We start from the raw sequence: 136583 nt of genomic DNA, 5'->3' as shown, positions 1-136583 counted from the left end.
AATAGAAGTGAAAACACAAGCTCCAGTTCAGGCCAGGAAAACGCACAGTCTGTGATTTATTTCGGATTTCTATTATAGCTACTCCAAGTTGGGGCTCAGCTTCGGCCTAATGTCGGCCCAGAGTCGGCCTGTTGATGAGAGATAACGGGTCAGAGCGTCTTCCTGTCCTGTGACAGAACAGATGTTCTTTGTTCTTGTCCGGTTCATTCATCAGCAGCAGCAGCTCAGCGTTTGTATCTAAACATTTGCTCACATCTGTTGAGCTCTGCACATGATGACTCCTCTTCTCTTCTACACAGAGATGTCACCTGATGTCTCTGAGGAATAGTGATTCAGGAAGGTTTGAGCAGAGTCTGGTGAAGATCTCTCACTAGAGCAGGTCCAAGACGAACAGAAAAACCAGAAACTCTCTGTGACATTTTCAGATTCTTCACTCTCACACTTTTTTTTTTTTTTCCTGGACGTGAACACAGTCGCCTGTTAAGTGATTGTCTGTGACACACATTAGTAAGTGTGTGTGTGTGTGTGTGTGTGTGTGTGTGTGTGTGTGTGTGTGTGAGAGAGAGAGAGAGAGTCATACAGGTTTCTGGAGCCAAACATCTGGTGGTAATTAGCAGAGCTGGCAGCAGAAGATGCAGCTCCTTCAGTTTCTGTGTTTTCTGCTCCAGAACCTGAGAAACGTCTCAGTCTGAGAACCAGAAGAACAACAACGACGACGTCACTGGAGGTTCTAGCCTACGTTCTGCAAAAACCAAAACATTAAAGATCCCGTTCCCCACTTTGATCCTTAAAGGGATCGCCAACATTTTTTTTTTTACGTGTCTTGCCTCACTCCCGAGTCCATGACCAGCAGATAGACACCATCCTTTCGACTGTGCGTTCAGTAACAAGGGAGATAGAGCCGTATCGCCAGTAATTAGCTTAGCTCAAACACTGGAAGTGTATGGGTAGTGTTAGCCTGCCTCCTACCTAAAGTCGCTAATTAGCTTAGCTCAAACGCTGGAAGTATAGGTAGTGTTAGCCTGCCTCCACCTAAAGTCATCAGAGAAACTCTTCAGCAACTCTAAACGGAAACCGGTGGGCCGATCTTCGTCTCAGAGCTGACAAAACTCTCCGGTAAGGCATCTTGAGCGGTCAAATGCCGCTAACGGGACGAGATCGGTCAAAACGGAGGGTTCAAGCAAAGACGGTTTATTTTGGTTCAAGCTAGCTACATCGAGGGTAGGTTAGCTTCCTATTTCAAAGTAAAAGCACAGATTCTATCGTCATAGTTTTCTGTATGTAAAGGGCAATGGGTGTTTTATTTTGTGAAAGTAACCGGAAGTGCGTTGGTCACAACGGCTAGCTTGAGTAGCGCCGAATTTGTCCGAACAAAATTGTAAACAGCTGGTATTTAGACAAATTAACGACACACTACTGATCTAAACGGCTACTTTATCCACATTTCAAACATGTTTAGGTGAGAAAGTGATATATTTACAGAGTTTAGAGCTAAAATGAAATCAGCTTCTGACTGCTGATTTCGGCTCGGGTAGGAGTCAGGCTAACACTACCCATACACTTCCAGTGTTTGAGCTAAGCTAATTAGCGACTTTAGGTAGAAGGCAGGCTAACACTACCTATACACTTCCAGCCTTTGAGCTAAGCTAATTAGCGACTTTAGGTAGAAGGCAGGCTAACACTACCTACACTTCCAGTGTTTGAGCTAAGCTAATTAGCGACTTTAGGTAGGAGGCAGGCTAACACTACCTATACACTTCCAGCCTTTGAGCTAAGCTAATTACGGGCGATACGATCTCCCTTGTTGCTGCACGCACAGTCGAAAGGATGGTGTCTATCTGCTGGTCATGGACTCGGGAGTGAGGCAAGACACGTAAAAAAAAAAAAGTTGGCGTATCCCTTTAAGAACCAGAGGCCTGAGAACATCAGGAGGAGGTTCTTTGTTCTTCTACATGATGTAACTGTATCAGCTGTTTGTGGGCGGAATAAATAAATTAATAAAAAGGCATTCTGGGAAATGTAGGAAACCGCTGTCGTTGTGTTGTTGTGTTGTTGTTGCTGTGACTCTGCTGTGTTCAGGTTCTCCGTGCGCCGGTTCCCACGCTGTCGTCCGTCATGTGATTCCCGACGGTGGGAACGGCGGCAAACAGAGAGAGGGCTTGTTGTGTCAGTGGCCGCGGTGCATTCTGGGAAGGATACGCATCATCACCAGAGAGGACAGACGGTCGATTCTCCACTTTTATTAAGTTAACATTTTTACCCACCACAGGAAGGTGTGTGTGTGTTTATTTGTGTGTGTGTATGTGTGTGTGTGTGTGTGTGTGTGTGTGTGTGTGTGTGTGTGTGTGCTTGTGTGTGTGAAGCTCAAAGACAGTTTTAGTTCTGATTCAGGAAAAAAGAGAAACAGCAGCTGACTGTGAATCTCTCTCTCTCTCTCTGGTGTGAAACTAAACCTGAACCGTCGATGGATCTTCTCCAACTTCTCCACAGTGTCACGGAGAACACACACACACACGCACACATTATCATTATGAGTTATTCAGATACATTTGTTCTGACTGAATCTTTTAACATGCGGGAAACTGTCGAGAAATAAACTCCATTAACACATAAACACTAATTTTATACATTAGCCTACATCTTCTTCATCTTGGGGTTTTTAAGGGGTTAAAAAAGATGGAAAGAGGGTCGCAGCTGAAAACTCCTACATTTCAGAGTGGGCTGTGAACGTGACGTCACAGTGACAGCGGTGAATCATGTGAGAGCTGCTGCTGTTTGCAGAAGCTGCTTCATTTCACAAAGCAAAGAGCAGCTTCATCAAACAAACAAACCACCGGACAGTGAGGCATCTGTCAGTCAACACAGGGGGGAGGAGGGGGAGGGGGTGGGGCATCTGAGGCTGTCACCTGACGCCAGGAGTCGAGCCACGATCATGTCGGCTTCAGACTGCGATTGGGCTGTGATCGGACCGCGATTGGGCTGCAATTGGGTTGTGATTGGGCTGCGATTGGGCCACGATTGGGCTACGATTGGGCCGCAATTGGGCCACGATTGGGCTGCGATTGGGCCACAATTGGGCTGTGATTGGGCCACGATTGGGCTACGATTGGGCCGCAATTGGGCCACGATTGGGCTGCGCTTGGGCCACAATTGGGCTGTGATTGGGCCACGATTGGGCTACGATTGGGCTGCGATTGGGTTGTGATTGGGCTGTGATTGGGCCACGATTGGGCTACGATTGGGCCGCAATTGGGCCACGATTGGGCTGCGATTGGGCCACAATTGGGCTGTGATTGGGCCACGATTGGGCTACGATTGGGCTGCGATTGGGCCACGATTGGGCTACGATTGGGCTGCGATTGGGCCACGATTGGGCTGCGATTGGGCCGCGATTGGGCTACGATTGGGCTACGATTGGTTGTGATCGGGGCGTAACTGGGCCCGTGATTGGGCGATCAGGCTGGAATCGAACAGACGAAGTGTCTGATGAACAGAGTCACGTTCAGTTTTTCTTCAGAGTTCGTACACAGGCGGCCATCTTGGATTGTGAGCTCATGGCTACTGTCGTTTCTCCACGTCGACAAGAGAACATATAACATCTATCACCTGGAGTGATGTTGCCATGGAGATTTATAATGATCACAGATATAAACATAAGTTTATAACATACAGTGGATAAAATACTGAGAAAATGCAGATATAAGATGAGAGGTCAAGTGGTCGATCGTCTCTGATGATGATGATGATGATGATGAACTCGTCAGGTGGGAACGTTCCCGTGTGAACGAGTCTGTGATTCACATCTGAACATTTTGGGCGTGTGTGTCTGTGTGTGTGTGTTCACATGGAGTCATTAGAGCTGAATGGTATGAGGGATGTGAGCTGAGTAACCAAGAGGAGGAAGTGGGAGAGTCTGCGAGTTATTACAGGAAGATCCACCTTAAAACAAAACTCCACCTTAATTAGTCAACTTTTTAAATCCTCCTTTTTTTTATTTCTGATTTTTTACTTCTTTTTTTAAAACTTTTTTTTGTTTTAAATCATCATTTCAAGTCTACGGTGGCTCTGAGGGGACAAATCACTGCAATTTAAGACTGGTCCCTCACTTTATTGTGTCCTGGTTCCCTCTGGTAGTCAGACGAGGCTCTGCTAGTCCATGGGCCAGACCAGATTTTGGTACCACCCAAGGTGGCAAAATCTATTAACATCTTTTGAAAAGGCAGCTAAATGTCCATACATATAGAAAACTTAAAAACTCTTTGAGAAATACAGAGGAATTAGCAGTTGACAATTCTCGCCTGGGCCCATGTTCCACTTTAAGACCCATAATCATCCCTCATAGTAGGAAATTATGGGAAGATTATACATTTCCTGAATTGTTACAGTCCTGTGAGTATTTCAGTTTTTGTTTTTTGTCAGTGCTGTTCCTACATTTCACAGTGCTATAAAAAAGACTACAGTTTAGGCGTAAATAGTAGAACAATAGTTGTTGAGACAGATTGACCTTTGACCATGTGACCTTTATATATTTTTTTAGATAGGCCCAAGACCAGGGTCTAAATGAAAGCTAGGATTATACACTTTAAAATGCGACCAAACAAACATATGAGTAAAGGTCTGAAAATGAGCACAAAACAAGATATGCCCCCTGTGTTTAGAGGCCTATTTATTGCAGGGGGTTGATAACTTTATGTGCTGATAACTGTCATAAAGCTACCACTTTAGATGGGTTATCATACCAAAATATCATATGGACATTGATTGATTGATTTGATTTATTCGTCCATTCCACAAAACATAAACATATACACAAAAAAGTCAAAATATCATGATCAATATGGGCGAAAGGGCGAAGGCAGAAGCAAAGCTTATTAATGCCTACCCTATTTACAGGAAGAAAAATTACAATAACAAAACAAAACAAAATTTGTAGGAAGATTACACTCAAAGAGTAGAGTAAGTAAAGTGAATAGTATCAAAACAAAACAAGCAGAACCATCATTTAGTAATAATAATTAACTTACTTTATCCTAGTGTTAAAGGGACAACGAGGAGTTTCTATTTGGTTATTAAAAAGTCTCACGTTAATGTGGATGAATCTACATTACCACTTGTTAATGGGCCCATTTTCGATAAATATATCGTTTTGTCTCTATCGTTATTTTGTTATTATTATTTCCAAAACTCCTCATTGTCCCTTTAAGACCCATAATCATCTCTCATAGTAGGAAATTATGGGAAGATTTTACATTTCCTGAATTGTTACAGTCCTGTGAGTATTTCAGTTTTCGTTATTTGTGTCAGTGCTGTTCACAGTGCTATAAAAAGCTAGGATTGTAAAATGCTACCAAACAAACATATGAGTAAAGGTCTGAAAATGAGCACAAAACAAGATATGCCCCCTGTGATTAGAGGCCTATTTATTGCCGGGGGTTGATAACTTTATGTGCTGATAACTGTCATAAAGCTACCACTTAGGATGGGTTATTATACCAAAATATCATCTATGGACATTTTACATTGTACCTTTTCAAAAAATGTACCTTGAGTGGAACCAAAAAGTCAAATTTTGGCCTTTGGCCCATGGACGATGAGGACCTGAGACCAGTTCAACATTAATGTTTCTATATTTCTGCCTCTTGATGATTCAAACAGTGGAAACCGACTCAGTGAGTTAGTGAGATGTGATTTTTTTTAAAACCTGGTCCAGGAGCTGAGAGGAGGAGGGAGGTGCCAGGTGGGGGAGGGGTGGAGGTTGGATGTTGGTGAGGTGAAGGGAGGCGGAGGGAGGCGGGGCGGTGTTTTGTCTCTCTGTCCAATAATCTATTCATGGGCTCCTCCAGGGAAAAGAGCCCAGCTGCTCTAATGTGAGAATAAAGAGGAGGAACCTTTGTTCTGTCGCTCAGGCTCCATTTCATGAGGGAACATCCTCCTCCTCCTCCTCCCTCCATCACCTCCTTTCATTCCTCCACTCCCCTGTTTCACATTCTTCCCTCCAGATTTACATAATCCTCCTCAGTCTCTATAACGTTTCTAACGTCTTTAAAATAAAATATGAGGAGAACGTTCGACCCGTCACGTGTTGTTGTCATTTCATCCTCTCGCTTTGTTCCATGAATAGAATCCGTAAAAATGAATGAAATATATAAGTAAAATATATAAAATCATAAATATTCTGTCTGTGTATCTAGTATGGAAACTATATAAGGTTAAAATGTTGGAATCCATATGTTAAAAGTGATGATGATGATGATGATGAAGGTGGGGATGTATCATCATTTTGACAGCTGGTGCAGGAACACTTGTTGCACTGCCAGAGGGCTTTTATTTTGAAACTTGTGGAGCAGCGTCCACAAACATAAAATAAAGATTAGTAAGTTACACAACGCGGAAAATAAACTAAACAGACAAATAAAAAAATAAAAAACCCAGCAAACTAATGATATAACAACATTTATTCTTTGGTACTTATGAGAGATATTCACAAACTCTTGAAAACAGGATCAATAATTATGTAGCCTATACTGTACATCTTGTTTTATATAATATAAGTTTGTGAACCTTCACAAATAGTACTACAAAACCAAATGTAACAAAAAAAGTGTCTTTATTTCTGTGCTTTTATTTTGAATTTATTCCAAACACAATTAGATTTTTGTGAGAGATTTGCAAAAAGCTTAAAAACCAACTCACACAAAAAACACAAAAAACAAAACAAAACAAAAAACAATAACTTGAATTTGAATTTCAAAACAAAGTAGGCTATATCATTTTATTGACTGTTTTGGTTCATTAAATGTTTGAAATAAAGTTTGCAAATCCCTGACAAATGTAACTGAAGAAACATATCTGTGTATGTGAGTGAGTGTTTTTGTTTTTTAAAGACATTTTATATTACCGTATATATTATATATGAGTTTGTAAAAGTAAAATGAATATAAAAAAAAAAAAAAAAAAAAAAATGTAAATCATTAACTGTGTGGTGTTTTGTCCTCTGGAGCCACCGTACAGCAGCACAAACAGACTTCTGTCAGAGCCAGTCTATTGACAATATTAGAAGTTCTCTGCTTCTGTGTTGATTTTAGGAGTTTTTTCCTTCTTTTTCTTCTGATTGTATAATTATCATGGGGGTGTTAATCCCCCCCCTGCCCCCCCCTCCTGTTAGCCTCCATGTGTGAAGGCACTTCTCCACCTCCATGTGAACTGACTCCAAAAAAAAAACTGTAAACAAACCGCTGCTCATTAATATTCAACAGGGGGCGTGGCCTGAGGCTCCTGAAGCCACGCCCCCTCCCAGTGGGTGCATATTACCCAGCAGCCTCCCCCGGTCCGAGCTCCAGCTGCAGACAGACGGCCACAGGAGAGACAGAGACCAGCAGCGGGACAATAAACCCAATAGACCCGGACCTCAGACAGGACAGAAGGTTCCGGTACCGGACTTGGACTCTGTGGTGGAGCTTTATTTTGTTTTTGTTTAGTTTTTGTTTTGGGGAGAGAGCAGTCAGCAGCTCGTGCATGTCCCAGCCGGAGGAGGAGGAGGAGGAGCGGGACTGAAACCCACCCGGACTAGTATCTAGTATCACCGACCGGACTAGTATCACCGACACCGACCAGAGGCACCGACAGACAGACAGACAGACCGACAGACGGCCACCGGCGGCATGAGCCTCACGCGCAGCCCGGTCCTCAGCCTGCAGCTGCTGCTCGTGCTGCTCTGCGCGCGCCTCCAGGTAACTGCACTGCACTGCACGGTCCATAGTCAGTCCGGGTTGGTCCGGGTCTAAAACCCCTGGAGGTGACATGATCAGAGGTCAGAGGTCAGAGGTCAGCTGTGGGTCTCTCTCTTTCTCCATAAAGTTGTAGTGTCATGTGACGTCATCAAACTGTAAAGGTTCACGCTCAGATTCAAAGAGATGAAACAATAACAGAAGAGAACAAACTTTTTCTGCTTATCTATCTATCTATCTATCTATCTATCTATCTATCTATCTATCTATCTATCTATCTATCTATCTATCTATCTATCTATCTATCTATCTGCGAGAGGTAAATAACAACCATTGCCCTAAATATTGATGGAATTTGGGGGGATAATTGAACATCTGCTTGTTGTTCCTGTGAAATAAACAGAACAGGAGGGTTAAAAGAGACAAATAGAATGAATAAATACTTCAATTATTTTAAATATTCCTGATTAATTAAACTAAAATGATGATTATTTGCTTCAGGAAGTTGTAAAATGATGAGAGGTGCTCAGAGGTCAGAGGTCAGGTGTGGGTTGTGTCACATGAAGTCATCAAGCTGTAAAGGTTCACGCTCAGATTCAAAGAGATGAAACAATAACAGAAGAGAGAGAAAACAGAAAGAAACTGTACAAAATACTAAACCGCTCTGAGATGTTGTGGCTCAAACTAACACATTTTAAAGTTTAAGAATCTATCTATCTATCTATCTATCTATCTATCTATCTATCTATCTATCTATCTATCTATCTATCTATCTATCTATCTATCTATCTATCTATCTATCTGCGAGAGGTAAATAACAACCATTGCACTAAATATTGATGGAATTGTTAGTAATGACATCATTTTTGGGGGAATAATTAAACATCTGCTTGTTGTTCCTGTGAAATAAACAGAACAGGATGAATAAATACTTCAATTATTTTAATATTCCTGATTAATTAAACTAAAAACGTAAAAGAAAATGACGATTTTTGCTTCAGGAAGTTGTGATAAAAGACAAACATCTGTGTGTGTGTGAGCCAGATGTTGCTGAGACCTTTGGTTTACATTTAGAGCTCGGTGTGTAAACAGGTCTTTCTCTCTGATGATCTCTGGTTCTTCATGTTCTGCTCCAGATGTTCTGGTCCAGATGTTCTGCTCCAGATGTTCTGCTGCTGCTGCTGCTGTTGAAACTCACCTGTTATTGATCTTATCTGATGTTCCGGTGTCTGATCTGAAGTCAGTCGTGTTCAGACTTCAGCTCCGACCTGTGTGGTCTCCTCCTGTAGAGGAGCGGGATGTTGGTGTTGTGTTCACGGTCCACACAACACTGTAGGAAAACACAGCGCAGACGATTATTCATCTGTTTCTACTGATTCATGAGTTTAGTTCAGTTACGTAAACAGGAAAATGTTGAGTTTCCATATTTGTCCTAAGTGAGGATCACGCTTTCATTCTTTAATCTCCAATATTGATATCAGCCCCAAAAACGTGTTGCAAATAATAACCAATAAGTCGATCAACAGGATATTTTATAATCAATCTTTGTTTTTATTGACCATGATGAGAACCAGAGAATCTCTGGGTTTGCAACTCTTCTAGGAGTAAAACAGCCTTCGTCAAAGTTTTCTTTAAACTTCCTGTCAGTCGACTGATTGATTGATTGATTGATTGATTGATTGATTGATTGATTGATTGATTGATTGATTGATTGATCGATCAGCTGATAGTTTCAGCTTCCTGCTCAGACTTTATTCAGACCTGAGGATCCAGTGGAAGTTTCCAGATGTTGACTGACAGAGTGGAAACATCACAGACGTGTGACTGAGCTGTGAATCGTCTCTGAGGAGCTTTGATAGACGTCTAAGACGACGTTCTTCAGGAGGTTTTGGACTCTGAGACGGAGAGTCGGGGTCTCTGGTCTCTGCAGGTTCCTGTGGTTCGTGGGTTTCAGACCTGAGACCTGCAGCTAAAGGCCGGACTCGACCCGAGGCCGACCACTCTGAACATTCATTGATGATCATTGACGACCTCTATGGTCCTGAACCTCTGACCTGTTTCTCCACCTGCTACTTTACGTCCCTCAGGTTTATCTCAAAGATTTTCAAATAGAATAACTTGTTTTGTATTTTAAAGCCATAAATTGATGGATCCATGTGTCTTTGGATTATAAAACACACAAAATGTGTTTGTTAGTGGGTTGCTAAGGAGTAGATGACAACTAGCCATTGACCAGAATCACTTTTCCATTGAATTGAATTAATTGAACAATGAAATTGCAATTAACCAATTTTTTTGGGTTAATACAGTAATATTCCTGAATACTTTAACCAAAAAAATACAAAAATCTGAAAAAATATATCAATTATTTATGAAATAGTAATATTTTATCATGTTCAACCCCGTAACAACATAACAATTCCCCCTGTTTTAATAATAATGGTTCAGTCCAACATCCTCAGCATTGAGGAAGTGACATCACCAAGTCTTTAGAAGAACAAACTGTAAAGAGAAGAAAGTGTTCAACATCTTTTCTTACATATATTTTATAGTTTTTATAGTGAGATCGTCACATCGTCAAGCTCAACCTCTCAACTGCTTTATACTAGAAATAAATAATAGTTCACAACTGTTTAGGAAAAAAATAATATAATTTCATGATTTCCTGAAGCTCAGTGATGAGTTGAAGACATGTAGTTCTTTGTTGAGTTTTAAGAAAGCCTTGAAATGTAAAATAATGAAAAATTATAAAATACAGTAATGATTACTTTCATCTTATTATATTGGACTGCTGACATTCTAGGTAATTTAATTTCATAGAGTGTAAAGGACGGGCAAATATAAGCCTTGGGCTTCAGCCTATTCCCTTTTTGGTCACTGTATGATCTTTTCTTTTTTGTGTGTGTGTGTGTGTGTGTATGGTTGCAATTGTGTATAATATGTGTTGGCTAAATTGTTCACACAGAATGGTTGATTTTGATGTTGGTGTTGTATGACCGAAATAAACAAATTCAATTCAATTCAAATTCAATTCAATGCTACATATCTTGGATAAGGATTTTTGGCTTTTTTTTTTAGCCAAAATCTTCAACCTTGAAACAAAGAGTCGTTGTTCCAGGGTTGAAAGTTTTGTTCAGAAACCAGAATGACTCACCTGTCCTCCGTCCTCCTCCGTCTGCAGGTGTCCTCGGCTTCAGGACACTTCGAGCTTCAGATCCTGTCGATGCAGAACGTTAACGGGCGGCTGCAGAGCGGCGCCTGCTGCGACGGACCGCGCCACCACCACGCCGCGGATCAGCGCTGCGCGGCGGCTGTGGACGACGGCGACGAGTGCGACACCTACTTCCGGGTGTGTCTGAAGGAATACCAGCTGAAGGTGTCGTCGGCCGGGCCCTGCAGCTTCGGCTCCGCCTCCACGCCGGTGCTCGGCGGGAACACCTTCGCTCTACGCAGCAGCGCCACGGGCGACAAGGCCAAGATGGTTCTGCCCTTCAGCTTCGCCTGGCCGGTGAGTTAGAGTTCAGTCGTATCTGGAACCAGATGTTTGTGAAGATGCTGAGAGAAGAAGCTCTGTTTGTTGTGAGGAGGTGACGACTGTTTGAAACCACAACGTCTTAAAGGGATAGTTCAACATTTTGTCAACTTGTCCCATTGCCATAATCCCTATAGTCATAGCAGTAGGTTCGTTACCTTTAATTGTCGGTGCAAGCTATTTTTAGAACGGTGGAGCAGAGCCGTGAGCTGCTCAGAGCTACGCTACGGAGGCTCATTATGGGATTTCTTGGTTTCCCTCATCAAACTCATCAAATACACAATCCAAAAACTCCACAACGCTCTGGTGGACAAGTTGTGACCTGCACATTCACCACGCTATGAGATAATAACACAACGTTACCAGACAGAGTTGTTTTAGAGGGAAATTCATGCAAAACCACTGATGCGCGTTGCCTTCAGGGACAGTTTTTCAGCAAGCAGTCTCTGTATTTCCCTCTAAAACAACTCTGTGTGGTAACGTTGTGTTATTATCTCATAGCGTGGTGAATGTGCAGGTCACAACTTGTCCACCAGAGCGTTGTGGAGTTGTTGGATTGTGTATTTGATGAGTTTGATGAGGGAAACCAAGAAATCCCATGAGCCTCCGTAGCGTAGCTCTGAGCAGCTCACGACTCTGCTCCGCCGTTCTAAAAACAGCTTGCACCGACAATTAAAGGTAACGAACCTACTGCTATGACTATAGGGATTATGGCAATGAATGGGCTGATTTGACAAAATGTTGAACTATCCCTTTAAACTTGACTTTGATCGGTGATGGTCAGATGATCAGCGGGAGTTTCCTCCTCCTCCTCCTCCTCCTCCTCCTCTTTCTGTTTTCCAGTTGTTTTATCTCATGACTCATGTTCTCCTCTTTCTCTCTTCTGCTGTTTTACATTTTTTCTCTTTTTGTTTATTTGGATGCTTCTGTTTTTTTAATCACTTTTTCTTTCTTTTTTCCTTCACTGGTGTTTTTCTACTGAAAAGTCACAGCTGCAGCAGGCGATTATGGGAGTAGCAGTTTGTTTTCATCAGATATCTCAGCCAGAGTTTAATGTTGTTGGTATTAAACCAGTCAGCCAATCAGAAGAGAGGAAGAGGCTCTGAGGCTTCTGATTGGCTGACTGTTTTCTAAAGTGATCCAATATAAAAACAGCAGATTTCAGAATAAAACACTCAGAGAAACCAAATCCTACAAGTTGTTGGATGGATGGTGGGTCCAGGTGGTGAGGGGCCAGGGCTTAGTTGTGACATCACAAAGTGACAGGAAGTCCTGACGGCTGGTTTTAAGGCTCAGTTTCTGAATACAGGCTGTGTGCATTTCTCTGTGAACTGAGGCTTTGATACTTTCACAGTATTAATATAGAACCTAGAGCTGCTTTATAATCACACTACACATGGACATCTACCTTTATACTGTATGGAGCTTTAATACAAACATCTACCTTTATACTGTATGGAGCTTTAACACAAACATCTACCTTTATACTGTATGGAGCTTTAACACAAACATCTACCTTTATACTGTATGGAGCTTTAATACAAACATCTACCTTTATACTGAAGGAGCTTTAACATAAACATCTACCTTTATACTGTATGGAGCTTTAATACAAACATCTACCTTTATACTGTATGGAGCTTTAATACAAACATCTACCTTTATACTGTATGGGGCTTTAATACAAACATCTACCTTTATACTGTATGGAGCTTTAATACAAACATCTACCTTTATACTGTATGGAGCTTTAACACAAACATCTACCTTTATACTGTATGGAGCTTTAACACAAACATCTACCTTTATACTGTATGGAGCTTTAATACAAACATCTACCTTTATTTTGAAGGAGCTCTAATATGAAGCCTCTGTGACTGAGGTCAAACTAATTTGAGGCTCTGACGGATCATTAGGAAAATAAAGCTCATGAGAACCGTTGTTGGAAATGAGGAGAGAGAGAGGCATGATGGGAAAATGACTAATATACAGAGCGAGTGGATGATTTTGATGATTTTGGACTGTGGTCGTCAGAAACATCCATGTTTTGGTCGGTGAGCGGAGCTTCGTCTGGGCTCCGAGTCTGGTACCGAGGAGAAACAACAACAACAACATCCCAGCAGCCTCCCCCAACCCCCATCCCACAATGCACTGGGGCAGTTTTTCCCTTCCTTCAGTGTGTTTTCCTTTGTATCTCAAATGTTTACAAGGCCGAATTCAATCTTTATTTTAACAACCAATCACAACAAAAATTTGGACTTTCCATAATGTTAACAACATGATTCTCGTTGTGTCTGAAATCCCCTGTACTTGCCGTGTTGTAGTGGTGTCCGAATGTTTAGTGATTATTAATGTTCACTATAGTGCACTGAATCTATCCCACAATTCACTGCAAAATGTAGTGAACATCCAATGGTCACTAACCGGAGCAAGATATCCCATCATGCATTGCGGTCACGGGTCGACGCCGTTACCACACCGGCCCAGAGCGACCGGTGTAGCTACCAAATAAATGCAAGTAGTGCAGCAGCCTCTCAATAAACGTGTCCGGGCTGCCAGAGTATAGGCTAATTTCTGTTAGCCCGTCTATGAGGTTTTACATTATACGTTAGCATTAAGCTAGCATACTTTATGCTTAGTTGTGACACTGGCTGTGTGTGTTTTGAACTTTGTTTCAAACTATGTGGGTTTGATTGAACATCTTTGATGCTTAAAGGAGCATTATCACAAATCCAAATTCTTAATTCGGCCACTAGATGGAGCCAGGCGGATCTTATCAGATATAAACAAGTGGGCAGCTGTCAGAGAGAGAGAGCAGCCTCGTTACGATCGCGGTCGAACGTTTTAATTATGCGGCGTAATACGTCATTAACTGTGCGGCGGAGTAGTGTCTGAAAGTATTTTTTTATTTGACCAGTGAGTCACTATATTGAATTCACGGTAACACTTTACTTGAATAGGTATTCATAAGATTGACATAACACTGTCATAACCATGACATAACAGCTGTCATAATAAACATCAATGAATACTTATGACAGCTGTCGTTAAGTGTCATTCGGTAAGTTATGTCACTTTTAATGCAAAGTTGACATTGTTTGAGATGTTTTTGTTCTGACAACTTGACATAAAGACAATTTAAACTGTCATAGCAGACCTAATTGCCAAACTTTTAAAAAATGATGTCAAGTTCTCATAACAAGGACATCTCAAACAATGTCAACTTTGCATCAAAAGTGACATAACTTCCCGAATGACACTTAACGACAGCTGTCATAAGTATTCAATGATGTTTATGACAGCTTACATGTTATGAATACCTATTCAAGTAAAGTGTTACCGAATTCACTATAGTGAGTAGGGAGGAGGGGATGAGGGAGGGGTTTTGGACACATGATCCCGTCTCAGTTCATGTTTTAACAGCTGATGATGAGTTGTTTTCCTGGATTTTGCTCCGGGTCCAGAACCGATCTGGGTCTGATGTCCAGTCCAGTGGTTTTAACCCTCGCACGGCTCAGTCCAGACCCCCATGCAGGATCTGGTATCAGTCCGATTGTGAACCCGGTCTGGTCTTTCAAAAACCAGTGATTAAACCCCCCCCCCCAACCCTGGTTCTTCTTCTGCCGGTTCTCCTCGGCGTGTCGTGTCTGCAGTGTTCCACGGCGCTGTTTACCCCAACGCCACATAACTGCCACCAAAGCAGAACCGAGCTGGAACCGTCGGAGCTGCTCTTGCAACATCGTTTGCGTCACCACTCTTCGTTCTCTTTCTGGCTGAAACCGGACCCAGCAGGGAAAACAAACATGTTTAGGGTTTCCGTAAAGTATAAATGTTGAAAATTAAAATTTTAGGCCTTGAAAAGTCTTAAAGGGATAGTTCAACATTTTGGCAAACTGGCTCATTGCCATAATCCCTATAGTCATAGCAGTAGGTTCATTACCTTTAATTGTCGGTGCAAGCTATTTTTTAGAACGGCGGAGCAGAGCCGTGAGCTGCTCAGAGCTACACTACGGAGGCTCATAATGGGATTTCTTGGTTTCTCTCATCATCAAACTCATCAAATACACAATCCAACAACTCCACAACGCTGTGGTGGACAAGTTGTGACCTGCACATTCACCACACTATGAGATAATAACACAACGTTACCACACAGAGTTGTTTTAGAGGGAAATTCAGACACTGTTGATGAAAAACTGTCCCTGAAGGCAACGCGCATAACACAATAATTTTAGACAGCTGCTCAATAAAATGCTCTTCATTGTGCTTTATTGTATATACAACTACAAACGAGCCCAACACGCAACTTACTGTAGCCTATATGTTACAGCCAATTTAATTGCAGGAAGTAATTTTGTGACTCTGCATTTCTTTTGTACGTTTTTGTTTGTCGTGATATAGGTCTTAAATTCATAATGGTCTTAAAAAGGTCTAAAAAAAGTCTTCAATTTGAGTTGGTTAAAACTGCAAAAACCCTGATGTTGCAATAAAAAACTGTGTATCAATCCAAAATCAGGCAATAATCATTAGCACGGTCAAAAACTAGTGTGCTCTCCTCGCCTCCATAATCATAACTGAACCAAATTACGCACATATCACATACGCACGTCTCAGCCAATAAGAAGAGAGCAGTTGTTACTAACTAATAGGCACTCTTATACCTCAAATACTGTATATAAAGGATAAATCCAACAAATTTAAATGTAATTTACAAAATGGCTCTAACATTGCCCACCAAACAAACACCGGGTGGTTTTTTCCCATCAACTCCCTGATCCTCCTCTGATTGTTTGATGGAGCTGCTTTAACTGGCTGCAACGTTCCTCACTGTGGGAAAATAAAAGTCTGAGAACAGAGAGAGTCAGGAGGCATGTGGAGGCAGGTTCAGGCTGAGGAGGGAGGGAAGGGGGGAGAGAGAGAGAGAGAGAGAGGGAGAGAAACTTCCTGTGTTGACGTCGTGTTTGTCGGTGTGTGAGACGCCGGCCGAGGAGAAAGATGGAGGTCGAGGTTCACTGGTTCTGAAAGAGTCGGGAACGTTCAGGAGATCAACAAGACAACAACAACACGCATGTATGTTGTTGATGATGTCAAAGCTCCTTCAGAATAAAGGTAGATGTTTGTATTAAAGCTCCTTCAAAATAAAGGTAGATGTTTGTATTAAAGCTCCATACAGTATAAAGGTAGATGTTTGTGTTAAAGCTCCACACAGTATAAAGGTAGATGTTTGTTTTAAAGCTCCACACAGTATAAAGGTAGATGTTTGTTTTAAAGCTCCACACAGTATAAAGGTAGATGTTTGTTTTAAAGCTCCACACAGTATAAAGGTAGATGTTTGTGTTAAAGCTCCATACAGTATAAAGGTAGATGTTTCTATTAAAGCTCCATACAGTATAAAGGTAGATGTCCATGTGTAGTGTGATTATAAAGCAGCTCTAGGTTCTATATTAATACTGTGAAAGTATCAAAGCCTCAGTCCACAGAGAAATGCACACAGCCTGTATTCAGAAACTGAGCCTTAAAACCAGCCGTCTGGACTTCCTGTCACTTTGTGATGTCACAACTAAGCCCCGCCCCCTCACCACCTGGACCCACCATCCATCCAACAACTTTGCAGGATTTTTAAGTTTCTCTGAGTGTTTTATTCTGAAATCTGCTCTAGTTTTATATTGGTTCACTTTAGAAAACAGTCAGCCAATCAGAGGAGAGCCTCCTCCTCTCCTCTGATTGGCTGATTGACACCGAGCTGTTGTTACGTATGTGTACGGGAGCTGAGCAGGTCCAAACCTCCTCGTCTTGTTGTTGTTGTGCAGCTGTGACTCTGTGGTTTGGTTTGGAACAGCGTATCATTCCCATCACGCCCAATAATCCTGTCAGCGGCTCCGGGCGCTCGAACGCCCGACATCACAGCCGACCGCCGAACCGCCGCTCTGTGGGTTTTCCTGCTGCTGTGACGGATGAGACCACCTACAGTACAGAACGCTGCCGTTGAGCCGCACTCGGGCCGGCGTTTTGAATAAAGATGCTGCTGTCTGCCAGTCTGCAGGTGACATTGATCATTTTGAAGATCAATCAGCCAATCAGGAGAGAGTGTCAGAGCCCCACTCTCTTCTGATTGGCCGACACCGACCTGTTGAAAGTCACAGCACGATGGTACAGTGGTTACCACACACAAATTTATGGATTATTCATAATCCGATCCGATTGAACTGATTGCAGGTGCAGATGATTGGTTTTCTATTAAAAAAAAAAATTTAAACAATTAATCGATTAGTTGTTTCGTCAATGAAATGTTAAATAAATGTTATGAAAAACATCAATCAGTGTTTCTCAAACCACCAGACAACGCCCTCAAATGTCTTGTTTTGTCCACAAACCAAAGAGAGACTCAGTTTATTGTCATAAAGGAACAAAGAAACCAGAAATATTCACATTTAAGGAAAGGAATTTTGACCTTTTTCTTTAAAAACTACTGAAACTGATTATTAGATTATCAGAATAGTTGATGATTAATTTAATAATCTAAATGTGATTAATCGATTAATTGTTGCAGCTCTAATTTCATTGGTTGTAATAAGTTCCGTTTATTGAAATGAATCTTCACATTTAAGATTTTTATCAAATTTAATTGATGAAGAAAATGTTTGTTAATTAGAGATTGATTGATTGATTGATTGATTGATTGATTGATTGATTGATTGATTGATTGATTGATTGATTGATTGATTGATTCTCTCTCTCTCTCTGTGTGCAGAGGTCGTACACGTTGATCGTGGAGGCTTTAGACTTCAACAACGACTCGTCCTCCAGCAGTGAGTATCTTCATCCTTCTGTCTCTCTGCTGTTTGGTTTCCTACCGACGCCAACTTGACCTTTGACCCCCGAGCTCCGAGCTGACAGAGTCGTGAGGTTTTTAACAGGTTCACTTCAGAAAGCCACTTTATTTATTCATTCATTCATTCACGATTTTCTTACTTTACTGACAGAACATAAAATATAAGAATGAATTAAAGAGATTTTATATGACAGAAAACGAATAAAATAGAAAATAAATCAATTATTTCAATAAAAAAGAAGAATTTAATTCATTATGTTTCTATATATAATTTCAATGGTTCAACATAATATTTGTATTTAAACAAACAAATGAAGCCAATCTGAAACGGTTCAGTGGATTATTTCTGTATCGCCCTGACCACATATTGTAGAATTTATGTGAATTACGTTAATTTCTGTTTGTTTGTTTGTTAGAAACCTGAGACATGAAAGAACCTTTTGTGAAGTTTTTAGCTCTCTCTCCACTTCCTGTTTTACTGTAGCGATGAAATAATTCCCCCACGTTCGGCTGCTCAGGGAGGGGGGAGGGGGGCCCATTCAGAAAACTGGTTGTAAATAGTGTATATATATGTGTGTGTGTGTGTGTGTTGGCTCAGTGCTGTATTTGGCGTCTCATAGGGAACCATTATAGACTGGGTGTGAAGTCTGCTGACCCCGCCCCCCCGCCCCTTCAGCCCAGAGCAGCGTGGGGGTGAGGGGGGGTGGGGGGGTGAGGGGGTGAAGCTGCTGTGAGAGATCTGGAGGTTCGTTCAGAAACCGAGCGTTGGACAAACAAACTGACAAAGTGCTGATGAGCCAAACGAGGACAGAGTAAACACTGACCCCCCCCCCCCCCCCCCCGACCAAACCCACCACCCCCTTTTGCAGCGACCTGCTAAGTGACGTGGCACGTTGCCGTGACGACAGCCCGGCACCGGGTCAGTCTCGGACCCGAACACGGTGCCGGTGCTGTCGTCGGTTCAGCCCAGGTGAAGAGAAGTGGGTCAGATGGGGGAAGAGGAGCAGCACTTCCAGTACACTGAGCTTCGTTAGCTCGTTAGGAAACTCATCAACTTTTTATCATTGTTATTATTACAAGCTTCTTTCTTTCTTTCTTTCTTTCTTTCTTTCTTTCTTTCTTTCTTTCTTTCTTTCTTTCTGTCTTTCTTTCTTTCTTTTATTATTTCCTTCTATCTTTTTTCTCTCTCTATCTTTGTCTTTCTTTCTTTCTTTTTTCTGTTTTTCTTTCTTTCTTTTTTCTCTGTCTCTTGTTTCCAGTTCAGATTTCTGACTTTCTTTCTTTTATTATTTCCTTCTTTCTTTTTTCTGTCTTTCTTTCTTTCTTTTTTTCTCTCTTTTTTTCTCTCTTTCTTTCTTTCTTTCTTTCTTTCTTTCTTTCTTTCTTTCTTTCTTTCTTTCTTTCTTTCTTTTTTCTGTCTTTCTTTCTGACTTTCTTTCATTATTTCATTTTTTCTTTTTCTCCCTATCTATCTTTCTTTCTCTTTCTTTTATTATTTCTTTCTTTCTTTTTTCTCTCTCTTTCTTGTTTACTGATCAGATTTCTGACTTTCTTTCTTTTATTTTTTCCTTCTTTCTTTTTTCTGTCTCACTTTTTTTCTTTTTTTCTTTCTATCTTTCTGCCTTTCTGTCTTTCTTTCTTTTTTCTTTCTTTCTGACTTTCTTTCTTTCTTTCTTTCTTTCTTTCTTTCTTTCTTTCTTTCTTTCTTTCTTTCTTTCTTTCTTTCTTTCTTTCTTTCTTTCTTTCTTTCTTTCTTTTTTTCTCTATCTTTCTTTCTTGTTTTCTTTCTATATTCTGATACGTTCACATGTCTATGATAAAGTCTGTATATTCCAGCTTCAAGTCAGACTCCAGGGCCCAGTTGTTCAAAAAGGAATCTGTTCGTATTCTGGATCATGGATTGGATAAAATCTTTTTTCAAAACTAAAAACTGATTCTGAGCTCAGATTAGATCACTTAATCCAGTCTTGGTGCCCAGTAACTAACTAGATATTTAAAAGAAATTTGAAGTTTGAATTTAAAACACATGGAAAAATATTCACAATGTATTTGATTAATGAACCGGTTTTTTAAATTATTATTATTTAAACAGCCAGGATTTGGTAATCTTGAAAGGTTTGTATCTAATTTGGCTTTGAACAACTGGGATAAAAGTAAAGATGGATTACATGATCCTGGATTACATTGGATACTTTGAACAACTGGGCCCTGATGTTGTGACGCTCCGATCCAGATGTTTTCTTCACAGCTGTGTTACTTTCTTTTTGAAGATTTGCTCAAATATCCAGGATACATTTTATGTTTATTTTATTTTAAGGGGGCATGGCCTATCATTTTTCTGGGCTGTTGCCTTGGTGCCATTTTCCTCGTCTTTTTTTTCTTCCTGGCCATGATGTGAAGAGTCACAGTTTGCTCTCAACACCTGCTCCCGCACCGAGCTCCAGTGTTTTTTTTTTTCCAGCTCTTTCAGTTCGGTTCATCGAGACGTCGTCACCTCGGCCCGACCACACTTTCCCCCCCGCCGGTGAAATACCACAGAGCGGCTCAGCATTTTCAGCTGAAACGTCCCACCGCTCACGAACACAGCAGCAGCGTCTGTTCTCCTCCACGGCCTTCAGTATCAGTTTATTAGCCTATAAACCACCTGTGATTAGGGATGTCACGATTACTTGTTTTCACAATTAATCGCGGTATTAAACGCCACAATTAATTGATCGTAAAGATTCCTAAATACCGTCACTTTCCAAAAAAAGATTATGTTGGAACCTTATCTGCAGATGTGCACCAAGGTAAAGGTAAACGCACAGATATTGGTCCATTTATCTAAATTAACACTGAATTGGTTCTATGTTAGCGTTTCATTTGTATTGTAAAAATAAATGATTCAAAAAAACTTTAACATTTGGTATAGATGACAATTAATGACTTAAATGTTTCAAACACCTAACTGGTCCTATATTAAGAGATTAGTAATGCAATTATATTTTGACTATATTTGATTTTACACATTCATAGTGTTGTGAAATTTATTGATGCATAATAATCGTGATACCGTGATTATTTCTCTGACAATAATCGTACTAAGAAAATCTATAATCTTGACATCCCTACCTGTGATGCTAAAAACAAAAAAAGAAGACAAAGAGTCACTGTTTTTTTCAAAATAAAAGCCCCCCAGTGAGCCGAATTGCTTCAGTACTTTTAGTTAGTTAGTTAGTTTCATTTATTGTCTACGATGTGGAAATTTGTTTTTGGTCTCATAAAAGGCAGGACAACAACAACACTTACACACAGACATCTTCAAGGCAAAAAGCAGGACAGCAGTGGCAGTTACATTACAACTCATCACCTATGATTTTTGAGGCAAGGTTTACTATTCTCTGCAGCTTGCTTCTTCCTTTAATGTTTAGATTACCGTACCACATTGCCATGTTGAAAGTTAGAATGCCCTCTATCAGGTTCTTATAAACTGTTTCCATAATGTGCTTACTCACTCTGAAGGAGTTGAGCTTGCGCAGTAGATGGAGACGTTGGTTACAGGTTTTAAAAATATAGTCTGTGTTTTCACTGAAATTTAGGTTACAATCAATATATGTACCTAGATATTTGAACTTGTCTACTTGGTCGCTTCCTGATTGTGGATAAAAGAGTTCTTCTAATCTGGGCCGTGTTGCGTTCACAGGCGCCAGCGGGGCTCTGATCGAGAAGGCGGTCCACTCGGGGATGATCAACCCGGGCCGCCAGTGGCAGAGCCTGAAGCACAACGGCCCCGTGGCCCAGTTCCACTTCCAGGTGCGGCTCGGCTGCGACGAGCACTACTACGGCTTCGGCTGCAACAAGTTCTGCCGGCCGCGCGACGACTTCTTCGGCCACTACGAGTGCGACCACAACGGGAACAAGACGTGTGTGGACGGCTGGTCCGGCCCGGACTGCAACACCGGTGAGTTCTGGGTTTCATTCTTTCTTTCTTTCTTTCTTTCTTTCTTTCTTTCTTTCTTTCTTTCTTTCTTTCTTTCTTCTTTGTTTGTTTGTTTGTTTCATTCTTCTTTCTTTCTTTCTTTTTTTCTTTCTTTCTTTCTTTCTTTCTTTCTTTCTTTCTTTCTTTCTTTCTTTCTTTCTTTCTTTCTTTCTTTCTTTCTTTCTTTCTTTCTTTTGTCTTTGTCTTACTGTTTGTGGACCATGATGAGACTGCAGATGGAAATTAGCTCCAGAGTCCCATTACAAATAAATGAATAAATGAAACTAGAAAAAGAACGCATTTCCTGCAGGAAATGCGTGTGAATGCTGAAAGCAGCTGAACGCCATTGCTGAAGCAATGCTGAATGAGCTGAAGAAATTGTTGAAACAATGCTGAGTTAGCTAGAGAGAGGAGTAGAAAGAAAGAAAGAAAGAAAGAAAGAAAGAAAGAAAGAAAGAAAGAAAGAAAGAAAGAAGAATGAATGAATGAATGAATGAATGAATGAATGAATGAATGAATGAATGAATGAATGAATGAATGAATGAATGAATGAATGAATGAAAGAAAGAAAGAAAGAAAGAAAGAAAGAAAGAAGAATGAATGAAAGAAAGAAAGAAGAATGAAAGAAAGAAAGAAAGAAAGAAAGAAGAAAGAAAGAATGAATGAAAGAATCTTCTTTCTTTCTTTCTTTCTTTCTTTCTTTCTTTCTTTCTTTCTTTCTTTCTTTCTTTCTTTCTACTACTCCTCTCTCTAGCTAACTCAGCATCGATTCAACAATTTCTTCAGCTCGTTCAGCATTGCTTCAGCAATGGCGTTCAGCTGCTTTCAGCATTCACACGCATTTCCTGCAGGAAATGTGTTCTTTTTCTAGTTTCATTTATTCTTTTATTTGTAATGGGACTCAAGAGCTAATTTCCATCTACAGTCCCATTATGGTCCACAAATAAAATTACAGTAAGACAAAGACAAAACAAATGATAAGCATAGTACAAATACATCACACAATGGTTGCATCAGTTGGAAGGAACAAAAGTTGTTATCCGACAGTGAATGTCATTATCAGGCCGTATCTGTCATAAAGTGCCATTTTTAAAGTGCCTATTATTGTAAATAAAAAAAAATGAATATGTGTTATATTATTATGTTCACAGAGCTGTTTTTTACTGAACCATGTTTTTAGCTGTTCATATGATTCTCCTTTATCCTGACTGTCCTTGAACCCTCCACATATGTGTCACAGACATATTATTATTATAATAATTACATTATCGATGCAATAACAAAAAGGAAAATTATTTATTAAAACAGTCATGATCAAAGATTTCTGCTCCCAGTTGTTTATCAGTGTTGTTTATGTGTTGTGTTGTGTGTTGTGTGTTGTGTGTTGTGTTGTCAGCGATGTGCAGACAGGGCTGCAGCACAGAACATGGATCCTGTAAAGTTCCCGGAGAATGCAAGTGAGAACCAACATCTGTCTGTTTCTAGTTTTCTAGACGTATTTTTGTTGCAGTTGATCGGAAAAAACCCGGAGGCTCGGCAGAGAAACGTACGAGAGCCGAACCAGATATTGATTCTGTGATCGTCAGTGTTTACTTTAAAAATAATTAAATTAAATTATGTTTTTTAAATGTGTCTGTTTTACTTCAGCTCAGACACGAAGGTTCAAGTTGGGGACAGAAATATGTAGAGATAGAGAAAAGGGTTTGTTGGTTTGTATCAGCGGCACTAAGTGTGTGTGTGTGTGTGTGTGTGTGTGTGTCAGGTGTCTGTACGGCTGGCAGGGCGAGTACTGTGATCAGTGTATCCCTCACCCTGGATGTGTTCACGGCAGCTGTGTGGAGCCCTGGCAGTGTCTCTGTGACACCAACTATGGAGGACAGCTGTGTGACAAAGGTACACACACACACACACACACACACACACACACACACACACACTGAACAAACTGACCTGAAAACTGTGTGAGAACAAAACAGTTTCTTCTAAATGTTAGAATGTAGAAGCTTTTATTTTGGTAGGATGAGCTGTTTTGGTTCCCGGCGACAGCCAGGTGATTGGTGCAGAAACATTTCACAAGTTGGAGTTGTTGTTGATTACAGGTTATAAACGATTCAGAAAAAACAAAAATCTTCGCACATCTATTTCTTAGGCAGGTGCGTCGGAGGGTGACAATTAACTCCAAATTAGAAAAAGAAGAGTTCCCGCACACATGGCCAACTTGCAGAATTTATTGCATTGCAACGTTTCGGTGGTTTAGCGGGAACTCTTCTTTTTCTAGGTTATAAACGATTAAAATAATTATTTTAACAACAACAATAACTGTAAGTGCCTGTGTTTGTCTTCCAGACCTGAACACCTGTGGGACGCGGCAGCCATGTTTGAACGGAGGAACCTGCAGCAACACGGGACCAGACAAGTACCACTGCTCCTGCCCCGAAGGCTTCTCCGGGGTCGACTGTCAGAGAGGTGAGGGGGAAACATCAAACTCAGACCAGGATGTTTGATCTGTGATTAGGCAAGGCAAGGCAATTTAGCCCGTTTTTACAGACAGTTTGTCTCAAAGGGCTTTAAAGGGATAGTTCACCCAAAATTGAAATTGCACTCATTATCTACCCTCATGTGGACTAAGGGCTGGGAGAAGTTTCAGAGTCCTCCGTGGCTTCTCTGAGTTACAGGGGGTCTCGGCGTAGCAGTGCATGTCCATATAACGGTTGCAAATGGATACCAACTGTCTTCGTAACAAGAAGACACACCAAAAAACATCCAAATACCTCCATGCTGCTCGTATGTAATGTCCGTCTTGTATTGAAGCCCTGAAATGCGAAATTGTCCCGAAAAAAATTAAATAAGTCTATATTTTAAGCTTGTTTGTAGCGGAAGCTTCTCGAAGCTCCTCTTCTCGAAGTTCGTCAAATTTGGACGAACCAGGAAGAGGAGCTTCGAGAAGCTTCCGCTACAAAACAAGCTTTTGTGAAAGTCAGAGTCTGTAACAACTTTTAGGAACCAGATGGTTCAGGCTTTTGTCTTGAGGTTCAGATGATTATTAATTCAGTGTTGCAGGATTTTTTCTGACCGTTGACCTCTTGACCCCTCCTCAGCGGACCACGCCTGCCTGTCCAACCCCTGTCTGAACGCAGGCAGCTGCGTGGAGACCAGTCAGGGCTTTGAGTGCCGCTGTGGCCCCGGCTGGACCGGACCCTCCTGCTCCATCAGTGAGACCTGCTCCGCTTCTTCTGCTTCTGCTGGATTTCTGTTTTTCCTGTTAAACTTTCCTCAACTTCTGGACCTTTTCTGTTTTGTCTTGTCCGTGTGTCTCAGATGTGGACGAGTGTCTGGTGAACCCCTGCAGTCACGGAGGAACCTGCCAGGACCTGGTGAACGGCTTCAGGTGCACCTGTCCGCCCCAGTGGACCGGGAAGACCTGCCTCATCGGTCAGTGTCAAACTCAATCATACAAGGGGCCAAAGTTTAAAACAATAAGCATGTTGCGGCGGGACAAACTGTATTGACATTCATTGAGCAGAACTAAAACTGACATTGTTTTAATCAGAAACCTGAATTTTAACATCCAGCATACTGTCAATTCAATTCAATTCAATTCAATTCAATTCAATTCAATTCAATTCAATTCAATTCAAAACCTTTATTTATAACTCGGTCAAGCAAGAACAAGTTATTTCACACTGTTGGGCAACAAGGTAGTTCTGTTTAGGTGTTTTAGGTGGAAAAGCCAACTTCAAAGTGTTTTGCAATGTGTTCCAAGAATGACCTCAATGGAAAGAATATAATGAATTGGTGCCTTCACACAAAATGAGAATATATCAAATTATGATGAAATAACAGAAGAAAACACATATATTTAGCCGTGTTTTCTCTCCAGTGCCATTGTGTCCAGGCCAGGTACTTGGCATCTTTTCTTGGATGCAAGTTCATTCATGTTTTTGGGTTTTGAACCGAGCTGAGTGGAGGTTTTGCATCAGATTTGCCGATTTGTTTTCAACAGAAGAACAGATAGGAGCTTGGCGCCATATGGTAGCTGTTTTATGGGACTTTGAAGTGTGAGTAGTGCGAGTGCTATACTGGTAGGCCATTAATAATATGAAACTGTATTGCGGGCCTTGAGTTTTACATGTGTGACGTAGACGGTTTCAGGGGTTGATTGAGGTTTTGATCCGTCTCGTTGCTCCCGGGACGTTGGCAATCAGTTTCCGTCCTCCCAGAGGGTTTTTGTCCCTAATCTCCAGGATGATCTCTGGGGGAGCGGTTGTGGTTCGGAGGTCCCAGAGTCTGAGATGGGCCCACCACAGCGCTAATCCACCGCCGCCCACCAAACTAGCAACCACATGATGCTCCTCAACCTTTAACTGTGTCTGGTGAGCTCGGTCTGCCAGCCCTCGTCGTGTGGAGCCTGTTTTCCACTGCTGGATGATTTTGGACACATCCCGTGCTTTTTTCGCTGCTCTTGATCCCTGAATGAAAACCAGACTCGGCAGCGACCGAGGACTCCAAACTAACCCATTAACACTGTTTACATTTCACTGTCCCAGAGACGCTGGAACGATATTTGTTCCATCTGTCGTCAGCGCGCTGTGACCTCCGACCTCTGACATCTGTGTCCCTGGTTGTTCATTGACTTTGGTTAAATGGGTAAAACCAATGAAGCGTCATTTAAAGCAGTAATATATATATATATATGTAAGTGGGAAAGGAGCACACCATGGACACGAAGCATCTGCAGCGTGATGCTACATGCTAAAATGTAGTGGAACAGATTTATAAAGTCAACAAACTGAGTATCTGTCTGAAGTTAGCTAACGAGGCGATTGAGGCTCACGCAACAAAATCCATCTGTACCACAGAGGTTAAAGTTGTTTGTTTGAGTCAAGAGTGCAGCTATGTAGCATGAAATAAATGCCAACGTCAACATTGCTAAATGCTAACAATGACCAGATTTAGATGGCGTATTTGCATGCATGACTAATGGTCATTGCATCTTTGTTTAGCATGAGTGCTAAACTAAACTAAGATGGTAAACATGGCTAATATTCTCTATAGCCTATTTGCTTGTACCTTGTCATTGCCAGCATCATGGCCACATGTTAACTTTATAAATCAGTAGGTGTTAACTTGCTAAACTAAGATGGTAAACATAGATAATAAGGGTTCCCACGTGTCCTGGAAAACCTGGAAAATGGTTGAGCAACTTTTCCAGTCATGGAAAAAAAATGGAAAAAGTCAAATGTCCTGGAAAAGCTTTGAGTTGTTCTCGGAAGTTATTTATCACGTTGTGACATCAGCTACCAGAGCTCTGTTTTGATTTTTTCAGACCCCAAAAAGTATTTCTTTTCCAAAGTTACAAGTGTTTTTTAATACTGGACTGTGAGCATGAGGGATTTCTCTCCCACATTGTGGTTTAAAAACAAAAACAACATGTTTCTATGATAAATTTAAATAAGCATGAGCCATATAGACTGCACATGTTTAAATCAGACTTCTATGGGTGAGAGAGGAATAAACATAGAAAAAAATCATGTCCAAAATAAGGTACGATGGTGGAAAAAAACACGTCTCCACAGCACGATGTAGCTGAAAATATCCTGGAAAATGATTTAAAGAAAAGAGTGGAATATTGTACCTGCTAAATCTTGTCATTGTTAGTCTTTATTTAGCTATATACTAGATTTAAGATGGTGAACATGGTTAATATTGAGTTGCTAAACCTTGTCATTGCTAAGACTGGCCATACCATTAGCATGCTAACAGTTGATGTGCAGCTCCATACATTAACAACAACCAGCGCCGTTGTATAGGGGAGAAAGGTGATGATAATTCTAGGGGCCCAGCGCCCAGTGGGGCCCACAAAAAACCCCAGTAGTCTAATCTTTGTATGACTGAATTATTCTGCATAAGACCCTGACTAATACTCATAGTACACTGTAAAAACTCAACATCTTTCCAAGAATATTTGTCTTATTTCTTGTCCAAATGTCTCATTTCCAGTCAATGCTAATCTATTTCCACTTGAAATAAGACTCATAACCTAAAAATTAACTTGTTTTTACACCATTTTCACTTGTTTCAAACAAATTTTCACTTGAAATAAGTAGAAAAATCTGCCAGTGAAAGTTTTTTGTGCTTGTAATAAGGAAGAAAAACTTGTTCCACTATCAGATTTTTTCTACTTATTCCAAGTGAAAATCTGCTTGAAAGGAGTAAAACGTGTCTAAAAACAAGCTACTTTTAATATGATGTGTCTTATTTTAAGTATAATGAGATTTGTTTTGACTAGAAATGACATTTTGACTAGAAATAAGACAAATATTCTTGGTAAGATACTTGAGTTTTTGCAGTGTAATGCTGCACTAGCATCAAAACAAAGAAGGCTAAATAAAAAAGGATAATACATACGTAGAAAAAAAACTGGAAAAGTTAGGGGGAGGGGCCCACTTTAGTATTCTTTAAGGGGGCCCAGAATTCCTAGCAACGGCCCTGACAACAACAGCATCTTCCTAACAGAGCCGTACGTGCTAACAGCTGCCGGCGAGTCGTAGCGGTGTAGCTAGCTACCATGTGTTTCCCTCACATCCCCTGGTGTTATTGTTATGGTTGTTGTTATTGTTATTGTACCCAGCAGCTTGATCTTCTGGTTCTGCTGGTTTGAAGCCGTGAGTCATCCTCCTCCTTTAATCAACCGTCAGCGTGGAGGAGGCCTCGCTCGCTCCGTCTCCGTCCCGCTGTCTGCAGATGCCGCCGCCGCCGCTCCCACGTTGATGTGTTTACTGTTGTGTTTCAGATGCCAACGAGTGTGACGGCAACCCCTGTGTCAACGCCAACTCCTGCCGAAACCTGATTGGAGGATACTTCTGCGAGTGCCTCCCCGGCTGGACGGGTCAGAACTGTGACACCAGTGAGTAGTAGGCTACGACGCCGAGCGGGGAGCGGGGAAGCCTGCAGCGACAACCATCATCTTTATTTGTATATGAAACGTTAACAGAAACCTTTTGTTTTAAACTCAGTTCTGAGAGTTTCTGTTCCAAAACAAGACAAAACAAAAGAATTCAGTGGAAAGTTTTTAAATCTGTTTGTGAGGAAGAGTCTGGAGGAGGATGACGATGATGATCCAAGGTTCCTTTACTTAAATTCAACACAACCTCCAGTTTACTTATTTCTTTTCTGATTATACGTAGTTAAATAATGTCACTGGTCACAGGTTAAAGCTGAGTCACACCTGTCTGGAAACTCCTATCATCGATATTTAAAGCTCCATGTTTCCTCTTCCTCTGTGTTTTCTTTTGAAGGGCTGATCCATTAGATTAGAAGATCTAAAAACCATCTCAGTGTAGGTTTCCTTCTCCTCTCTCAGCTTTTCTCTTTAGGTCTAGTAGTAACAACAGCTCGGTATCAGCCAATCAGGGGAGAGGAGGAGGCTTCCTTCCGATTGGCTGACTGTTTTCTAAAGTGAGCCAATATAAAAACAGAGCAGATTTCAGAATAAAACACTCAGAGAAACCAAATCCTGCAAAGTTGTTGGATGGATGGTGGGTCCAGGTGGTGAGGGGGCGGGGCTTAGTTGTGACATCACAAAGTGACAGGAAGTCCTGACGGCTGGTTTTAAGGCTCAGTTTCTGAATACAGGCTGTGTGCATTTCTCTGTGGACTGAGGCTTTGATACTTTCACAGTATTAATATAGAACCTAGAGCTGCTTTATAATCACACTACACATGGACATCTACCTTTATACTGTATGGAGATTTAACACAAACATCTACCTTTATACTGTATGGAGCTTTAACACAAACATCTACCTTTATACTGTATGGAGCTTTAACACAAACATCTACCTTTATACTGTATGGAGCTTTAACACAAACAGCTACCTTTATACTGTATGGAGCTTTAACACAAACATCTACCTTTATACTGGATGGAGCTTTAACACAAACATCTACCTTTATACTGTATGGAGCTTTAACACAAACATCTACCTTTATACTGTATGGAGCTTTAACACAAACATCTACCTTTATACTGTATGGAGCTTTAACACAAACATCTACCTTTATACTGTATGGAGCTTTAACACAAACATCTACCTTTATACTGTACGGAGCTTTAACACAAATGTCTACTTTATTTAGGCTATTCTAAAGGAGTTTTAAGTGTTTAACATGAAACTTGTTCTGAATTGTTTCTGCAGATATCAACGACTGCCGTGATCAGTGTCAGAACGGAGCAACATGCAAGGTGAGGAGTCTATTGTTTTCTCTCCCCAACACAAACCCTTATACTGAGCCATGTAGAACAGAGGCATAACTCTGTGTGTGTGTGTGTGTGTGTGTGTGTGTGTGTGTGTGTGTGTGTGTGTGTGTGTGTGTGGCCTCCATGACAACACCAGATCAGATTTCTCTAAACTTTCTCGTTTCCCAGCAGAAGATAAACAGTCTGCCCTCGTTCTTTTCAAGTGCAGATTATTTTTCTCAGCCATTCTTCTTCTCACAATAGTTCCTTGTTTCTGTGTTTACTGATCGCAGCCGGGTCACGTTACATCAGCAGCAGCTTCACTGAACATGCACAGTGTGATTTATGGGTCAGTGTCATCACGTTCAAACCACAGTAACTGTGCCTATAAATAAAAGTGAAAACCTTTTTTCAAACGATTAAAACGATCCATGTTTCGAATGCTGCTTTCAAGACCGCGGTGAACTCTTTGAAACTTTTATTTTGAAACATCTGAGTTAACAACATGGACGTGTTATTCCAGCCGCTCGTTGTGGGTTGAGCAGGATGGAAAATCTCTGACACACGTCTTTTTATGGTCCTGTTCCTTTACCGTGATATTCATAATGTAAATATATATCGCATACAACAGTAAATTGTCGTAGGAAAATCACTGTGACAATGGAGGACGCCATATGATATCGGCCAGAGTCTGAACTTGTAATTTCCAACTTCTTGACGTGTCTTGAACACAGCATCAGAGTTATTGTTTCATGCTGCTTCTAAATTACTGTAAAACTAAACTTTATTTTGATCTTCAACATATTTCCATATCAGATATTAACCCCAACACTGTTAGCATAGGTGCTATAACTCAAGCTAGCAGCTAGCTCAACTACTTAACTCAGGCTTGATTTCGCTAATTAGCTTAGTGCTAACAATAGTTCCTAATGTTGTGCTGATATGTTGACGCCTTTGTCTTTATTAATCACAGAGTTCACAGTGTGGCAAGAAGACTGATTCGTTTACTGTGATTAGGAGATTGCAGTGTTGCACATTTAGCCTATTAGCTACATTAGCGCTAACGGATATTTTCTAGCCTCGTTAGTTCAGATTCAAGTTTTGTTCGTTTCGTTATGAAAATTAACACTAAGACGTGTCACCGTTACATTAACTCCATTCACTTCCTGTCTTCAGGACCTGGTCAACGGTTACAGGTGCGTCTGTGCTCCGGGTTTCGGCGGCGAACGCTGTGAGAAGGACGTGGACGAGTGCGCCAGTGGCCCGTGCCTACATGGCGGCCGTTGCCATGACGAGGTGAACGGTTTCCACTGCCTGTGTCCACCTGGTTTCTCCGGAAGTCGCTGTCAGGTGAGCCAGCTAGCGCTAATTAGCCACGCCCACTCTCCTAACCACGGAAATACCACCTGTTTGAACTGTTTGAACGATGAGTGTTTACGTACTAAAATCTAGTGACTGACGAGCCGAGCTGTTTTCCCTCTGGCCCACAGCTGGACATCGATTACTGCCTGCACCGTCCTTGTCAAAATGGCGGCCAGTGTTTCAACCTGGCGTCCGACTACGTCTGCAAATGTCCCGAGGACTACGACGGCAGGAACTGCTCCCGGCTGAAGGACCACTGTCGCACCACGCCCTGCAAAGGTTCACACACTCCCCCCACGCTTCATACAAACTAAATTTAAAGGGATAGTTCAACATTTTGTCAAATTTGCCCATTGCCGTAATCCCTATAGTCATAGCAGTAGGTTCATTACCTTTAATTGTCGGTGCAAGCTGTTTTTATAATAAATACAGAGTCTGCTTGATGAAAAACTGTCCCTGAAGGCAACGTGCATCAGTGGTTTTGCATGAATTTCCCTCTAAAACAACTCTGTCTGGTAACGTTGTGTTATTATCTCATAGCGTGGTGAATGTGCAGGTCACAACTTGTCCACCAGAGCGTTGTGGAGTTGTTGGATTGTGTATTTGATGAGTCTGATGAGGGAAACCAAGAAATCCCATTAGCCTCCGTAGCGTAGCTCTGAGCAGCTCGCCACTCTGCTCCGCTGTTCTAAAAATAGCTTGCACTGACAATTAAAGGTAACGAACCTACTGCTATGACTATAGGGATTATTATGGCAATGGGCCAATTTGCCAAAAATGTTGAACTATCCCTTTAAAGGAAACTAGAGAAAAGAAAAAATAGAGATGAATGAACGTTTCAGGTCGATGAAAACCTTGTAACATCTCCGCCTCCTCTTCACCTCTCCAGTGATCGACAGCTGTACGGTGGCGGTGGCGTCCAACAGCACACCTGGCGGGGTGCGTTTGATTTCCTCCAACGTGTGCGGCCCCCATGGGCGGTGTCGGAGCCACGCCGGCGGGCAGTTCAGCTGCGAGTGCGAGGAGGGGTTCACCGGGACGTACTGCCACGAGAGTGAGTGCATAAAGGTTTTTTTTAAGCTCCACAGGATCGTTACATATATGTATAATTATGTTTTTATTCTAACGTTGTGTTTCTTTCTCCTGTCTCCCAGACATTAACGACTGTGAGAGTGCCCCCTGTCTGAACGGAGCCACCTGCATCGATAAAGTCACCGAGTATCAGTGTATCTGTGCCGACGGCTGGGACGGCCCCGCCTGCCACAACAGTGAGTCTTCTTCCTCTTCCTCTTTATTTACTGTAAATTCAAACAGTATATTGAATTACAGCAACAATAAAGTTAAAAACTAGTGGTGGGACTCGATTAACCCTCAGATGACCCTTCAGCCTTTTTCAATTTTTACCCCTGGACAAAAATTTCAACTTATAGTAAGAGAGATACATATGAGGCTGGATCATGACCTATCATAAAAATCACTTTTGACATGGGTTACAAAATTTTTTAACCCCTTCCTGGCCAATTGTTGTTGCAGCAACAACACATCAGTTCTCTATTTTCATTGATTTACATTTTTTTTTTTTATTCTTTATTCCAGTCTGTATTATATTCTGAAGGTTTATTTTCTGAATGGATTGTTGATATATCATTCATACAACATTTTATTCATACGCATATAGCGAAATATGATTTTTTTTTACGGTATTGACAGTATTTTCTCATTTACAGAGTGATAAAAAGAGATATCCAAAATTCCCTCAGTGAAAACTTTAGACACAAATATGTCAACAAAATAAAAAAAAGAATTTTGAAAATACGTAGCTTTACCCATTTCAGTTCTGGAAATGTAAATGTAAATGTAAACAAATCAGTGCATATTTCATTAGATATTGCCTCATTTACATATTTAAACATAAAATTTCAGAAAACTTGTAATACAAAATTTTTTTGTCTAAATGTGAGTAATACAATTGGAATGTTACATGGTGATACCTGTTAGTTAAATTTTTTTTTCAAAAATACATTAAAAATCCCATAGGCGGAGGTGGACATTTCCGTCCGACGAAGGATCCTTAACGTGTTTATTTTTCATTACGAGCCCAAAAACTGGACTATCATTCTGAAATTCGGGACATCCAGAGTTGACCCAAAAATACACCTCCTTGCCAAAAATCAGCCCCCTGTGACCTTTCCTTTGACTGTGGGGGGGTATAGTAGGAAAGAGTGCCAGGTGGACAAAAATGTCCAGGGGTCACCTGAGGGTTAAAAAAAAAAAAAATCGAATTAATTAGAGCCTTTGTAATTAATTAATCTTGATTAATCGCATATCAGTATTTGACACGAGAAGCAACATTTTTCAATTTAAATGGATTTTGGTTTATGACTGAATAGACACATAAATGAGCTCAAACAACAAAATCTAGTTTATTTTCATCACTGAGTGTTAACATAAAGTGCAATATGAATATAGAACATTATGATTGCATTGTTCACAAGGCACAAACTTAAATTAAAGTTAGCTATATTCAAGCTTTTTCAGGACTTTTTGTACTTTGTTTGTAACCCTTTGCTTTGTCTGTAAATATTTTTACCTTTATTGTTGCTGTGATTCAATATACTACAAACAACTAAGGAGACAAAAAAAAAGAAAAATAGAAAATAATATCATAGAAAAATAAGTCCATAAACACATAGGTCAATAGTACAAAAGAAGAAAAACAAAAAACGTATGACTATTTTTCAAATGAAGACATTAAACATAGTGCAGATGTTGGATGTGTTGTTGATATTGTGTTTGTGTCGTGGTGTTGTGGTGCAGACATCGACGACTGCAGCTCGGCTCCCTGTCAGAACCGCGGCGTCTGTCGAGACCTGGTCGCTGATTTCTACTGTGAATGTAACGACGACTGGAAGGGAAAAACCTGCCACTCCAGTGAGTCTGTGTGTGTGCGTGTGTGTGTGTGTCTTCCTACCCCATATACGAACCAAATTTAGACGTGTTTAAATTAATGTGTGTGTTTTTCTTATTCAGTGCCATAACGTTACTTCTTATATTTTATATTTCTTATATGACCGCAGTCAGTGCACATGCTATTTATATTGTTATTTATACTGATGCGTGTTCATGCCACTATATGTTTCTGTGTTTTATGTTTTATGCTCATAGGATCTTTATGTGATCCTATGAGCTGCAACACAAATTGCCCCTTGGGACATGAAATAAACTGAACCTGAACCTGAATTTGATAAATTTGACTTTTATCAAAACCTTACAATCAAAAAATAGTTAATTGTTGTTAATGTCATTACAGTTGATATCAGGCTGAGTTTTTTTCGGCTATAATACAAACTGTTAATAGTGTTGATATTAAACTATTAAGATGAGATATAAAAGAAATTATACTTTTAAAAAAGCAGCTTTCTGCAGTAAGATGAGTAAACGTCGCAATAAAAGCAAAACTGAAAAACGGTTCATTTTAAAAGAACTGAGATTAATGCAGTTTTTTCTGTAAACATGCTAAGTGTTGGAGGTATTTACCGTGCATGTTCTGTTAATTGAGCTTATATTCAAATGAAAACCACAGTTTCTTATTCTGTATCAGACGTTTAGTTGTTACACAGTGTTTTTCACCTTAAACTCTCCTGTGAGTTGGACCTGGTTGATTTTATTTTCTCCTGACGTTCCCTCCAGGAGAGAGTCAGTGTGACGAGGCCACCTGCAACAACGGAGGAACCTGCTACGACCAAGGAGACGTCTTCAAGTGTGTGTGCGCCGCCGGCTGGGAGGGCGCCACCTGCAGCATCGGTCAGTCTTAGGACAACAACAGAGTGTGTGTGTCTGTGTGTTTGTGTGTGTGTTTCCCCCACGTCAGTTGTTGTGTGTCTGACAGTCGTGTTTGTCTCTCCAGCGAAGAACAGCAGCTGTTTGCCGAGTCCCTGTGAGAACGGAGGAACGTGTGTGGTGGACGGAGACTCGTTCAGCTGCGTCTGTAAGGACGGCTGGGAGGGCGCCACCTGCAGCCACAGTGAGTCACTGCACCGCACTGCGCCGCACCGCACCGCACCCCACCGCACTGCCCCCACAGGTCGAGTCCAAGAGATTAGATTAGATCCATGAACTGATGAAGAGTTGATCGACACACATGATTGATTTTAATGGCTTTTAACACCTTGCCAGGAGGACTACAGTCGGAAACTAGCCGTTGGCTAACACTGGCACTTTTACATTTTATTATGTCCATTAATGTGCATTGTCCTCCTTAAATAAAAATAAAATAAAATAAATAAAATGATAATACATTTTCTAAAACACATTTTAAGCTTCAGATTTCCTTCGTCTTCGGTGACAGTGAACGTTACGTCTTTGGTTGATGATAATCAGGCAAATCGACAAATGACTCATAAATCACGTTAATCACAAAAAAAGTTATTAGCTGTAGCATTACCTCATGATCTGCTGCTGTACCTCATCATTTAATGTTAAACTTGGTTTTTGCAACAGTTTTTACGGTTGACTTTAGCATGCTACGCTAAACTAAACAGTTTTTTACTGGTGGAATTCCACTTTTAGCATGCTAACATTTAGGAGGTTGCAAGCACTTCTTTTCTGCTTAAATTATGCTTTTCACACCTAGCATTTAGCATGCTAACACCTCCAAGAGTTAGCATGTCCAAATTTACACTATGTCACTGTAATAAACTAACTTTAGCTCATGTTTAGCATGTCAGAATGCTTACTATTTGTCAACATGCTAATAGTCACGACTGTCCTGCTTGTGTTTTCTCAGTGTTTTAGAAAATGCTAATATATGACATAGGCTAGGCCACTGTTTAGTATTTAGCGTTTAGCATTAGCATTTCATGAATTTGCAGAAGCTTTGACAACGCTCAGGCTTCAGTACAGTCAGAGACCTACGATCTGTTCAATCTGTGCACATAACACCACGTAGCACAGGAGGCTAACAGCAGCACAACATGCTAAATGTGCTAATATTGGCATCGGTTTCTCAGGTTCTTCCTTGTTTTCAAATATCAGAGCCTTTGAAACTGTGACTTCAGTGAAGCAGTTGTTGAAGCCGTTGCAACGCTCAGACAGTTTGACTTCGGAGACGCGTTGAACGCAGCCTAACACAAGGTTTCCTTTGTTTTCCAGATGCTAACGACTGCAGCCCTCATCCCTGGTGAGTTTAAATAAATTAGACATCTGTGATTTGGATGTGTAGACGACGACGCACACTGTCCAGTCTCCTGTTAGCTCGGCTCCACAGTTTCTAACATCACAACATTTGGCTTTGAACGTTTAATTAGACGCTGGAGGTGTCAGAAATCCCCTCAGCGGCACGTCGGCCGTCACTTCAGGTCAAAACATGACGTAGAAACATCTGGAGTAGCGATTATTCTCAGTGATAAACCTTCACATGTCACATTAAAGTCTCTTTTTTTTTTTTTGGCTCCTCCTCCTTTTTCACCGGATCAAATCTGGAAGCAAACAGGAACAAAACAACAAAGTCTGAGCCAGTTTCACTTTTATCTGCTCAGCTCCCGCGGCTCCGTCCAAGCCGCACTCACAGACTGCTCATATCTTTGAAAAACACCGATCAGGACAAACTCAAATGTTTTTCCGTCTATAATTAAGACCGGGGTCAGAGCGAGGACTCGGGCTCTGTCGGTTCAGACTCTTGATTTATAGCTACGGTGGCAAATTTTTCCTCCTGTGGAGAAAACTCAGTAGTTTTGTGTGTTTTTTTTTTCAGTTTCCAGTTGTTAAAGTTGATGCTCAGAGTTCAGACTGAACCCCTCTCTCTCCTCTCTCCTCTGACCTCTGACCTCTGACCTCTGTCCTGCAGTTACAACAGTGGGACCTGTGTGGATGGAGACAACTGGTACCGGTGTGAATGCGCTCCGGGTTTTGCCGGCCCAGACTGCAGGATCAGTAAGTGTTGACCTCTGACCTCTCCACGTGTGTCAGTTAAACAGTTGTTTAAAGGGATAGTTCACCCAAAATTCAAATTTCACTCATTATCTCCTCCCCCTCATGTGGACTAAGGGCTGGGAGAAGTTTCAGAGTCCTCCGTGGCTTCTCTGAGTTACAGGGGGTCTCGGCGTAGCAGTGCATGTCCATATAATGGTTGCAAATGGATACCAACTGTCTTCGTAACAAAAAGACACACCAAAAAACATCCAAATACCTCCATGCTGCTCGTATGTAATGTCCGTCTTGTATTGAAGCTCCTCTTCCTGGTCCGTCCAAATCACGCAAGATTTGAAATATAGACTATAGACTATAGCTTGAAATATAGACTTATTACATTTTTTTTGGAACAATTTCTCATGTTGGGGCTTCAATACAAGAGGGACATTACATACGAGCAGCATGGAGAAATTTGGATGTTTTTTGGTGTGTCTTTTTGTTACGTAGACAGTTGGTATCCATTTGCAACCGTTATATGGACATGCACTGCTACGCCGAGACCCCCTGTAACTCAGAGAAGTCGATATGGGGGTGAGTAGATAATGAGGGCAATTTTAATTTTGGGTGAACTATCCCTTTAACTGGATCTATAATTAATGAGCAACACTCGTTTACAGAGTCTTTCTCTCTTTCTCTCTCTCAGACGTTAACGAGTGCCAGTCGTCTCCCTGCTCCGTCGGCTCCACCTGCCTCGACCAGATCAACGGATATCGCTGCGTCTGTCCTCCAGGAAGAACCGGCCCCCGCTGCCAAGAAGGTCAGAGACCACAACCCTCCAAAATAAAAGTTTTTCAGAATAAGACTCCTTAAAATCTTCTCAAGTTCTCAAGTAAGTAAGTGTCAGTGTGCTTATGGTTCTGGTTGTGGTTGTGTGCTGCAGTGTCGGGGCGGCCCTGCGTGGTGGGGGGGCTGGTGGCTCTGGACGGCAGCAGGTGGGACGACGACTGCAACCGCTGCAGCTGTGACAACGGGAGGGTCAGCTGCACCAAGGTGAGACAAGAGGCCTGCTGCTGCACATGCTCCACATATGTTCTACATATTCCACACATGTTCTACAATATTACACATTAGTGACCTGATCTGTCAAAATGAGTCAGAGTGACCCAAATGTCAAAGTTGAGATTTTGGTATCAATGGAAAGATTAGAAAATAAGCTTTAAAATGATACCCTAGTCAAAGTCATACATTTGATGGTTTTCGAGATGTGGCCATTTGAATTACGATCTCCTACTCTCTTATTCTGTTCTAAAACCCTGAGAAATTGCATTTAAAGTTTTGCCAGTGACTCTGGCGTCTGTTCCTGTACCACATGATTACACGCACCCTATACGGTCCCTTGTTGTCATAGAGGCAGCATTCAATGACCCTCGGAAAGCAGAGAATCTCACAATTCAGATGCTTTTTACAGCTTGTCTCTATCATAAATGGTTCAGAAGTTGTCATGTTTTGTTGATGTTTTGTAAAACATGTGCAAGCGTTGTGTCGATGCTACGTTCGGTTTAGCATTCATGCTATGTTCGGTTTAGCATCGTTGCTACGTTCGGTTTAGCATCGTTGCTACGTTCGGTTTAGCATCTGTTTCTGTATCCGTCCCTTCTTGTCATAGAGGCACCATTCAATGACCGTTGGAAAGCGGAGAATCCCGCGATTCAGATGCAGTTTACAGCTCGTCTCTATCATGAACGGTTCAGGAGATATTTCATGTTTTGCACCGAAGCAACACTCATTTTCAGAGGGTTTAAGTTGCAAGTCAACTTTAATCATCATTTACGTGCCTTTTCTCAATTATCTGGACTGTGAAACTTTTGGAGATGGTTTTTGAATGTCATTACTTTGAAATTAGGGTAAACATTTTTTTTTGATTTTCTATGGGTTTTCCACGTTATCAGCTGATTATCTAAAAATAGAACGTTGCGACATCCGATTCATTTTGATAAAACGAGTCACATATTCCACACATATATGTTCCACATATACTCCACATGTTCCAGATGTTCAGATTCAACAGGTTCCACAGTGTTGTGTTGTTGTTGTGTGTTGGTAAGAAACAAAAGTAAAAGCAGGTTTAGAAAAAGAATGAGCATGACAAGTAAAGATGGACGCCACATTCAACATGACCTCTGGTGACCTTGCAGCTCTGGTGTGGGCCTAAACCCTGCCGTCTCCATGGCAACGCTAACGAGTGTCCGGCCGGTCAGACCTGCGTGGCCGTCCAGGACCGGCGCTGCTTCGTGAAGCCGTGTCGCGGTCAGGGCGAGTGTTGGAGCCCCGCCCACCGAGCCCCGCCCACGCCGAGGTGTCGCCCCGAGAGCGGCTGCGCCAACGTCACCTTCACCTTCAACAAGGACGTCATGTCCAAGGTCAGTGTGTTTCCCGCCTCTGGCCCCGCCCCCTGACTTCCTGCCTCTGGCCCCGCCCCATGACTTCCTGCCGTAGCCCCTGCCACTACCCGATTTGCATCCCTACCCGATTTGTGACAGCTACGTACGGCAACACCACTTGGACAAACTTAGTTGAATTGACTTATATTAGGATCACTGCCCTATGTGCGTCGCCAGAGACGGTTTATCTTTTTATTTAAAAAAAAGAAAAAACTTAATTAGTAATGTAAATTGAGGGTTGGTTGTGGTGGTATGGATCTTGATGCTCAGAAAACAGGAACAGAGGCGACTTTTAGTGTTTACTCTCGTCTTTTCTCGCCGGCCTCATCACCATGACAACCACAAACAATCACAACTACCACAACACGGCTGTCTTGTGACGGACGTCCGCGGTAGGCTACAACATGTCAGTTAAACAGACTGTCACTTAAAAAAAAAAAAAATCATTTTCACAGTACAGTATTTTAAATTTACAGAACTTTGAGCAGACTTCCGCTTGTACGCAAATCGGGCAGTGCCCTAATGAATTTTGTCCAAGTGGAGTTGCCGTAGACAGCGGTCAAAGGCCCACAAATCGGGTAGTGACACCCCTGACTTCCTGCCTCTGGCCCCGCCCCCTGACTTCCCGCCGTAGCTGAGGTGTTTTCTGTTTCCCGTGTGTTTCAGGGCGTCACCGTGGACCAGGTGTGTCGGGAGCTCCGCAGCCTCCACGTCGTCTCCAACCTGTCGTCTCACTCCTCCGTCTCTCTCACCTGTGAGCCGTCGCTCAGCACCGCCAACGAGATCCACGTCGCCATCGTAAGTCCTGCCTCCAAAAAAAAAACTGTAAGTGCGACGTTACTTACCGCCGTCCGATCCGACCCATAATGCCGTTCTCCTGCTGAACGTTTCAGGTGCTGGACGAGCAGAGGGGCGGAGCCACGTTCGTCAAGGAGGTGACGGACAGGATCACGGACCTGGTCGGGAGGCGGAGCTTCAACAGCTCCATCATCGCCGCAATCGCCGAGGTTCGAATCCAGAGACGTCAGAGCCACAGCGCTAATGGTGAGCCGCCGCCGCCGCTAACGGCAACGCTACACAACCATGAGCACGAAAAGTTCATCCTGCAAATATTAAAGTAAAGATAAATAAGAATAACAAGTATTGCACTAACACACAAATTCCTAAAATACAAAAAAATCTTTCTCCACTAATTCCACAATGACTATTTTTCGAATTTCAAACACACATCATATTCTATGCAATTTTCTATTGTGTATCAAATGCAAACCTTAATTTCTGAAAAAAGGGACATTTTTGTCCCCTTCTAAAACGACCTAAAAATGTCATATATTCATATTTTTTTCCACTTTTTTTTCATAAATATTTTCTTCCACTTCAGTTCTGATCATAACTACCACGTTTTCAATTATTTAAAAACATTTAACCCTTTACTGTAGATGCCAATTTGAACCTTTTGAGTGCAAATTTTGACACTTTAGGTGCCAGTATTTTCAATATGTGGAATGCAAAGTGGAATTGTTGAGCTGGGATAATTATGGTCTGGGATATGTCAATGATAACCAACAACATAGATTTTTGGGGATTTTCTTTTTTTTTTTTTGCTATGTCTGACTTTAAAAAAAAACTAGCATATGACAAAAATGTCATATATTAATATTTTTTCCACTTTTTTTTTTCATAAATCTATTTTTCCACTTCAGTTATGATCATAACAACAATGTTTTCAATTAAAATTTAACCCTTTAGATGCCAACCTGAATTTTTGAAAATAATTGAAAACTTGGTATTTATGATCAGAACTGAAGTGGAAAAAGAATTATGGAAAAAAAAAAAGGGGGAAAAAATATTAATATATGACATTTTTAGGTCGTTTAAAAGGGGGCAAAAATGCCCCTTTTCAGAAATTAAGGTATGTTTTTATATCAGGTATGAGGGTTAAAAATTTAAAACAATTGTTAATCCATTTTCTGTTGATCAAATAAAAATCTCGACGAAGAGTTTTAAGAATATTTTCCAACGATCTTGGACAAAACCCCACTTGTACTGGCTTTTCAAAATAAGAGCGTGCATGCATTGTAGTGCACTTTTAGCTTGTTTTAGTCTGTTTTAGCCCTGGAATGGATGTGGCACCACAAATTTCGTTGCACTTGTCTGTTGCAATGACAATAAAGGCTATTTGATTTGATTTGATTTGACTTGTGTGATGCGTTCACTGACCTCCGCTCTTTCTTCTCTCCGCCCGCCAGACCACCTGGTGCCCCTGCTGGTTTCCGTGGTGATCGTGGTGTGGGCGATGGCGGTGGCCTCGATGCTGCTGCTGTGGTGCGTGCGGAGGCGGAGGAAGTCGAGCGCCCACGCGGGGGTCAGCAGCAGCGCCCGCCACCACCAAGCCCCGCCGCCTTCTTCTGTGGTGCTGGCGCCGCCGGCGGCCGAGGACAACAACGCGCTCCACAACAGCGTCGCCGCCGCCGCCCGCGAGCAGCTCAACCACATCAAGAACCCCATCGAGAAGAACACGGCGGCCAAAACCCCCCAGCACCACCACCTCCTCCTGCACCACCACCACCTGTACGAGGACAAGAACGCCGTCCACGCCAAGATCCAGAGGAAGTCTACGGACGGCGGTGGGAGCCAATCGGACGAGGACGAGGTGGACAAGCGGCTGCAAAAGGCGCGGCGGTTCCCCCGGGCGCCGCCACCCGCCTACTCGCTGGTGGACTGGGAGGAACGCCGCTGGACTAACAACAAGCAGGACAACCGGCTGCAGCCGCACGCCGTCAACAGGATGGAGTACGTCGTGTAGCCACCGGCGCGCCGCGTTTTTTTTTTTTTTTTTTGGGACAGTTTTGCTGTTTAATTTATGTTTGACTGACACTGGACGCTGGACGCTGCGCCGTGATTGGCTGGATCTCCGGGATTGCACTGCAAAAACTCAAAATCTTTCCAAGAATATTTGTCTTATTTCTTGTCAAAATGTCCGAATTTAGTCAAAACTAATCTCTTTCCACTTAAAATAAGACTCATTACCTAAAAATTAACTTGTTTTTAGACAGTTTTCACTTGTTTAAAACTAATTTTCAATTGAAATACCGGTAAGTAGAAAAATCTGCCAGTGAGAGCAAGTTTTTTATGCTTGTAATAAGAAAGAAAAACTTGCTCCACTGTCAGATTTTTCTACTTATTTCAAGTGGAAAATTTGCTTGAAAAAAGTAAAAAGTGTATAAAAACAAGCTACTTTTTAATGTGATGAGTCTTATTTTAAGTATAATTAGATTTATTTTGACTAGAAATGACATTTTGACTAGAAATAAGACAAATATTCTTGGTAGGATTTTGAATTTTTGCAGTGTGTGGACACAGTAGAACTCAAACGTACGATGGCGCCCCTGAACGCCTCACGCACGGTTTCAGTTTCATGAAATCAGCTTCAATCAGAAACGAGTTGTGTTTCTGGAAATATTTATTTTGTTTTTTGTTTTTTTGTTTTTTGTTGCCATTATGAAGAATCGTCCATTTCGAATGTTTCTGTACAGACGTGTAAATAATTTTTAATTAATCATCGTGTATATTTGATTTATTAACTTAATCGTCCAGAGCCTTAAGATATTGTTGCGTTTTTTTTATTTTTTATTTATGAGTTTGGAGTCTGGAGTTCGTCGACGGCGTCCGACCTGGTGATGGAAACTAACGTGTTTCTGAAACAACAGTTTATTTTTAGCCGTTTGGATTTGGGCATTTTTGTGCCTCAGTTAATGAAATACTTTATATGTTGTCTGTTGTGTTGGTGTGTTTGTCAGGGCTGGACTGTTCACATGGAAACGGAAACGGGGAGGGGAGGGGTGGTTGCTTAGAGACGGATGTTGCTGCTGCAGGGCTTTTTTTTTATACGAACCAACATGGTGGCAGACGCGTCGCTTTTGCTACTGAAGGTAAAATAATTAGTGTGATATTAGTTATTTTTTTGTACAGTGTGAGGACGAACATGTTTCCATGTGTTTGGATGTTCAGCCGCCATGTGACACGTTGGCTGTTGCTGATTGGACGATGAGATGAGGCTGTGAAACTGTGTTTGATTTAGTTTATTGACGGAAGAATTAAGTAAAAAACATGTTTTTCTCGTACGTTTCACTTTAGTGCTTTTTGGACCTTGAGAAATAAAAGTATTTGTGTTTGTTACCAGCAGCTGTTGTTGATTGATTGATTTATTTGATGTTGCAACAATAATGAACATCATGTATGAAGTGGCATCATCAGATCCAGACTGTGAGATCAGTTCCCCCCCTTGGCCCTAACCCTTCGTTTTGCGCGTTCACGTGAAGTGGTGGTGTCCCAATTCTTGTTCAGACGAGGGTTAGGGGGAAGTGGTAGGGCTATCTGGCCCTTCAAACAGAGATTTTTCAGGGGCACACTTCAAACCGAGGGGTATGACAAGTTTCCCAGAATGTATCTCGCGGTAACCGGCAGCTGTTTTATTTCTCACTGTAGCGCTGTTATTACATCATTTTGTTAAGTTTTAATATTTTTTCATGCGATAAAGTAGCTGTTTAGATCCCCAATGTGCGGTCGGTTTATCCAAATGACGGCTGTTTAGACGTTTACTCCGATGTTTTTCTCCCCGTCCAGAGAGCTCGACAGCCGGCCAACCTCCGTCGTCATCCCGGGAGAAAAGACGATCGCTAATTAACTTACCCGCAGGTTTTTAAAGGTTTACCGCCGGGTAGTTACATTCTTTTTAGGAGATAAATGCTGGTCTCATTGATGAAATGTAACAATTGTGGCAGTCGCATTAGTTTGTGTGGATTAAAAGTGAAGCTTCATGTGTGTATTGGACACAGGAGCAGCGCTGCCTGGGGGCTCTGTAGCCTATACGTACATAAAACACCACATTTACATCAATAAATAAATGTTTTACAATGAACTGATCAGTCTTCATTAAATTTTATTTTATTTAATTTTATTAAGTTAACATGGTTTTGAATACAGGATTTGTGGCAAAAGCTTGTTACGTCTGCTATGTGAAAGCCACCAGAGACGACTGATGACTTATGTGATTGTTGAAGGGGTGTCCAAATTCGTCCGTTTCAAGGGTCAAGGGTTAAGGGCTAGGGGTAGGGGTAGGGATGAAAAATAGAATTGGAATTGGGCACTGCTCTCATGGAAAATTATTAATCGGTGAGTTTGCCAAGTCGTCTTGGTTCCGTTTTCCCACGTCCAATAAAAAGTAGTTCACAGCTGCTTCTCCCCCGACTCTGCAACAGGAAACATCTGGAAGACGAACAGCTGTCATCAAAAAAATAAAAAAAATAAAATCATCATCCAGCAAATATCACCAGTGACGAGTGTGATTCAGACAAACACAAACACTTGTGTTGATGAAGACGTTTGGGTTTTTGTCTGTTTGCAGATGTTTTTCTGTGGGTTGATGATCTCTCAGGGCCACCGTAGTTTCCTGTTGGAGCTGCAGCTAAAAAATCACAAAGGTCTCAGGAGAAGAAAGAAAATGGACTTAAAGGGATAGTTCAACATTTTGGCAAATTAGCCCATTGCCGTAATCCCTATAGTCATAGCAGTAGGTTCGTTACCTTTAATTGTCGGTGCAAGCTATTTTTAGAACGGCGGAGCAGAGCCGTGAGCTGCTCAGAGCTATGCTACGGAGACTCATTATGGGATTTCTTGCTTTCCCTCATCAAACTCATCTAATACACAATCCAACAACTCCAAAACGCTCTGGTGGACAAGTTGTGACCTGCACATTCACCACGCTATGAGATAATAACACAACGTTTTAGAGGTTAATACAGCGTGCATCAGCGGTTTTGCATGAATTTCCCTCTAAAACAACTCTGTGTGGTAACGTTCTGTTATTATCTCATAGCGTGGTGAATGTGCAGGTCACAACTTGTCCACCAGAGCGTTGTGGAGTTGTTGGATTGTGTATTTGATGAGTTTGATGAGGGAAACCAAGAAATCCCATGAGCCTCCGTAGCGTAGCTCTGAGCAGCTCACGGCTCTGCTCCACTGTTCTAAAAATAGCTTGCACCGACAATTAAAGGTAACAAACCTATACTGCTATGACTATAGGGCCAATTTGCCAAAATGTTGAACTATCCCTTTAAATATATTTGATCTGGTTTAAAGTGAGTCTTTATCCAGTGATGTGCCTCCACACTCTGAGACTGTGACGGAGGCTCCAGTTTGTAGCTTCTCTACGTCTGGTTTAAAACACACGACTTTGTTTCCTTCCTGCAAAAACGTCACAAAAACAACACGGGACACTTTGAAGAAACAGCAGCGGTCGGGGGATTTTCAGCCGTGAGGCCGAGGAGAGTCCGGATCAGGGACGATGAGCCGTGGGATCAGCTGAATCTGAGTTTTACTGGGTGATGCCAATCCCCCCCCCCCTCTCCATGAGAAACCCCCTCATCCTCTTCCTTTCTGCCATTATGGTCTCGTCTTGGTCCAGGCCACAACTTCCCCTCTCAGACGCCGACTGTCTCCATCTCTCTGACTAAACAACATGTTCAACATTCACCAGAAAATACTTTGGTGACACATTTTTCAACGTCTCAATATTCTGTATTCTTTTGCATGTTTCAGCCAAACGACACTCGCTCCACATTAGCATCCCGCCACAGCTCTGAGATGCCCATGGGTTTTTTTTATTTTTCTTCCATCAAAGCAGCTGCTGGTTCCTCTGGATAATTCAAAACATGTTTCAGACGGATCATCGGTCACAGTGAACAAACAGTCGCATCAGCACAGTGATAATGTGTTTTTAACAAAAACAAGGCCCAGTCAGATCTTGTGTTGGCCGCTGCGCGCAGCTGGAGCTCCGTCATGTTTCATTAAAAGTGAAGAAATCCAACATTAGCTCACTGTGTTTCCTGACAGTGACACCATATTCACCACAAACTGCAATTAACAGGAAGTCACAGCAGTCTTGCTGTTGTTGCAAAGCTAAGTTAGCACCGACAGCTATTTATTTACAAAGTCATAATTATGTTGTTCTGTGACCTGCCCTGAGTGGATTTCAATCCCGGGTCTCCCGCACCGCGGGTGACGATGGTAACTGCTTCGCTAAGAGGTCAATGACCACTTGGCAACTGGATTAGCATGTCTTTTATGGGTGAGTGAGTTTAACTTTAGTACCGCTAACCACCACACGCTGTCACTTCTGGTACCTCGTGACTGTGGCTATGGACCTCCGTTACATAATGATATAGTAGCCTATAGTATGAGATGCTGAAATATAGAGCTAACTATGAGATACTTGTAACTTTAGCTATTACGTAACTAGTGTTAGCATCAACATTTGCAAAGTTATAAAGTTATAGTTATAGTACAGAGATAAATACTGAAATATAACAATGCGCTACTTGATGTTTGTAAGTTTTGCTGTTGCTATAGAGCTAACATTAGTTTAACATTATTTAATTTACAAACTTATTATAAGCTGCATAGTCATACCGTAGTATATTATAGCATAGTAGCCTAGTTATACTTAACTATAGAGCTAACTATTAGCTACTTTGAAAAAGATGTTTGTAAATAGCCTACCAGTCGATGCTAACGTTAGCTATTTAATAGCTAAACAAGTTTTTAGGTATTTACAAAGTTATAACATAGCTTCACAGTTTTTTAATATATTATAGTAGCCTAGCCGATAGACATTTAAAACTGCAGTTTTTATATTCAGCGCATGACATTTCTCTTTGTTCTGGCCCTCAATGATATTCTTCCCCAGCAGTAGTTTTTGATGGTTGGAAAGCAACCAAACAAACATGTTTCCGAACTGGCGCAATGAAACACATTTACATCAGAAATCGGAACCGACCCAATCCTTTCCAAGTGCAGAGCACAATCGAATGCAGCACCGAAACAGTGAGCGGAGACACGTTAACCTTTAACCTTTAGCTCAACACAGATTAGATCTATGTGTCTGAATCACTGTAACAGCTACAGCTCAGTGACTTCTGGCTGTTGTACTGACTTCAGATGTTTTTCTCTGTGGTTTTTACTTTAAGATTGTTTGTTATTTTATGGTCGGCGTCGGTTGATTATTAGCGCCATAATTTATGTTTTCGTCTTTATTTTAATGGATGAATCAACTGAACCTATTGAACCGAACCTCGTTCATTACACCGCAAATTACAGATGTGTTTGACAGACAGACAACACAAGCTTGGTTTCACTGGTGGATCAGCGTCTCCTGGTTCCTGGTTCTGGTCCAGATGTGACGTCTGGACCGACCGACTACTGGTGGTGGGAATAAACAGACCAGCTTCCTCTGCAAGTGGATTTTTAACTGTGGACTTCAGAGAGAGCAGGAAGAACTTAAGACTTAATAAAATCATCAATAATGTAAAATACATGTGATTTGTGGTTAATGAGCTGAAACGTTCAACAACACTGATGGTCTAGTGTTCGCTTCTGGCAGAAAAACGCCGGCAACCACGTAGCTTCTGGTGGTCAGAGTGTGTGTTCGTGTGTGTGTGTGTGTGTGTGTGTGTCACAGCCTGTGTCGCTTGTTGTGTTTTATTCTTTGTGTTTTTAATGGTTCCAGTCTTGAAATCTGAACCTTTGAGCTTCTCACTGCTTCAAAGCCACCGGCTGAGCAGAGCTGACACCACAACGCATCACCGATCCATCTAGGAAACCTGAGTCCAGGTCCAGTCAGGTCTAGGCCTTGGTTCAGCTAAGACAATCTGTTTCCTTCCTCCATCCTTCCTTCTTTCCTTCTTTTCTCCCTTCCTTCTTTACACAATCCTTATTCCCTTCCGTCTTTCCTTCCTTCCCTTCGTCCTTACTTCTTCTTCCTCTTTTGATCCAATTGACCTGATCTGTTCCCTATATACCTCCTTCTTTCTTTCCTTCCCTTTTCCCAATTCCTTTACCTCCTTTCTTCCTTCTGTTGCCTCCCTCCAACTTTCTTTACTTCCCTTTTCCTTTCCTTCTTTCCACAATCCTTTTTCCCTCCCTTCCTTCCTTCCTTCCTTCCTTCCTTCCTTCCTTCCTTCCTTCCTTCCTTCCTTCCTTCCTTCCTTCCTTCCTTTCCTTCGTCCTTATTGCTTCCTTCCTTTTTGACTCAATTGACCCAATCTGTTCCCTCCCTCCTTCTATCTTTCCTTCCTTTTTCCCTTCATTCTTTCCTCCCATCTTTCCCTTTGTCCTTCTTTCTTTCCTTCCTCCCTTCTTTCTTTCCCTTCGTCCTTCCTTCCTTCCTTCCTTCCTTCCTTCCTTCCTTCCTTCCTTCCTTCCTTCCTTCCTTTCTTCCTTGCATAGCTGGATTAAACTGTGCATGTAAACGTAGTGACTGTCAGGGTGGGTGTGTGGGTGGGTGGGGGGGTTGGAGGTTCGACGCCGGCTGTGACCAACGCTATACGGCACTAATAACGTGAACAGATGTGGAGCGGCGCGGCCCAGGTTCGATCCCCGAGAGAATGGATTCAGAGTTGAGCTCCAGTCTGGTTGTTATGGGCCAATGTAACTCAAGAACTCAGTGTTTGCACAAACTGCTCTGAGAGGGGTGTGGTTGGTGTGTGTGTGTGTGTGTGTGTGTATGTGTGTGTGTGAGTGTGTGTGTGTGTGTGTGTGTGTGTGTGTGTGTGTGTGAGTCAGCGGTGGGAACGGCAGCAGAGAAGCAGCCTGAGCTGACGTCAGCTCCCTGAGGCCGAGCTCACAGACCAGTCAATGAAACATCAGTGTTTCTCCAACGTCTCCACATCTTGACTCAATTTCTCACAATCAAAAAAAAAAAAAAAAGACTCCAAAAAGAGAAAGAGAAGAAAGAAAAGACTCAACCTTCCACAGACGTGACATCACTTCCTGCGTTTGTGTCGTTACCATGACATGTTGTCAATAAAGTTGTAGTTCAGCTTTTAATTCAATGGAGAGAAGTTAAAAACTCATCATGAGACCATGAAGGCACCAAACTCGAATTGGGGGCGAGTTGATGATGTTGGCGTCCACCGTGGCTCCTGATTGGCTCATCAGTGGTGATGTAATCAGAGTGTCTTTGCTGCAGCAGAAAAAAAACGTTTATCTGTCTGTCAACTGTAAATGACAAAAATAGAAACAACACCAACATAAAAACTATAGAGATGGCCGACACAGAGCGCGACTCCTCCACCATCTTGACGGCTCCTGACTCCGCCCACTAACTCCCAGCTAATCCAGAAATGAGCAAAGGTACGGAGGCCCAGAGAGGTCACTGCCTGCTAACCTGAATACTTTATACCAGTGTATACCTCAATTCCCCGATATCTTATTTTATCTTAGTGACACTGTACTAATGGTCTTTTTACACCAGGTCCGTTTTTCTTGTATGCTTTTTTAAAAAAATCCATCATCCGACAAAAATTGTTTCGCACAGATGCCTTAAAGACTGAGTCTGATGCGTTTTCATTACTATACGTTTTTATTTTCTGTTCCAAAATCTGCAAAAGGAGACAAAAGTTGTCACGCAGTGTCTCACTTATTGAAAACAAAGAGAGAATGAAAACAATGTGTCCATCTAATCCTGAGAGGAAGCCAAGAGAAAGAGGAGTTTGACCTGCTTGTTAATGAGCATGTGATTGGTCAGAAAGGCTTTTAATAGATGCGTAAAACACAGGTAATCGAACCTGTTCCGAAAACTTTAATAATGGACGAACGTTTTGGAGTCAGTGTAAAAACATGATCGACACAACATGAGGTTGAATTTATTTTTAAAGGGACAATGAGGAGTTTGTTTTTGGTTCTAACAGAGTCTCATATTAATGTGGATGAATCTACGTTACCACTTGTTAACGGGTCCATTTAGATAAATATTAGATAATATATTATCTAATAATATTTAGATAATAATCGTTTTGTCTTTATAGTTATTTTGTTATTATTATTTAGTGGTCAATTCGCCCAGTATTTCCTAGTTTCAGTTTCCCGGACGCTGCCCGGCGGGTCATGGGAATAACGCCGCCGGATCGCTAGTTGGCATTGTTTATGGTCGGAACTACGACGGTATCTGATCGTCTTCCAACCTCCGACTTTCATTCTTGATGAATGAAAACATTCACAACACACAAGAATTTTCAAGAATTTGCGGAAGCTCATGGGAAATGTGGTGTGAAAACACTTTGCTTTCCTCATAGTCTCTTTATGCCGCAATTTTAGACGGAAAAAAAGGGACTTGGTGTTCAAAGGCCTTTAGATGTGATGAGACCGTTCATCATCTTCTTCCTGATGGTTGTCATCCTGGTCGACCTGAGTTCACATCAACAGTTCTCTGACTGTCTCTAGGTTCCACAAACATTCAGACATTTCCTGGTTCAGGTGTTTTTCCAGACTCGTTAAGAGTTAAAGGGACAACGAGGAGTTTTGGAAAAGCGAAGTGTTTTCACACTACATTTATGAGCCTCCGCGCACCGTGAAATTCTTTGACCGGCGCAAGACAGACTCATGTTTTCATTCATCAAGAATTAAAGTCAGAGGTTGGAAGACGATCACATACCATCGTAGTTCCGACCATAAACGGCGATTCGGCGGCGTTATTCTCATGACTCGCCACAAAACTGGTCGGCTCGCCCAGCATTTCCACCACCACTAATAATAACAAAATAACGATAGAGACAGAACGATATATTTATCGAAAATGGAGCCATTAACAAGTGGTAACGTAGATTCATCCACATTAACGTGAGACTTTTTAATAACCAAATAGAAACTCCTCGTTGTCCCTTTAAATAGTGAAAGAGTCAAAGTGACACAGCAGCTTGTTTCACTCCTGAAGCCACATCGTCCCAACACTGAGCCCAGAGCGGAGACCGTCATCACACATACCAGGGATTCTCTTCCCAGCACGTGTGTGTCTGTGTGCGTGTGTGTGTTGTGACAGTGTAATGACTACCACATGCTGCTGTGTTGTGTGTTTGTGTTGCAGTTTGTCTCCACCAGTCTGACTCAGGAGCGACACAATCCGACCTTCAGCGGCTGAAGCGCCTCTTTGTTCGGTGGCAGCGTCGATCCGAGCGGTCGCTGCTTCCGATCCGGTCCAGTCTGATCCGGTCCGGTCTGGGTGGTCTGTTGGTGTTTTGGGAGGGGACGATGCAGCACTGACAGGAACAGTTCTGCTGGGCTCTGGTTTTGGGGTAAACATCTGTGGCCTCGAGGCTCCTGCAGCTGGAGCGCGGCCACGCTGGTGAGGCCACCGCCGGGCCGCCAAGCCACGGTCGCTACGCTGCGCTACGCACAGAGCGCCAGCAGCATCGTCCGGGCTGGAACGTAAGTGGGTTTGACACCGACTGCGTTAGCTGCGTTTTGGCGGAACCAACCAGGGTTTAGTGAATTAGTTGTGGCTGAATGAAGGGAAGAGGGAGAGAGAGTCGGGATCAAAGTCAGACCGTGGGAGTTATAGCATCAAGCTAAACAGGCGGTCGCCACCACGGCAGCAGGGTGGTCCCACACCAGAGGGGTCAGCAGGTCAGAGCCAACCATCATCATCACAGCAGTGGTGAGGCGTTTCACACAACCTCTGAAAAGGTCTTGTGTACGGTGGCCCAGAGGACTCAGGTCCAACTGGATCGATGCTTTGGTTCTTCCAGGAACTCGTTGAGCTGCTTCAGTCAAAAAATGGACAAAGATACGGAGGCCCAGAGAGGTCAAATGGGGTCATTCCTATGTTCCCACAGCCCTATGTTCCCACAGCCCTATGTTCCCACAGCCCTATGTTCCCACATTTCTAACTTTTGTTGTCACTGAAAATTAGGCCCTATGTTCCCACAGCCCTTTGGTCCCACCATTGGTTGGGTTTAGGCAATGAAGAAAAGAGTTGGTTAAGTTTAGTAAAAAGACCCGGTAGAGGCTAGACAGGCCAGATAGATAGAGTCCAGATAGGTAGAGAGAGTCCAGTGGGAACATAGGGCCTAATTTTGAGGAAAACCTTAGAACTGTGGGAACATAGGGCCGTGGGAACATAGGGCTGTGGGAACATAGGGCTGTGGGAACATAGGCACGCTCCCGGTCAAATCATCACAAACTTATAGGAAACAGAGGCTTGCAGTGTTGGGAAAGTTCACTTTCTACATGAACTAGTTCAAAGTTAAAGGGATAGTTAAACATTTTGGCAAATTGGCCCATTGCCATAGTCCCTATAGTCATAGCAGTAGGTTTGTTACCTTTAATTGTCGGTGCAAGCTATTTTTAGAACGGCGGAGCAGAGCCGTGAGCTGCTCAGAGCTACGCTACGGAGGCTCATGGGATTTCTTGGTTTCCCTCATCAAATTCATCAAATACACAATCCAACAACTCCACAACGCTCTGGTGGACAAGTTGTGACCTGCACATTCACCACACTATGAGATAATAACACAACGTTACCAGACAGAGTTGTTTTAGAGGGAAATTCATGCAAAACCACTGATGCACGTTGCAGCAGTCTCTGCATTTACCTCTAAAACAACCGACAATGAAAGGTAACGAACCTACTGCTAAGACTATAGGGATTATGGCAATGGGCCAATTTGACAAAATGTTGAACTATCCCTTTAACCATCAACTTAACCTTTCACTTCGTGAGACTTTGTGTTCCAGCTCCGTTTACCAACATGTCGTCTTTCTATCTAGAAGGTAACAAACCCCTCGGTGTCTGTTTGAAGACATCTGACGTTGTCTGGTTTATGGGATGTAAACAGCCTAAACATTCTACGTTGCCGTGGCGATGCAGGGACAGGCAGAACTGCTGCAGGAGACAGTAAAAAGAAAATCTACACATTCATTCTGTTAGAGCTGAAATATTAGAAACTAGAGCTCCAGGTTGGATTTGACTGGAATCGTCCTTTAAGGCAAAAAGTTAAGCCTTTCAGACTCTCAGCGTTGCCATAGAGACTCAACCGCTCCAAAGTTCAATTATCAAGAAAATGGGAAACATAAATCACACACATTAGCGTTAGCAGTAGTTAGCCTCCGTCTGCAGCTCAGACGATCAATAACTCTGATCGTGTGAGATGAGAAAAAACTAATTGAATTCTGATTCAGCAAATAAACATGGAGATGACTATTGATTATTGAAGCTCGTTAACTCGTTGATTTTAGACACAGAACTGTTTTAACGACTCAGCAGTTTGAGCTTAGGGAGCAGAAGCAGCTGCTGTGAAATATAAACTTTATTTAACCAGGAAGTGACAGAGATCAGGAGAAACTTCAGAATAATGAAAAATGTTGAAAAACTAATAAGTGAAACAAACATTTCGGTAACCCTTTAATATACAGGTCATTAATTACATGATGTCAAGAAACAGCCTAGAAATAACGGTCAATTTCATAATAATGTCATGTTTTTCATAAGACAAAAGATTACAGATGCTTTTCATGCTTTGATTTTTTGGGAAAAACCATAATTTTTCTCCACCAAGTCGCTGCAATTGACTGTATTTCTGTGTAATTTCTACGCAGTCAATCGTTATTTCTTTGCCATATTTCTTGACATTACTATGAAATTGACCGTTATTTCTAATCTAGGCTATTTCTAGACATTATGATGACGCAGTTAATTGTTATTTCTTGGCATTATCATGTAATCAATGGCCTGTAAATTAAAGAGTTACCAATATTTCAGTGATTTAAACCTTCAAAGTTTCTTTTCACAGACACACGAAACAGATTCAATAAAGTAAATTCAGCCAGGTCTGTGAGCTTCACGTCCGACCAGAGCGACGCTGTGACGTCCCACGGTCTTTGAATGGATCTTTATCATCATGGTTGATGCTGTGAAAACCAAACAGGCTCCGCCATGGATATATATAAGAAGACAAGATGACTCACCCGCCGCTGCTGCCCAATGACACAGCGGCCGTCTTGGGACGGGCAACTCTCTCCCTCAGAGCACTAAGCCTATGCTGCATGTTCTGCTATAATAACCATAACTTGCTCAGTTTTTATCCGATTTCAAAACGGTTTGATTTTTTATGAACGTTTATGCAGTTATGATGCAGCATACTTAAAATCACGAATAATTTTAATCATGTACTTTTGTTTATAAAAGTAACATTATAGTGACATTATGCAGATAGTTAAAGTAATAGCTACATACTGATGTATTTTTCAGAGTTATGAATCGTTTTTTTAGTGCAGAGGACAGGACCACCCACCTGAACTAATGCAAGTGTCTGTGCGAATTGCCCGTTCCAATATGGCCGACTGTGAGCTTCGCCTGTGTGTAGTCCGATCCACCCCCTTGGGCTCCGCCCCCTGGTTCAGGTCAGCGGCCACTTTAACGAGCTGCCTGTGAACGCACCGTCTGTTTGAGGTGCGTTCAGGTGCACAGAACACCTTAAAGTTAAAGGGATAGTTCAACATTTTGGCAAATTGGCCCATTGCCATAATCCCTATAGTCATAGCAGCAGTAGGTTCGTTACCTTTATTTGTCGGTGTAAGCTATTTTTAGAACGGAGGAGCGGAGCGGCAGGCTGTTCAGAGCTACACTATGGAGGCTAATGGAATTACCACGAAAACGCTTTCGTGGACAAGTTGTGAGCTGCACATTCACCACGCTATGAGATAATAACGGAACGTTACGAGACAGAGTTGTTTTAGAGGTAAATTCATGCAAAACCGCTGATGCGCGTTGCGTTCAGGGACAGTTTTTCAGCAAGCAGACTCTGTATTTACCTCGAAAACGGCTCCGTTTCGTAACGTTCCATTATTATCTCATAGCGTGGTGATTGTGCAGGTCACAACTTGTCCACGAAAGCGTTTTGGAGTTTTGGGATTTTGTATTTGATGAGTTTGATGAGGGAAACCAAGAAATTCCATTAGCCTCCATAGTGTAGCTCTGAACAGCCTGCCGCTCCGCTCCTCCGTTCTAAAAATAGCTTACACCGACAAATAAAGGTAACGAACCTACTGCTGCTATGACTATAGCGATTATGGCAATGGGCCAATTTGCCAAAATGTTGAACTATCCCTTTAAGAGGTTTAAACTGTTACAGCAAACAGCCTTACATTTCCTCCTCCATGTTCCTTAATCAACTGATACTATTGATTGTTTGATTGGTTTATTGATCGATATATTTACTGTAAATCACAAGTGAGTCATGAATCAAACAACAAACGACTCTGTCCCTGCAGCGGTGAATAATTTAACATTGTCCATGTGAAGACACGAGGACCGGGGTCTGGGTAAGAGTCTGTGGTCCCGGTCCAGGTCTTAGTCCGGTCCTCGGTCCTGGTCTCTGTGGCGCAGCGCGGCCTCGGAGCGGACGGCGCTCTTCATGGTGGTCTGCAGCAGCCAGGTCAACAGGTGGATGGACACGAAGGCTCCGCCCCCGACCCACAGCCAGTTCCTCCGCAGCCACGACTGAGGCTTCATGACCCGGTCTGAGGGACAGGAAGTACAAACTCAACTTTATTCACAGCTCCACGGTTCACACCGACACCGGCTCAGAGATGCATTAATGCTACATTTATAAAATATAGCGGCTTGAAATGTTAGTATTTCCTTAAAATAATTGGTAATTTAGTCAATTTTCTTCTTTCTTTCTTTCTTTCTTTCTTTCTTTCTTTCTTTCTTTCTTTCTTTCTGTCTGTCTGTCTGTCTGTCTGTCTGTCTGTCTGTCTGTCTGTCTGTCTGTCTGTCTATCTATCTATCTATCTGATCCAGTAGAGCTTATATCTTGTCCTACAGCGACACCTTGTGGTCGTTACGGTAACTGCAGCTCTGACTCTGTGCTGTGTTGGCTGTTGTGGACCAGGGGTTGGAGGAGTCTTAGAGCAACACACTCAAACTTAAGAATAAAAGCTCTTTATCAACTTCCTCCCCCAGATGTTTCAGAGACTCCAGATGTGTCCTAGGTGTTAGGGTTTGACAGTAGGGGACGGCACTGAGGCGAGAGAGACGTGTGCAAAACTGTTAAGAGCAGAAGGACGTTCAACGTGGTTTTGTTTGATGATCTAATGATATTCATGTGAACAGAGCAGGACATGGAGCTGAGTTAAGGTGGAAATCACCAATTGGAAAGATTAGGAATTCAGACCCAATGCATATATTTTGTATTATTATATAGACTATTGTCAAAATATGGTTGAATATACACTCCCATCGACACTTTAACTCTTCATAGACACATTTCTAGGATATTTCTATGAGGATTCCTCTTCAGTGATTGGTAATTTTAATAAATTTGGAAGTGACGTCATCTAAAATTCAGTTTAGGGCTCAGAGTCCTGTTGTAACTCAGCTCTGAGACCGACACTTCAGATTCAGTCCTACACTTTGCTAAAAGTCTGAGTCAGACGCCTGATAACTAAGGCTGTCTTTACACTGCAGGCCTTGATGCCCAATTCCGATTTGTTGCCTATATCCGATTTTTTTGACTGTCTATTTAAACATGTTCTCTATCTGATAATCTGCATTTACACCTGCTGTGCTTGCATGAAACAACTCGCTGGAAATAAACTTGTGATTTTTTTTTTTTTAAGACGGGAGATTGTCACGTTATGATTCCATAATATTTTTAAACGAAGGTGAGTCTGGTGCTCAGAGTTTATATCCAACACGTCACTTACAAAGTGAACGTCTGTCCTTACAAAATAACGTTAGTGAAGTGGCTGTACACTACAAAAACTAAACACTGTAACTCCTGTGACAGTGACCACAGCTGGCCACAGTAGCCCAGGTCAGCCCCACGTGTCAATCACAGGCTACAGAGGTTCAGCGAGACACGCGAGCACGTGAATTAATATTATCATTGAAGACGTATGACACGCATTGCCAGGAGAGATCCGATCTGTCTGTTTAGACTGCAGACGTATTGGCAGAGATCCGATTTGTATCTGATTTATTTCCACATACAACGGGGGCCTGAATCTGATCTGATAATATCCGATTCAATGCGCATTTGTCCCGTTTACACATTCATGTTACAGATCCGATCTGAGCCACTTGAGAGGAAAAAATCGGAATTGGGCCACTTGAACCGTGCAGTGTAAAGACAGCCTAATAAACTTGATAAATTCGTACCTGGTTCTGGTTCTGGTTCTGGTTCACTTGGTCTTGGCTCCAGCAGCAGCAGCAGGAGCAGGAGGAGCAGCAGGAGGAGGAGGAGGAGCAGAGTCAGTCTTGGAGTTCAACACGTAGGTGACGATGCCGGGCTCGGGGATGAAGTCCTGTCTGGGCGGATGCAGCACGGGGCTCGACTTCAGGTTGTACCAGCCCCAGTGGATCAGACCCAGACTGGGAACCATCACAATCAGGACTTTGTAGTTCTGCCAGAACTGACGCACGCCCATGTCGGACCGAGCTGCTCCGAGCTGACACACACACACACACACACACACACACACACACACACACACACACACACACACACACACACACACACACACACACACACACACACACACACACACACACACACACACACAGACCAGTTTAGGTTTCAGTCCTTCGGTTATTTTTTGGTTTAACTTGTTTACCAGATTGTTTGGTTTGGTAAACTTTATTATCATCATGTCTTTGTTGTTATTCATTATTTATCATTGTACCTGTTATATTTTAGACTTAGAAACACTTTATTCATCCCAAAGGAAATTCAAGTATCCTGTAGCATATAGTATATAGTATATGGGCATAGTAGAGTAGAATAAAACAGAGATAAGAAAAGTAAGAAAAAAAAAACTACACAATATAAAGCCATATAAATTTCTGTACATCAATATGTTATGAGATAAAATACTAGACATAGAATAAATAGGAAAAAAAAACTGTACCAAAGTAAAGTTCCGGCTAATTCTGGCATGTTCACATTTGTTTAAATGTTTTTATTAATGTGCAATGTTCCCGATCCTTAAACCTTTAAATAAATAAAATAAATAGCCTATGCAAAATGTAGAAACTGTACAAATGGGTTATTTTCCTCTCTACTTGTAGTGTTTTGTTTTGTTTATCTTCCCACTTCCTGTTGTTCCATCTGATGTCTATGGTTTTTATTCTAGACCTATTACTGATTATTGTTATTACAGCCTAATGTTTATATTTATTACTGATTATTGTTATTATAGCCTAATATTTTTATTTATTACCTATTATTGTTATTATATCTAATGTTTTTATTTCTTTCATGGTCACTACTACTACTACTGTTCTGTGTCGATTTGGACGTTTTGTGAACTTTTTATTCTGTTGAAAGTCAAAAAAGAGTCTTATTGAGTCTTATTATGATTATTGTGTGTGTAACAGCTATCGATTATTTTCATCATCGATTGACAGTTATTTATATGTTAAATAATCTGATCGATCAGCTGTTAAACAACCGCAGCAGACTGTTTTATAACCTGCTACCTGGTGGTTCAGCTCTGACCTGCGACCAGTCTGTTTTATCTCTTCTGTCTCTCTGGTTCACGGAGCTCCAGCGGCTCAGACTTCTCCTTCACCTTCACCCGGGTTAAAACACATTATTAAACAAACCGGGTTAGAGTTAAAGTGACCCGTGCTAATAGAAGAGGACCGCTCACCTTCAGACTCCGGTACTACCGACCATGATACGAGACTGTCCTGGTCCTGACCCGGGATGAATAACAGCCTGACCCGGTTCTTCTACTAGCCTACTTCCCGTTTCATGGAGCATTACCGCCGCCTACTGAGCTGGAGTTTATTTTGCAGCCCGGACCCATTGTATTCCTAGGATTTCTTCTTTCTTCTTATAAGCGTTTAAAAAAATTCCTACCAAACCAACGTTAGATGCTACAGTTTTGAAACTTCACCACAATGTAGCCCCAATACTGCTGAAACTTTTGTTGATTTAGACTCAATACAAATTATGAAGTCCATCACTCTTTATCTTTCAATAACTGTAAAACTTTTAAAATGAATCTCCTCCCACAATTTATATAGTATTTTTAATTTCTTAAAATATACTAAATAAACATCATTTAAATACTTTTCATTTGTTTTCTTTTTGTTTTTGGGGTTTGTAGCCTGTAGGCAACATTGTAGGCCTACCATAGTGAAAAAGACGTTTTTTTTTTTTTTTTTTTAATCATAATTCATTTCATAAACATCTATGTAAAATATGAAATAGCTTGAACTCGTTATAATTCATGCAGTTTGTAATTTAAAAGATGTTCTGTAATTTTCTCTAGGCTAATGCGGCACGGTGGCACAGTGGTTAGCACTGTTGCCTCACAGCAAGAAGGTCCTGGGTTCGAATCCCGGGCCGCCCAGGGCCTTTCTGTGTGGAGTTTGCATGTTCTCCCCGCATGTTCTGCATGTTCTCCCCGTGTCTGCGTGGGTTTCCTCCGGGTACTAAAAACATATCGCTAGGTAAATCCTCCAGTCGGCGCCACTGACCAAAGGCACTGGCTCATAATCTGGAGTTGGTCCCCGGGCGCTGCACCACGGCTGCCCACTGCTCCTCAGGGATGGGTTAAATGCAGAGAAAGAATTTCACTGTACTAGCTGTATATGTGACAAATAAAGTACCTTTACCTTTACAGTGTTGCAACAGGTGAAAGGGGAAAATGTTGTTTTCAGACTGGTTTAGTGGAGCAAAATGGCAAACTTCCTTTGAAAAAGTCTGCAAAAAAGGGGTTTCAGTATGGCTTAAAGCATTGCTATTGGTTCTCTATGGTCTTCCTTCCTTCTTCTTTTTTAAATTTTTTTATTTTTTAAAATAATTACATGAAATGGATGCATTGTGGAGATGTGACAGGCCAAAAATTGGTATGTTTCCTGACGGCAACACTGTAGATGGTTAAACACTTCCAATTAAACTCAAACAGATGCTTCTTCAACTCGACTCTCAGTAGGTTTTATAAATTAAACACTACTTTTCTCCTCACCACTGACGGCTTCAGTAGTGTACCACTCTGGTGCACACTTCAAAAGATTTACACACTCTGTGAAATAACACACTTACATGTAAATGTTTGCAGTGAGATGGATTTATGTGCAAACTCTAACCACATCACACCTTACGCCCGATGGCCTCACTGAGGTGTAACCTGAGTCCTGTTAATACTGTAAGTGGGGGTTACAGGCAGAGAATAAAACCAAAAAACAAGAATGTGTAGGCTACTTCAAAGGTGTGATCTAGTTCAGGCTGAAAGGATAAAAAACAAATATTATTTATGAATAAATAAACACATTTTTAAGTTTTAAAATGTCTATTATTCGTGAAATGTTCAGTAAAAGTGGTGAAAAGGTTTAAAACAACCAATTAAAATACATTGATGATTTTACAACATGTTTTACTGTCAGGCATCAGACAGGACACCTAAAGACGTTAACTTTGGGCCCAAAACTTTGTCTCCAAGGCTGAAAGTCAAAGGTTTGAGATGGAAGTCAAGCAAACAACACCTACTTCCTCCTCTGAAGTGAATAACAGTTGAATGACAGTAAAAATGAATGGATATTATTTAAAAGATTTGTTTTTTTCTCTTTCTTTACTAAAAATAAAAGAACAGTACAATCATGAGGTTGGACAAAAAGATTTATAATGAAATAGCTGACAAGGTATTAATCAGGAGAAATTATAGGAATAAAAAAATAATAACAATAAGAAAACAAACAAAGAATACATACATCTAAATAAACAAAACAAAAAAAACATTGGTCATGTAGAAATCTGTACATTCATTATTGTCAAACATTTGTCGTAATATTAAAGAAACAGTTAGTTTTTTGGTATTTTTGAGAGACTTGAAAAGATAACTGAATTCAAATAAAAATCCCTTAAACTTTGGTTTGGTTTTGAGAAATCTGTGTTTGTGTATAAAGTGGCACAGCAGCGTGCGGTCCTGCAGCGAGAGAATCCGGTTAATTTTCAAAATAAAACACAGCGATTGACAAATGCAATGATGTGAACGGGAGGGCTCCGGCTCGCACATGATTTCCGTTGCTCGGAGCTTCGCTGCGATTGCGCTGCCGGTTTACAGTGCCCGCACGCCCCCTGCAATGGCCATGCGCCCCCCTAGCCAGTTTGTAGCCTACTCGCCGCACTTAGCACAGACAGCAAAAAAAGCCTGACATGCATCCAGTGAAGGCACTTTTTGGATTGTAATTTAAAAGTCTGTGACGAAAAAAGAAAGAGACATTTTATTAAGTTTTTATTTGATTAAGTGGATTTTGTCTCGTCTTTTTTCGTCAACAAAAAATGTGTGTTAATTTCGTCACAGTCAGTGTTTAAGGGCATTGATTTCGTCTCTTCTTCGTCATGAAAAAAACCATTGTTGACGAATATTTTTCCGTCTCATCTCGTCTGACGAAATTAACACTTCACTGAAATGTTAATGTGTTTGACGGCTTCAGAGGACGTCAGAATCGCTCAGGGGTGTGCTTCTTTGGAATCAGGAGCAGCTACATTATGACGTAGAGGTGTTTGTGTACATTCTGGTCTTTCTTACAGTGAACACAGAGACACTGAAGATTCCTCGAGCGTAAACCTGAACCCTGGGTACAGAGGTTCAGTGAAGGTGGTGTTGAAGGTGTGGAGGTGGATCAGTTGTTCTTCAGAGAGGACTCTGTAGAAGGACAGGGTCCCGGCAGGACAGTCCACATACACTCCTACTCTGAAGTGTATGTTGTTGGCGAGCAAGGGGGTGAAGAGAGAGGAGAAGTATTTGTTGCGGATTATCGTTTTGTTGTGACGGGCAGAGAAACTGTCACTGTCGGTGTAGGTCAGACTCCAGGACTGATCATTGCGTCCAAACACACAGTCGTTCCTGTCTCCTTTCCTTTTGATTCCCCTGTAGGCCACTGACAGATAAATCCTCCGTGTTAACTCCACCTCCCAGTAGCACCGTCCGGTCAGAGCCTCTCTGCACATCAGCTGAAGCCACAGGTCGAACCTGTCGGGGTGATCAGGATACGGCTGCTCCTTCGCCACCACCATCCCCGTCCTGTTGTTGTCGGACAGCCTGAGGTTCCTGTGAACTGTGTTCGTGTCCAGAGTCAGTTCACAGGCGTCTGATGGAGAGAACACAACACAGCTCATGCAAACTGAGAGTTGTCTGCAGATAGAGAGGAGCTCTGGCTCAATTCAAATACTTCCATGAGTACACTGTCATGTAGTCAGGCTTGGGGAGTAACGGACTACATGTAACGGCGTTACGTAATCAGGATACAAAAAAAGGGTAACTGTAGTCCGTTACAAGTACAGAAAAAAAACCTGTAATCAGATTACCGGTACATTTGATAAAAACGGAGATTACTTGTCTGATTACTTCACATTTTAAAAATCAACCACAGGCTATAGAGCGGCCGTAGAAGCCACTCGCCGTCTCGTTGTAGTTTCAGAGGTGAGGCACACAGACACAGCACCTCTGCCTCTTCTGCCCGTACGGTGTGTGTGTGGCTGAGGCTACGCTGCCTCATTCATTGCGTAACTCTACTGAGTGTGAGCGGCACGTAAGTTCACGTTGCTTTCGTGAATTGTAAACAAAGACGGCCCCTCGGTTTTAGCGTCCAGCAGTTTAGCGGCTAATTCAACAGCAGTGATGGATAACTGTACCGGAGAGGCTCAACAACTTAATGAGCTTCATTTGAGGAATAAACGGCAGCTTTTACCTGACGGGAGACCGACGCCTGAGCTACGGTAGCTAACAGCTAACAGGTTATTTCTCTCTCTCTCCCTCTCTTCTTTACACACACACACACACGCGCACACACACACACACACACACACAGCCCAGGTTGTCTGTCATATCTGTTGTAACTTAAACCTTGTAATACTAGCTTGTTGAGTACAGTTAACATTATTGTTGCTTCGGTTTGAGTGTGTATTAACTCGTGGTTTGTGCCGCGGCTGTCACTAATGTTGATAAAGTGATGATTTACAATCGAGAGTTTATCCATTGTGTTTTATTTTGAAATTTAGCGGATGCTCGGTGCGTTTCATTTCCTGTTTCCTCTGCGTGGATTGATGCGTGATGGCTGCGTGACTGAATTTGCATGTTTGGTATTAAAGTTATCCAAAAGTAACTAAATGTAATCCGTTACATTACTTTAATTTTGTGGTAATTAGAGTAAGTTACTAATTACATTTTCTAACAGGTAACTTGTAATTGTACTGGAATACATTTTTAAAGTAACCCTCCCAACCCTGCATGTAGTATACTACTTACTTCAGTAGTGCGTAGCGTTGTCTCAAATCGAATACTGTCGTTGAGCTAACAATTGTAATGGTTGCCAACGTCTTCTTGTTTTGGACTGCCATTGTCATCCATCAACACATCTACAATTTATTTTTTGCCTGTGTGGGCCACCTGTCAGCTGGCTCCTCTTACTAGTATGGTGATTTACATATATTATAATCTGAGGGTGGGACGTATCCATTGCTCCACCCTCAACTTTGACTCTTTTGAGTGCTGAAGGTACTTGTGGCACACTGAATTTTGCCATACTTGTCAGTGTGAACGCACTTACATACTCAAATTAGTCAGTTAAAGTATGGAAGTATTTGAATTAAGGCACAGCAAAGGTCTTTAATTCAAACAAGGACACACTCACATTTCCTCAGACCAGGTTTCAGCCTCTGTTCTCCACCCTGCTCCAGCCTGGAGGAGGAAACAGGGTCAGAATGAACCTTCAGAAGAATCCAGAGCCTTCACTCTGGCCAACACCATCATAACCTTCAACTTCAGTTCTCAAACATATGACTTCATTTCAACACATCAGTATTTGTTCCTACCTGAGTGTCTCCAGTCTCCAGTCTGGATCGTCCAGTCCAGCAGACAGCAGCTTCTCTCCTGAGGCTCCTGGATGGTTGTAGCTCAGGTCCAGCTCTCTCAGATGGGAGGGGTTGGCGCTCAGAGCTGAGGCCAGAGAAGCACAGCCTTCTGGTGTGATCAGACATCCTGACAACCTGCAGAGACACACATAGATCCTGTTTATCAGAGGGCATCCTTCTTTTTCCTGTTTCGTTGGCGTGAATTTGTCAATTAGAATAAATAGTCATCAAGTAAAACGCTGAAGTTGTCTCCTGACCTTAGAGTCTCCAGTCTGCAGTGTGTACTCTTCAGTCCAGCAGAGAGCAGTTTCACTCCTGTGTCCTGCAGGTCGTTGTTACTCAGGTCCAGTTCTGTCAGACTGGAGGCCTGGGAGCTGAGGACTGAGGACATAGCTTCACAACATTTCTCTGTGAGTCTGGTTTGATCCAACCTAATACAGAGAAAATTACATGATTTGAATTTATTGTCTAAGAATAGTATGACAAAGTTCAGCATTTATCAATTCCACTTAGCTGAGAATGGTCTAGACTCAGCAAATTACTGAAAACGCAGTGTAAAGAAGAAAGGGGCGCACATTATTTGTAATGAATAAGTTGATGATATGATGGTAATGATGATTATTAGTATTTAAATATACTGTATTTATCTATTCATCCCAAAAAATGTTTTACCCTAATTTCAAAGCAATGACATTCAAAAACAATCTCCCAAAGTTTCACAGTCCAGATAATTGAGAAAAGGCACGTAAATGATGATTAAAGTTGACTTGCAACTTAAACCCTCTGAAAATGAGTGTTGCTTAGGTGCAAAACATGAAGTATCTCCTGAACCGTTCATGACAGAGACGAGCTGTAAACTGCATCTGAATCGCGGGATTCTCTGCTTTCCGACGGTCATTGTCGGAATGGTGCCTCTATGACGAGAAGGGACGGGTACAGAAACAGATGCTAAACCGAGTAGCATCGACGCTAACAGAGCGTAGCATCAATGCTAAACCCAACGTAGCATCGATGCTAAACCGAATGTAGCATCGATGCTAAGCCGAACGTACACGCTTGCACATGTTTTACAAAATGTCAACAAACACTTCAAATGTTTTGTTTCATCTGTAGGAAATCTGGTGACACCAGAGTGTCAAGACTGCTTAGTTTACTCAGCTGGGTCATTTTAATAATGGCATTAAAGTCTGTTCTGACCTGAGAGTCTCCAGTTTACAGTGTGGACTCTTCAGTCCAGCAGAGAGCAGCTTCACTCCTGAGTCCTGCAGGTTGTTGTTACTCAGGTCCAGTTCTGTCAGACTTGAGGACTCAGAGCTGAGGACTGATGAAACCTCCTCACAACAGTCCTCTGTGAATCTGTTTTGGTTCAAACTAATGAAAACAATAGGAAATAAAAACAATCAAGGATTAATGTTATATATCATCCAGAGGACGTATATACTACTAATCTGTCTGTGGTCAAAATATAAGATCACTTATAAAACTTCGCTTTGTGTGGAGTGAACTGAAGGGTCGGCACTTCACAGTCATTAGCTCTACATGTGGTGAGCGATGAGTGGAAACTATCAGGCTGTCCTAGCACCATGATTCTTTGGTGTGAAGAGTCAGACCACCTCCCCTTAGCTTACTGGCTAATGAAGCTACTCTGTCGGCCTGAGGTCCTCACGTTACATTAAGAAGCTCTCCACAGTTTTATTTGTTGATGAGGGAGTGAACATTTACTAGCAAAAGCATTTAAGTCTGTCCTGACCTGAGAGTCTCCAGTTTACAGTGTGGACTTTTCAGTCCAGCAGAGAGCAGCTTCAGTCCTGAGTCCAGCAAATCGTTGTTACTCAGGTCCAGTTCAGTCAGACTAGAGGACTGGGAGCTGAGGACTGAGGACAGATCTTCACAACATTTGTCCACGAGTCTGGTTTGATTCAAGCTAATAAAAATAAACACATTTCTTTTATTGACTTTATGTTTTACTGCATCATCCCAGATATATTTAATGTCAGGTCACTGATCTGACCTGAGAGTCTCCAGTCTACAGTGTGGACTTCTCAGTCCAGCAGAGAGCAGCTTTACTCCTGAACCTCTCAGGTCGTTGAAACTCAGGTCCATTTCAGTCAGACTAGAGGACTGGGAGCTGAGGACTGACGAGAGCTCCTGACAGCATGTCTCTGTGAGTCCAGTTTGATTCAGCCTGAAAAATTAAATACTTAATTTTGTTTACTTTAAAGTTACGAATATGTTCAGCATCAACAACAAAGAAAAAACAAGAAGAATACATTTCTATCAGATGGTTAAAGTCATCTAACCTTAGAGTCTCCAGTCCACAGTGTGGACTCTCCAGTCCAGCAGAGAGCAGCTTCACTCCTGAGTCCTGCAGGTTGTTGTTACTCAGGTCCAGTTCTTTCAGACCAGAGGACTGGGAGCTGAGGACTGACGACAGAGCTTCACAGCTTCTCTCTGAGAGGTTACAGCTGCTCAGGCTGAAGGAGGTATAACATGATAAGGACACTAACACGGTTCAAACAGCTGTGTGAGTAACACATTGCTATAATAATCATGCATTAGGGTCTGTTGTGTGAGGTCAGATGACACGACTACAAAGTTGCTACACTTACAGAGCTCTGTTGGAGACTTTGACCACTGGCAGCAGCCTCAGAAGAGCCTCCTCTGAAGCAGAGTATTTCTTCAGGTCAAACACGTCCAGATCTTCTCCAGATGACAGTAAGATGAAGACCAGAGCTGACCATTGAGCAGGACACAGTTTATCTGTGGAGAGACGTCCTGAGCTCAGGGACTGTTGGATCTCCTCCACTAGAGAACGATCACCTAGTTCATTCAGACAGTGGAACAGGTTGATGCTTCTCTCTGGAGACAGGTTCTCACTGATCTTCTTCTTGATGTACTGGACTGTCTCCTGATTGGTCCGTGTCCGTGATGTTCTTTGGTTTTTCGCCAGATCTCGTAGGAGACTCTGATTGGTTGGCAGCGAGAGGCCCAGGAGGAAACGGAGGAACAGGTCCAGGTGTCCATTCGGACTCTCCAGAGCCTTGTCGATAGCAAACTCATGGACTTTGGTCACCGATGTTTTGCTGAACATCATTTTCACGTGTTCACCACACGATTGTCCAAGCTCAGACATCACATTCTTGTTTCTGTTCAGGAGCGACATCTCTACGTAGAGAGCAGCCAGAAACTCTTGAACACTCAGATGGATGAAGCTGAACATCTTGTCTTCATCATTTCTCCTCCCACGTTCCTCTTTGAAGATCTCTGTGAAGACCCCTGAGCACACTGATGCTCCACTCACATCAATGCCACTCGCTCTTAGGTCTGTATCATAGAAGATCAGGTTGCCCTTTCCCAACTCATGGAAAGCAAGTTTTGCTAATGACCTAATGTACTTAATACATTTCTTCTGGTCATACCTCTCTTTCGTCTGATGAATCTGAAACAACAGGAACTCTGTGTACATCTCAGTCAGGGTCTTGGGCAGCTCTCCTCCCTCTCTGGTCTTCATCACTTCCTCCAGAACTGTAGCAGTGATCCAGCAGAAGACTGGGATGTGGCACATGATGTGGAGGCTTCGTGATGTCTTGATGTGGGAGACGATCTTTCTGGCCTGCTCCTCATCTCTGAACTTCTTCATGAAGTACTCCTCCTTCTGTGGGTCAGTGAACCCTCTGACCTCTGTCACCATGTCCACAAAGTCAGAATGGATCTGATTGGCCGCTGCTGGTCGTGTGGTTATCCAGAGACGAGCAGAGGGAAGCAGGTTCCTCTTGATCAGGTTGGTCAGCAGCACGTCCACTGTGGTGGACTCTGTCACATCTAAGTCTGGCTCCTGGATTTTACTGGTGGAGCAGTCCAGTTGAAGGCGACTCTCGTCCAGTCCATCCAAAACAAACAGGAGTTTGAATTTGCTCTTGTCGTAGTTGGTGTTTCCTGACGACTGCAAAGTTGTAAAGATGTGATTGAGAGCTTCTTGTTTGATGTCTCTGGTCTCTCTGATACATTCATGAATGAGCCCTGCCAAACTAAACTTTTCTTTCTTCCGTAAATTTAATTGGCGGAACGTGAATGGGAAGATGAGGTGCACATCCTGATTGGCTCTCTCTTCAGCCACATCCAACACAAACTTGCGGACAAGAAATGTTTTGCCGATTCCAGCAATTCCATTGGTCAGCACTGTTTTTACGGGCCTATATCCTCCAGTGGGGCATTTGAACATGTCACTGGGTAAAATTGGGTTTTCCATCTGTGGTAGTTTGTCAGCCATCTCAATGAGTCTAACCTCGTGCTGTGTGTTGATATGTGTGTCGCCACCGGCCGTGATGTACAACTCTGTGTAGACGTCGTCCAGACGCTGCTCATCCTTCTTCTGCGCCCACCCCTCCTGTGCACACATGAATTTATCCTGAAGGTTTGACCGAAGCAGCTGTTGGTAATAAGACACGGGCCGTGGTTCTGGTACTGGCACTATCACATCTGTGTGAACAAAATGAAGAAATTGCAAAAATCATTTGTTCAAGGAAAAAAAAAATGTATTTGTGGAGACCCCTGCATAGTGTGATGTTGTCACATCCTCATGCTGTCACATGCTCTTTGCTTTTTGTGTCACTAGTTTACTCAAAATCATCCGACATTTGTCACTATATTTTAAATTTGTCTCAAATGTATAATATAAATAAAACCGCTCTTAACGCCATCACTTTAATCCAAGGCAGATAAATAATATGTGTTTTTAATGTAATCTGGTTGCATAAAATTTGTCTCAGAACTACGGAAGTACAGTTGCCAGCTGTATTTAGCCACCAGTTATCATAATGAAATAATGATGATTATAATCATGATTACCAGTTAGGAAGTTAAAACAAACATCATCCTGCAGCCCAAACCTATGGTGGCCCCGAGGGTTCAATACACTGAAACTTAAAAAAAAAAAAAACACACACACACAAACATGCCATGAATTCAGAGAACATTGTGGTGGAAATTTACTGATACCAACATTCTTTGTTATTAAAAAAGAATGTTGGTGAAGTGAATTAGTTTTTTGAAGTATCTGTAGCTTGAACCTTGTAGTAAACCTATAATGTCCACTAGAGGTAACCACCTGAGCCCTGACTGCAATACACCTGGGGTGAGGTAAAGGACAACTTGATGAACCCTTGATCTAGGTTGTAAATTCCTAAAGTTAAAACAATAAATGGGGTTGCCACAACACCATTTAGGGACATCTGTCTGTTGAGTATTGCACTCTGATCGTTTTATTGCCTAGCAGAGCTCTTCTTATGACTGGGAATACGATGACCAGAGGCATAGGATCGAGTATAAGAAGGGGCTGCAACCACTGGTCAGTGGGCACAACCCTGAGCTAACCCTACATCACACTGTCACATAGACAGTGAATTGAAAGTGAACTGTTTACCTTCAGTCTGAGACGACGGCTGTCTGCTCTGTCCGACATCACCAACAGTCACTGAGACACACGCAGACAGTTACAACTACATTAGACTTAAAACTTATTATAATGTAAATAATTTAAATTTCGTCATGCTTTTTATTAAAAATATCAGTGTTTTGTGTTGATGGTGAAATTATTTAATTTGATACATTTAACTGGCAGTAGCTGCACCATTTATTGACATGTGAGTCTAAAACTACAATATATTGATCAACGAGGTGTATTAGGAATTTATAAATTACAGTGAAATTTATAAAATACTTGTATGTAACAACCATATGAATTTACTCTTAGCTACTTTACCGTATGCATAGCTGTATTACTTAAGGTATTATTGCGCTGCACAGGCTTTTTCCCTGAACATCTAAATAAATGTAAAGCTTCAGGAAGTAGAGATCATGACCAACCTTCTCCTTCTGAGCTGATGTCTGACAGACTCTGCACCAGATCCTTTCTGTTGATCTTCTCTAAAACCTTCTTCATCACCTCCAGAGCTCCATTACATCCACAGGTCTGCACCATCAGATCCACTGTGTCCCGTCGCTCCGCCCTCTCCAGCTTGGACGCTTTGATGGTGTGGTAACCCTCCAGGACGTCGGGCTGCTGCAGGTACCATTTGAAGTCCTTGAATTCCCCGTCTCTTAAATCCTCCAGGGTCTTCAAGAGTTCCTCCGCCAGCATGGTGCCACCCTGGTACAATCAGGAAGTGGTGTCAACCTGCTCTGAGGGCTGGACAGGATTTTGAATTGGTCAGTGCTTTTAAGGCAAAATAAACAGCCCAACGTACGCCTGGGTCCTCAGACCATATACCTCCACAAACAACCACAGTATTGATCTAGATATGGTCATGTGCACCTAATCCAGGCTGAAGTACCAGGTAACAAACATGTGGACCCAGATTTGTTTTGAAGTCTCACATTTTTAAGAGAGACATCTTTGTTAAATCACCACCAAAAGGTAAGTGATCATTCTAAAGCAGATTCATTCAACAACAAGGTCCTTCATGATGTCTGATTATGTTAAATTAAAGTTAAAATAAAGTCTGTGCAGCGCTCTACAAAAGCGAATCAGCAAAAACATCAAACGTTAATTTATATATCCAATCACTGTGGACACATTACACTCAAAACAAGAGATGTCTAACTATCGGTGGTGCTAGAAGAAAAATCAGAGCCACCAAAGCCATAGAGGTTAATTCAGAGTGGAGCATGAAGATCTGACAAGTTGCAAGTTGTTGACATGAAAATACGACTAAAAACAACAGTTTTACCCCTGAGAAGTTGCATTGATTCAGCAGGTACCATGCTGCTTTCAGCTGAGACCTGACAGTATACAATAAACAGACCACCCAATATCACATGACAGCTGTATCCACACCACAGGCTGATGAATAAAATGAAAAAAGACTCGGTAACACTTTACAATAAGCGTCCTCTAATTAACGTTAGTTAGTACATTATTAAGCATTAACACATAAACTAATGTGTTAATTAATGCTGAGTAATGCATACATAATGATAACTAATTACATTTTTCAACTTTTATTATTACTTAATAATGTATTGACTAACTTTGAGTAGTAAACATAAATTAACTGCTTCCTAATAGGCTACATTAATTAATGTGTTTCCTAATCCTAAGTAATACATAATAATGATTGTTAATATATCTGTAAATAGTTAATTATTGCTTAATAATGTACTAACTAACGTTAATTAAGTGACCCTTATTGTAAAGTGTTACCAAAGATTCTTACCCTGACCCAGAAGATTTGGAGAATATCAGCGGCTGCCGACATTGCGACTGCTGCATTTAAATCAGTTACAGTATAGAAAATGAGGAAAGATGTGAATTTCCCACTTCAGCTTCTTCAGGTTCCTCTTTTTATGAGAGTTCCTGAAATCAGACACATGACGTCAATACAAATGCAGGTTCAAGGTTCAAGGACAACTTTATTATTTCTGAGGGAATTTGTTATTAGCCAGCAATTATGTTTTATCCCTGTGTTCAGGAAACACTAGTCTGTTACCTTTCCCACATAGCAAACCTGCCCCTGATTTCTCAGATCCACGTCTTGAATTTGGGCTCAATGTTCTTGGTCAAACAGCTGCACTTAAATGTGAGTGGTTTTAAAGAGACAAATTAAACACAAATTAATCAGCAGATTACTGGATTAAAGGGTGAATTTTATTTGTTGGGTTCAGAAACTAACAGGAACAACAGGAAACTAGAAAATTTCCTCTCGGGAAATTTTGAATGGGCCGCGGGGCTACTGCCGGTTGTGCCATCTCTGTCAACATGGGAATCAAACCCACGATCTTAAGGTCAAGACAGAGCTGATCAGACAGACACATGATCATCTTTCTATAAGCACTGATATGGAGGAGCTGTAATCACATTAGGTTACCTGTGTGTGTGTGTGTGTGTGTGTGTGTGTGTGTGTGTGTGTGTGTGTGTGTGTGTGTGTGTGTGTGTGTGTGTGTGTGTGTGTGTGTGTAATCACATGAAGTTACGTGTGTGTGTGTGTGTGTGTGTGTGTGTGTGTGTGTGTGTGTGTGTAATCACATGAAGTTACCTGTGTGTGTGTGTGTGTGTAACTGTAATCACATGAAGCTGGTTCTAGAGTCTGTGTGTGTGTGTGACTATGAGCTGCATCCTGTGTCAGTCTGATTTAGCTGTGTCTCTGTTTATAAACATTTAAACGAGCGCCAGGTGGATTGTTTATGAAGTTAACGAGCTCTGGCCTGAGGATCAAAGAGGTTACCACGGCGATAGGGGCCCCCGCAGGCTGAGACCATAGACTGTAAAAAGAATGGACGTAGCGTCCGTGACGTCACCCATTGGTTTTGGGGAGTCTGTTTTGTGCCGCTACTACGGGGGTTTGAGCTGCGCCATGTTGGATTCTACTTTCCATATTTGGAGCGGTGCGGCCGTTGGCCGGCCGAGAGCCCGCCCACTGGCCTCGAAGCAGCGGTCGCCGGACCTGTCACTCAACGGTTCTGCGCCCTGATTGGCCAGAACTTTAAACCTAATAATAGTAAAACGGTAGAGTTTAAAAAAAATTCACCCCCCTCAGAGTGTGTGCGGGGGTAGAAACTATCGATTGAGACCAAAAAAATAAAATGTACCAGGCTGTAAATATGTTTTTTTAAGCTGTAAAATCGGCTATTTTAACATGGGGCTCGATTGGAGTTGCTCCCTTCTGGAGCCAGCCCCCAGCGACAGCCGGGGGGATTGCAGCTTTTTGAATGCGGAAGTGAGCTTCACTTCTCAGACCGACAACTGCCCCCTTGGCTGAGACAGACAGAAACATGGAGAAAAAGAGCCATTTTCTGCCTCTGCACCGGTCTCACATTTAGGCTTCGGGTGAGAAAACGGTAACTCCTATCAGAACAAAACACAGATCAACATTGCTCTAAGGACTTCCTGAAAATTTTGGTACGAATTGGTGTTTCTACAGTAAATATTTTGGCGACGCTGGCAGTTTTAAAACATCAGGCCGTTCTGCTTCTCTCAGAAAATATTTGTATTGGACTCAATGAGGAGCAGAGGCAGACGTGGCCGCACTTAGAGGCTCAGAGTTTAAATTCTGTAAGTCTCTCTGATATTTTGAGCAGATTAAGAGATCGAGGATGAGCTCGTCTACAAACGTGGCGGAAATTATGTGTGTAGAGTGTAAATTGTGGCCGTTTGGAGTTTGGAAAGAGAAAAAATCTGGAGTTTTTCTGGCATCTCTCCCACTCTAACCGATGATGTCACGCGCTCTGACACGAACATTCCGTCCAATACACACCCATTATAATCTCATAATTTCTCCAAAAATTATCATGATGTAGGGACTCAGCCCAGTCAAAATGGAGCCTAAGACTGCATGGCTCCTTTGTCTCCCAAACAAAGGAAACCCTCTGAACTCAGCCTCCCAGCGTCCTTCACCTCTTCACACCTAGGTGTGAAACCTCCACTACTGACCCACCATTGGTCAGGTATGGCCCCAGGACCTGTGAGGTCACAGGCCATATAAAAGGAGAAGTGCCCTTCTCCTCTCTCTCTTCGCGCTCTCTTCTCAGTGGTTCTCAGAAGGAGCTGCCGCTCCTCTGGGTTCCCTCTCTTCGCTCTCTTCTCTTGCCCACTCTTCAGAAGGAGCTTCCGCTCCTATAAGCTCCTCACCTGGAGCTACTGCTACAACTCTCCCACCTCCGTGAGGTCTGCACAAGGTAGGCGCCTACACTGGAGCAACCCTTGGCAGCGACGCGAGTGCCTACCAACGGATTAAAGAACAGAACCAACTAGTACGACACAAAGGTCTGCTAGTTGAGTCAACGGAACCACAACGCCAAGCAGAACAACCTGCAAGGAGAAGGACTCTCCTCAACGGAACTCAACTACACAGCCAGGACGGCTGTAGTTCACTGGACAAAGACACAATCACTGGACTTAACTTCCACAACAGGACCGGCAAAACCCTGCAACCGCAGGAATCCCCGCCAGCACCGGGACTTCTCACCTTCATGTGACTTGGTAACGTAACTGGGCCTAGTTAGGATTACCTTGCACCTTGACTAAGCATAGAATACTTCAACCATGCCAATGTATGTATTGATTGAAATCAGTTTAAATACTTGAGCTTTGTTGTTGTTATTTGTTGTTGTCAGTTAGAGCCTGATCTTCACTTAAGCATATGTTTAGTTTGTGACTTGAATGTTGAACAAAGGACACACCTTTGTTCACCTCCCCCACATCTTGGAGGCCATTTGGTTGTAACTCCCTTTGTCTCAGGACAAAGCAACCATCCTCCATCTTTTCCATTGTCTGAGATCACACTTCACACCTCACAGACACATGGTCACTGACACATAGCCATACACTCTCACCAACACACACACACACACACACACACACGTGTACCTAGTGTATTTAGCTTGTCTTAGTTTTATGTTTTGTTATTCCATTTTCTAGATGTGTCCAATAAACTTCCTTGAAACTTTACTCGTCTGTTAATGTTGTACAATAGTGAGTATGCCAACCTCTACGCAGTAGAACTTCTAAATCCTTCAACTTTGCAGCTATTGATAATGTTAATGTTTATAATTATTAATTTAATCATTAAACAAGGTTCTATATTAATAGTTAGCACACCCTTATGAGACTGATTTTGGTACATTGGCTGTCTGGTGCCCCGAGGTGGATTTAATAAAATTAAATCCCATTAATAATTTTTATAGTAATTATTAATATTTTGGTATTGATATTTTACTAATTTGATAGCCAATAACCCTCTTAATAATAACTTTACTTATAGTTGGTATAACCCCAACATAAATGGTGCTTCCGTTGTGAGGCATCTAAATAGTTCTTAACACCTTTCTTATAAGTTGTGTTAGAGCACAACATTAAATGGTGCCCCCTTTGTGAGGCATCATAATAAATCTTAAATACATTTTCTTATAGTTGGGCTAAACCCCTACAATGGTCATTGAACAGGGATTGATCAAAAACTATATGACCTATCAAAACGTGGAGTAATACGACAATACACAAGACTTGTGTCTACTGTTTAAAGTTTAAATGGAGTCTCTAGGTGAAAGTATGCCTGAGAAGTAGACGTTTGTTAAACTCCAATGATTGGTCTTTTTCGCTCTTTTTTTTCCGCCCGTCCCATTGACTTCAATGCAAAATTTTGCGTAGTTTTTCGCGACTTACGTCGCGAAAAATTCGTACACTGTTGAGAAAAGTAATAGCCCACCGATCCCGATCAGGACGCATGTTTTGATATCTAATAATATCTTCGAGTTGCAGGACTAGTAGCGAATCGAAAAGCGTCCGGAAGATGAAAAATAATAAGAAAAAATCCACACAATAACAGTAGTGCCCGGGCTTTGCCCGGGCACTACTGTTTTATACTGTTTTATGTGTATTTCATAGCTGTTGGGACCAGTGCCCGGTGCGATTGCCCGCGGCCCTAATGACAGAAACTAAATCTAAATTACAGGATTTCTATGAATTGATTTGAAAAACTCCTCTCAGGTTTAATACAGGGAACTGATACCATAGGTTATTGATGACCATTTTGAACACAGATGACTTCAAAGCTATACATTGTGTAATTTATTTGGCTGATTATTGGCAAAAATCATATATTACTTTCATAAATACATATTTACTAAAATGTAATTACATCTGCATACAAATGGAAGCTTTCTCGTAGGCTTAGAATGAGTTAATAATAGAGGCTGCCATATTGTGTTGCCATCTTTAAATACGTTTGCAGAAATGGGACAAACTTGGTCCGCCTTTTGCGTTTTACCTGAAGTTGCTGAAAGACAGTGAATGTGAAGCAACCAGAGGCGGTGCTGCTTGTGAAAGTGCTGGATTTGAACCTGCTTAGCGCTCTAGTGATTCTGACTCACTTTAAATAGAGGAACACACACATCCTTTGCCCCATGAGAGGAAAACCATGCCAGCAAAGAAAAGAAAAAGACTCAATGACTGCCGACAACGTGATAAAACAAGAGTAAATATCGCTTATAAGTTCACATTCACATTAGACATATAAGTTTACAGCATTTCTAATTATTGTTCTTTTCAGACCTCATTACTTGAGGGAAGTTGTGTGGGATGTTGACTAATCACAGATACTGTAGGTGGTTATTACACGCTTAGGAGAGGCGCTAAAAAGCACTACTCAGTCGTTTGCATTCTACCAGCTCAACATTAGATGAGAGTAATTTTCATAAATTTCATCTTTAACATTTGAAATATTGATTCCTCAGACACTTTGTTTGTCTCGATTTAGATCTGAGCTTCTTCCGTCTACTCGTCTTCCACAGAGCTCTTCAGACTGCAGTTCATCTGATCATGGACTCATATATCCAACGTCATTTGTCACATGCACAGATTTGTGCTGCTTTGTATTCGGGAGCAGCTACATTATGACGTAGAGAGGTGTTTGTGTACATTCTGGTCTTTCTTACAGTGAACACAGGGACACTGAAGAATCTCGCAGCGTAAACCTGAACCCTGGGTACAGAGGTTCAGTGAAGGTGGTGTTGAAGGTGTGGAGGTGGATCAGTTGTTCTTCAGAGAGGACTCTGTAGAAGGACAGAGTCCCAGCAGGACAGTCCACATACACTCCTACTCTGTTGGCGAGCAAGGGGGTGAAGAGGGAGGAGAAGTGGGTATTGCGGATTGTCGTTTTATTGTGATGGGCAGAGAAACCATCACTGTCGGTGTAGATCAGACTCCAGGATTGATCATTGCGTCCAAACACACAGTCGTTCCCGTCTCCTTTCCTTTTGATTCCCCTGTAGGCCACTGACAGATAAATCCTCCGTGTTAACTCCACCTCCCAGTAGCAACGTCCGGTCAGAGCCTCTCTGCACATCAGCTGAGGCCACAGGTCGAACCTGTCGGGGTGATCAGGATACGGCTGCTCCTTCGCCACCACCATCCCCGTCCTGTTGTTGTCGGACAGCCTGAGGTTCCTGTGAACTGTGTTCGTGTCCAGAGTCAGTTCACAGGCGTCTGATGGAGAGAACACAACACAGCTCATGCAAACTAAGAGTTGCCTGCAGATACACAAGGTTTTTATTTAAACAAGGACACACTCACATTTCCTCAGACCAGGTTTCAGCCTCTGTTCTCCACCCTGCTCCAGCCTGGAGGAGGAAACAGGGTCAGAATGAACCTTCAGAAGAATCCAGAGCCTTCACTCTGACCAACATGATCACAACCTACAACTTCAGTGCTCAAACATATGTCTTCATTTCAACACATCCGTGTTTGTTCCTACCTGAGTCTCTCCAGTCTCCAGTCTGGATCGTCCAGTCCAGCAGACAGCAGCTTCTCTCCTGAGGCTCCTGGATGGTTGTAGCTCAGGTCCAGCTCTCTCAGATGGGAGGGGTTGGCGCTCAGAGCTGAGGCCAGAGAAGCACAGCCTTCCTCTGTGACCAGACATCCTGACAACCTGCAGAGACACACACAGATCCTGTTTATAAGAGTACTGTTTTGTTGGTGTGAATTTGTCCATTGGAATAAATAGTCATCAAACAAAGAAGAAGTTGTCTCCTGACCTGAGAGTCTCCAGTTTGCAGTGTGGACTCTTCAGTCTAGCAGAGAGCAGCTTCACTCCTGCGTCTTGCAGGTCGTTGTTACTCAGGTCCAGTTCTGTCAGACTAGAGGACTGGGAGCTGAGGACTAAGGACAGAGCTTCACCACATTTCTCTGTGAGTCTGGTTTGATCCAACCTGATACAGAAAAAGTGACATGATTTGAATTTATTGTCTAAGGGTGTATTCACACCTGTTTAGTGCGCACCCTGGTGCGCACCAAATGTTAAAATGATACATTGTTTCATTTTTCAGTTAGTGCGGTTGCGTTCACACCTGCTTTTTATCACTCGGGACCAAACTTGGAGAACGTCACGTCTCCATGACTACCGGTTGGAATCTGGAAGCGCTGATTGATAACACTTTCATGATGGAGACTCCAGTAGGGCCGGTTGTTAGTAGCTCTGGTCATTTATTTCTATATTGTTTGCATGTATAACTCTGTTTGGTACTTCCGGCTGGTTTCCGGTTGCGTTCACCCAGCTCGGTCCCGTTAGTTCCCGGTTAAACGTTAAACACGGACCTCCGCTGCTCGGTAATCAGCTGCTCCGCGGACCCGAGGGACGGACCCGCCGACCTGAGCGGACTCAGCGGACACGCACCGACCGGCTGCTCCGCTGCTGCTGCTTCGTTTGTGGGGACAGAGCTCCGCAGCACCGGAGCACCGAGTGGTCTCCCCGCTGCGTTAACCCGTTGTCAGTGACTACGCCTGACTACCCTTTTAGCTCAAACTTGTTGAGTTCGCCTGGCAGTTGGCTCGCACCAGAGTGCGGTTGCTTTCACACCTAAACTAGTGCGCACCAGAGTTCGGCTGGAGCCGAACCGAGACCACCTCCTCAGGCCGCACTAGTTTTGGTGCGCATTAGAGTGCGATTTGCTTTCACACTGACCCAAACTGGACCAAATTTAGTGCGCATCAGATTTAGTGCGCACTAACACTGCAGGTGTGAATACACCCTAAGAATAGTACGACAAAGTTCAGCATTCCATTATCAATTCCACTTGGGCTAGACTCAGCAAATTACTGAAAACGCAGTGTAAAGAAGAAATGGGTGCACATTATTTGTGATGAATAAGTTGATGATGTGATGGTGATGATGATTATTAGTATTTAAATGTATTTATCTATTCTTTTTTAATTTCTTCATTTCATAATGTCTATTGTGTCCTGTCTCTCCCTGATTATATTTAGGATTTGGATTATGATGTACGTAGCTGCTATATTGGTAGGATGATCCCTCCTTGTTGCTGTTGTTTTTGCATAAACTGAATTTCTTTACTTTGTGATGTCACCGATGTGATTATTAGAAGAAGAAAAAAAGTAATAAATAAAGCAAATAATTTAAGGGAATAACTTCAAATGTCTTGTTTCATCTGTAGGAAATCTGGTGACACCAGAGTGTCAAGACTGCTTAGTTTACTCAGCTGGGCCATTTTAAAAATGTCTCTGAACAAAAGCATTAAAGTCTGTTCTGACCTGAGAGTCTCCAGTTTACAGTGTGGACTCTTCAGTCCAGCAGAGAGCAGCTTCACTCCTGAGTCCTGCAGGTTGTTGTTACTCAGGTCCAGTTCTGTCAGACTTGAGGACTCAGAGCTGAGGACTGATGAAACATCCTCACAACAGTCCTCTGTGAGTCTGTTTTGATTCAAACTAATGAAAACAATAGAAAATAAAAACAATCAAGGATTAATGGTATTTATCATCCAGAGGATGTACATACTACTAATCTGTCTGTGGTCAAAATCTAAGATCACTTAAAAATCTTCGCTTTGTGTCGAGTGAACTGAAGGGTCGGCACTTCACAGTCATTAGCTCTACATGTGGTGAGCGATGAGTGGAAACTATCAGGCTGTCCTAGCACCATGATTCTTTGGTGTGAAGAGTCAGACCGCCTCCCCTTAGCTTACTGGCTAATGAAGCTACTCTGTCGGCCTGATGTCCTCACGTTACATTGAGAAGCTCTCCACAGTTTTGTTTGTTGATGAGGGAGTGAACATTTACTAGCAAAAGCATTTAAGTCTGTCCTGACCTGAGAGTCTCCAGTTTACAGTGTGGACTTTTCAGTCCAGCAGAGAGCAGCTTCAGTCCTGAGTCCAGCAAATCGTTGTTACTCAGGTCCAGTTCAGTTAGACTAGAGGACTGGGAGCTGAGGACTGAGGACAGATCTTCACAGCATTTGTCTACGAGTCTGGTTTGATTCAACCTAATAAAAATAAACACATTTCTTTTATTGACTTTATGTTTTACTTCATTATCCCAGATATGTTAAATGTCAGGTCACTGATCTGACCTGAGAGTCTCCAGTCTACAGTGTGGACTTCTCAGTCCAGCAGAGAGCAGCCTCACTCCTGAACCTCTCAGGTCGTTGAAACTCAGGTCCATTTCAGTCAGACTAGAGGACTGGGAGCTGAGGACTGATGAGAGCTCCTGACAGCATGTCTCTGTGAGTCCAGTTTGATTCAGCCTGAAAAATACAAATACTTCATTTTGTTTACTTTAAAGTTACGAATATGTTCAGTATCAACAACAAAGCAAAAACAAGAAGAATACATTTCTATCAGATGGTTAAAGTCATCTGACCTGAGAGTCTCCAGTCCACAGTGTGGACTCTTCAGTCCAGCAAACAGCAGCTTCACTCCTGAGTCCTGCAGGTTGTTGTTACTCAGGTCCAGTTCTGTCAGACCAGAGGACTGGGAGCTGAGGACTGATGACAGAGCTTCACAGCTTCTCTTTGAGAGGTTACAGCTGCTCAGGCTGAAGGAGGTATAACATGATAAGGACACTAACATGATTCAAACTGCTGTGTGAGTAACACATTGCTATAACAATCATGCATTAGGGTCTGCTGTGACAGGAACAGTACTTGAATGTACTTACTGGTGCTACCTGGACACATCTGTGATGAACCTGGGGCCATAGGCTGAACCCAGGTTGACATAAAGTAAATATGATCTATACTATTACAACTTATAAAACACATCTATATATTTTACATAAATTAATTTCAACCTTGATAAACTAATTAATAATCTTATCAGTTGACAGCTCAGCCCCTCTCTTCACCCGAGTGCCCAAGACATACAACCGGAGGTCAGATGACATGACTATGTGGCAAGGTGAAGAGGTTGAACCCACACCTCCCGGGTAAGAGTCATGTGCGCTTGCCAGTCACCCAAAGGGACATTCCCTTGGCCAAGTAGCCAGGGCGCATGATCAATTGGAGGCATAGTGACAGGACCTGTCAACTGTCACAACTAGTGTTGCTACACTTACAGAGCTTTGTTGGAGGCTTTGACCACTGGCATCAGCCTCAGAAGAGCCTCCTCTGAAGCAGAGTATTTCTTCAGGTCAAATACGTCCAGATCTTCTCCAGATGACAGTAAGATGAAGACCAGAGCCGACCATTGAGCAGGAGACAGTTTATCTGTGGAGAGATGTCCTGATCTCAGGGACTGTTGGATCTCCTCCACTAGAGAACGATCACCTAGTTCATTCAGACAGTGGAACAGGTTGATGCTTCTCTCTGGAGACAGGTTCTCACTGATCTTCTTCTTGATGAACTTGACTGTCTCCTGGTTGGTGCGTGTCCGTGATGTTCTTTGTTTTTTCGCCAGATCTCGTAGGAGACTCTGATTGGTTGGCAGCGACAGGCCCAGGAGGAAACGGAGAAACAGGTCCAGGTGTCCATTCGGACTCTCCAGAGCCTTGTTGATAGCAAACTCATGGACTTTGGTCACGGATGTTTTGCTGAACATCATTTTCACGTGTTCACCACACGATTGTCCGAGCTCAGACATCACATTCTTGTTTCTGTTCAGGAGCGTCATCTCTACGTAGAGAGCTGCCAGAAACTCTTGAACACTCAGATGGATGAAGCTGAACATCTTGTCTTCCTCATTTCTCCTCCCACGTTCCTCTTTAAAGATCTCTGTGAAGACCCCTGAGCACACTGATGCTCCACTCACATCAATGCCACTCTCTCTTAGGTCTGTCTCATAGAAGATCAGGTTGCCCTTTCCCAACTCATGGAAAGCAAGTTTTGCTAATGACCTAATGTACTTCATACATTTCTTCTGGTCATACCTCTCTTTCGTCTGATGAATCTGAAACAACAGGAACTCTGTGTACATCTCAGTCAGGGTCTTGGGCAGCTCTCCTCCCTCTCTGGTCTTCATCACTTCCTCCAGAACTGTAGCAGTGATCCAGCAGAAGACTGGGATGTGGCACATGATGTGGAGGCTTCGTGATGTCTTGATGTGGGAGACAATCTTTCTGGCCTCCTCATCTCTGAACTTCTTCATGAAGTACTCCTCCTTCTGTGGGTCAGTGAACCCTCTGACCTCTGTCACCATGTCCACAAAGTCAGAATGGATCTGATTGGCCGCTGCTGGCCGTGTGGTTATCCAGAGACGAGCAGAGGGAAGCAGGTTCCTCTTGATCAGGTTGGTCAGCAGCACGTCCACTGAGGTGGACTCTGTTACGTCAAAGTCTGGCTCTTGGATTTTACTGGTGGAGCAGTCCAGTTGAAGGCGGCTTTCATCCAGTCCGTCCAAAATAAACAGGAGTTTGAATTTGCTCTTGTCGTAGTTGGTGTTTCCTGACGACTGCAGAGTTGTAAAGATGTGATTGAGAGCTTCTTGTTTGATGTCTCTGGTCTCTCTGATACATTCATGAATGAGCCCTGCCAAACTAAACGTTTCTTTCTTCCGTAGATTTAATTGGCGGAACGTGAATGGGAAGATGAGGTGCACATCCTGATTGGCTCTCCCTTCAGCCACATCCAACACAAACTTGCGGACAAGAAATGTTTTGCCGATTCCAGCAATTCCATTGGTCAGCACTGTTTTTACGGGCCTATACCCTCCAGTGGGGCATTTGAACATGTCGCTGGGTAAAACTGGGTTTTCCATCTGTGGTAGTTTGTCAGCCATCTCAATGAGTCTGACCTCGTGCTGTGTGTTGATGTGTGTGTCGCCACCGGCTGTGATGTACAACTCTGTGTAGACGTCGTCCAGACGTTGCTCATCCTTCTTCTGCGCCCACCCCTCCCGTGCACACATGAATTTATCCTGAAGGTTTGACCGAAGCAGCTGTTGGTAATAAGACACGGGCCGTGGTTCTGGTACTGGCACTATCACATCTGTGTGAACAAAATGAAGGAATTGCAAATTGCAAAAATCATTTACCCAAGAACATGACAAATACTTCCTCATTTCATCATACTGCATTGTGTGATGTCACATGTCACTGCTTATTGTGTCACTCGTTTACTCATAAAATCCTCATTTTTTTTCAGAATATTTTGAATTTGTCTCAATTGTATGACATAAATACAACAGTTCTTAAAGCCAACACTTGTTTTAAACACGTAAAATCCAAGGCAGATTATTAAATGTGTTTTCAATTTAACCTGGTTGCATAAAATTGCGCATAAAATTGGTCTCAGAAAAGAAAAGTACAGCCATGAATTCAGAAAAAAACATGAATTTAGCTACAAAAACTCACAATGCAGTGACACTGGAGTGAGCTAAGCTAACTAGCCATTGTAATGACATCACACTGTCACATAGACAGTGAACTAAAAGAAACTGTAGACAGAAACTTTACCTTCAGTCTGAGACGACGGCTGTCTGCTCTGTCCAACATCACCGACAGTCACTGAGACACACACACAGACAGTTACAACCACATTAGACTTAAAGGGACAACGAGGAGTTTCTATTCGGTTATAAAAAAGTCTCACGTTAATGTGGATGAATCTCCGCTACCCACACTTGTTAATGGGCCCATTTTCGATAAATATATCGTTCTGTCTCTATCGTTATTTTGTTATTATTAGTGGTGGCGGAGATGCTGGTCGAGCCGACCAGCGTTTTTTACTTTCGGTTTCGCAACGAGTCATGAGAATAACGCAGCTGAATCGCCGTTTATGGTCGGAACTCCGACGGTATATGAACCTCTTTGAACCTCTGACTTTAATTCTTGATGAATGAAAACATGAGTCCGTCTTGCGCCGGTCAAAAGAATTTTACGGTGCGTGCGGAGGCTCATAAATGTAGTGTGAAAACGCTTCGCTTTTCCAAAACTCCTCGTTGTCCCTTTAAAACTTTGTATAATGTTAGTAACTTGTTCAAGTTTTTATTAAAAAAAACCTGTCAGTGTTTTGTGTTTATGGTGGTATCATTTCATTTGATTAATTGACTGTAGCTGCATCACCTTGTTCTTTTCTAGACACAGTTATTGACATGTGAGTTTAAAACTACAACATATTGATTGACGGGGTTATTTAGACATATTTAAATTACAGTGAAAATTCCAACCTTCTATGTTACAACCTTATGTGATGTATTTACTTTACCGTAAATGTAAAGCTTCAGGAAGTAGAGATCATGACCAACCTTCTCCTTCTGAGCTGATGTCTGACAGACTCTGCACCAGATCCTTTCTGTTGATCTTCTCTAAAACCTTCTTCATCACCTCCAGAACTCCATGACATCCACAGGTCTGCACCATCAGATCCACTGTGTCCCGTCGCTCCGCCCTCTCCAGCTTGGACGCTTTGATGGTGTGGTAACCCTCCAGGACGTCGGGCTGCTGCAGGTACCATTTGAAGTCCTTGAATTCCCCGTCTCTTAAATCCTCCAGGGTCTTCAAGAGTTCCTCCGCCAGCATGGTGCCGCCCTGGTACAATCAGGAAGTGGTGTCAACCTGCTCTGAGGGCTGGACTTAACAGGCTTTTGAATGGGTCAGTGGTTTGAAAGCAAAATAAACATCAGCCCAATGTACGCCTGGGTCCTCAGACTAAAGAGAGCCATCTTTGTTTCAATTCATACACACAACAACAAGGCCCTGCACAGTTATGTTTGGTTTTTAAAATAAAGCCTGTGCAGCGATCTACACAAGCAATTCAACAAAACATCAAACATTAAATAATCTATCCAATCACTGTGAACACATTACACTCAGAACAAGATATCAAATATCGGTGGTGCTCCAAGAAAAGTCAGAGCCACCAAAGCCATTGAGGTTGTTCCAGAGTATGAATGTCTGACAGTCTGTCCACAAGTTGTTGATATGAAAATAAGACTAAAAACAACAGCTTTACCCTTAAGAAGTTGCTTTGATTCAGCTGCTTTCAGTTGAGACCTGCTTGGTATAAAATAAACAGACCACAAAGCCCACATCACATGACAGCAGTAGCTACACGATGAGCTGATGAATAAAATAAAAAAGACTCTTACCCTGACCCCAATGATTTGGAGAATATCAGCGGCTGCCGATAATGTCGGTTCAGCTGCTACATTTGAATCAGTTACAGGAAATGAGGAAAGATATGAAGTTCCTACTTCAGCTTGTTCAGGTTCCTCTTTTCATGAGAGTTCCTGAAAACAGACACGTGACATCAATACAACTGCAGGTTCAAGGTTCAAGAACATCTTTATTACCCCTGAGGAACAATTTGTTTAACACCCAGCAATTATGTTTTATCTCTGTGTTCAGGAAACTCTTATTGTCTGTTTACACATAGCAAACCTGCACCTAATGTGATTTTTTAATTTATTAATTTAGAGGATAGTGCACATTAATGGACATTGCTGTAAATGTGCCAGTGTTAGCTAACACATGTGGTCTTTCAGATTCACTTCTTGAGTATGGGCAGTATGAGTACAACTAAATGGCCCCCCAGGGGGATAATAAAGTCTTCTACTACTACTACAGCTGTACTTAAAGTAGAAGAAAGTGATATATTTGTGTTAATATAAGTCTTAAATAGTTATATCTTCCCACAGCAATCACTTACATAGAGTGTTTGGACCGAAACACGGGTCTGTCAGTCACTCTGCTCTGCTCTGAGCCGAGGAGAAAACTTTTCTTGTATCCTACAGTTTTTATCCAATGAGGAGAGAGAACGGCATGCAGGGCTGTGTGTTCAGCCAAGGGACGCCGTGAATGTGGTGACGTAGGGACGAGGACTGTTATGGTCCGTTCAAGGAAACTCGTAACTCGTGTTTTTCCGACCTGTGAAGTCGTACCAGTTCGATCTGGTACGAGTTCACGGGTCTGAAGTTACGAGTGGCCGTTATAGTGACTTTCACAGGTAAAACAGGTCGGAAAAACACGAGTGGGTTGCCTGGAACGCTACAAAATCGTAAGTTGTGACTTGAAGCTGTAATTTACGGTTTCAAAAGCCTGCCTGGAACGCAGCATTAGCCAAAACGACCGGAGCGCTTACAGATGTTACTGGTTCAAAATTGCGGGGTTTTTCCTGCACTGCAGGATCGCGTGATCGCGTGACTTTTCACCACAACTGTTTTCCTCTAGGTGGCAGCACCGTACTAAATACTGCTCAGACGTTTTGGGGACAATGCTGACAGCCTGATAGCCGCGATTAGGAGTGGCGCTGTTCATGATACAGAATACAAGAGGATGAAAGGAGAACTAGCTGCAGACAGTAAATAATATAGTAGCCTAGTTTTTCAATGACAAAATGTAACGACGGCAGCTACAGTAGACTATAGCCCACGTCTCACTCTCTTTTTTCGGTCATCTGTCTCGTCATCTCCAAAATGTGTTTTTAAAATGAGCCAACTACAGTAGGTGTGCAGTAGTGCCGCAGATTTCTCACTCCGCACCTTGTTTGAGAGTGCAGCTGGATGATTTCTTGTGAATGAACGGGTCTGTGTCACTTTGGGGCTGGGCGATAAAACATAGGATAAATAACTTTCCCTCGATAGAAGACGCGGCCGATACAAAGTCGTTTCATTCATCCATTTTTTGACAGACAACACAAACAGCCAGTGATAATGAGAGTGGTGACACCGTCAGCCATGCAGCCGGCCTGGACTTTTTATTTTTGATTATGAAGGATCATCTGCGCAAGGCAAAGATGATAGCATCAACAAAACACGGCGTAACACACGCGGCTGTATGGGACAGGCTTTTATTTAATTCAGAACAAACCGCTTAGCAAAAATGGAAAATATAGTCTATAATAATTAATTGATCTGTTGTTTGGCCACTGTTTGAAAATAACCCGAATTATGAGCAAATAATCTGATCCAGAACAGCAGTCATAATCAGACTTCTTCTAAATAAACCTAAACATTAAATAACTGGGTCAGGTCGGACCATGGGGTTATTTTTTCTCTTCTTCTTCACAGGAGAGACTCTGCCCTTTATACATGTGCGTTCAGATTAACAATAAGACAAGCCATGGTTGAGTTTATTGAGTTTTAGCTGCTCAATCTCATTGTTTCAAAGAAAAGGGATTGATTTTTATAACGAAATGAAACGAAAACAATATTATATTGATACATTGTTGTAAAAAAAAATCCAAAAGAAACGAAAATGAACTAAAGAAAATAACTTTCACACACACACATTAAAACAGTGCGATTGGTTGAAAGCTGATAATTAGCCATGTGCTTATAAGCTGATTGGCCGAAACCAAGAACAAAGCCGCGTGAATGGCCAATCGCCATGTGTTAACATTTCCATATTCCGCACATTCTGTGACAAACTGTAAACTGTTTTCTTGTCTGTAACAACATCTATTGCACGTCTGTCCGTCCTGGGTGAGGGATCCCTCCTCTGTTGCTCACCCTGAGGTTTCTCCTGTTTTTCCCTGTTAAAAGGGTTTCCATGGAGTTTTTCCTCAGTCGATGTGAGGGTCTAAGGACAGAGGATGTTGCTACGATGCCATGTAAAGCCCTTTGAGACAAACTGTTTGTAAAAACGGGCTATACAAATAAAATTGCCTTGCCTTGCCTTGCCTTAACGGCCGACATGTAAATCAGCTGTTTCGATGGGCGTTATATGAATAGAGATGTTAATGTGGTACTTAGACCCTCACATCGACTGAGGAAAAACTCCATGGAAACCCTTTTAACAGGGAAAAACAGGAGAAACCTCAGGGTGAGCAACAGAGGAGGGATCCCTCACCCAGGACGGACAGACGTGCAATAGATGTTGTTACAGACAAGAAAACAGTTTACAGTTTGTCACAGAATGTGCGGAATATGGAAATGTTAACACATGGCGATTGGCCATTCACGCGGCTTTGTTCTTGGTTTCGGCCAATCAGCTTATAAGCACATGGCTAATTATCAGCTTTCAACCAATCGCACTGTTTTAATGTGTGTGTGTGAAAGTTATTTTCTTTAGTTCATTTTCGTTTCTTTTGGATTTTTTTTTACAACAATGTATCAATATAATATTGTTTTCGTTTCATTTCGTTATAAAAATCAATCCCTTTTCTTTGAAACAATGAGATTGAGCAGCTAAAACTCAATAAACTCAACCATGGCTTGTCTTATTGTTAATCTGAACGCACATGTATAAAGGGCAGAGTCTCTCCTGTGAAGAAGAAGAGAAAAAATAACCCCATGGTCCGACCTGACCCAGTTATTTAATGTTTAGGTTTATTTAGAAGAAGTCTGATTATGACTGCTGTTCTGGATCAGATTATTTGCTCATAATTCGGGTTATTTTCAAACAGTGGCCAAACAACAGATCAATTAATTATTATAGACTATATTTTCCATTTTTGCTAAGCGGTTTGTTCTGAATTAAATAAAAGCCTGTCCCATACAGCCGCGTGTGTTACGCCGTGTTTTGTTGATGCTATCATCTTTGCCTTGCGCAGATGATCCTTCATAATTAAAAATAAAAAGTCCAGGCCGGCTGCATGGCTGACGGTGTCACTTTGTATCGGCCGCGTCTTCTATCGAGGGAAAGTTATTTATCCTATGTTTTATCGCCCAGCCCCAAAGTGACACAGACCCGTTCATTCACAAGAAATCATCCAGCTGCACTCTCAAACAAGGTGCGGAGTGAGAAATCTGCGGCACTACTGCACAGTACTGTAGTTGGCTCATTTTAAAAACACATTTTGGAGATGACGAGACAGATGACCGAAAAAAGAGAGTGAGACGTGGGCTATAGTCTACTGTAGCTGCCGTCGTTACATTTTGTCATTGAAAAACTAGGCTACTATATTATTTACTGTCTGCAGCTAGTTCTCCTTTCATCCTCTTGTATTCTGTATCATGAACAGCGCCACTCCTAATCGCGGCGATATGTGATACATAATCATCAAGTCATAAAGCAAGACAGGCTTTATCATATTACAATAGTTTCTGTGATTTAGGCAGTGTATACAGTAGTTAGTTCTAGTTTAATAGCCTAGAGTTTAAGCTGTGGATTACTGCACAGATCACTGAGTCATCCGCCTGTCGTCCTCCGTTCTCACAGATGCCACCTGGCGGTTGTTTTGGCACATTGAGGCTTTTCATTAAAACCTCTTGTCTCGCCAAAGAAAAAAAATGCATGAGTCTTGTGCCGTCTCGCGTGGACCACGCGTGAAGTCCGCAAATTTGAACCAGTAACATCTGTACTTCTGCTTTAAGTGTCAGTGGTTTTAAAGGTGTACAGAAAAGAAAATTGAATTTGAGCCCACTCTGGATCATAAAATTAATGTAATAACTCATCTTTCAGACGATGTAGGTCAAACTTTGTGCAAAATTCTATTTTTGAGTAAATCCGGGATGAAAGTGTGTATTTTAGTGTAGTTTTTTTTTCGCATTGGATAATGCAGGCGCACGGATTATACGTCAGCCTGTACACGATTCACCAGCCACTGATATTGGATCCGTAATCCGTCATTCAAACGTCTGAGACACGCACACACACAAGGAGCTCGGTCTCGCCCCAAGCTTTGAATATCCCGCCCGCTCGATAACGACCAATCAAATTCGTTTTCCTCACTCGGGTAAACTCGTGTTGCAGCTCGTGACAACTCGGCGCGACAAACAGGACAAACGGCCATTTCTGTACACCTTTAAAGGGACAAATATAACAGCAGATTAGGCCTACTAGTGGGTGAATTTCGACTGTTGGGTTCAGAAACTAAACCGAAGTTACCAGTGTTGAAGTAGGCCTTGAAACTCTAATCCAAGTTGACACCACAGGTTATTGAAAAGCACTTTGAACACAGTATATCTTTAAATCTGAACTCTCCAAATCCAGTCTCTTCTCCTCTGTGTTGCTGTGCTTATGTTACGAAGTGTATGTTTGTGTAGTCTTATCTGTCATGAACGCGTTTGGGTTGCAGTGCCACCGAGATGAGAGCTGGGACACCGGGCGGGAGGTTCTGATGTTGCAAGGTTGGTTTTCAACCAAGAGACAGCAGAGGACAGCAGAGTTTTTGTTTAGAATGTTTTTGTTTAGAATGTTTTTGTTTAGAATGTAGCATTGTATGTAGCAACTCAATAATGTGATTGTTTTCTCAAATAACAGTGAAAATGGAAGTCAGACATGTACTGTACTTCCTCATTCACAAATTCTCATTTAAGCCTTGTGCCACTGCTGCTCCAGTAGATGGAGCACATCACTCACTATATCTGAACAGGGCTGAGGAGTTGCGGTTGGTATTGCATTAATGGGATACTATAGAAGCTATAGTCATTGATAGTTCATGGTTGAACTGAACTGACTGAAATCATTTAAAGACTGTACTTTTTTCTGAATGAGTCAAAAGGCCTTTGTCAATTCTTATTTTCACCTGTGTAAGTGCATACAGGTCCATTAACCTAAGACCTGTTATTAATGTTAAATCCGAAACAGTAATATGCATAACTTACAGGGATTTAAACAAAGTGACGACTGAGAAACAACAACAAATGCATGCAAAATGTCATGAACTGGACACCCCGGTTCACCTTTAACCCAGCACCAGATGTGTACAGTGTGTGAAGACCATGTGCTCTCATCTTAAACCCCTCAGAGCTGAAATGCGACCAAGGCCAATGAACCCTAACCGATGATGAGCCTGCTGCGGAACATTTGAAAAGAGACGACTTTCCTGTAGTCCCTGCAGGTTTGGGGTGCAGCGTAAAATTAGAAACTTAACCACTGACTCGTTTTCAGGTTTTAAATGCTTAAAAGTACCACATAATTTTTTTTTATTGCATCAAGGCTTTTTGATTTTGTGAGGAACCTCTATTTAAAGGTACAATATATAAGAAATCTAAAGCAACTGGCTGTAAAATCATCTTTAAATATGTCACAGAGACTCAGGAATAATGTTCATATAACATACTAAACTAACCAACAACAATAGTAGTACAGCCAGAATATTCGCATTAATTTTTTTAAATGTATGTGTATGTAACAATAACTTGCAGATCACCTGAGTGATGTGAACTCCTCTCGTAGTTACTGGGAGTCAGAGCAATAAAACAGGTTGTTGATGAATATTTACCTTTTTACTCTGCTTTGAGACTGACTGTGAGTGAGCAGAGCAGGTTAGTGCTTCGCTGGAGTGTGAGGGGTAGGGGAGGGGAAACAATGCGCTGCTGTCTTTTTAATTTGACTGCAGCAACAATTTTGGCCAAATTCTTACATATCGCTCCTCAATCTGCAACGGAACATGTCCCAGAGTGGGACAATCTCGTTTTTGTGTAGACACTCATTTTGTGAAAAGATGACATGTACAGTATGGACGTCATGTAACAACAACAACAACGGCCGATTAAAGTATCATATCTATAATACTGAATTTGATAAGTGTCTGTTGTATTGTCCCACACAACAATGCATTGTAATGTAGGCCTAGTTCTCATTGGGATGAGTCCAAGTAATTTCACATATTTGAACTTTTTTTTTTTTTTTAGTAATGCAATAGTTACTTTTCCTGAGAATTAGTTGCCTTTATAATGCAGTAACTCGGTTACTTTTTGGGGAAAGTAACAAGTAACTATAACTAACTTCTTTTTAAAAGTAATGTGCCCAGCACTGATAAGGACACAGTGTAGTTTCTTATTCTCAAAGAATCAGTCCCTGTCCCACTGGCCAAAATACCCGTTTAAACCCGCTAACAATTGGCTTCTGACGGCAGTGGGAAAGGCTCACTGACCCGTGTCGACCTGTGTCAAACGACTCGGCAATCATTGCAGGTTTTAATCAGCTCGCCTCCGATCAGCTTGCAGTGGGAACGATACAGCGCCAACCCCCTAATTTACATGACGTTGTGGCAGTCACAACTCATATAAGATGCTCTGCTCACACTCAACATGGCACAGTTTAGTTTATTTATTTCATCCATTTATCGAGCATAAAAACAAAATAAAACTCGTAAAAAAAGACAATACTGTAACTCTAGAATGAAAGGTGGCAGAAAGAAGCAAACTTATATTGTCTACCCCTTGTTACAAAAAATTATTTCACAAGTTAGATAATATACATTCAAGCAAAGAAGAAATGGGACTAGAAGAAGAAAAACATCAACAAACAATATCTACAACAAAAAGTGGCATAAAATAAGTTGAAGTAATGGCTGCAGCCCATGTAAATTTCTAGGTATGAAGCGTTGACATGCTGCATGCAGTACACACACATATAAATTCACCATCACATGCGCATATATACACACATTAAAGCAGTACTTAAGAACTTTCAGTTTTGGTTGAGTTTGGCGGCACCAGTGGCCCAAAGCGGTAGTGTTTTACCTGAAGGAAGACTCCATTCCCCATGAGCACCAGCGCATAGCGCCGTAAACATCCTGATGTCCCGGTGCATGGAAATTAACAGAAGACGTCTAAACTAAGTTTCTGTTACCAGCAGATCATTTCTCAGTAAACACACATACACAATCCGACGGAAAGGTGCCGCATTGCTGCTCCCTCCTCGTCGTGACTCGCGAAAGTGAAAGTGAAACTTGTGTTATGTTCTTTCATATCAGTTTAGTTCTGAATCTCAGTTTGTTAAATATCTCTGTTTGTTTTAAGTTAATGACTTTCTCTTTTTTCAAATTTTTTTCTGAATGTTAGTTGGCAATATTTTTTTTTGTGGCGGCTTGCCTGCTGGAGATCTGATTTTTTTGGCCTGTGGAAAAAGAGCCCAATGCTGACTGTAAACGGGTTGACCCGTGTTTAAAAAACCTGTGTAAACCTGCTAACTTTAGCAGGAAATCGGCACACTTTGGGTTTAATTAGCACTTTGGTGTTTACTACATAACTCCATACGTGTTCTTTCATAGTTTTGATGTCTTCAGTTGAATCTACAATGTAGAAAGTCATGAAACTAAAGAAAAAACATTGAATGAGAAGGTATGTCCAACCTTAGAACCATATGCTCACTGTTATACTGTTTACTGTACCTTTAAGAGGAGAAAACAGAAAACAACAAAACTAAAGAAATAGATACATAAAACAAGAATTTACAGGATAAAAAACCCAACCGACAATCATATAAAAAGACAAATGAGGACAAAATAAAATGTAAAATAGGTGAACTAAAGGCCTTTTAATAAAGGTTTAAACGTTGTCAGTGTGCTACTTAACCCTAGGATGGGGACAGCTCTCCATTCCGACACACCGCTGTTCCGAACCCCCCCTGCAGCTGTCCATGGTGCTGCTGAACCGGCTGACGTTGTTTACACTGCGTTGCGGCTTGTCTGTGAAACTTGCGCTGCTCAGGGACTGCAGATCTGTCCCACTTGCTTTCTCCCCCACTCCATTGGGGGAGATCTCCCACAGAGTAAAAGAAATACACTTTTTTTTCTCTCCCCTACTCCACTCGAGCGTGGCTGAACCTGGCTTGAGCCCACATCACGGGCGCGAGCCTGTTGCAGCCGCCGCTCCTGTCCTGCTGGCAGCAGACTGGGGGAGAAAAATAAATAAATTTCGCTTTGGTTGGGTTCAGGCAATGAAGAAAGCAGTTGGTTAAGTTTAGTAAAAAGACCAGGTAGAGACTAGGGATGTCCCGATACCACTTTTTCACTTCCGAAAATATCGGCCGATACCGATATTGATCCGATATTAGGGGTGGTGAAAAAAATCTTTTACTATATTTTTCAAATTGTAATACAAAGAAGAGTCCTCCTGCTACTGGCTGACAGGTTGCCACTGTCATGTTCTTCTATGGGACAGACAGTAGTGAGCTTACTTTTGAACTGTAAAATATTAAAAAATAAACCTTATTTACAACTGTTATTGAATTACTGTATATGTACATCAATGTCAAACAAAAGGCAAAATCTTCTTGCTTAAAGGTTTTATTTGTCACTCCAAATTGAAGATTAGCCTGCCCTACAGTAAAAATGGCCCACATAAAATAAAAAGAGGAGTAAAGCAATATATTAAGCAGCAATATTTAAGCATCAAAGATGTTCAATCAAACCCACATAGTTTGAAAAAACGTTCAAAACACACAGCCAGTGTCAAAACTAAGCATAAAGTCCGCTAGCTTAATGCTAACATATAATGTAAAAACCCATAGACGGGCTACCAGAAATTAGCATTGTTAATTTAATTCTGGCTTTAGCGCTGTTAACACGGCACAACATGTGGACCAGCTGGTCTTCCTCAATAAGAAATCTGACCACTGACCCCGTCGGTAGTTAATTTGAACTGTAGCAATATAGCGCATTACCGTTTATTAGTGGGCAAGCGCGACCTGTCCATGCACCCGTGTCTGTGTGTGTGTGTGTGTAAACGTACGTGTGTGTGTGTATAAACGTACGTGTGTGTGTGTAGTCTACGTGCCACACGCGGCCGACATCACTTCTCCTTGCTACAATTGCACCATGGATGAATCGCACACATGCTGTTGTTGTTGTGATCATGTGATCTCTGCATGCTGGAGCCGGCCGCTCTTCTTCTTTGGCGGCCGGCGCACCAACATTAAGGTGCATTACCGCCACCTACTGTGTTGGAGTGTGAACGAGAGTCACCTATTCATATGGGACAGAAGTGCTGGAGCAGAATAATGGACTGCTTTTATCGGAGCGTTTATATCGGAGAGTTTAGATGCAGTCCGATATAATCCGATATTCGTTTTTTTGGCTGATATCGGACAAATATCCGATATCAATATCGGATCGGGACATCCCTAGTAGAGACTAAACAGGCCAGAAGCATAATCCCTTTCCGCTATTCGATGAATGGAAATCTATTTTCGGAAAGGGGGGGTGTAACCCCCTAGGACCACATGAAGACTGTTTGGGGGTAGTGATGGCAAAGGGCTTTCCCCCTCAACCAGAGGAGCCTATGCACCTAAGTTTGTCCTTACACATAAGACCGTTTGCTCAACACAGACACTGAGGAACCAGGACCCAACTCAAATCCAGGGTAGACAGGTTCAGTGAAGGTGGCGTCGAAGGTGCGGATTAAGATCCCTTTGTCAGAAGAGACTCTGTAGAAGGACAGAAAGCCAGCATGACAGTCTACATATACTCCTATTCTGTTAGAGACAGAGGAGGAGGAGGAGGAGGGGGAGGAGGAAGAGGGGGGAGGGACGTCTGTTTTGATATTCTTGTGCCAGAAGGAGTAACCATAGCCATCAGGGCAGAAGAAACTCCAGGACTGATCATTTCGTCCAAACCTGCAGACAGCAGCATCTCTCCTCCAGTCTCTGGAAGCCAGTGCTATAGAAATGGTTCCTGTGTATTCAACTTCCCAGTAACAGCGACCAGTCAGACCAGTTCTACACATCACTGGATAGTATCCATCATGTGGCCCCTCTGTCATTGATTTCACAGTCATGTTGTCAGACCGTTGGAAGTTTCTGTCAGTGGAATTTATGTCCAGTGAGAGGTCCACAGCATCTGATGGAAAGAACAAGACAAAACAATCTTATATAGTTATGAATGAATAATGGAAGCCCAAACCGATAACTGATAAAATAAAAAAGTCTGTAAAATAACTAATAATTAGGGAAGACGGCATCACATTTTTTGTAGTAGTGATAGTGATACTGTTCATGGCATATTTACAATGCAGATGTGGGCATGGTGAGAGAGACTGGGGTAAATCACAGGCGACATTGACTTTGTTTGCACGGCTAAATCGAGCCATCCTCATAGCTATTCTATTCTATCTCATATAGAGGGTATGAGTTTACATCATGTTCCCCTGGGACACGCCCCTTGCGTTCGGACTGAGTGGCAAAACAAACCTCCCTCAACGTGGTGAAAGATAGAGGTGGACACAGCGAAACCTGATAAAATATGTAGTATCAAAACAAGTTGAGGTCAGAAGGACTCGACAATGATCCGTACCAGCTCCCCAAAACCACCTGGTCCACGGACACTGACATGTTGCCAGAAATCATTGAATCATTTCAAAATGAATTTATTCAACCAGCCATTAGACTTAAACAGAAACCAAATCTAACTGGTCCCTCCTCCTACAGCATCTACATGTACTATATACAGTCACTGTTTACGTTGTGTGTTATTCAATCCTGTAACACACACAGTGTGACCGTGGTACCGGCAGGGTGACAGAAATGTTCATTGTTAATGTACAGAGGGAAGAAATTACAGCTGTTACTTTCGTCCCGAAAGTGACTCCCGACACTTAAACCTGACTTGCTTCTATACTGAAAAACTGACAAGTCAAACTTAAGGATGTGTTAGAGGACTAATTCATCTGTCTAACCATCAGAACTATGACACCTGAAACTGTAAACACAGCTGATATATTGAAAAAAAAATTACCGCTCGAGTGAATTTACTTTCCGTCATTGAAAACAGGTTCTTGAATGTAACTCGTCAAAGTAAGACGTATCCTCGTGATTTTTTGCAGTTTTGTTAGGTCATGCTGCTGTACATGCTGACAAAGTTAGACATGTCAGACTTGTATGGGCTCGGAGAAAATCGCCCCGATACTACAATCCTAAACAATCCCTCTAAATAACATGGCCTATTTTTTAAAATTGCATTTCCTATTATAAAATATCCGCAATTAATGATTCATGTTGGCATTCTAATTAAAATTTACCGTAGTTTAAAAGGTACTTTATTTGTCACATATACAGCTAGTACAGTGAAATTCTTTCTCTGCATTTAACCCATCCCTGAGGAGCAGTGGGCAGCCACGGTGCAGCGCCCGGGGACCAACTCCAGATTATGAGCCAGTGCCTTTGGTCAAGGGCACTGACTGGAGGATCAGGTGGCATGTTTTTAGTGGTGGGGGAAACCGGAGCACCCGGAGGAAACCCACGCAGACACGGGGAGAACATGCAAACTCCACACAGAAAGGAACGTGACGTTGCTTGTGACGTTGATAAAAACTACAGTGAGTAGCTGTTAACGAAATTATTATGCCTCTTTTTTAAAATTATACTATAACTGCCTTACTTTCATTTTATAATTCCACACTTACAGCGACGAAGATCTGTCAGGATCTGCTCTGTAGGTTCCAACCTGGAAGAAAATTTATGTCAGTATCAAAACAAAAAATAAAACAAACTAGAGATTCAATTTTTTCCCTCCCGATACCAATTCTAATACTTTTGCCATGGGTACTGATACTAGTGTGTTATTAAAAAAAAAAAAATATTTTATATTTTACCCATGTGTATACTATATACTACTACGCCTGCATGAATGTGATATAATTATTATTGTTTTAAGGCCTGGTTCAGGTTAAACCTATTGTAAAACATAAATGGACCACTCCAGTTCAACTGTAGCCACTAACGGAGCTAACTGGTAAACAGATGCACGTGGTATCGGTGGCTGCCTGGGGTCTCATTTATAAAACTGTATGTAGGATTGTTACTAAAAGTGTACGTATGCCCAAAAGCCAAGTTTTGCATGCGCCAAAAAATATTCAGATTTATAAAACCATGCACACGCACACTTGTAAGCAAACTTCCCATTTATAAATCACAGTGCCAAACCACCACATAAATGCGATCTGCATGTAACCTATGCTACCTATTTTGTTATCTATCGGTCCTCTGTCTTTATGGACTTTTTATGTTAATTGTTGTATTGTTTGGGGACTACGGATGAAATTTAGCAGCAGTGCTAAGCCTGGTGTATTTACAGTGAATACTCATGATTCTCTCGTGTTTCTGTGTTTGACTTCCTGCCCGGCTTGACACGATTGCGCCACGGGGACCGCCCCCTCTCCTCCAAAATTTCAGCCAGGTGCGAGTCTGATGCAGCCGCGGCGCTCCTGCTGAAAAATAAATGTCCTTGCTCTGTGCTTTGGTTGGGTTTAGGCAATGTAGAAAGGAGTTGGTTAAGTTTAGTAAAAAGATCAGGTAGAGGCCAAGAGAGTCTCTGCTAATGTGCAGCTCCTCCGGGAGTCGAACCCTGATCTCACGCATCGGAGGCGGATGCTTTAACCACTGTGCTACCAAAGCGTTCGCTGCAATTTGCTGCAACACGTGTACCCAGTCCTTAAAGGGATAGTAGCATTTTTTAAAAGTGGGGTTGTATGATCTACAAATAGCCCCTAAGTACTTTAATTGCAGTAGAAGACTCTCTGCACTCCTCCCGTTAGCAACGCCAGCCCATAATAGCCCTGCCCAGAGATTTACAACATACAATGTTGTGAACAGACCCAAAGAAACGGCCTATTTTCGCGGCCTAAAAGAGGTTCTACGTGAAAAAAATACAGTTTTTATTTGGACCTAACCAACTCACGTATCCCTCCGGCCCAGGGTTAGCACCCGCCGATCAGCAGTTGGTTAGCTCCAAATAAAAACTGCGTTTTTCCTGCACTTTGCACTTTGCGCCGGCATTCCGAAACATTAAAGTAAACGTTTGGAATGGCGGCCCTTCGGAATGGCACCCTAGAACTAGGGATGCAAATTATCGAGTAATTCATTAATCGATAGTTGATAGACCTTATCGATCGATGATCGATTAATTGATAAGCGGCGATTTTCCTGAGAACCTAAATTTAAGGGGAAAATTTAAGATCAACATTCCTTATGGACTTTACACTAGTATTTGTTAATTTATTTTAAGAGCACAGCACAATGAAAATGTTTAAGTAGCACGTTATTTGGGACAGAGAGCTCTGAGGTTGAAGTCCTATCATAATGAGATGAGATGAGAGACACCGCTGCGTTTCCATTACAGATTTTCGCAAAATAAAAGCGATATTTCTGAAACTTCGAAAAAGTGCAATTGCCATTTGCGGGTGTTTCCATTGAAAGGTATTTTGCGAATGAGCCGTAATGCGTCTTGCGTTTCTATGGTGATGGCACAGCGATCTCAGCTGCCGACAGCTGTTGCTGTTATTGTTATTAACATTGACAAAAACAGCGCTTGATTGCTGAAAGGCAAAGCCCGTGTGGCGCTGGCAGCGGCCACAGATAAGGACGCACTCACACGGGCCAGTTGTTCTGTACCGTACTGAAGCTCTAATGCCCCCCCTCCCTCCCTCCCTCTCTCCCCCGCTGGCCCGCACTCACACCACCTCCAACCCAAGCTGCTCAAGCACGGCTGCCTCCGTTGATACAGAGGGATTATTTGTTTACCAACACGGCGGATGTGCGCTTTAACCTGACTGCAGAAAGAACGGAGCCTTTTAACACCAGCGGTGATGAGGTGCTGACAACAATATGGGTGGTTGTGTCCACACACCCGTACTGGTTTATGTGACTTAAGGTGACATTTCGGCGCAGGAGGAGTGGGAGTGTGGATGCGAGCCAAATTTCCTTCAACCATGCACGGAAAAGGGGAATGATAGGAAAGGGTTTTCTAATTTAATGAGAAACAATGCCCAGGTCAGCAATGCATGACAATAAACATGTGGTTAATTTGTCCCCTCAAGTTACATAAACCAACACAGCGTGGACACACGCACTGTTCTCCGCGGCACCGCAACGAGCGCTTTTTTTTTCTTTTCTTTTTAAAAAAAAATTAAGCTCCGGTAGCGAGCGGCTAAACTAAGGAAGGATAGGCTACTGTAAACCAGCGCGGATCCGGTGTGTTTATCAAAGCTTGTTCGCCGTGCTCAGGCACCGGGTCGGTTTGAGCTGCGGTCAGGCTGCATTACAACTCCTCAGGCAGCTCCGTGTCGGCGGCTTTTTGGCTCGTTACTCACCGGTCGTCTGTGTGTTAGCGATGGTACAGCCTGAGTCCCGTATAGCTACAACAGGTAACAGTGTTGTCTCTTTTCACCTCCTCTCCCTCTCTCCCTTGTGAGCTGCACTGCGCAGCGCTGCACACGTTTACACAGAGATCCGCTACATTATGTCGGCTTTGCTTGTTTACATTTCACAGTAAAACTCCCATTGAAAAGGAACGATTAATTGCAAGTAATTTAATTTAATCGATTAAATTCTTATCGACAATTAATCGATAGTCGATTAATTGTTTGCATCCCTACCTAGAACAGGATGCTTTATCCCATGGAGTCGCGCTGTCCACTCCTCCTGCGCTCCGGAAGTGGACGGTACTATGGAGAGACAGTGGTGATTAAATATAGAGAAGGAATTTTGCTTTTGAGTTTGAGTTGAATTAAATCATTCAGGTAACATGGATCAAACGCATGATACGGGTTGAAATTAAATGTGTGAATGCGATCATAAAAACAGAATTGTTCTTCTCGCACTACATTTCTACGATGTGACTTCACTTCACCGCCACACCATCTGTGTCGCCAATTCCCAACTCTAAAATAAACACGAGACAGACTATACTAGATATTTTCGTGAGTTGACTATGGAAATCATGCAATATATTGCAATTCAGAATTTGAATCAACTAACAGCCCTACTTTATAGGTGCTAAATATAAAATGGATTACACGGCATTTATATAACACTCATAACACTGCAATGACTTATTTCACCTGGGATCTGGACACTGCTCTCCAGCAGGGAGCAGCTTAATTCTTGGATCCTCTTTGATTCTCAGACTGAGTGCCTGGGCTTGACAGCGTCTCTTGGAGTCACACCGCCTGAAGAAGAGTTAGTGATGAATAATAACACTGTGTTGCTGTTTCCAAATATCAATCATATATCAAGTTCTGGCAGGCCACGACGTCAAGCTCCAAATCAGCATCAACAGCGTAGCTGTAAACACCGAGCTGATCACCTGATGGCTCAGCTGACTCCCCGTGCCCGCTCCCTATTGGGAAATTGCATTCAGAGTGTGCTATTTAAACTGCTAGCCCAACATCACCTCCCTTGCTGCTGCTTCCTCTGCTGGCTTTTTTTGCAACCCACCTCCACCCCAGCTCCTCCTGTCATCTGTCGTGAACCTTATCATTGTATCTTGTTGGCTGCTCTGCTCTGTCTGGGTTTTCTTTGCTGCTGCGCTCCCTGCTTATGCCGTTCATGATGGCTCATGAAGGGCAGGAAGGTGCTATTCCTGCCTCGGGCTTTACCATGCCGCCAAATGAAACTAGTGCAAGTAAGTAAAGATTATTTTGACAAAGTGGTCCTGACTTAAAGGGATAGTTCACTCAAAATTGAAATTTCAAGGGCTGGGAGAAGTTTCAGAGTCCTCCGTGCCTTCTCTGAGTTACAGAGACGGTTGCAAATGGATACCAACTTTCTTCGTTGTAACAAAAAGACACACCAAAAAACATCCAAATACCTCCATAGTGCTCGTACGTAATGTCCGTCTTGTATTGAAGCCCCGAAATGCGAAATTGTCCCGAAAAAAATTTAATAAGTCTATATTTCAAGCTTGTTTGCACCGGAAGCTCCTCTTCCTGGTCCGTCCAAATCTTGCGAGATTTGAGCCGGCGTCAGTAATCGCAATGACGCCGGCGCAAAGCATTTCGGGGCTTCAGTACAAGACGGACATTACATACGAGCAGCATGGAGGTGTTTGGATGTTTTTTGGTGTGTCTTTTTGTTACGAAGACAGTTGGTATCCATTTGCAACCGTTATATGGACATGCACTGCTACGCCGAGACCCCCTGTAACTCAGAGAAGCCACGGAGGACTCTGAAACTTCTCCCAGCCCTTAGTCCACATGAGGGGGAGTAGATAATGAGTGAAATTAGAATTTTGGGTGAACTATCCTTTTAAGTACATTTCTGCAGAGGTGGGTAGTAACACGCTACATTTACTCCGTTACATTTACTTGAGTAACTTTTTGGATAAATTGTACTTCTAAGAGTAGTTTCAATGCAGCATACTTGTTTACTTTTACTTGAGTATATTTCTTCAGAAGAGGCAGTACTTTTACTCCGTTACATTGAGCTTCATTCCGGTCGCTACTCGCTACTTTTTCTTATTGATCCAATGTGCGATCTGTCTGTTTATGTTTTAATGGAGATACTTCCAAGCCTCTGTCACATGACTGCGTTTCACCAATCAGATGTAGCCACTTGCGACGTTTGCCTCTGTGTAACCAATCAGACAGAGCCAGGCAGTCACATGACCGCACACAAAATCTCCGCGGTAAACAGGGCGGCCACTCCGCCTCAAATTTGAGAAACTGCGGCTAGTAAATGATTAGGATGACGTCAGCCCTAGTATATTGTGGATAATGTACAATTTTGGGCTACTCTACCCACCTCTGCATTTCTGTCTACTTAAGCAGGTATCCGAGTGTGATACCTCATTAAATGGAACCTATTATGCTCATTTCAGGTCCTTTTAATGTTGTTATGATGCGATGTAAGGCCCTTTGAGACAAACTGTTTGTAAAAATGGGCTATATGAATAAAATTGCCTTGCCTTGCCTTGCCTTACAGCGGGACAACTTACGTTACATACATATAATTAACTTAAAGCAGAAGTAAGTGATATATTTGTGTTAATATAAGTCTTAAATAGTTATATCTTCCGACAGCAATCACTTACATAGAGTGTTTGGACTGAAACACGGGTCTCTCAGTCACTCTGCTCTGCTCTGAGCCGAAGAGAAAACATTTATCGTATCCTACAGTTTTTATCCAATGAGGAGAGAGAACGGCATGCAGGGCTGTGTGTGCAGCCAAGGAACGCCGTGAATGTGGCAACGTAGCGACGAGGACTGTTATGGTGCGTTCAAGGAAACTCGTATTTTTCCGACCGTGAAGTGGTACCAGTTCGATCTGGTACGAGTTCACCGGTCGGAAGTTACGAGTGGCCGTTATAGTGACTTTCACCGGTAAAACAGGTCGGAAAAACACGAGTGGGTTGCCTGAAACGCTACAAAGTCGTAAGTTGTGACTTGAAGCTGTAATTTACGATTTCAAAAGCCTGCCTGGAACGCAGCATTAGCGAAAACGACCGGACCACTTACTTCTGCTTTAAAGCAATACTTACCTTTCTGGAACTTTTGCACATTTCTTTGTCTAAGTTAAAATGCTATTAATAATCTGATGATACATTAAAATGTAAGAGAAACCCAACAGGGTTAAAAACTCATCATTTTTTCATTCTCATATAATTCTGAGAAAAGTCTGACCAATAATATTATTCGGTCCGATTAATAAGATTTGACGAGCGACCGAACCTACTTAATATGTAATCACTTTGTGCACCCCTCTCCTCCTCTCCCCCCTCCCGACCAGGAAGAACGCTTATTGACAGAGCAGAGTAGCAGGACACAGAGAGCAGAGGAGACTAGAGTCACAACACACACTAGAAAGAAGGTTTTTGGAAATAAATAGTTTTTTAAAAGACCAATAACTGCAGCCGCAGCTGGTCGCGGAGTTTCATGTCTGATATTGTCAGGGCTCTCAAGTTTTGAAGTGAGTTCAGAGTGAGATTTTACCAGCGGCAGCGGGGATTTGGTTGAAGTGGGGATGAATGTCTGACAAATGACGCATAAATTAATTCAAACAAAAATATTTATGATTTATGACTGGAATAAGTTAACCAGGGGCGCCATGCAACCCAAAAATTGGAGGGGGCACAGTGAATGTTGATGTGCTATCGCGTGCGCAGCGCGCACAAAAATTTTTTGGAGGATGCCCTCAAATCACTTATTTTGGACACTTATACAGGACTCTACACTAGTATTTGTTAGTTTATTTTTAGAGCACAGCACAATGAAAAATGTTTAAGTAACATGTTATTTAACCTTTAAATAATGTTGAGGGTCCAATGTGACCCATTTTTACATTTAGGAACAGTAAAAACACCCTTATTTTCCTCTGACTTTAAGTTGAACTTGTTCTTGACCAACACAATATTTGATACATACAGATTAAATGGTCTTTCCTGCCACTACACTATGATGATAGTAGCATAAACTGATTTGTTGAACTCAGCCTGATGTAAACATTAATAAAACTCACAGCTCCATGTTGTCTCTGTGTGATGTTCAGGGACAGGTCAGGACAGTCTGAAGACAGAGCTCTGAGGGTGAAGTCCCCCTAACCCTAATAATGAGATGAGATGCGCTGTGACAAGTCTGTAGACGTCTTGACCACATGTCAGCTGATCAGGAAACTCCGCTATTCTCAGCTCCGAGCGTTTTTTTTTTATTTTTTTTTTATTAAGCTGCGGTAGCGACCGGCTCAAATACGGGAGTATAGCCTACTGTAAATCGGCGCGGATCTGTGTGTTTATCAAAGCTTGGTCGCTGTGCGGTTTGAGCTGCGTTCATGAAGTTAAGAGGCTGCTTTCAAACTCTTCAGGCAGTGATCAGTGTCGGCTGAGGACAGTAGGCTACAACAGGTAACAGTGTTGTTGTCTCTTCACCTCTCTCGTGTGATCAGTGCGCCCTCAAGTCTGTTCCACTGTTAAAGCGGTGCAACTTGATGGACGTCACCGTGGTAATTTAAATGCGTGAGAAATACAATGTGTGGCGTGTGCAGTGGCGTGCAGACTTTTTGAAGGGCAGGGGCGAAAAGGAAAAAAAGGGGCACCTAATAGCGCGTCCTCGCCACTGAAGAGGGCACTTTAGCACGCGTTTTGGCTCCTAGATGTGGCTCCTAGAGGGCACTTTCAGGGCTGCCAAGTTTCAGAAAATGACAAGAGTGAGACTGTAGCGACATAAAAATTTTGGCCTTTTTTAACATCGATTTGGCCTGTTTTAACTCATTGGCTGCCATTGACGTCTATAGACGTCAATCTAATTACAACCGTTCACTGCCATTGACGTCGATAGACGTCAATTGCGTTTTTCAACGGGAAGGGCTGGAGGACGGTCTGGCGGAGCTTGTCCATCAATATCAGGCTTGTAAACTAGTGTAATGACGTGTAGGTGCCCTGTAGGCCCTGTAGGTGGCAGCAGTGCCCTCTTTGGATGAGAGATCAGCATTGATTATGAGAAGAAGAAGCGAGATGACAAGAGATATGCTAAAGAAACTTATGCACGGAGCCTATGTGTTCCGCACGTCGGCACATTATGTACCGTATGTGTCGCGGTAGTTCGGAAAGGAAGAGGGTCGCGATCGTGAGAAAACGACGGAGATCATTGAAAAGACACCGACGACCGACACCGACGCTGGACACCGGCGATCAAGCCGGGCCGAGCGGCCGGTGAGAGCAGCAGCTGACGGTGCGTCACCACAGACCAGAGCCCAGCTCAACTGACGGCTCGGTGGACGTGACCCGAGCGATTCCATCCGGATCAACCAGGAGCAGCAGAGACTCGTCCCCACGCTCCAGAAAGACATGAAGGTAATAATATAATACATCAATGGTAAAAATAATAAAATAAACTAACTTGCTAGCGAGCTAACTTTTACTGCTTAGAGAAGATCGGATCGCTTTGATCGGAAAGATTAAAAAAAAAAAAAACTCCACATCACACTTGACTACATCTAAGAGATGTATTTTTATGGTAATTCTATATATTTCTATAATTTACAGGTGGTGGATCGAGCAGTGGTCGACCATGGGGCAGAGGTCATGTGACAGCTACAAACGTACAAAAAAGTTAATGCATTTTTACTGATATTTGTAAATAAATTATTATTTTGCCATCAAAAGTCCTTTCTCAGTGTTGTTTTTGTTGTTTTATAGAAGGAGAACACTGTTCAGATGTGTGAGGTGTCACTAAAGCAAAAAATATCAACGTCAAAGTCACTGTTCTGCTTGACATGTTTCTTTCCACAAAAAGCTTGTTTTCTCAGTGTTTTGGTCAAAAACTGCTGTTTTTGGCGAAACCAGCTCCTACGTTCTACTGCTGTTTACAAAAGAACGGAAAAAGGTAGAAACAAACTTTTTTTTCCTATTGAACAAAGAGAGTCTACTCTTTCTCTTGGTAGTTTCGGTGTTTATATAGTCATAGAACACAATATTCTGTGGGTCTTATAAGATCGTTCAAAATGCTCTAAAACGGCTGGCAGTATGGGGCTCTCTGATCTGAAAATGGCTGGCAGCCAATGAGTTAATATCGATACCTTAAGACTAAAAAAACGTCGATTTGGCCTGTTTTAACACGTGTTTTGGCCCCCAAGAGGGCACTTTAGCACACGTTTTGGCTCCTAGAGAGCACTTTAGCACGCATTTTGGCTTCCCTGAAGGCACTTTAACACGTGTTTTAGCTCCCAAGAGGCCACTTTAGCACATGTTTTGGCTCCTAGAGGGCACTTTCAGGGCTGCCAAGTTTCAGAAAATGACAAGAGTGAGACTGTAGCGACATGGTGCGTTTGGCCGGCGACCACAGGTCGGCGGCGAAAAAAATTTGGCCTTTTTAAGTTACGTTGATTTGGCCTGTTTTATAATATCAATACCTTAAGACTAAAAAACATCGATGTGGCCTGTTTTAACACGTGTTTTGGCTCCCAAGAGGGCACTTTAGCACACGTTTTGGCTTCCAAGGGCACTTTAACATGTGTTTTGGCTTCCAAGAGGGCACTTTAACATGTGTTTTGGCTCCTAGAGGGCACTTTAGCACACGTTTTGGCTCCTAGAGGGCACTTTAGCACACGTTTTGGCCCCCATGAGGGCACTTGAGCACACGTTTTAGCTGCTAGAGGGCACTTTAGCACACGTTTTGGCTCCTAGAGGGCACTTTAGCACACGTTTTGGCCCCCATGAGGGCACTTTAACACACGTTTTGCCCCCCATGAGGACACTTTAGCACGTGTTTTGGCTTCCAAGAGGGCACTTTAACGCGCGTTTTGGCTCCCAGGGGGCACTTTAGCACGCGTTTTTCAACAATTGGGCCACGAGGGGGGGGCGACCGCCCCCCCTGCCCCCCCCCTGTGCACGCCACTGGGCGTGTGAGCGTGTGAACGGGTGGGAATGCGTGTGTCACACGCCAAATGCGTGAGACTTGAGAGCCCTGTATTGTAACGTTGATAGTGATCAGCCCCGAGTGATACGTAAACACAGGAAGTCACAGTGTCTATAAAGCATCCAGTGCTAACGGCTAGGCTACTGTTAGCTCCCTTAGCTCTGTGAGTTCTCAGCGGTCCGGACCGGTTGAACTCCGGACCGGCGCGGCTCGACTCGGCTCGGTCTGGATTTATTTTCGGCCTGAACCAGCGCATCAGGTGGCGCTGGTCCCTGTTGGCCGCCAGCCCGGCTCGTTGAGAACTGTAATCTGTAACAATCACTTCCCCTGCGTCTCCAGTAGCAGTAGGCTAACAACAGTTTATTATAAAACTCATCAGTCATCATCACTGAGTCCGTTTATACGTTTTAAAACTCCGGTGTTGTGTTTGTTTGTGTTGTTCCCGTTTCACTCGCGTTCCTGTTCTGTTTACCGTTGCCATGCCAACGCATGCAGCGGGGAGGGAGGGGGCTCGTGGAGATGCAGGAGAAGGGAGAGGTGGGTGGGACTTGTGAGGGAGGTGGAGCTGTTGATTTTCAAATGTTTGTGCTGTGCTGAGTGAAATGCCAGATCGGTAAGTATTGCTTTAAGTTAGCTAAAGGAGGTAGCGTTAATGTTAATGTCACTGCACCTTTATAGTGACCTAACTTAGGTCCCACTCTCTTTACTATCTATATGAATGAGGTGGGTCAAAATATTAATGCATCTGTACATCCTTATGCTGATGACACTGTTGTCTATTGTTGTGCATCTTCTGTTGCCCAGGTGCTCACAGATCTGCAGTCTGCATTTGACGTCATTCAGGCGCAATTGTCTCAAATCAGGCTAGTTCTAAATGCAGGTGAAACTATGTTTATGTTCTTTTCAAATAAAAAGAAGGTGCCTGCTGTTGCCTGCGGTTTTTCTTCAGAAATAGAGCCTGTTTCTCTTTTAAAGCCAGAAAACATATTGCTGCGGCCACTTTCTTGCCACTCCTGGATTATGGTGATATCAGTAGCGCGGGAAGGGGGGTGCTGCCGGGGCTGCAGCCCCCCCCCCCATCCGTGCCGGAGTATCTTAAATGGCGCTGATTAAATAATGGTTCTAAAAAACGATTAATTAGGTGAATCGTGTCGCCGCTGCAACCTGAGCGGCTGCACTCTGGAACGTGGCCCTGATACGTCTGAGTTCTGCTGCGCTCAAGCCCAGTCTCCTGCCCCTCTCACCCACACAGGAGCGTCCTACTGGGCTGCACAGCGCCCAGCCAGTCTCCCCTCCAGAGCTCCGGTCACACACAAAACCATCTCGGCAACGACGCCGTGGAAAAAAAAAAAGGAGAAGAAGCGCGAGGCACAACCTGACGGCCCCGACCTGACCGTGTCATTTCTACATTCTTGGGCTGAACCGGGTTCGAACTGGCCCGTCCAGTCGGGTTGGTTGAGCCGCTCTGGCCCGTTGAGAACTCAAATCTAAGCCCATAGGGTCCATGCAGACAGGGAGCCCAAACAGCCAGGCAGCCCAGCCCGGAGGCAGAGGAGGGAGAGATAACACAGCAGCAGGTGTGTCTGTGCGTGTGTGTGCTTGTGATGTGTGTGATACCTGCAAACCCGAGATGTGTATAATGTTTATTAAGAGAAACACATTTTAGGACCCTGACTTGTAGGCTGAAATATATTCATAGAAGGCTGAAAATAACAGGACATGTGTTATTATTCAGCTGTTTAGGCTCAAGCATGTGGGAGCCTCCTTTCATGTATTTATATCTGACATATATTAGTGGTGGATCAGGAAAGTGTGCCCCGAAAAATTCGAATATTAGGCCTATTTGAATATTTAACATGAGAGGGGTTAGAAATGCGAACCTGATTTGGGGGGGGGGGGGGGGATTGACAGCCCTAGTGTTGTGTAGGTGTGTCTCTTGGTCTGGAGGAATAAAGTGAAGCAGAGTTGCTAGACACGCTATCTCGTCTCCTGTCCTGTTTATTGATTTTCTATATCAATACAGTATAGGCGAACCCAGAACGCGCCCACGCACTATACTATACTGCTTTAATGTTTGTGTTCTGTGTTGTGTCTCCTGTATGTTCAGTTAGTCTGTAACTTTGTGTTTTGCTGCTGCCTACTCGGAACAGGTCTCTCTTGTAAATGAGACCCTGGGTCTCAATGAGATTTTACCTGTATAAATAAAGGGTAATAAATAATAAAATAAAACGTTAGATGGTATAGTACATGTTACGACCCCCGGCCGTTTGTCTTTGCTACTTAGGTTCGAGTGAGCGCTCCTGTGTTTTCCCCTGCACTATCTCTGCTTGTTTTACAGCTCTCGCTTCCTGCCCGAGTGAGCGCTCCTGTTATCCACTACACCATCTCTGCTTGTTCTACAGGTCCCGCCTCCTGTCTCAGCCATTGGTCCTCCACAGCTGCAGCGAATGAGCCTGACGAGCTGGCAAGGAGCGGGTCATTTGAAATAGCAGTGCTCTTCAGCCTGCATTCGGAAGGGCTGTCACTGTGTGGTGTGGTTGTCCTCCCCGTTTGCTGTTGAGCTGTTCTGATCCGTGTTCTGTGTACCTAGAGTAGTGGCTCTGGTGTCCCTGTGTGTGTATTAAAGCAGAAGTAAGTGGTCCGGTCATTTTCGCTAATGCTGCGTTCCAGGCAGGCTTTTGAAATCGTAAATTACAGCTTCAAGTCACAACTTACGACTTTGTAGCGTTTCAGGCAACCCACTCGTGTTTTTCCGACCTGTTTTACCGATGAAAGTCACTATAACGGCCACTCGTAACTTCCGACCGGTGAACTCGTACCAGATCGAACTGGTACGACTTCACGGTCGGAAAAATACGAGTTGCCTTGAACGCACCATAACAGTCCTCGTCCCTACGTCGCCACATTCACGGCGTTCCTTGGCTGCACACACAGCCCTGCATGCCGTTCTCTCTCCTCATTGGATAAAAACGGTAGGATACGATAAAAGTTTTCTCCTCGGCTCAGAGCAGAGCAGAGTGACTGACAGACCCGTGTTTCAGACCAAACACTCTATGTAAGTGATTGCTGTCGGAAGATATAACTATTTAAGACTTATATTAACACAAATATATCACTTACTTCTGCTTTAACTATTGAAACTAAAACTGTGGTACTGTGTGATAGCTCCAGTAACTTTGTTTACAGTTACTATCTCTTGTGTTATTTACTAGGAAGCAGTAGGGGTGCAACCGCCATTTATTTTGATTCCCTTTTTCTCCTGTTTTTATCAGTTTAGAAAGTTAGGTATAAGCATTGTAATTTTATTTATTTATTTTTCCTCCCAGGGCAAGTTAGCGGCTGGTTGAGATTGAGATAGTTTCTTTTGTTTCTTGTTTTGGCTTTGGTTCACCCTGAAGATACGCTTTGTTTTGTTTCCTGTTTTATTTTGTTTTGACTGTGTCCACCTTTTGTACAATACTCTGAAGCTGTGGACAATAAAATACAGTTTTTCTGATACTGAACCCTTGTTCTCCATATCCTTTATGTTGTGTCACTCTTCCCCTAGACCGGGGCGTAACAGTACACAAATATGTAATTATAAAGAAAATGGACAACATGCCACATTCTGTCATTTCTTGGTCACATAGTTATCATATAATAGTAAATGTTAGCTTTAGCCTTCTTCTTTCATTGTGTGGTTTTTGCCATTGTGCTTTTGCATTGATGTATTCATTCCATGCACTTGTCTGAGACATCTCAGCCACTCTGTGCCAAATATTCAGATAATGACTCAGTTCTGTATTTATTTTAAAAAAGCTGATGCTCACCTGTAAGTTTGTGTTTCTGATTCCAGCAAGTCACCGTAACTCACGTTGAGATGTCTCAGACTAGACAACTGCAAATAGCTTTTCTTTGTGAGCCTGGTTTGTTGTAAGCTAAAAAAAAAAGAGAAACAGTAACAAATAAAGATAGAGATAAGAGAGGGAGTGAGAGAGAGACAGACAGACAGACAGGCAGCTCCTTCCCGACCCAGGACCTCGTCTCTCCCTCTGACCTGGCTAGAACAGAACAAAAAATACTTCACTTTGAGGAAGATGGACGTAAGCGTCTTGCGTTTCCATGGTGACGGTACAGCAATCTCAGCTGCTGCTGTTATTGTTTTTAACAAAGACGAAGGCAGCACTTATGTGTGACACTGGCAGTGGCCACAAATAAGGCACACCAGCGTTGATGAGGTGCTGACAACAATATACGGTGGTTGTGTCCACAGCCAGGTTGGTTTATGTGGTAACACTTTACACTAAGGTACACAAAATTAGAGTAGTTAATGAGTAACTAATGAAGAACTAATGAGGAACTAATGAGTAGTTAGTGAGGAATTGAGCTACACAAAATTACAGTAGTTACTGAGGAACTAAGGTACACAAAATTACAATAGTTACTGAGGAACTACTGATTAATTAACTATTAGTTAATGGTCAGTTCTTCAGGAACCCCTGATCAAATTTCAGAGGAGTAGTTAATGAGGAACTAATGCGTAGTTAGTTAGGGAACTGAGATACACAAAATTAGAGTAGTTACTGAGGAACTAATGATTAACTAACTATTAGTTAATGGTCAGTTCTTCAGGAACCCCTGATCAAATTTCCGAGGAGTAGTTAATGAGGAACTAATGAGGAACTATTAATGATCAGTTCTTCATTAACTCATGATCAAATTTCATAGAAAGTTAATCACAACTTGATGATTAGTGAACTAGTTACTTCATCAGTACAGAATCATTACTCAGTAACATGTCCAGTAGTTAACCTTTATGACCTAAAGTGACACATAATGAGTGGTTTTTCATTTCTTCATCTTCATCTTTACATTAGTAGTTCCTTAAAAAAATCACAGACAGCAGGATTCTTTAGAAGATTTTATTCATTAATTTCAGACCACATACACATCAATATGACCATCCATGTTGCCTTCGAAATAAATATGATAGTTTGTCACATGTTTGGTAGGCTAAATGAATGTATCATGGGGCTGTGTAGTACTGTATACTGATCACACCGTGGTTCACAGTAAAGTTGTTTGAGGTGCACAAAATTTAGAGTAGTTATTTACTATGAAACAAATTTGGAATGAATGAGGAACTCACTATTAGTTAATGGTGAGTTATTCAGTAACTCCTAATCAAATTACTGAGGAACTAACTATTACTTAATCATTAGTTACCCTTTTTGTGTACCTTAAGGTAAAGTGAGACATCAAAATGAGTAGGTAATGAGTACTGAATCATTACTTAGTCATTAGTTATCCTTTTTGTGTACCTTATAGTAAAGTGAGAAATCAAATTGAGTAGGTAATGAGTACTGAATCATTAGTTACCCTTTTTGTGTACCTTATAGTAAAGTGAGACATCAAAAGGACTAGGTAATGAGTACTGAATCATTAGTTACCTATTTTGTGTACCTTATAGTAAAGTGAGACATCAAAATGACTAGGTGATGAGTACTGAATCATTACTGAATCATTAGTTACTCTTTTTGTGCACCTTATAGTAAAGTGAGACATCAATATGAGTAGGTAATAAGTACTGAATCATTACCTAGTCATTAGTTACTATTTTTGTGTAAGGTACACAAACATTACAGTAGTTACTGATGAACTAATGAAGAACCAAAATAATCATTTGCCTCTATGTGCACCAAAATAACTTTTGTCTTCACGGGCACCAAAATAAGATTTTACCTGCACAGGTACACCAAAATAACATTTTTTTTATGTCCACACACAAGAAAATATGATAGAATGTAAAAAAAAATAATAATAAAAAGAGAAAGAAAAGAAAAGAAAAACCTTTGTAGCTTTCTTGTTTTAATAATAGCCTAATAAAAAATAACAAGTGTGTAGCGTCCCCAGCTAAATGATGGTCACAAATGATGAAACTGATGGTTCACATTCCTTCATTCCATGGACCGTATTCAGTTGCAGACACACCGTAAGAGCTATGAGAAGAAAATAAAATACAGTTACCTTTCCTTTTACATAAATGAAATTATTTTTAACTGCTTTTATCACATAAACAATCATAATAATAATAATAATAATAAATTTAATTTGTAATGCACTTTTCATCGGCACGATCTCAAAGTGCTACAATTGTTAAAACAAGGTAGGGAAAGTAGAGTTAAAAACAGGGTAGAAGGAAGAGTTAAAAATGTTAAAAACAGGGTAAAGGAAATAAAAACATGCTCAATGTAAGTTGACTCCCTTTTTATCTATTTAGTCAAAAGACAATATCCAAATGGAGTGCTGTATTACCATGAAATAAATATTTTTAACCGTTTGTTTTTAATCCAATAAACTGTTTTTAACCTTACCAGACCTCACATCAAACAGACAAAACAGTCCTGTTGCATTAATAAAACAATCAACGAGTTAGCTTAGCTTTATCTCACTTCAATGTATTGAAGTGAGATGGAGCTAAGCTAAGCTAACTAAGCCGAGCTGGCCAATGCTAATAGCTACCGCTAACCACAACATGTTCCATACATACATGAGACTATCAACGGCGACCAAACTCGAGCCGGACATAAATATAACATGAAAAGGTAACAAAAACAAACCTTGTGCCCCTTATTAGCCAGGTGCTAGGGCGTTTCATGTAAGTTAAGTTAGGCACACTTTTAGCATTGAAGACACTCTGCCGGTAAAGACACACTGCCGGTAAAATCCGTAGCACCGGAAGTTTATGAGGTCTCGGCGAGACGCTTTCAAAATAAAAGCACTGAATATAACGTCGGCTTAATATATAAGAAATAAAGCCCTGACCTTGACTAATGTTCAGAAACTAAATAAATAAACATAAAAACAACAAATGAAGTAATGTTCTTATCATAAAGGTCATTTACAAAGTGTCATTTGTCTTTTATTTTGGAAACGAGATCATCATTTCCTGTGCATCTTTACTGTGAGGAGCAGTGAATTCACTTGGCACAAGAGAAGCAATTGACCATGCCACAAGAGAAGCAATGGACCATGCAGGGAAAAGCAAAAGAAGGAAAATCCCATTTCGACGATATCTCGAGGATGAGGGTGTGACCGTACAGTGATATTTTAATGGTATCTGTCTTTTTTTTTTTTTTTTGGAAGATGTGTAAGATGACTCCTCAAATTTTACTATGCTAACTTTCTCCAAAGTGACCTAGCATAGCATCGATGCTATGGTCGGTTAACAGAATGTAGCATTGATGCTACACTTGCACACGTTGTACAAAACATTAAATAACCTGTTAACTGCATCTGAATCGCGGGATTCTTTGCTTTCCGAGGGTCCTTCAATGGTGCCTCTATGAAAGTATGCTCAAGTGTTGCATTGATGCTAGCTCGGTTTAGCTCTGTTCCCTTACCATGTGGTTACATGACGCATATCGTCCCTTGTTGTCATAGAGGCACCATTCAAAAAATCCAGTGATTCAGATGCTGTTCACAACTCGTCTCTATCATATACGGTTCATAAGTTATTAAATATTGACAAAAATGTGCAACCTCAGCATCAATGCTATGCTCGGTTTAGCTTCTCTTCCAGTGTCACGTGTTGTCGTAGAGGCACCATTCAAGGACCCTCGGAAAGCGGATAACCCCCCCCGATTCAGATGCTGTTCACAGCTCGTCTCTATCATAAACGGTTCATAAGTTATTTAATGTTTTGTAAAACATGTGCAAGCGTAGCATCAATGTAACGTTCGGTTAAAGCAGATATCAGTGGAATGTTTTTGTTAAAGGTGTACAGAAATGGCCGTTTGTCCTGTTTGTCGCGCCGAGTTGTCACGAGCTGCAACACGAGTTTACCCGAGTGAGGAAAACGAATTTGATTGGTCGTTATCGAGCGGGCGGGATATTCAAAGCTTGGGGCGAGCCCGAGCTCCGTGTGTGTGTGCGTGTCTCAGACGTTTGAATGACGGATGACGGATCCAATATCAGTGGCTGATGAATCGTGTACAGGCTGACGTATAATCCGTGCGCCTGCATTATCCAATGCGAAAAAAAAAATACACACTTTCGTCCTGGATTTACTCAAAAATAGAATTTTGCACAAAGTTTGGCCTACAACGTCTAAAAGATGAGTTATTACACTAATTTAATGACCCAGAGTGGGCTTAAATTCAATTTTCTTTTCTGTACACCTTTAATATAAGTCCTAAATAGTCCTATTTTCCGTCAGCAATCACTTACATGAAGTATTTCAGCCTAAACACGAGTCTCTCCGTCACTCTGCTCTGCTGTAACCCGAGGAGAAAATTTTCCTTGTGGGATACAAGTGTTATCCAATGAGGAGAGAGAACGGCATGAAGGGCTGTGTGTGCAGCCAAGGGATGCGCGTGAATGTGGTGACGTAGCACGAGGACCAATTGATGCCTGACAAGGGCGGGGGCTGCTAACTCATGGTGCGTTCAAAGAAACTCGTACTTTGTGTTTTTCCTTCCTGTGAAGTCATACCAGTTCGATCTGGTACGAGTTCACGGGTCGGAAGTTACGAGTGGCCGTTATAGGGAACTTTCACAGACAACAGGATGGTAAAAACACGAGCTACGGGTTACCTGGAACGCTACCAAGTCGTAGTTGTGACTTGAAGCTGTAACTTACGGTTTCAAAAGCCTGCCTTGAACGCAGCATTAGCCGAAACGGCCGCGAAGCTGATATCTGCTTTAACCAAACTACGGTCGGTTTTAGAGGGCTAAATTCACTTTGGACAAAGTTATCTTACAGTAAATTTGAGGAGCAATCTTACCGAATTTGTATATATATATAAAAAAAGAGAGAGATACCATTAAAATGTACTTATACTGTACAGTCACATCCTCATCCTCGAGATATAGAACGTCTCTGATATAGTTGAGATGGGAGCTTCTGCTCTTCCTTGCTCTGTCCATTACTTCTCTCATCGTCGTCAAATGAATTCACTGCTCCTCACAGTAAAGCTGCACAGGTGAGCCACCGGAATTGAAGATCTTGTTTCCAAAATAAAAGACATGACTTTTTTTAAGCAAGTAAGTTACAAAGGTTTTTGTTGTTGTTTTACATTCTATGTCATTTTGGTGCACATGGAGGCAAATGATTATTTTGGTTCCTCATTAGTTCATCAGTAACTACTGTAATGTTTGTGTACCTTACACAAAAATAGTAACTAATGATTCAGTACTCATTACCTAGTCATTTTGATGTCTCACTTTACTATAAGGTACACAAAAAGAGTAACTAATGATTCAGTACTCATTACCTAGTCATTTTGATGTCTCACTTTACTATAAGGTACACAAAATAGGTAACTAATGATTCAGTACTCATTACCTAGTCCTTTTGATGTCTCACTTTACTATAAGGTACACAAAAAGGGTAACTAATGATTAAGTAATGATTCAGTACTCATTACCTACTCATTTTGATGTCTCACTTTACCTTAAGGTACACAAAAAGGGTAACTAATGATTAAGTAATAGTTAGTTCCTCAGTAATTTGATTAGGAGTTACTGAATAACTCACCATTAACTAATAGTGAGTTCCTCATTCATTCCAAATTTGTTTCATAGTAAATAACTACTCTAAATTTTGTGCACCTCAAACAACTTTACTGTGAACCACGGTGTGATCAGTATACAGTACTACACAGCCCCATGATACATTCATTTAGCCTACCAAACATGTGACAAACTATCATATTTATTTCGAAGGCAACATGGATGGTCATATTGATGTGTATGTGGTCTGAAATTAATGAATAAAATCTTCTAAAGAATCCTGCTGTCTGTGATTTTTTTAAGGAACTACTAATGTAAAGATGAAGATGAAGAAATGAAAAACCACTCATTATGTGTCACTTTAGGTCATAAAGGTTAACTACTGGACATTTTATTGAGTAATGATTCTGTACTGATGAAGTAACTAGTTCGCTAATCATCAAGTTGTGATTAACTTTCTATGAAATTATATCATGAGTTAATGAAGAACTGATCATTAATAGTTCCTCATTAGTTCCTCATTAACTACTCCTCGGAAATTTGATCAGGGGTTCCTGAAGAACTGACCATTAACTAATAGTTAGTTAATCATTAGTTCCTCAGTAACTACTGTAATTTTGTGTATCTCATTTCCCTAACTAACTACTCATTAGTTCCTCAGTAACTACTCCTCTGAAATTTGATCAGGGGTTCCTGAAGAACTGACCATTAACTAATAGTTAATTAATCAGTAGTTCCTCAGTAACTACTGTAATTTTGTGTAGCTTAGTTCCTCAGTAACTACTGTAATTTTGTGTAGCTTAGTTCCTCACTAACTACTCATTAGTTCCTCATTAGTTCTTCATTAGTTACTCATTAACTACTCTAATTTTGTGTACCTTAGTGTAAAGTGTTACCGTTTATGTAACTGGAGGGGACGTTTCAGCGCAGATGCGAGCCAATCTCATTCAACAATGCAAGGAAAAGGGGAATGATAGGAAAGGTTTTTCTAATTTATTGAGAAACAAAGCCCATGGCCAGCAAAAAACCATGTCGTTCATTTGTCGCCTCCAGTCACATTAACCAACACAGCTGTGGACACACACAACTCCGGTGATGCCACCTCATGAGAGGGTAAAAATGCTTTAGCGATATTTTTTTTTCTCCCTGGTTACGCAGGGGGTCCCTCAGGACTCAATTCTCGGCCCCCTCCTCTTCATCTGCTACCTCTTCCCCCTCTGTCACATAATCCGCAAACTCAACCTGGACTTCCACTGTTACGCCGACAACACCAGATCTACATCAGCATCAAACCCACCCAAAATCCTCCCCTCACCCACATCGAAACCTGCATCTCTACAATAAAAACATGGCTGACCCGCAACTTCCTCAAACTTAGCAGCTCCTCCTCATAGGCACCAAATCCACCCTCAACAAATCTGGACCCATCTCTGCTGTCCATTTACGCGCATGCGTGGCGTTTTGAGGGGAGTCTGTAGAGCTCTGTCATTTTGACTCGCTATAATCTGCCTTTTTAACCAATTCCTGCGGTTTTAAAATGCCCACATGCACAAATGTTATCCCTTAAACAGTGCTCTCGTCTTCGGGTCGACTATTTTAATAATCAAACAGTTTGATTGTTTGTTGTTTTTACCCAAACAGTCGCAGCGCCACTGACCCGAGCCGCCATTATCATATCGCCGGCTTTTAGCATTTTTTACTCTCTTTTTGTGTTTTTATCCTCACAAAACGGGCTGGGCTGCCCACCTCCCCTCTAAGGAGATCCCCATAGCCATTTCGGCTCTCGTTTAAAGACTCTCCAACAGTCGCAGCGCCACTATTGGAGTAAGCTATACCGGCTGTCCCAACCTGCAGCTAAAGCAACCACCGGCAGGATACCACAGACACCGAACCAGGTTACCGGACGCTAAATCACCGCAGCAGGTCCAGTCTCTGGACCTGCGCCGGTAAGTTGTGATTCTGCAAACCTATCTGCTGAGTGATCTAAGGCTTCTCTACACAGTGGGCTCCCGAGGTGGAGCCCTTGTGTGTAAGTTTTGCTTTGCGCTGCTAATGTTAGCCACAACAACGGCAACAGCCATAACAACAATAACAACAACAACAACAACAGCAACAGCAATTCATTCTATTCCTCAAGACACCTTTACTGGCCACAGCTGTTTCTCTCCCCAGCATTCTTCACAGATACAGATATGGCTCCACTTACCTCTCCGTCCCCGCCTGGTTGTCGCAGCTGTGTCCGCCTGACCGACAAGATCTCCGAGCTGGAAAAAAGGATATCCAATCTGTACCAGATCCAGGCGGTAGAAAACTTCATGGACACCATCATCTTCAGCCCCGCACAACCTGTTCCCCAGATGCCCGAGTCCATCACCCTCCCCCCCGTAGATGAGGTCAGCGCTGCGTCACCTGACGAGCCCGGAGACATCGCTCGCCATTCGGCCACTGACGCTCCTCTGCCGGCCACCGTCGCTCCTCTGCCGGCCACCGACGCTCCTCTGCCGGCCACCGCTCCCGATGACACCTGGTCTCGGCTTGGAGCAAAGCCTAAAGCCGCGACCAGCTCCACACCTGTTCATCCGGAGCACTGGATCCGAGCAGGCGCCAGCAAAGGGAAATACAGTTCATCCACCCACGCTCCTGCACCTCCACGCTTTAATATCCAGCTGAACAATAAATACGACATTCTTAGTGTCAAGGATTTCCCTTCCCTGGACGACGGATCACGGGTCTCCCCACCACTTACTCCTGAGCGTAGCAACTTTCGCAGGAAATCCCAGCCCCTGTTTACACCTGCTCCTCGGAGATCCGTGGCTCTTCGCTCCCTTAACTCCGGTCATCCCTCCTTGTCCTCCCGGCCACCACATCAGCTGACTTCACCAACGGACCAGTCTCGTCAGAGCCCCCCGCGAAGGTCAGTAGCACACACCCAGGTGCTGCGCCCCCCCTCCCTGCTCGTGATCGGCACATCACTAGTCAGGCATGTAGCGGTGCCCGGAGGGAGGACATTCTGTCACCCAGGTGCAACTGTCAATGACATTAAATCAGCTGCTCTGCTCCTAAGCGACCAGCACAGGTCTGTCGCTACCTTAGTCCTTGAGGCAGGCGTAAATGATATAAAAAATCAGCGGTCGGAGGAGCTCAAACAGGATTTTACCCGCCTCGTTGACGCACTGCTGGACACCGGTAAACAGCTAATCATTTCCGGTCCGCTGCCCGCTCCGCGATTCGGCGATCTTAAATTCAGCCGCCTCCGTCAGCTCCACACCTGGCTGAAAGGCTACTGTATGCACAAAGGTATCCCCTTTGTGGATAACTTCGCAGCCTTCCTGAAAAGACCGCAGTTCTTTAAAAGAGATGGCTTACATCCAAACCGTGAAGGCTCAGGCCTCCTAGCCTCCAACATTGAATTGACTCTCCAATCATGTTCCGCCTGACTCACTGTAACCCCGTATAGCTCCCCCTACCTCTGTAGCAGCTTCACTACACCTAAGAGCATCCCTGTAAGAGTGACAAATAGACCACACAGATCATTCATTCTGCCTACAACTAATTTTAGAAATCCACTCAACCTGGTTCCAGTCAGATCTTCTTCTCGCCTTATAACCTGCCTGTCAGCTATCACTCCTCCAGTCCCTAGTACTGCCGAGTCATTAGTTCCACCCCAGCTCAGTGAACTCAGGTCAATACATGAATTTCAAACCTGTGATGGGCTTAAATTCTTGCATTTAAACATAAGGAGTTTGCTGTCAAAGCTTGATTTTATTAATGTGCTGACTACCGAATCAAACCTTGACATTTTAGTCATCACAGAGTCATGGCTCTCTGGAAAAGTGTCAGACTCGGATGTAGCCATTAAGGGTTTCAATCTGTTTAGAGCAGACACGTAATTTCCTCTGCCTCTGTGCCCAATTGTTGTGAATGTATTATTCTGGATGTCAGTGTTGGGGGCGATAGTCATATCACAATTAGTGGGATTTATCGTCCACCCTCTGCCCCTATCTCAGCCTTAGAAGAGCTAGGAAAACTATTCTCTCCCTATATTTCCTCTGAGTTAGTTATACTGGGTGATCTGAATTTAGATTGGTTGTCTCCCTGTTCATCTAAGCTTAAAGAGTTATGCCTCAAATTAAATTTGTCCCAGCTGATCTCCTATCCCACTAGGCCTAATAATAAGGATAACTCTAAATCCACATTGATTGATCTTATTCTGACTAACAGGCCGCAGAAATATCCATGTAGCGGAGTTCTCACTCAGGATATCAGTGACCACTGTCCTATAGCCTGTGTTAGAATGACCAAAAGTCAGAGTTCCAGGGGACGTACCATCAGAAAGCGCAACTTTAAAAACTTTAATGAGCAAGCTTTTATAAATGACTTGTCTCATGTTGACCTAAAAAAGGTTGACTTAATCCCGGACTCTGAGCTGGCTTTTGAGTATTTTCGGAGTGTTTTTAGCTCTCTCATAGATAAACATGCCCCGTACAAGAAATTCCGTATAAAAAATAGGTCCAATCCCTGGTTCACTCCTGACCTAGCTGAAGCTATCCATGTCAGAGATCTGGCCTGGTCTAAGGCCAGACTCTCTAACAGCCCATCTGATTGGCTGCTCTTCAGAAAGCTGCGCAACAAATGCATCAGCTCAATCAGGAGGGCTAAATCCACTTTCTATTTATCCTCTCTTGCTTCCAGCCAAGGTGATGCTACCAAATTTTGGAAAACCATAAAATCTCTAAATTCCACACCTATCTCTACTCTCCCCTCGCAATTAACTTGTGGTAACTCCTGCATTTCTAATAAATCGGATATGTGTGATGCTTTTAATCACCATTTCATAGCCTCTAGTCATTTGTTTGATAACAACATTGTCCCAGCTCCTCCTGACCCAGTATTCGTGACTGCATCCAACCCACTAGCAGTCTTTACAATGAGACCGGTAAGCCATGCTGAGGTAATGAAAGCAATCATTCACCTTGATTGCAAGAAATCCAAAGGTGAAGATGACCTTGATCCATATCTTCTGCACTTGAGTGCCCCCTTAATTGCCGCACCGCTTACACACATCTTTAATATGACATTTTCATCTGGTAAAATCCCTGCTGTGTGGAAGGCTGCACAGGTTGTTCCATTATTCAAGGGTGGTATTGCAAATAATTTAGATAACTATCGACCAATCTCAAAGCTCTGCTGTTTAGCCAAAACTTTAGAATCCCTTGTAAACTCCCAACTGCGAGCCTTTTTGGACTCAAACAACATCCTTCAACCAGAACAGTCAGGTTTCAGACCAGGTCACAGCACTACCACAGCTACAGCACTTGTCATTAATAACATCATTAATGGGTTAGACTCTCACCAGCATTGCACAGCTCTTTTCATTGATTTGTCAAAAGCTTTTGACACTGTAGACCATAACATCCTGTTACACAAGCTCTCGTCCATCGGCCTTGATAGCCCCTCTCTCAACTGGTTCTCCAATTATCTCACTGGGAGAACGCAAGCAGTTGCTGTAGATGGATTTAGATCCAGCTCGCTCTCATTGCAAAAAGGTGTTCCGCAAGGGTCCATTCTTGGTCCCCTTCTATTCTCTCTTTATGTCAATAATATTGTTACCCCATCCCCAGCCTGCAATGTCCATTATTACGCAGACGATACTATCTTATATAGCATTGCCCCTACTCTCACCTCAGCTGTTGTTAATTTACAATCTACCTTCAACCATTTCCAGTCGTCTCTTGTAGCTTATAAACTTGTACTGAACTCCAGCAAAACTAAATGTATGTTGTTCACAAGGTCCCATGAAAGCATCTCCCCTCTCAGTATTCACACATTAGATGGTCAGCTTATTGAAACGGTCAACGCTTACAAATACTTAGGCATCTGGCTGGACTCCAGGCTTTCCTTTCGTAACCACGTGGACCACCTTATCAACAAACTTAGGTCCAGAATTGGTTTTCTATACAGAAACAAGTATTGCTTCTCATCACAGAGCAAGAAGATTATTGTTCATGCCACTGTAATGTCTGTTCTTGATTTCAATGATGTGATATATATGCATGCCTCAGCCTCAGCACTGAAACCCCTAGACTCTATCTTTCATAGTGCCCTACGCTTTATCACCGGGGACCCATATTTAACACACCACTGCTCTCTATATAGCAAGGTGGGTTGGCCATCACTCACCACCCGCAGAGAACAGCATTGTCTACTATTCATCTACAAAGCTCTACTCGGAATGCTTCCCCTGTATTTAACTTCACTTTTGCATTCTCGCTCTACAGGTCTCCCTACCCGCTCCCAGTCCCACATCAGACTCCATCTCCCTTACGCAAACTCAGAGCTAGGAAAAACAGCCTTCTCCTTCTATGCCCCACACCGATGGAACAAATTACAAAACTCACTGAAAATCGATAGACTTATCTCACTTGAGGCTTTCAAAAACCTACTTCTCACCACAGTTTTGGGGGCTCAGACGTGCACTTGCTTTAGTTAGTAATTTCACTACTCCTGTTTTCATAACTGTATTTTATTGTGTTGTATTGATGTTTGATGTTTCATTTTCTGTGAACTCTGTATGCTACAGGGCATCCTTGAAAAAGAGAGCTTGCTCTCAATGGATTTACCCTGTTAAAATAAAGGTAAAATAAATAAAAAAATCTCTCTCAGCATCGATTATCCTGTACCCCACCCTCTCCTTCGCTCCCCACGTCAGCTCCGTTGTCAAGACATCGTACTTCCACCTTTGCCGCATCGCCAAACTCAGACACTCTCCTCCTGCTACTGAATCTCTCACCCACGCCTTCATCTCCTCCCGCCTTGACTACTGCAACTCCCTCCTCACCGGCATCACCTCCCACTTACTCCATAGACTTAAAATGAAATTTGAAAACATCTGATACAGGATATAAATCCTTTACATCAGACTCAAATAAATAACAACATACACAAATTAAACACAAATATCTCCAGATCAGCACCCCGACTTTGGAACTCCCTCCCCCAACCTGTTCGCGACTCCCCCTCACTCTCCATATTCAAATCCCACCTGAAAACCTACCTCTTCTCACGAGCCTACAACCTCCCCTATCCGTAACCAATTCACCCCTTTTCCCTCCATACTCTCCACCCAACCCCCGCATCCCCTGTAACCGTTGTTGTACCTGTTTGTGTTGTCTTTTTCTTGTCCCCATTGTTGGTCACTAACCCTTCCTGCTTCTCTGTAAGCATCTTTGGGTTATTGAAACGCGCTATACAAATTGAACCAATTATTATTATTATAAATACACTTGTCTTGCCTTGTCATGAAATAGTTGATGTCGTTGCACCTGCTAGATAGGCAGCAATCTTTCAAAATCAAATTTTTGTCTATTAATGTTGTTTTCATCCCATACACAAAACTATCAGTCTAATCAATGTGATCTAACCTGAGATCTTCCAGTTTACAGTGTCGACTCGTCAGTCCAACAGAGAGCAGCTTCAGTCCTGAATCTTGCAGGTTGTTGTTACTCAGGTCCAGTTGTCTCAGACTAGAGGACTGGCAGTCGAGGACTGAGGCCAAAGCTTCACAACTTTTCTCTGAGAGATTACAGTCCCTCAACCTGAAAGAAAATTAGCAAAGACAAAAACTTGCTTTTCTTTGTACAGTGAAAAATATAAATTTCATGGGATGCTTCACATTCAAATGCTTAATTAGTAATTTGTGTATTGAGAAAACGTTTGACCCCAACCAGAGAGTCTCCAGACTACAATATGATGAGAAAGGTCCAGTAAAGCAGAGCTGTCTCAAGCCTGAATCTTGCAGGTTGTTGTTACTTAGGTCCAACTTTCTCAATTTACATGACTGAGAGCTGACAGCTGCTGAGAGCGACCAACAGCATTTCCACGTGAGCTCAGTTTGACTCAATCTGAAAAATAATAAGAAATGATCTTTTAAACCTATATCAAAACAACCTCCATGGTTGCCATACCATCACTTCAGCGGCAGCCTTTGACTGAAAAAATTGGGGAGGACAGGAGGAACACCAGTCCACGGCGTCATGTTATTTTATACTAGTTGACTACTTATCCCTACTTTCTTATATTCAATGAAAATTAAACAGTAAAACAATGTCTTACAATAATTTTATTCAATCCTACTGTTTTCAGATCACCACAGGCCTAATGAAAAAGACAGAGCATTTATCATGGATGTGGGATGTAAAAAAAAAACAGTGTCGGAGGAAAAAAAAAAAAGTCTGGTTGTGTCGTTGTTTACCCTCCAGCTGCGCGGGTCACGTAACTGAAAACTATGAACAATCTCTCTGACTGCTTCTCTCTGATATCTCCGAACATTTTATCCAGAAATACTGATATTTCCTTTAAAATCGACGCCAATATCGCTGAAAGCTCTGTATTTCTTATGCTATGGGCAGCATGAGCAGCACGGCTGGGAGTGAAAGCTTGTCGAACATGGCAACAGTAACCAAGGGGGATTGGAGAACTGTCATTGGACTAACCTGATGTCAATCTTGTGTTCTGGTTGCTGATTGGTAAGGGAGGACGTCCTCCCTTGGCGCGTCATTTTACGTGTCTTAGCCAATCATAGATTAGCATGAAAAAAACCTAAATGCATTGAGTGAATGGAAGGAGATCCCACTCCGAGGAGGCTAGAGGAGGACAGAAGCCCTCTGTCCTCCTCTAGACTGCTCTGTCTACTCCGCCTGCAGCTGTTGCTGTCGAACCGTTTTAAGTGGATTTTGTGGATTTTCTTCCATAAAAGAGATTTATAAAATATATTATAAATTATTTGGTAATGGTTTATTTCAACCAGTTACTCTTTCTTAAAAATTTGCTGATGTTCCTCTTGCCTCTCAAAAATAAAGGAGGATCAACCTCCTCTGCCTCTATGGACCAGCCTCCACTGCATCACAATAATAGTTGGAGATTGGAAATGCTCTTTTTGTGAACACCAGAAAGCAGGGCGTTGCAATAATCTATATGACTGGAGATTAAAGCATGCATAAGCACCTCTGTGTTTGCCGGTTTGAGCTAGTGCGGGAGGTTGAGCAGCACCGGCTAGAGATAGTCGGAAGAAGATGGAGATCATGCACCCCCCGGAAATATACTTCTAACCAGTGTTTCTAGATTGGAAGAAATGTGTAGAAAATGATGAGCTATGTTAAAAAGTTGTCAGAATGTCCCATGTATCATTTTTATGCAAATTAGTGCCGCCATTATCGAAAAAACCTAATTTCACTATATCTCAGCCAATATTGCAGATATCTGAACAAAAAAAAACAAAATCAAAACCCTATGATGAGGGGCAGGGATGGATGAAGACTGATGAAGGACTGTTGAAACCGGTGTGGTCCTGTGGTCCTATCCTACCAACTTCACTGGTTGATCCCCATAACACTGGAGAGCATGAAGAGGAGGAGAAAGAGGAAGGAGAGGATGAGTTTAACTCTGATGATTTCAGCGAAAACAATGATGAGTGATGCATAGTGGAGAACCATTTACTTGACTGTTTATCTGGCATGGGAAAGAGAAGAGTGGTCACATCAACAAGAGTTCTATTATGATGTTTGATCCAAATAAACCTTGGTTAAACACACAACAACCTCTGTCTAGACACCTTATTTGGTATCTCCAATATTGGCGTCTTGTAATTGGTAAAAGGGTTAGGTTTGCTTACTAGCATGCCACCAACATGTGATCACTTTATGAATAGTTCTATTATGATCTCTGACCCTCAAAACATGGGTCTAGACACCTTATTTGTTCAGATATCTGCAATATTGGCTGAGATATAGTGAAATTAGGTTTTTTCGATAATGGCGGCACTAATTTGCATAAAAATGATACATGGGACATTCTGACAACTTTTTAACTCATTGAGTGCCGCGCTCCTTTCCAAAGTTTTAGTCAAGTGTACCGGCAATTTAGACCATTTTTGACTTTTTATGTAGAGCCATAGTGTATTCTATATTATTGCCACCAACACATACTGTAGCTCAATTGAAAGGTTTAACTTAATGCTTCAAATGACCACAAACCGTTTGTTTCTACGTGCCTCCGTTCCTGAGAAAACTCAAGCTAAACATGGCTGGGTTTCACCAAAATCCCTCCTTTTTTTCTAGAAAAGGAGATAGAGCGTCTTTTATGAAAGGTGCGCTGTTTGTGTCTGTCGCTCTTCTGACACTCGCATTTCTGGATCAAAGGGCTCGTATAAGATAAATATATACAACACTGGTTGTTCTATTCACAAATCCACCAGCGGGGGCGGGGGGGGCGCCACTAAACAACAATAACACAGACGCACCGTGCCATGTCACAGCCACTCGCCGCGGAGCGTGAGGGTCTGTCGGCCACAGCGGCTCGCGAACAACGGTCCCGCCGGTGGTCGCGGTCCTGCTGTGGTACGGGTCGGTGGTACCGGTCTGCTTTGGCCCAGAGACCATCAGATTTTACCGCGGGAGGACTTTGGGGAGGACACGGTGTTGCTCGAGGTGAAGACCGGGCGGGACTGTCGGCTGAGAGCTTCCTGGTTCAGCTCCGAGCTGCTGCAGCAGCGCAGGTGAGAGCAGAGCAGCTGCGGAGCAGCTGCGCTGCATCTGCATGCAGAACTCCGTTTGCAGAAGCCGAGTTATGATAAAAACTTCCAGATCATGAGCTGTCATGTGACTTTGATCGTCATCTATTTCAGTTCTCCTCGTCGTAGAGTCCCCAAATTTACATATAATGTGTATTAAAGTGTCTATTTTCATAATATAAAAAAAAAGCAAAAAACGAAAAATCTCCTTTTTGGCACTCAACGCATGGGAACGAAAAACGAGAAATTACGTGGTTGGCACTCAATGAGTTAACATAGCTCATCATTTTCTACACATTTTTTCCAATCTAGAAACACTGATTAGAAGTACATTTCCGGGGGGTGCACGATACCCCTCTTCCTACTGGACTAAGGCAATTTCATTTGTCTAGCCTAGTTTTTACAAAAAACTCCATGGAAAACCCTTTTAACAGGGAAAAATCTGAGAAACCTCAGGGTGAGCAACAGACGAGGGATCCCTCATCCAAGACGGACGGGACATGCAATAGATGTTGTTACAGACAAGAAAACAGTTTACAACAGAGAATGTGAGAAACATGGAAATCTTAACAACAGCTGAAGGAGGAAGCTTCTGGTAGGCAAGGGGGGCAGGGAGAGCAGGCCAGCATAATGGGAAGACCACTTCCGTGTTCAAGAAGCTACAGTTCTCTGGCAGGCTCTGGGGGCTGGGACGGGAAGTGAACAACTCTTAATTGACCCCCATGTTAAAATAGCCGACTTTACCGCTTAAAAAAACATATTACAGCCTGTTACATTTTTTTTTTGTTCTCTACCAATAGTTTCCACCTCCGTGAACACTGTAGGGGGGTTGAATTTTTTTGTACCACAACCGTTTTAGTATTGTTTAGGCTTGAAATTCGTACATAAATGGGGGCGTGGTTATGTTGAGTGGCAGGTTCACAGAGAGTTACCGGCCGTTAATTGGTTGCTTCAAATTCAGTGGGCGGGTTCTCGGCCGGCAAACCGCTGCACCTCTCCAAATATGGAAAGTAGACCCCCACTAAAATCCAAGATGGCGCAGTTCAAATGCCCGTAGTAGGAGCACAAAACAGACTCCCCCAAACCAATGGTTGACATCACGAAACAGTGGGTGCACCAGATGACCAACTGGCAAAAACTGAAATGAGACGGTTAAAGAGAGGAAAAACACAGAATATGTCCAAGAGACGTTGTACCATCGTCACAACGTGATCAGATGGCTCAGGTTTAGTGATGAGGAAACTGTCACTGTCAGCTGCACATCAGTCAGCAGCTGCTCCAGACAGACAGGTCACTAACTTTATTTTGAAGGGACAGATAAGTTGTTTATTTTGTTAACAGTGACTTTGCACCCAAACATTAAAGGAGTCATCACCCGGAAATCACATTTTTCCTTGTTAAAACATGTATACTGGTGTTGGACCTCAGTGGAAACTTGCCTGAAAACCTGGGGTTTGAAAGTGGCTGAGTTTTTTCGTTTGGGCTCTTTGTTTAAGCCAGAGTAGCTCATGAGGCTGCACACCACAAAATTACGAGATTTGGATTCTGCTCCTACGGTGACGTCACCGTGGAGACTGCTTTCATAAACACACCTCTCTTCCACCACCCCGACTTCCGCCGCGCCGCCATTACTTATTTCCCACTGTAGCGCTGTTATTTCGTCACTTTATTAAGTTTTAATATTTCTTCATGCGAGAAAGTAAGGGTTTTTAGATCCCCAATGTGCGGTTAGTTAATCCAAATGACGGCTGTTTAGAAGTTTGCTCCGCGTTAGGAGAAGTGAGGTGCAGCCAGCTGCAGCGAGCACCAGAGGAGCGGAGGAGTGACTCCTCAGCCCGCCTGCAGTGCTCGTTTACCTGGCCGATAACGACGTCGTCGTGCCGCCGGAGGAAAGGATCATTAATTTCATCATAATATTTTTTCATGCGAGAAAGTAAGGGTTTAGATCCCCAATGTGCGGTTAGTTTATCCAAATGACGGCTTAGAAGTTTGCTTCGCGTTGGGAGAAGTGCTCCAGCGAGGCAGAGGAGTGGAGAGTGACTCGTCAGCAACCCGCCTGCAGCGCTCGTTAACCGGTCAAACTACGTTGTCATGCCCACGGAGGAAATCGTTAATTAACTTACCCGCAGGTTTGTAGAGGTTTACCGCCGACTGGTTAAATTCTTTTTAGGAGATAAATGTTGGTCTCATTGATGAAATCTAACAATTGTGGCAGTCGTATTAGTTTGTTTGAATGAAAAGTGAAGCTTCACAGAGCAGCAGCAGCTCTGCCCCGGGGCTCTGTAGCCTATGTACAGAAATCACCACATTTGCATCAATAAATACATGTTTTACAATGAACCGATTAAATTTTGTTTTATTTTATGAAGTTATAACATGGTTACGGTACACGACAGAGCAGCATAGTATGCGGTTTCCAATACAGCCTGCATGTAGCCCACTGTGCCAGCCACCATTCCGGCTCTGTCCTTCCTGCATCCAATCAATGCGCTACATATTACATATTAATACAATGAACATCCAGACCAGTCAAAACCTCGCGCTTACTCTCATGAGAGAAAGTTGCCGTATGAAAAAGTGTCAGAACAAGCTCTATGTTTGAATTAAAAAAAAAAAAAAGATTGGATACATAAAAAACCAGGTGATGACTCCTTTAAGCATAGGCTATATCGGGTTCTGTCCCCCCCCGCCTGAGAGGATGCGCGCAGTGCACCCGCTTCGTCCGGGCTGTGAGAACTACTTTAATCGAAGCTACATTGTTGCGAGTTTGCTCCGGCAGAAGCTCCGCGCCGTGCACACTGTTTCAGCTGCCTATTTTGTCATAGTTGATCAACGTTTTTTCGTCATTCTTCATTAGGATAATGTTAGGCTAAGTTAATTTTGTGGTGGGGACAAAACTGTTCTTGACAAAAAGTGGTGCGGACATGTCCCCAGCGTAAATTACGCCTATGACTTCCAATTAAATTTAAGACCAAAAATGACAGAACAGTGCTGTGCTCTCCAGCGGCTCTCAGTCACCTGTCACTCACCCATAGCTGATAGAGCTGTCAGTAGCTCTGCTGTTCCTCTCTCTTTAGCCTGGTGTTTGGCTGCACTTAAGAGTTCAACAGAGCACTGTGGAGCTGCACAGCTTTCGCAGCATGTGTGTTTTATAATGGCAAAAAAAAACAAAAAAAAAACATCATTGGTCGTCCTCTCAGGATGGAGGATTGGGTTGCCAACCGGCACAAGCCAAGAAAATAATGATTGTTCACGAGCCCAAAACACGAGTCCGAGTCGAGTCTGAAGTTTCTGTGTGTGCAACTTAAGTACGTCTCGAGTCGCAAACTCGAGTCCCCATCTCTGCTATAATCTAATCTAACCATGTGTGGCAGGACGAAGGAGGGCCCAAGCGGGGTTTGAACCCTAGTCTCCTGAGTAAGAGTCAGGTGCGCTGACCATTTGACCAAAGGGATATCCCTGTGGCCAAGTAGCCAGGGCACATGATCAATAGAGACGGGTGCATAGTGACAGGACCCTCAACTGTCACACATGGTCAACATCAAAGTATACCTAAAAACATTTTTGGCTTTTTGCCTTTATTTGATAGTACACAGTAGAGATAGACAGGAAAAGGGGAGGCAGAGAGAGGGGGAATGACATGCAGGAAAGGGCCGCCCGACGCGGGATTCAAACCGGGGTCGCCTGCGGTGAGGACTGTAGCCTCCACATGGGGCGGCCGCTCTAACCACTGCGCCACGCACCGCCCCCTAAAAACATGACTAACTAACATGACTGATTTAGAAGACAGTAGAGATTCAACGTCACAGAAAAGCATCACTATCCTGACCTTAAAGTCTCCAGTTTACAGTGTGGACTCTTCAGTCCAGCAGAGAGCAGCTTCACTCCTGAATCCTGCAACTTGTTGTTACTCAGGTCCAGTTCAGTTAGACTAGAGGACTGGGAGCTGAGGACTGATGAGAGCTCTTGACAGCACTTCTCTGTGACTCCAGTTTGATTCAGCCTGACAAAAATAAATATTTCCTTCATTTACTTTAAGGATGAAACTAGAAGAATACATTTGTATCATATGGTTAAAGTGATCAGACCTGAGACTCTCCAGTTTACAGTGTGGACTCTTCAGTTCATCAAGAATCAGCTTTACTCCCGAGTCCTGCAGGTTGTTGTTACTCAGGTCCAGGTGTCTCAGACTGGAGGACTGGGAGCTGAGGACTGAGGAGAGAGCTTCACAGCTTCTCTCTGAGAGGTTACAGCTGCTCAACCTGACAGAGATAGAATAGAATAGGTACTTTATTGTCATTCAAGTGGTTGAGACCAAGGGGGCAGTTGTCGGTCTGAGAAGTGAAGCTCACTTCCGCGTTCAAAAAACTGCAATCCCCTCGAATTCCTCTGGGGGCTGGTGTCAGAAGGGAGCATTCCCCATAGACCCCCATGTTAAAATCGCCGACTTTACATCCTCAGTAAACATGTTAAAAGCCTGGTGTCAGAACGTTTTTTCGTCTCAATCGGTAGTTTCTACCCCCGCACACACTCTGAGGGGGGTGAATTTTTTTTTTACTCTACCGTTTTACTGTTATTAGGTTAAAACTATGGCCAATTAGGACGCGGAAACGTTGAGTGACAGGTCCGAGCAGCTCCATGGACAGCTGCTTCGAGGCCAGTGGGCGGGTTCTCGGCCGGCCAATCCAACATGGCGCTGTTCAGGCCGCCATATTTGAGTCACAAAAACGACTCCCCAAAACCAATGGGTGACGTCACGGACGCTACGTCCATTCTTTTTACAGTCTATGGTTGAGACAAACACTAAAATTGTGTATGTAAACAAATATATTTTAGACCAATGAATCACTAAAATTGTCTATCAAGAATTTATATTTAATATTTATTAATTTTTAAAAGGGATCTAACATCACACAAGGTAACTACTTTGCAATATATGATGGTAATAATTTACACAAATGATGTGGTCATCAACAGGAACTATAATGGAAAATTTCAATTGAATAAAATCTGATCTGCATTGATCTGTGGTAGTTGAAGAAATTCTACGTTTTCATCCTTGACGATCTAATATCGTCATATCGCCCACCGCTACTCCTGTAGGACCTAGATCAATGTTAATATCTCATCTACTCAAAAAAGGAAGGACAAGAATGCTACATGTGCACTTACAGAGCTTTCTTGGAGGCTTTGACCCCTGGCAGCAGCCTCAGAAGAGCCTCCTCTGAAGCAGAGTATTTCTTCAGATCAAACTCGTCCAGATCTTCTTCTGAAGACAGCAAGACGAAGTTCAGAGCCGAACACTGAGCAGGAGACATTTCATCTGTGGAGAGACGTCCTGATCTCAGGGACTGTTGGATCTGCTCAACTAGAGAACGATCATTTAGTTCATTCAGACAGTGGAACAGGTTGATGCTTTTCTCTGCAGAGGGAGTCTCTTCAATCTTCTTCTTGATGTACTGGACTGTTTCCTGATTGGTGAGTGTGTTACTTCTTGTCTGTGCCATCAGGCCACGTAGGAGAGTCTGATTATTTGGTAGTGAAAGACCCAGGAAGAAACGGAGGAATAAGTCAAGGTGTCCGTTTGGACTCTGTAAGGCCTCGTCCACAGCACTCTGGTAGAAATGTGACCACTTAGACCACTTAGAGTTTGGTTGTTGTTGTGACAGCAGATTGACTCCAGAGTTGATGAAGGTCAGATGGACATGAAGAGCAGCCAGAAACTCCTGGACACTCAGATGGACGAAGCAGAACACCTTGTCCTGGTACAGGCCTCTCTCCTCTTTAAAGATCTGTGTGAACACTCCTGAGTACTCTGAGGCTGCTCCGATATCGATGCCACACTCTGTCAGGTCTGATTCATAGAAGATCAGGTTTCCTTTCTGCAGCTGCTCAAAAGCCAGTTTTCCCAGAGACTCAATCATCTTCCTGTTGTCTGGACTCCAGTGAGGATCTGATGTAGGTTTACCATGACGCCTAACATTCTCTCTTTTCAGTTGAACCACCAGGAAGTGGATGTACATTTCAGTCAGGGTCTTGGGCAGCTCTCCTCCCTCTCTGGTCTTCAACAGCTTCTCCAGAACTGTAGCAGTGATCCAGCAGAAGACTGGGATGTGGCACATGATGTGGAGGCTTCGTGAGGTCTTGATGTGGGAGATGATCTCTTTGGCCTGCTCCTCATCTCTGAACCTCTTCCTGAAGTACTCCTCCTTCTGCGGGTCAGGGAATCCTCTGACCTCTGTCACCATGTGAACACACTCAGGAGGGATCTGATTGGCTGCTGCAGGTCGTGTGGTTATCCAGAGGCGAGCAGAGGGAAGCAGGTTCCCCCTGATGAGGTTGGTCAGCAGCACGTTGACTGAGGTGAACTCTGTCACATCAGTCAGGATCTCAGTGTTGTGGAAGTCCAGAGGAAGTCGACACTCGTCCAGACCATCTAGGATGAAGACGACCTTGAACTGATCAAATCTGCAGATCCCTGCTTCTTTGGTTTCAGAGAAGAAGTGATGAACAAGTTCCACCAAGCTGAACTTTTTCTCTTTCAGCACATTCAGCTCTCTGAAGGTGAAGGGAAATGTGAAGTCTATATCCTGGTTGGCTTTGTCCTCAGCCCAGTCCAGAGTGAACTTCTGTGTTAAGAGTGTTTTCCCAATGCCAGCCACTCCCATTGTCATCACCGTTCTAATTGGTCGGTCTCTTCCAGGTGGGGCTTTAAAGATGTCTTCTTGTCTGATGGTTGTTTCTGGTCTTACAAGTTTCCTGTACGCTGTTTCAATCTGTCTTACCTCATGTTCATCATTGACCCCTCCAACTCCTCCCTCTGTGATGTAGAGCTCTGTGTAGATCCGGTTCAGAAGAGTTGGGTTTCCTGCTTTAGAGATCCCCTCAAACACAAATTCATACTTCTTCTTTAGATTAGATTTGAGTCGTCGTTGACAAACTGCAGCAGCATTTCCTGAATCATACACAAAACACACAGCAGTGAGTGAATGTTAGTGAACATGTGAAAAGTGAATTATAGAACGATTCTTACTGCTTTGCAGAATTTCAGCCAGTTCCCCCTGATTCATTGCCTTCAGGAAGTGTAAAGTGATCACAAGGAGTGCTTCTCTGGTGCTTCTTCTCTGACCGTCATCATTGCCGTCCATCACCTCCTCATCCTCACTCCTATTTAAGATTTCTAGGTAATCTGGACCGAGAAGCTTCTGGAAGTTCTTCAACCCAGTCTTTGCAAAGTTGACGACATAGTTCTCAAGACACTGAAACAAATTATCACATTTTTAAATTATGTTTCTTTTACTTGTTTTCAGTAAAGTAAAATGTATCATTGAACATGTACACACCATAAATATGGCACCCCAATCTGTTAGATGCTGCTCCACAGACTGACCACAAAGAACCTCAAACCTAGAGAAAACAGATAATATTATGTGACGGTGATGATGAAGTGGTGACAAACTTTTTTCCCCAACAACCAATGAATATAGACTCCGGAGGTAAAATTACTTTTAGCTTTAATACTGACAGAAAATGTATCAGTGAAACGAGTGGTGTATGAGCCCAACTGCAGCATAAAGAAGCACACAATTGATGAAAAGTGCATTTGTTTAATCAGAAAGGAGAAAGAGACTTGGTCAGGACAGGCACAAGTTTAGTATCAGTGTAAGAGCCATATTTGTATTGCTTACAATAGTTGGTAGTTTTCCTTTAAAATGTTGAACTGCTCCTTTAATTGTGCTGCTGATGACATCACAGTAGCTTAGCTCTCAGACCAAGTTAAGCAGCCTAAGGAGCAAGACAGTTTTTTGACGATACCTCAAGAGCTAATCTTGTAACTTTGTTTTTGCTTTTTAAGTAAAGTTATCTTTTGAACGGAGTTACTGCCTTTGAAGATTCTTTTTTGTGTCAAGCTTATTGCCAAGAAAACTGCTTAATAGTAGTGGTAAAGCGGAATTCTCAGAGGAAGAAAGATTGCCGCTACATGCGAGTAAAAAAACTCTGCTCTCGTTGGGAAGAAAAACGGATGAACTTGGAATTAAGCTGTTCCTTCATGGATAAGAGTTCAGAGTTCAGAAAACTTTATTATCCCCCGAGGGGGCAATTTGTTATGCGACAAGCAGAACAACACAAAAACACAAACAAATCAAATACAAAACAAAACAAGTGCATTTCAATCACATAGTGCACCATTAAGACTCCGGGCACCAGTGCCTCGGGGGGGAGGGGGCAGGCTCACAGTGGCTGATTTATAAAACCAATAGTAAATGGCACAAAAGTATTCTTGAATCTGTTTGTTCTGAGCCTGGGGACCATGTACCAGCGGCCAGACGGCAGGAGCCTATAATGGGAGGCCAGTGGGTGAACAGGGTCGGACAGGATCATCTTTGCTTTCCTAGTCGCCCTGGCTCTGTACAAAATGGAGAGCTCCTTGAAGCTTGTCCCTGCAATCCTGCCACACATCCTCACTATGCTACTGAGCCTTTTTTTTATCTTTAGCAGTGAGGGACCCAAACCAACAGATAAAAGAGAAGGTTAAAATAGACTCGATAGGGGCGGTGCGTGGCGCAGTGGTTAAAGCGGCCGTCCCATGTAGAGGCTATCCCCCAATTCCAATCCGCCCCCTAAAGACTCAGGCCCTGAACCCTCACTGACTAAAGTGACGTCAGCTCTAAGTGACAGAGTGTGAGAGTGTGTGAGGGTCCAGATGCTGTAAACATGAATGGAACAGCACTTACACACTCTCACGACACGTTACCTTGACAACAACATGTTGTTAACTCCGGTCTTGGGCCGATAATTTACCGTACTTTCAACACGCACAAGGTGTGTGAGGTGGACGGACTCAAAACAAAATGTTCCCGGATCAGATCTGATCAAATCATCATCAATAATCACAAACTGCACGTTAATACTGACAGTAAACTTCTTCTTTTTTTTCTTTCTTTCTTTTTTTTGGTTGTTGATCCTGTCCATTAACAATAAAGAGACCGGCGGAGCTCTCTCTGACTACGTGTGGTAATTTACTTTTTTTTTTTTTTTAACACTTGCGTTCCGACGGCATCTCATGTGTTTGACTTCACAACGCTATGAACTGTGGGTAATTCCCCTACCCAAAGTCAGCATCGGTGCTGACTTTGGGTAGGGGGGCAGTAAGGGCTCATTCACTGACTCACTGACTTGATGATCTGACAATGGAACAGCCCTCACACACTCACGGACTTCCCGTGAACGCGCCTCTAAGTCAGTGAGTCCGTGAGGGGTCGGATTGGAATTGGGCCATCAGTCCTCAACGCAGGCGTCCCCGGTTCGAGTCCCGCGTTGGGCAGACCTTTCCTGCATGTCATTCCCCCTCTCTCTGCCGCCCCCTTTC

The 136583-nt window shown here is 42.6% G+C and overlaps 4 protein-coding genes across 6 annotated transcripts; 1 reads left to right on the top strand and 3 right to left on the bottom strand.

Annotated features, from left to right (window-relative positions):
* Window positions 1-7604: 7604 nt before the first annotated feature.
* Window positions 7605-42807, top strand: LOC310989428 (protein jagged-1a-like; the record flags this gene model as incomplete). Its single annotated transcript, XM_083976499.1, has 26 exons — window positions 7605-7730; window positions 10909-11235; window positions 18011-18068; window positions 21774-22031; window positions 23446-23506; window positions 23812-23942; window positions 24396-24515; window positions 25148-25261; window positions 25368-25481; window positions 28843-28956; window positions 30248-30294; window positions 31465-31638; window positions 31779-31929; window positions 32540-32704; window positions 32805-32918; window positions 34468-34581; window positions 35341-35454; window positions 35558-35674; window positions 36802-36829; window positions 37496-37581; window positions 38264-38377; window positions 38501-38610; window positions 39756-39980; window positions 40668-40799; window positions 40895-41045; window positions 42251-42807. Exons 1-26 carry the CDS (start codon window positions 7662-7664, stop codon window positions 42805-42807), a joined length of 3765 nt encoding a protein of 1254 aa, XP_083832625.1. The 5' UTR covers window positions 7605-7661.
* Window positions 42808-56015: 13208 nt separating this feature from the next.
* Window positions 56016-59547, bottom strand: LOC310986976 (uncharacterized protein). Of its 3 annotated transcripts, none has more exons than XM_083973112.1 (3): window positions 59490-59547; window positions 57997-58286; window positions 56016-56354 (listed from the first exon to the last, which is right to left on the bottom strand). In XM_083973112.1, exon 2 carries the CDS (start codon window positions 58263-58265, stop codon window positions 58020-58022), a length of 246 nt encoding a protein of 81 aa, XP_083829238.1. In that variant the 5' UTR covers window positions 58266-58286; window positions 59490-59547; the 3' UTR covers window positions 56016-56354; window positions 57997-58019. The 3 variants fall into 3 exon arrangements, with proteins under 3 accessions (XP_083829238.1, XP_083829239.1, XP_083829240.1); XM_083973113.1 differs by lacking the exon at window positions 59490-59547 and adding an exon at window positions 59310-59414; XM_083973114.1 differs by lacking the exon at window positions 59490-59547 and adding an exon at window positions 59317-59408.
* A 2827-nt stretch (window positions 59548-62374) lies between these two features.
* On the bottom strand, window positions 62375-71958 carry LOC310989344 (NACHT, LRR and PYD domains-containing protein 3-like; the record flags this gene model as incomplete). The annotated part of the gene is made up of 11 exons (XM_083976377.1): window positions 62375-62940; window positions 64483-64529; window positions 64664-64837; window positions 64960-65133; window positions 65900-66073; window positions 66453-66626; window positions 66714-66887; window positions 67003-67176; window positions 67312-69172; window positions 70568-70850; window positions 71917-71958. The coding sequence occupies 11 exons, from the start codon at window positions 71956-71958 to the stop codon at window positions 62375-62377; spliced, it is 3843 nt and encodes a 1280-aa protein (XP_083832503.1).
* Window positions 71959-76979: 5021 nt separating this feature from the next.
* On the bottom strand, window positions 76980-135673 carry LOC310989256 (uncharacterized protein; the record flags this gene model as incomplete). The annotated part of the gene is made up of 12 exons (XM_083976254.1): window positions 76980-77681; window positions 77769-77815; window positions 77950-78123; window positions 79743-79916; window positions 80296-80469; window positions 80557-80730; window positions 80847-81020; window positions 131043-131216; window positions 131302-131475; window positions 132386-134168; window positions 134343-134472; window positions 135578-135673. The coding sequence occupies 12 exons, from the start codon at window positions 135671-135673 to the stop codon at window positions 77128-77130; spliced, it is 3828 nt and encodes a 1275-aa protein (XP_083832380.1). The 3' UTR covers window positions 76980-77127.
* Between the last annotated feature and the right edge of the window lie 910 nt (window positions 135674-136583).

Source organism: Trachurus trachurus (assembly GCF_905171665.1).
Source record: "Trachurus trachurus genome assembly, chromosome: 1".
NCBI lineage: Eukaryota > Metazoa > Chordata > Actinopteri > Carangiformes > Carangidae > Trachurus > Trachurus trachurus.
The sequence above is the reverse complement of the archived record's forward strand: the minus strand, read 5'-3'. Positions and strand labels throughout refer to the sequence as shown.

Bases quoted from the DNA above. Each gene is read 5' to 3' on its own strand.
- LOC310986976 (XM_083973112.1), bottom strand. From the start codon at position 58,265: ATGGGCGTGCGTCAGTTCTGGCAGAACTACAAAGTCCTGATTGTGATG.